The sequence below is a fragment of the Vigna umbellata genome, chromosome 5, assembly GCF_029865625.1.
Source record: "Vigna umbellata cultivar VRB3 chromosome 5, Vumbellata_1.0, whole genome shotgun sequence".
Classification (NCBI taxonomy): Eukaryota; Viridiplantae; Streptophyta; class Magnoliopsida; order Fabales; family Fabaceae; genus Vigna; species Vigna umbellata.
In genome coordinates, this window is record NC_142169.1 from 31,913,063 (window position 1) to 32,055,462 (window position 142,400).

General features: G+C 31.7%; 14 protein-coding genes and 4 pseudogenes across 22 annotated transcripts; 15 read left to right on the top strand and 3 right to left on the bottom strand.

The window, feature by feature from the left end:
- Positions 1–453: 453 nt before the first annotated feature.
- Positions 454–2,818, top strand: SAM-2 (S-adenosylmethionine synthetase 2). The gene is made up of 2 exons (XM_047311786.2): positions 454–611; positions 1,340–2,818. Exon 2 carries the CDS (start codon positions 1,348–1,350, stop codon positions 2,530–2,532), a length of 1,185 nt encoding a protein of 394 aa, XP_047167742.2. The 5' UTR covers positions 454–611; positions 1,340–1,347; the 3' UTR covers positions 2,533–2,818.
- Positions 2,819–9,916: 7,098 nt separating this feature from the next.
- Positions 9,917–12,405, top strand: LOC124836604 (S-adenosylmethionine synthase 1). 2 transcript variants are annotated; one of them, XM_088116127.1, is made up of 2 exons: positions 9,917–10,072; positions 11,068–12,405. In XM_088116127.1, the coding sequence occupies exon 2, from the start codon at positions 11,076–11,078 to the stop codon at positions 12,258–12,260; it is 1,185 nt and encodes a 394-aa protein (XP_087972253.1). In that variant the 5' UTR covers positions 9,917–10,072; positions 11,068–11,075; the 3' UTR covers positions 12,261–12,405. The 2 variants fall into 2 exon arrangements, with proteins under 2 accessions (XP_087972253.1, XP_087972254.1); XM_088116128.1 differs by lacking the exon at positions 9,917–10,072 and adding an exon at positions 10,142–10,836.
- Positions 12,406–18,904: 6,499 nt separating this feature from the next.
- Positions 18,905–22,141, top strand: LOC124847178 (protein CYTOSOLIC ABA RECEPTOR KINASE 2-like). Of its 2 annotated transcripts, none has more exons than XM_088116361.1 (8): positions 18,905–19,064; positions 19,612–19,707; positions 19,831–20,081; positions 20,161–20,287; positions 20,500–20,773; positions 21,081–21,213; positions 21,315–21,401; positions 21,829–22,141. In XM_088116361.1, the coding sequence occupies exons 2-8, from the start codon at positions 19,623–19,625 to the stop codon at positions 21,955–21,957; spliced, it is 1,086 nt and encodes a 361-aa protein (XP_087972487.1). In that variant the 5' UTR covers positions 18,905–19,064; positions 19,612–19,622; the 3' UTR covers positions 21,958–22,141. The 2 variants fall into 2 exon arrangements, with proteins under 2 accessions (XP_087972487.1, XP_087972488.1); XM_088116362.1 differs by having other exon boundaries at positions 18,911–19,064; positions 19,615–19,707.
- Positions 22,142–26,440: 4,299 nt separating this feature from the next.
- On the top strand, positions 26,441–33,004 carry LOC124847177 (putative sugar phosphate/phosphate translocator At3g17430). Its single transcript, XM_047324601.2, has 10 exons — positions 26,441–26,605; positions 27,423–27,528; positions 27,640–27,747; positions 27,947–27,978; positions 28,056–28,106; positions 29,183–29,244; positions 29,361–29,622; positions 31,387–31,652; positions 31,748–31,836; positions 32,447–33,004. The coding sequence occupies exons 2-10, from the start codon at positions 27,430–27,432 to the stop codon at positions 32,600–32,602; spliced, it is 1,125 nt and encodes a 374-aa protein (XP_047180557.2). The 5' UTR covers positions 26,441–26,605; positions 27,423–27,429; the 3' UTR covers positions 32,603–33,004.
- A 6,029-nt stretch (positions 33,005–39,033) lies between these two features.
- On the bottom strand, positions 39,034–41,112 carry LOC148198140 (Chaperone DnaJ-domain superfamily protein). Of its 2 annotated transcripts, XM_088115416.1 has the most exons (6): positions 40,842–41,105; positions 40,587–40,679; positions 40,133–40,163; positions 39,600–39,623; positions 39,373–39,505; positions 39,034–39,261 (listed from the first exon to the last, which is right to left on the bottom strand). In XM_088115416.1, the coding sequence occupies exons 1-6, from the start codon at positions 41,031–41,033 to the stop codon at positions 39,207–39,209; spliced, it is 528 nt and encodes a 175-aa protein (XP_087971542.1). In that variant the 5' UTR covers positions 41,034–41,105; the 3' UTR covers positions 39,034–39,206. The 2 variants fall into 2 exon arrangements, with proteins under 2 accessions (XP_087971542.1, XP_087971541.1); XM_088115415.1 differs by having other exon boundaries at positions 39,034–39,505; positions 40,842–41,112.
- Positions 41,113–45,138: 4,026 nt separating this feature from the next.
- Positions 45,139–47,084, top strand: LOC124835603 (pectinesterase pseudogene; annotated as a pseudogene).
- Positions 47,085–50,757: 3,673 nt separating this feature from the next.
- LOC148198141 (pectinesterase pseudogene) lies at positions 50,758–52,702 on the top strand (annotated as a pseudogene).
- A 5,847-nt stretch (positions 52,703–58,549) lies between these two features.
- LOC148198142 (pectinesterase pseudogene) lies at positions 58,550–60,489 on the top strand (annotated as a pseudogene).
- A 3,336-nt stretch (positions 60,490–63,825) lies between these two features.
- On the top strand, positions 63,826–68,616 carry LOC124835604 (Peptide chain release factor 1). The gene is made up of 11 exons (XM_088116615.1): positions 63,826–64,056; positions 64,250–64,350; positions 64,535–64,633; positions 65,522–65,705; positions 65,837–65,885; positions 65,974–66,052; positions 66,180–66,254; positions 66,340–66,417; positions 67,173–67,331; positions 68,053–68,148; positions 68,232–68,616. Exons 1-11 carry the CDS (start codon positions 63,924–63,926, stop codon positions 68,424–68,426), a joined length of 1,248 nt encoding a protein of 415 aa, XP_087972741.1. The 5' UTR covers positions 63,826–63,923; the 3' UTR covers positions 68,427–68,616.
- A 2,236-nt stretch (positions 68,617–70,852) lies between these two features.
- Positions 70,853–71,738, top strand: LOC124835601 (protein RADIALIS-like 3 pseudogene; annotated as a pseudogene).
- Positions 71,739–74,382: 2,644 nt separating this feature from the next.
- LOC124845007 (pentatricopeptide repeat-containing protein At1g53600, mitochondrial-like) lies at positions 74,383–76,431 on the top strand. Its single transcript, XM_047322024.2, has one exon. The coding sequence runs from the start codon at positions 74,408–74,410 to the stop codon at positions 76,091–76,093; it is 1,686 nt and encodes a 561-aa protein (XP_047177980.2). The 5' UTR covers positions 74,383–74,407; the 3' UTR covers positions 76,094–76,431.
- A 3,501-nt stretch (positions 76,432–79,932) lies between these two features.
- On the bottom strand, positions 79,933–82,606 carry KCO5 (Ca2+ activated outward rectifying K+ channel 5). Its single transcript, XM_047322026.2, has 2 exons — positions 81,521–82,606; positions 79,933–80,607 (listed from the first exon to the last, which is right to left on the bottom strand). The coding sequence occupies exons 1-2, from the start codon at positions 82,531–82,533 to the stop codon at positions 80,460–80,462; spliced, it is 1,161 nt and encodes a 386-aa protein (XP_047177982.1). The 5' UTR covers positions 82,534–82,606; the 3' UTR covers positions 79,933–80,459.
- A 6,271-nt stretch (positions 82,607–88,877) lies between these two features.
- Positions 88,878–91,677, top strand: LOC124840058 (HXXXD-type acyl-transferase family protein). The gene is made up of 2 exons (XM_047316040.2): positions 88,878–89,321; positions 90,664–91,677. Exons 1-2 carry the CDS (start codon positions 88,914–88,916, stop codon positions 91,543–91,545), a joined length of 1,290 nt encoding a protein of 429 aa, XP_047171996.2. The 5' UTR covers positions 88,878–88,913; the 3' UTR covers positions 91,546–91,677.
- A 6,548-nt stretch (positions 91,678–98,225) lies between these two features.
- On the top strand, positions 98,226–103,898 carry LOC124840060 (ABC transporter B family member 11-like). The gene is made up of 12 exons (XM_047316043.2): positions 98,226–98,714; positions 98,844–98,898; positions 99,015–99,190; positions 99,295–99,516; positions 99,627–99,865; positions 99,952–100,477; positions 100,579–100,852; positions 101,138–101,997; positions 102,096–102,362; positions 102,435–102,698; positions 102,801–103,094; positions 103,250–103,898. The coding sequence occupies exons 1-12, from the start codon at positions 98,400–98,402 to the stop codon at positions 103,604–103,606; spliced, it is 3,849 nt and encodes a 1,282-aa protein (XP_047171999.2). The 5' UTR covers positions 98,226–98,399; the 3' UTR covers positions 103,607–103,898.
- Positions 103,324–106,804, bottom strand: LOC124840062 (NEFA-interacting nuclear protein). Of its 2 annotated transcripts, XM_088114941.1 has the most exons (8): positions 106,621–106,804; positions 106,417–106,491; positions 106,226–106,283; positions 105,906–105,961; positions 105,573–105,635; positions 105,316–105,384; positions 104,542–104,689; positions 103,324–103,463 (listed from the first exon to the last, which is right to left on the bottom strand). In XM_088114941.1, the coding sequence occupies exons 1-8, from the start codon at positions 106,675–106,677 to the stop codon at positions 103,453–103,455; spliced, it is 537 nt and encodes a 178-aa protein (XP_087971067.1). In that variant the 5' UTR covers positions 106,678–106,804; the 3' UTR covers positions 103,324–103,452. The 2 variants fall into 2 exon arrangements, with proteins under 2 accessions (XP_087971067.1, XP_047172002.1); XM_047316046.2 differs by lacking the exon at positions 103,324–103,463 and having other exon boundaries at positions 104,385–104,689.
- Positions 106,805–114,353: 7,549 nt separating this feature from the next.
- LOC124840063 (Sec23/Sec24 protein transport family protein) lies at positions 114,354–120,141 on the top strand. 4 transcript variants are annotated; one of them, XM_047316048.2, is made up of 7 exons: positions 114,354–114,538; positions 114,641–114,705; positions 114,883–115,374; positions 115,500–117,320; positions 119,281–119,397; positions 119,482–119,553; positions 119,687–120,141. In XM_047316048.2, exons 3-7 carry the CDS (start codon positions 114,901–114,903, stop codon positions 119,822–119,824), a joined length of 2,622 nt encoding a protein of 873 aa, XP_047172004.1. In that variant the 5' UTR covers positions 114,354–114,538; positions 114,641–114,705; positions 114,883–114,900; the 3' UTR covers positions 119,825–120,141. The 4 variants fall into 4 exon arrangements, with proteins under 4 accessions (XP_047172004.1, XP_047172003.1, XP_047172005.1 ...); XM_047316047.2 differs by having other exon boundaries at positions 114,641–115,374; XM_088116353.1 differs by lacking the exon at positions 114,354–114,538 and having other exon boundaries at positions 114,549–114,705.
- Positions 120,142–121,537: 1,396 nt separating this feature from the next.
- On the top strand, positions 121,538–126,198 carry LOC124840059 (Class II aaRS and biotin synthetases superfamily protein). Its single transcript, XM_047316041.2, has 13 exons — positions 121,538–121,685; positions 121,770–121,834; positions 121,917–122,002; positions 122,158–122,250; positions 122,426–122,542; positions 122,941–123,128; positions 123,729–123,795; positions 124,129–124,251; positions 124,332–124,484; positions 124,567–124,851; positions 124,958–125,176; positions 125,661–125,754; positions 125,941–126,198. The coding sequence occupies exons 2-13, from the start codon at positions 121,792–121,794 to the stop codon at positions 126,003–126,005; spliced, it is 1,533 nt and encodes a 510-aa protein (XP_047171997.1). The 5' UTR covers positions 121,538–121,685; positions 121,770–121,791; the 3' UTR covers positions 126,006–126,198.
- Positions 126,199–136,385: 10,187 nt separating this feature from the next.
- On the top strand, positions 136,386–139,859 carry LOC124840061 (Pectin lyase-like superfamily protein). Of its 2 annotated transcripts, none has more exons than XM_088091518.1 (7): positions 136,386–136,740; positions 137,222–137,536; positions 137,874–137,994; positions 138,073–138,247; positions 138,391–138,461; positions 138,763–139,437; positions 139,539–139,859. In XM_088091518.1, the coding sequence occupies exons 1-7, from the start codon at positions 136,723–136,725 to the stop codon at positions 139,559–139,561; spliced, it is 1,398 nt and encodes a 465-aa protein (XP_087947644.1). In that variant the 5' UTR covers positions 136,386–136,722; the 3' UTR covers positions 139,562–139,859. The 2 variants fall into 2 exon arrangements, with proteins under 2 accessions (XP_087947644.1, XP_087947645.1); XM_088091519.1 differs by having other exon boundaries at positions 139,542–139,859.
- Positions 139,860–142,400: the final 2,541 nt, after the last annotated feature.

A 142,400-nucleotide genomic window follows, 5' to 3' on the forward strand; every position in this document is an offset into this window, starting at 1 on the left:
ATTTCTAATTGTTAACAGCACTAAAATTAATAACTAATAGAGTGACGTGAAATATACATATGTTAGGTTTTTATTACGTATTGCTATGTGGATTTTCAATAAATGTAAATAAAAATTATTTAAAAAATATATTTATAAAAAATTAAAGTATTAAATAGATTTAACTATCCCTTATATGGAGAAGAGAATAATTTTTGCTTACAAGTAGATGCAAAAGTAATGTTTTATTAAGAGTATTTTTTAAATTTTACCAACGATCACGGTGGGATCTACCTGTAACGTATTGTGCTACCGACACTGACACGTTTTCCGTGGAGGTTGGTGAGTGACCGGTGGTACCCGGTTATAGACGCGCTCTCGCCATAGCAAATCACAATCTCACCGACCCCTTTGATTTGGGTCTCAAATCTAACGGCACCACCGCCGGTTCCGGTATCCAGTCATACGAAGGAGGCAGTGATCACTATAAATAGGGAGACAAGGTTCTTTCTCTTACCCTCACAACACTAAACCAGTCACTTGCGCTTTGGTTCTGCACTGTCTGGTGACTCTGGTTTACTTCCACTCACTGAATTTCTTTGTTCAAATTCCATTCTTTCGTTCTTTTGGAGGTTCGTTCATCACGCTTCTCTTCTCTTCTATTCTCGTACCGTTTTTCTTTCTATAAACCTTGTTTTCCTCCACAACTGCAAAATGTTTTCTTCCCAAATTGAATTGCTTTCTGTCTTGTCCTTAACTAGACCCTTACGATTATGGATCTGAATTTTATTTATATTTCTTTTCTTTTCTTCTATGCTTTTCACTGTTGTCGTTTGATTATCTGAAATGGGATGCTATTTCTGTTGAGTTTTGGTCTTTTGCTGTATAGATCTGATGTTTTCACGTGAATACTCTGTTCTAACTTATTCTTTCTCTGTCTGGATCTAGTTTTTGTGCCTCATGTGATAGTGCTCATTTAATCTTTTCTTTCTTGAACCCTTTAGCGTTGTCTTCATTTAAAATTACTTCGATGAGGGATAATTTTTCTTCTTTCAGAAATCCAAGATTCCTTCCAAGATGGTGCCCGGGAATCCTTGTATATACTTTCTTATCGTTTTATCTGCAATTATTTTGTTAGGATCAGCAGTTTTTCTAAAAGTAGATCAAGATGAAGCTATTTTAATCCAACTTGGCATAAACTTTCGCGATTTTCTATCAATTTGCTCTAGGGATGTATGCTTTAATTTACTTTGTTTGGAATATATGATATCGAATCTCAGCTGCCATTATGGCACCCACAGATTTTTTTTCTTGCTTAAGCATATGTACATTGTAAAACTAAACGTTGTGTCCTCTGCAGCTTCATAAATGGCAACCGAAACCTTTCTCTTCACATCTGAGTCTGTGAACGAGGGTCACCCCGACAAGCTGTGCGACCAGATCTCTGATGCAGTGCTCGACGCGTGCCTTGCTCAGGACCCTGACAGCAAGGTTGCCTGTGAAACATGCTCCAAGACAAACATGGTCATGGTCTTTGGGGAGATCACAACCAAGGCCGAAGTAGACTACGAGAAGATTGTCCGTGACACATGCCGCAGCATTGGATTCATCTCTGATGATGTCGGTCTTGATGCTGACAAATGCAAGGTGTTGGTGAACATCGAGCAGCAGAGCCCTGATATCGCCCAGGGTGTGCACGGCCACTTCACCAAGCGGCCGGAGGAGGTTGGTGCTGGTGACCAGGGTCACATGTTTGGCTATGCCACTGACGAAACCCCTGAATACATGCCGCTCAGCCATGTCCTTGCAACCAAGCTCGGTGCTCGCCTAACCGAGGTTAGGAAGAATGGTACCTGCGCTTGGTTGAGGCCAGATGGTAAAACACAAGTAACTGTTGAGTACTACAATGACAACGGTGCCATGGTTCCAGTACGTGTTCACACCGTTCTAATTTCCACCCAACATGATGAGACTGTGAGCAATGACCAAATTGCTGCTGACCTTAAAGAGCATGTTATCAAGCCTGTCATTCCGGAGAAGTACCTTGATGAGAAGACCATCTTCCACCTTAACCCTTCGGGCCGATTTGTGATTGGCGGTCCCCATGGTGATGCTGGTCTCACTGGAAGAAAGATCATCATTGATACCTACGGTGGCTGGGGTGCTCATGGTGGTGGTGCCTTTTCAGGCAAGGACCCCACGAAGGTTGACAGAAGTGGTGCCTATATTGTGAGGCAGGCTGCGAAGAGTGTTGTGGCAAATGGGCTTGCGAGAAGGTGCATTGTCCAAGTTTCTTATGCCATCGGTGTCCCCGAGCCATTGTCAGTGTTTGTTGACACCTATGGAACCGGAAAGATTCCGGACAAGGAGATTCTCCAGATTGTGAAGGAGAATTTCGACTTCAGACCTGGAATGATCACCATTAATTTGGACCTCAAGAGGGGTGGCCACAGGTTCTTGAAGACAGCTGCTTATGGACACTTCGGAAGGGATGACCCTGACTTCACATGGGAAGTTGTCAAGCCACTCAAGTCAGACAAGCCTCAGGCCTAGGCGTCTGCTCTAGAACTTAATCCCTCCCTTCACAATTCATGTGTTGCTAAGTCTTCATGAATAATTTGCGTGTTTCGTTAGTACTAGGTCTAAAGCCATTTCCTTATAGTTTAAAAACTGTTTTTTTTACTTAAAATTTATTTTTTTGTTGATTTAATATTACTGTTTTGATGCAATTAAATTTTATGTTAATTTTGTACCTATTGATTGTAATCTAAAAGGGTGAAAAAGCCCCCTGCAACGCATTTTATATTTCACAAAATTGAAAATTCCATCCCTTATAAGATGTCTCTCTCTAGTTCGTTCTGATTCGTATCTCTTCTCTCTCATATCTCTGCATTTGTTCTCTAATTAGATATAGGTTTAATGCTTCACTGTATGTTTTGGTTTTGATTTGTCGGATTTGATTATGGAATTTGATAATGTTGTTCTGAAATTATAGTAATCAGGGTCCGGATGGTGTTTCGACGATGTCCGTTTGGATGTTTTTCAACCCAAATACGTTATTAGTAGTAACAGATTTTGTAGTCTCCTTTCTTAAAAAGTAATTACTTTTACCATAAGAAAATGGCGACAAGCTGTGTCTTGGGTGGTCGATAATAGCATGTTGCACGTTACCACATTTATAGCTCATGGTTTTCAGATCCATCCAGAATATCAGATCTGACCTTTGCGTTGAAACACGGAAACAGATGGAACTCTATATCTCTGTCCACAGATTGTAAAGTTCAATCCTCGAGTTGTTCTTAGATTTTCCTTTTTTTTTTCTTTTTGCTTCTCAACTTTTACTCATGGTTCTGTTCTTTACCCATAATATAAAATGAAGATTAAAATTAATGATTTTATTCACCCATGATTGTTGAGAAAACGTGACGTTGGTTTTCTTCTCTTGATGCAGAGAAACGAGGCACACTTAAATGGTGATAGTTTTGAAGATGATGAAGTATATCTCAGTCTAAAATGTGGGAAGTGATGAACCACACTTGACTATTTTTGAACTACATAAGACCATGGTTGGGAAGTTCATTGGTGTTGGTTGGTCACCAAACCAGCCACCTTTCAAATAATTAACAACAACATGGGATTATGGTTTTTTCACTTGCATAAATGTGTCCATTAATTAATAATATAAATGTGTCCATTAATTAATAATATCTCTCATCACCCACTTTTCATTCATAGCTTTCTACTCTGATAAAAAACCATTGCTATTATATATTCATTTTCTCCGTATCAGACATCGTCATATTCATCCTTTTTTTAAAGTTCCCGACCGAATAAATATGCTTACACTTTAGAAACATTCAACTTCATAGATATTATAGGATATATTTGTTAGTTTAAATATTTATATATTAATAATATATGTTATTAAATATATGGTATATTAAGTATTACATTATTACTGTTATTCTATTAATTAGGTAAGATGTTATTTTGATATTACTTTTGATATTATTTTGATATTGTTTGTTTTTATCATATAAGTGATAGAACTTATAAACTCTATAAATATGGATGACATTTTACTAGGAAATACACATTTTTTCATACTTACTTTTTTTTATTCAAAAGATTCAAATTTTTATCGACTTGAGTATTAAAGAGTCTTTTGTAAGTGAATATTCTCTTGTGTTCTAACTCACATGAGCATATATCAAGCTTCTCCAATTCATACATCTTGTCACTTGTTTGAAGGTTCATACTCTGAATTCCTATAAAAGCATTAATGCCCATTGTGGGGTCGAGGTTCTAAAGACGAACCATTGGTTCCCTTAATCTCCCATTGGAGATGAATTATCATTCTTCTTAGACCTTGATTCGGGGACTTATGTTTTGTTACACCCAATATTCCTATAATTGGAATACTCCTTCCTTCTTCCATCCTTTGAAGCGTTTTTTAAGGACAAAACCATGATGAAGTTTTAGATTCCAAAGTAGACAATATCTTGTATACGCGATGATTAACCCTAACAATGATAGTCAACAAACTTTAGATCAAAATATTGGCATCCATTGTGTGACCTTGCTAAAACTTTGCCTCAACCTCACTCTTTCATGGTTACTACTAAAGTCAAGCCCAATTATCATACGAGATTGACTCCAACTTAGTGATAACCCTTTAGAATCATATGTGAACGTTGATCTCAGGGAACAAGCAACGATGCAAGTGCTACGACGAAGAGCTTGAAGCCTTGCACACCTAGCATTAAGCGGACCTCTAGGCACTAAACCAAAAATTGACCAACCTAGAGAACAAGAAGCCTCCTCTGCATTTCCGTCCTTGGAGGGAAACTCCTTAGTCGGTAATCTAAACATGGCATTTATCGAAAAGTAAGGAGTTTCCATCATGAAAGCATCGCGACAAGAGCTGTACTCTCGTGCGCTAGGGAAGCCGTTAGGAGGAGCGTCATGCAATTCTTGAGTAGATAGCAGTTTGTCACCCGACAATAGTTCAGGGTGAATCACAGTCAATCTACTTGACATATATCCCGAATAGCTTGTAAAAGATCAACCTAGCAAAGGACCAAGGAGACTCGTGGTTGATCCTGTCACTCAAAACAAGATAATGGTGCACGATGGCATCACAACCCTGTTAGGATGGAGAGACGATGGAGTCTCAGAACTCTATTATCGACAAACGGATAAACCAGGAAGGACATCAAACTTATGAAGCTAATGGAACTTCCAAGTTTATGGGACTTATATACATATTTGTCCCAACAAATATGGTAAGTAATACAACCCAACAAGATCCATTTACCTAAAATATGTGATTAAATCTCAATAATTTGACTACTTCATGATATTTCCTCATACTATACATTTACAAAATAGATAGTATATTATATAAGATATCACATTATTATTATTATTTTACTAATTTATCATATATAAGATAAAATGTTATTTTGATATTATCTTATATTATCTCAATGTTCTCATTAACATTAAGATCCAAATTCTTATGTATTGACTTGAACATCAAAAAGACTTTTACAGATAATTTTTTTCTTATATTCTAATCTTCAACAAAAATTATAATTTTTCAATTTATATATATCTTACTACTTATTCAAAGATTCACACTTCGAATATGAATAAGAACATTAGTTAAACTAAACTATTCACGAGACAATTTTAATTTTTTTTGTATGATTAACATTTTAAACTATTAATTATGCTACCATCACACTCACTGTACTTCAAAATAACTACTAATATATCACAATTAAATATATGTCACATTAAGAATTCACGGGGTTATTATAAAATTTTAAAATAATCAAATTAACTAATTTTTTAAAAGTATCAACTATTTGAAGTACTTAGACCTGTAGAGATTAACTGAAATTTTAGTCAAACCTTTCACATCGATTACGTTAATTATGAGTCTGCCAAATTTTCTTGTTCTTGAAAATGCAATTAAATGGTATACTGTATGTCATAAAAATGGGGTGTTTTCTGTTTTTTTTTATATAATACTAGCTGATATGTATTTAACCCTTAAAATAAATTGCTTGGATTAGTTTTTGATTAAAAGATAGCTAAAGTAATCTATAACTTGTAAGATAGCATGTTATTTATATTAATCATTTGATGTGCTAAATTAAATATTTTAGTAATGTTACTTACTAACCAATATTTTAGTCATTCCTAATATTAATCATAATTTGTGTGTAGGAAATGTGCTAATTTTTTTTATAATTGAACGCGTAATGTATGAGACAATTTTAAGTAATACAAAACAATAAAAGAAAAAATTATTTTCTCATCAGGTTGAATACTTGAAAGTAAAAGAAAAATTGGTGGAAGAGAAGACTTTTCACGTCCAAAAATTATTATTCATAAGAAATAAGAATCGTGGGTATTACTATTCTTAAGAATAACTAAAATTCTTTTAGTTACGAAAAATATTACATAAGTACTTTTTAAAGATAAAAATTTAGCGGGAAAAAGAAATTCAATGACTTAATAACAAAAACCCGATGTTTATTAGAAAAGTTTATATTTTAACTCGAACAATTTTTTTTTACCTTCCAAAGAATTGTTTTTGTAGCAAAAATCCACTAAAAATTATTTCTTGAAGACTTTATTTTCTGAAAAATGTTCTTTTTTCCAAAATGTAAATCAAACCTAGAATATATATATAAGCAAAACACGGCAATCACTCATAAACCCTAGCCATAAAGTCTTATAAAAACAACACTAAAATAAATCATAAAATTAATATTTGACAACACAATTTTAAGCTTATTAAAGTAAATAGTATGATAAATAATTTGTCATTGTCACAGTTTTGATTCGAGTTACTTTAAAATATTCACATTCCTTCTGTTAATTTTGCCGTAGATTTGGAATATGATTGGTCATATTCCACCTTGCGAATAACGTTGCATAACCACCAATATACCAGTCATTGGTTTAGCATAAAATTTTGTCATTATGCATTTTGTTGTTTTTTTCTTTTCTCTTGTTAAAAGTTCAATCAACTAAGTTTGACTCATGCCAATTCCCTTTTTATAAATTCACTTATTTCTCACTTCCCACAACTTTACCACAACAACATTAATTCTTCATAATCATGACCCATGTTCTGCGCGTTGTGCTACACAATAGGAAGATTAGTTAAAAATACATCTAAAACATACTAGTTAATACTTTTCAGCGTAAAATTATAATTGATTTTGTAAAAAATTAATATAATCCAAACACGTCGTATACGACTTTAATTTTTTTATTCTTGAAGTAAAATGAGTGACGAAATAACGTAAAGTGATTCTGGTGCTGCTTTATACCAACTGGTGATAACATTCCATTCATTTGGTATAAGACGCTCATATTCCACTTCATATTAAGACACCACCTTATCACTCAATAAACTATGTACAAATCACAACACTTATTACTTTTTTTTTAGCACCACATTTTGTCAATAATACGCATTTTTTTTACTTTATTATTAGATCACATAAATGTAAGTGTGAGATGACAATTATATATTATTCATGACTATCTTTTATATTAGGATTTTTTAGTGTTGATTTATAATAGAAAGTGTAACTCAAGCCTGCTTAAATTTTATAAAATTAGTTTAATAAAATTAGATTTACATACATACATATTTATATACTATTTTTAAATTATTAATTTAGTAAATGAAATATTGATATTTGTTTGTATTGATAATAATATTTTTTAAATTTAATTATTCATTTTGGAAGACTCTTTTTTAATTTTCTATTGTAACAATTATTTTTTTTACCAAACTCTTAAAAGGCTAGAAAGTATTTGTTATCTATCTAACGAAGATTAAAAAAAGATAAGTGATTATTTTATAAAAAAATTATATTCTTAATTATTATATTCCACACTTTTTTCTGTTAGTAAAAAAGTTAGAAATTAAATAAAAAATCATGTCAAACATAGTCAAAATAAAGAAGAAAAAAACTATAGGTAATAATACATCTGCAGGTTTCCTTAAACCAGTGTAACTAATACGTGGAATTTTTATATGACGTATTTTAAAATTAAAATATTTATTTAGTTAAATTTACTTAACAGTTAACTATAATTTATAATTATGTTAATAAATTTTTTTAAGCCTATTATAAATTTACTTAACAGTTAACTATATATATAATTATGTTAATAATTATAATGTAGTAAATAATAAAATCATATCACTAAATTCTAAAGATTAACCATTTTCAACCATTGATTTAAGAAATGGTTATTATTATAAGAACATAATTTTAAAAATAAAATAACCATTTAAATAATTTTTCAACACTTTTAATTATATTTCAAAGTTATATTAACTTCAATTGTCTTTTAGATAAATGTAATTATATAATTGTGTGTCGTAGGAGTTATCAATTACACTATAGACCATAATGTTTCCATCCCAAATCCAAATTCATCGAATGATATCTTGAGAGTGAATCACTTCTTATACGAGATATTATATATTTTAAAGTTTAATTTAATTTTTAAAAAATGTTTCAGAAAATGAAAGAAAGAAAAATTATTTAGACAGATTTCTATTTTTAAGTTGTGAAACTATTAAATGTGATATAAATAATTATCAATAAAATTCTTTAATTTAATATTTATAACAAATAGCTAAAAGTATATTATTAACCAAAAAAATTTCTAAATGATTAATATCATTTTTAGTCCAATCATCATAATTTGCACATTAACATATTTAATTAACCAAATTCTTAATATAGTTAATTCATTTTTGTTAAGTGTGTGAGGAGTATTTCCATTCCGCTCCTGCTCCATCGTTGTTAGTTAGTGCCTTTATTCAGTATCACTGATCTTTCTAAAATCACAAATTAAAAAATTAAAGCAAATGTTAGTATTGGAAATGTTGGAAAATATGTCATCCATTACTTACTCCTCATAATGTTATAACACCAAATGGAGACTGTACCACAAACATTTCTCAGAGAAATTAAGAGAGAACGAAAAAAAACAATCAAACTATTATTGTTAGATTTATGTTATATTTTTACATGTTACGTGCTACTTCATAATATTTTTAATTTTTTAATTTTATTAAAAAAATTAGAAATACTACAAACTATAACATTTAATATGTATAAAAATGAAACTAATTTAAATTTAACAAAACTTAATCAAAATTTAGTTAAAAAATAAGAAACTAAATTAAATAATTTAAATGAAAATTAAAACCGAATAAAAATTTTAAATAAAATAAAATAATATAATTATTCATTTATAATTTTAACCTTCGTTTCGCTGCAAATACTATACATAACTAGATTTGAGAAAAAATTAAGAAACATTGTAATTACAGAAATTTAACATTATCAATTAAAAATGAATATTTTTATGATAAATATAAATTAATTATTAAGATTTCATGTATAAATTAAAAAGATAATATTCTATCTAAACTCAAATATATAAAAAAAATCAACTTAAGTATAATCAAATTTCAATTATTTAAACTGTTTAGTATTCCAAAAATATATTTGTTTAAATATAAATATTACTTTCAATAATTATAAATAAAAGTTACTTAACAATACAAATTTATTATATAAAAACAAAAATATTAAATAAAAGCTACATGTTTTATCCGTATGAAAAATAGAATAATTTTGAATTAGATCCAGAAGTAATATTTTATTAAGAGTATTTTTAATTTTACCAAGAACGACGGTGGGATCTACCTGTACCGTACTGTGCTGCCGACACTGACACGTTTTCGGTTAAGGTTGGTGAGTGACCGGTGGTACCCGGTTAGACGCGCTCACGCTGTGGCAAATCACAATCTCACCGACTCCTTTGATTTGGGTGTCAAATCTAATGGCACACCGCCCGTTCCGGTGTCCAGTCATATGAATGGGCATTAATCACTATAAATACCGAGACCACGTTCTTTCTCTTACCCTCACAACACTAAACCAGTCACTTGCTGTTGGGTTCGGGACTGTCTGGTGACTCTGATTTACTTCCACCACTGAATTTTTTTGTTCAAAACCCATTCTTTCATTCTTTAGAGGTTTGTTCATCACGCTTCTCTTCTCTTTTATCCTCGTTCCGTTTTTTTTTTCTATAAACCTTGTTTTGCGTACCATCAATAATATATATATGTTCCATTTCCGCAACTGTATGTAACGTTTTATTCCCAAATTAAATTGTTTCCTGTCTTGTCCTAAACTAAACCCTTACGATTATGAATCTGAATTTTATTTATATTTCTTTTCTTTTCCTCCATGATTTTCACCGTTGTAGTTTGATGATATGAAATGATATACTATTTCTGTTGAGTTTTGGTGTTTTGTTGTATAGATCTGATGCTTTCACGAGAATAATTTGTTCTAACTTATTCTGTTTTTGTCTCTCTATCTGTCCGGGTCTAGTTTTTGTGCCTCATGTGATACTGTTCATTTAGTTTTTTTCTTTCTTGAATCCTTTAGCGTTGTCTTCATCTAAAATGACTTCAATGAGGGCTACTTTTTTTCTTAGCGTTATAATTTCAAAATTGAAACTAATGTTTGAGGTATATGTTGTGCTTTAATGTTCTTGAAAGGACAAAAATTATGTGTAGATATTTTGTACTGTTATTGGAGTTTCACTAATTTACGAAATAGAGGGTTATATTAAAGGTGAACGTTGATTACTAAAATGAAATCGATATTCTTTGAAGAACAACGCAATTAAGTGCATTTAAATTTTCTTCTTTCAGAAATCCAAGATTCGTTCCTACTTGGTGCCCGGGAATATTCGTATATACTTTCTTATCGTTTTATCTGCAATTATTTTGTAAGGACCGTGAGTTTTTCTAAAGTAGATCAAGATAAACTATTTTAGTCCAACTTGGCATAAACTTTCGAGATTTTCTATCAATTTGTTGTAGGGATCTATGCTTTAATTTATTCTCTTTGGAATATGATCTAGAATCTCAGCTTCCATTATAGCACCAACAGAAGTTTGTTTTTTGTTTTTTTATTAAGCATATGTACATTGTAAAACTGAACGTTGTGTTTTCTGCAGCTTGATAAATGGCAACCGAAACCTTTCTCTTCACATCTGAGTCTGTGAACGAGGGTCACCCGGACAAGCTGTGCGACCAGATCTCTGATGCAGTGCTCGACGCGTGCCTTGCTCAGGACCCTGACAGCAAGGTTGCCTGTGAAACATGCTCCAAGACAAACATGGTCATGGTCTTTGGGGAGATCACAACCAAGGCCGAAGTAGACTACGAGAAGATTGTCCGTGACACATGCCGCAGCATTGGATTCATCTCTGATGATGTTGGCCTTGATGCTGACAAATGCAAGGTGTTGGTGAACATCGAGCAGCAGAGCCCTGATATCGCCCAGGGTGTGCACGGCCACTTCACCAAGCGGCCGGAGGAGGTTGGTGCTGGTGACCAGGGTCACATGTTTGGCTATGCCACTGACGAAACCCCTGAATACATGCCGCTCAGCCATGTCCTTGCAACCAAACTCGGTGCTCGCCTAACCGAGGTTAGGAAGAATGGTACCTGCGCTTGGCTGAGGCCAGATGGTAAAACACAAGTAACTGTTGAGTACTACAATGACAACGGTGCCATGGTTCCAGTACGTGTTCACACCGTTCTAATTTCCACCCAACATGATGAGACTGTGAGCAATGACCAAATTGCTGCTGACCTTAAAGAGCATGTTATCAAGCCTGTCATTCCGGAGAAGTACCTTGATGAGAAGACCATCTTCCACCTTAACCCTTCGGGCCGATTTGTGATTGGTGGTCCCCATGGTGATGCTGGTCTCACTGGAAGAAAGATCATCATCGATACCTACGGTGGCTGGGGTGCTCATGGTGGTGGTGCCTTTTCAGGCAAGGACCCCACTAAGGTTGACAGAAGTGGTGCCTATATTGTGAGGCAGGCTGCGAAGAGTGTTGTGGCAAATGGGCTTGCGAGAAGGTGCATTGTCCAAGTTTCTTATGCCATCGGTGTCCCCGAGCCATTGTCAGTGTTTGTTGACACCTATGGAACCGGAAAGATTCCGGACAAGGAGATTCTCCAGATTGTGAAGGAGAATTTCGACTTCAGACCTGGAATGATCACCATTAATTTGGACCTCAAGAGGGGTGGCCACAGGTTCTTGAAGACAGCTGCTTATGGACACTTCGGAAGGGATGACCCTGACTTCACATGGGAAGTTGTCAAGTCACTCAAGTCAGACAAGCCTCGGGCCTAAGCCTGTGCTCAAGAACTTAATCCCTCCCTTCACAATACCTGTGTTGCTAAGTTTTCATGAATAATTTGCGTGTTTCATTGCTAAATCCTAGGTGTAATGTCATTTCCTTATCATCATACATAAACTGTTTTTTTTTTACTTACAATTTATTTTTTGTTAATTCGATAATACTCTTTTGATGCAATTAAATTTTATCTGAATTAATTTTGTCCCTGTTGATTGTAATTTGAAAGGGTGAAAAAGCCCATGGAACGTATTTTATCTTTCACAAAATCGAAAATTTTCCTCTCTTGAGACTTCTCTCTCAGATCTCGCATTTCTTCTCTAATCAGCAATGGGGTTTGGTGCTTCAATTTGTGTTTCACTTTTGATTTTCTTTTTCTATTGTCATTTGTCCGATTTGATTATGGAATGTGCCAATGTTTTTCTAGAATTTTAGTAATCATTATTCGGATGGTGTTTCAATAATGTCTATTTTGGAGCCGAATAATCTGGCAAGCAAATTTAAAGGGCCAATTAATCTGGTATTAGTGGTTCTTAATTTTTCAAAATTTTATGTCATTTGCATGCCTGAATTTTTTTTTTCCCTTCCTGGATTGAAGTTACGGATCAGTTCTTATCATACTTGATTGGTTCACCTTAACTTTATATTTCTAGTTTTGGCCTTGAAAATCTAACAGTACGAAATTGAATTACATTTTATAATCATCTGTAAATAATTAAGAATACAATTTTCCTCATTCCTAACTTCCTATTTATACCCAACTTTTGAGTGGTTTTTATTTTAGACCGAGTAGGGTTTTTAATAAGCTACATAAGGAGGACTTTTCTTAAGGAAGAATAGAGTTTCACATATCTTGTATTCTGCTTGGACATATTCTGTACCGTACGGTCCCACAATACGGTCTCTCACGCACTCAAAACTGAACGGCTCTCCGAGTTTAACTCTCCCAAAGATTGGTATTATATGGTCTCCCGACCCCGTGAATCGAACGGTTCTATCCAAGCTGACCACCCATACCGGTCGAGTGGTCATATGGTCAAATTACAAATGATAATAGCTTATTAAAGCCCATAATGAAGATTAAGGCGTGATTGGGTCGTCATTAAACCGGCGAAAGGTAAAAGCCCATTATAACCAGTATAAATAAGAGTTCCAGTATGATTTCTGGGCTGCGCACGCTGCACATTATGCACTACTTGTATCACTTATTATAATCGTTCGATCACTTTACTGACTTGAGCGTCGGAGCACCTTTAACAGGTACGCACATCCGACTTGGAGAAGGAGGGAGAGCAGGTTCAGCTCCCAATAGTCGCCCGCGTGGAACAAAGCCCGCTCGGTCTTCATCCTGCAGCGCTTTGAATAGTGTTCGTCCGTCCGGTCTCTAACATCCACTAAGTCTTCAATACAATCAAGAGTGTTTTAGTAAGGTCATACCAAACCCGACCGAAATATATTCCATTTCATTAACAATTTGTCCTTATCAAATATGTGGATAAGCTAAGCAACCAGAAAGTAAGACAAGGATTTTCTCTAACAAATGTTTGTTTAATGATTTTTTTTCTTATATTTTCTAGGTTTAAATACTCTTTTAATTATTATTTTCATCAATTTTATTTAATATAAGATTATTGTTTTTAGATGTTCAATGTGATTTCTATTTTCTTAAATTACGTTATGTTTGGTTTTTTTTCATTATACGGTCTAAATGGTTAATAAGAGATAAATCTAGTGTCACCTATTCTATTTTTATTAAAATTACATTTTTATTAAATATTTTTTTCAACATATATTTTAACTATATTATTAAAATATAATTATTAATTTTATATTTGATTTTTTTAGAAATGTAAAAATAAGGTTAGAGTTAGTTTAAAAATATAAAAAAATCTTCTAACTTTTAAAATAATAAAAAAATTCTTCTAATTTTAAAAATAATAAATAATTTTTCTTCTAATTTTAAAAGTAAATTAGATTTTTACTTCTAGTTTTAGAAATAGATTATAATTTTTTTTAATTTTAAAAATAGTACAGAATCTTTTATCTAATTTTAAAAGTAATGAAAAATTGTATCTATAAAAATAAAAGTTAGATTGAACTAAAAAAGTTAACAAAATTTGAAACTGAATTTAACAAAAAAAAATAATGAAAATAGTAAGTAAATTAATTTACACGAAACTCACACATGATATTAATATTAATACTTATATTGATACTAACTTTGACTGACATGTGACCGTGACACATAACATCTTATATAGTATAAGATTGACTTGACAAATAGACAATTATTTTAAAATTAATAAAAATCTAAAAAAATTAATAAAAAAACTATAAACAAAAACATACTATTTATTTTTCATTAATTATTTAGACGGTGCTATAAAAAAACTAAATTTAATATAATTTATCAAAATAAAAACCACACTCAATATTAAAAAATAAACAATCAAACATACGAGAAAATAGAGAAAAAAAATATTTAAGCCTATTTTCTAATTATTATTATTTTATGGATTGAAATTTATTAAAAGTTATAAAACTTGGATTTTAATTTTTTATTTAACAAGTTTTACTCGTTATTCTATACCTTTTCAATAAATTTAAAATGTTCGTTATTAGTAACACTTTTATATGAAGATATGGTTTAAAAGTATGATCTTTTTATAAATGCTTTTTAAAAGTGCAATATAGTATATATTATCTTATAAATTTATGAACTTTTTAGATGCTGTCTGAAATTGAAATAAAACACCTGCACCTGTATAAATATTACCATATGTTTATCCTAAACTTTAATTTGGTGAACATTCATTTCTTCAAATATATGTTGTAGTTCTTCGAAATTAATTCGTTGTATAAAGATATCCTATTGTGCATAGGTAACTTAAAAAACAAAGAACCATTTTAATACAAAAAAAATCAAAGTAAAACTAATAATAAGATAAGGAAAATGGAGCTTGAAAGTTTGAATAATTTTTAACCAATGTTGAACTTTTAAATTATTATTTAAGAACAATTTTGAAAGTTTGAAAGTCAATGATCTGGTGAGAGATAAAATAATATTCTTGAACATAAAGAATAGCTTGTTTACTTTATAAGTCATCATCTAGCTGGGAATGAAACTAAAATGATGATCATTAGTTATATATGTTTTGACTAATCAATCATTATTATGGAATATGAAGTGTATTTAAGAAAATAATACAGAAAAAGGAAAGGTATATTAGGTCTTATTCCATATCAATTTGACTTTTTAAAACCTAGTTGAAATTAACCCAGCTTTGTCTTTCTTTATGCATAAAATGTAGATTTATTTAAACTAAATATATTTAAATTTTGGAGACAATATATATTTACATACACACACAATTTAATGTAAAATATGTATTATAATATAAAGTGTATATTGTACTATTGAAATTTTGCGTCTTTTTGTAAATTTTGTTACTGATATTTAATTTTGCTAATTTACTTTTAATCCTCTAAATTTTTGTGCATACATCCCCCACAAAATTACAATGTGACTTTTAGCCTCGGGATTGAAAGAGAAGTCATTAATTATATTCAAACTTTCAAACAGGAATTGACTTTTTCATTTATAAAAGATTAGAAAATTTAAAATATATGTGAATATTTTCTCCTTCCCATATAAACATGTCATTTTCCTTTAGTGGATGATAAACAAATTATCTCTTCTACACCTCTTAAAAATTGTTATGTAGTAAGATATTTTAGATATTTATTATATAAAATATCTTAGATATTTTAAACGGTTGGTTACTTAGCCACATTTTTAGGTAAGGTGGTTATTTTTATTTTGGCTTATAAATACAATGACAGGGTCAAAGTCCAGGTACGTTCTCTTTATGCTCTAGAGACCCTAGACAGTATCATAATCACTCTCTTGAGAGCTGAGGCTCCATAATTCACATCTGACTTAAGCGTCGGAGTATCTTTGCAGGTACCTCCCCCTCTTTGGCGAGTATTTGGCGAGTATGAACAACAATGATGGGAGAAAAGCACGCGTCCCAGACAACCAGCAAGCAACCCAGTGTACATTTTCCTGTGTGTCTTTGTTGCTCTTTCCTGTCTGGGTTGCTTGCTGGTTGTCTGGGACGCGTGCTTTTCTCCCATCATTGTTGTTCATACTCGCCAAAGGAGGGGGAGGTACCTGCAAAGATACTCCGACGCTTAAGTCAGATGTGAATTATGGAGCCTCAGCTCTCAAGAGAGTGATTATGATACTGTCTAGGGTCTCTAGAGCATAAAGAGAACGTACCTGGACTTTGACCCTGTCATTGTATTTATAAGCCAAAATAAAAATAACCACCTTACCTAAAAATGTGGCTAAGTAACCAACCGTTTAAAATATCTAAGATATTTTATATAATAAATATCTAAAATATCTTACTACATAACAAAAATAAAGAAAAAAAGGATTTCTTTCCCAACTTTATTCATGATAAAATATTGAATAACTATTATATTTATTACATTTCCTTATCAAACAAAATATTGCAAACTATTAATGCCATAAGTAATTGATACAAATATTAGTAAACCATTGTTACAAAATATTGATTCTATTTGCCATATAAATTATTATAATATATATATATATAGGGGTTTGCTAACGCGCGTACGCCTGTTTTTCAGTTGGTACATTTTAGCAATGTGTACTGGGTTTTAGTAGACAAAAATATCCTTATATACCATGGATTCTAAGTTCTAAGGTTAAGGGTATTTTAATAATTTTCATTCTCAAAACTAAAAAAGAAAAAAAGAAATTCCTAAACCCTTACTCACCTCTCTCATTCTTGTTAACCCTTTCTATTTCATTTTTCTCACTCCAATCTTTTCTCTGTCATCTCTGTCACCCTCACTTCAATTTCACCATCTTCACTAATTTCATCATCTGCATATGTTGAATCATCATCTCTACAAAAACCCTCCAAGCCAATTACCAATCCTTTCGGATGTCATTATGCTTGTGAAAATTAGATAAAATTAGATAAGACAAAAATTATAAAATAAAAACTTATTATAAAATCATTTTTTGTAAGAAATTGTTTAACAATAAGTATTTCTGATTTTTTCCAGGTCAATTACCAATTCCTTTATGCTTGTGAAAATTGGATAAAATTAGATAAGACAAAAATTATAAGATCAAAACTCATTATAAAATCATTTTTTTGTAAGATTGTTTAACGACAAGTGTTTCTGATTTTTTCAATTGGGGCTACAATAGGGTGTTTCTGATTTTTTCAATTGGGGCTACAGTAGGGATGACAGAGAAAAGATTGGAGTGAGAAAAATGAAATAGAAAGGGTTAACAGGAATGAGAGAGGTGAGTAAGGGTTTAGGGGTTTCTTTTTTTTTTTTTTAGTTTTGAGAATGAAAATTATTAAAATACCCTTAACCTTAGAACTTAGAATCCATGGTATATAAGGATATTTTTGTCTACTAAAACCCAGTACACATTGCTAAAATGTACCAACTGAAAAAAACAGGCGTACGCGCGTTAACAAACCCCTATATATATATATATTATAATAATTTATATGGCAAATAGAATCAATATTTTGTAACAATGGTTTACTAATATTTGTATCAATTACTTATGGCATTAATAGTTTGCAATATTTTGTTTGATAAGGAAATGTAATAAATATAATAGTTATTCAATATTTTATCATGAATAAAGTTGGAAAAGAAATCCTTTTTTCTTTATTTTTGTTATGTAGTAAGATATTTTAGATATTTTAGAAATCCTGCTAAGAAAAATCAATTTTAAATTTAAAGGTATTTTAATAATTTTAAAATTTAATTTAAAATAAAAAATAAAAGATAATTTTTTATCATCTGATTGATCCAGGAGAAGTTATTAGTTTTTATTATATATTTTTTTAAAAGATAGTTGTTTTTTTAAAATAAAAAATAAAATAAAAGATAATAACTACTCATACAGATGGACCAATCAGAATAATAAACAACTACCTTTTATTCTTTTTATTTTAAATTAAAATTTAAAATTATTAAAATACCCTTAAATTTAAAATTATATTTTTTTAATAAAAACTTTCTTGTAAGTTAAAACTTAGTACACTTTACCAAAACCTATCAACTAAAAAATCCGTAAATTAGAAAACCTCGTGTTAGTTTCTTACTCCAAAACACAGAAAAAATTTATTAAAATACTATTTATAAGTACCAATAAAAATGTATCTGTTATGTGCATGTGTTATTTATTTATAACAAAAATAATAAAATTATAATTATAAAAAAATATAAATAATTTTTACAATTTAACTATATATAATTTTTATTTATTTAGATTTTATTATTATTAAATTTTAAAAAATAGTTAAAGTCAAAAAGTAATTAAATTTAAATAAAAAATAAATGAAAAAAATAACACGAAAAGGGAAAACTTATATATATATATATATATATATATATATATATTAATAACAGAGGTCAAAGGAGTGAATTTTTAACACATCAGCAAATCAAATTGCATTTTGTGTGTGTAGGTGTAAAGAAGATTAGTAAAATGTTGGTGTATGTTATATAATAATAAATAATAAATAATGAATAATAAATATCATTACATTCTTACTCTTACCTAATTATAATGATTTCAATTCCAATCTAGTCAAAAGCTTGGACTGCTTTATCCTACGCCCTTCTCCTTGATTATCCTGCGCATATTTAGCTTCTATCTCGCGGAGATCCTCCTCCTCCTCCTCCGCGCCTCTCTCACTCTCTCAAAGACACGATATCCTGTTAGATTCCAGGTATTTCTCGATCTATATTATACTCTCTTCAATGTCTCTTATTTTTTTTTATTTAATTTCACCATTTATTTTTATTTTCTTGAGTTTTTTTCAGTGAATGAGTATTTTCTTTCAAAGCTTGTGATGAACATGTGATAATTGGTTTATTTAAGACCGATCCCTGCTGGCTTCCAAGTCAGTTGTAATTTTATTCTGATTGATGGAAAATTCGTTCATAAGTGATTTGCCAATTAGGAGAAACACTGGATTTTTGTCTTAATATTTACATGCATGAGTTGTATGAATGAAATGAGAGTTCAATTTCCGGTTCAAGATCCAACTGTGGTGAATTGATGACATTAATAGTTGTAACTGGACAAAAAAAAAAAGTTTCCTTATTGCTTTCATTCTTTTTATTTCTTTCGAATATTTTAATTTTGCTATTGTTGTCATGGTCTGTCTACAGGGGAGTAGCATTGTTTTTTTTTAGATTTGAATTTAAGCTTATATTCAGTCTTGATATGGCTATTAACTAGTGTGAATTGATGGAGTGGTGAATTATTATCAGCAGAAGGAATCATGAGTTGTTTCAGCTGTTGCGAAGAAGATGACTTCCAGAAGCATGCTGAAAGTGGAGGACAACATCTTGTAAAAAACTCAACAGGTAATTGGGATCGGGTCTGGGGGTTAGTTGTCTAGGTGTAATGTTATATTTTGCTTTGTTAATTGATGTTAGATCACCTGAATTATATTTGATGTAATTAATGTGATAAATTGTGTTATGCAGGAAATGATGGAAATGGTCGGGCATCTGAAACTGCAAAGCAGGGCATTCAAGCTGTTAAAATTCAGCCCATTGAAGTTCCCGAATTACAAGTGGATGAACTCAAAGAAATTACTGACGGCTTTGGAGAAAGTTCTTTGATTGGAGAGGGATCCTATGGAAGAGTGTATTACGGTGTTCTGAAAAGTGGGCAGGCTGCAGCAATCAAGAAATTAGATGCCAGTAAACAGCCAGATGATGAGTTTTTAGCCCAGGTTGGTGTCAAACTAGGCTTACTATTTAATCATTGAGGTTATTGTGATCAATATAATCATTTGGTTTTGGAATTTTCAGGTTTCGATGGTTTCACGGCTGAAACATGACAATTTTGTTCAATTGCTTGGTTATTGCATTGATGGAAACTCCCGAATTCTTGCTTATGAGTTTGCATCTAATGGGTCTCTTCATGATATTCTGCATGGTATGCGGTTTTCTCTTCATGATATTTTAAATGGGACATGTGTTGATTGCATCTTATGAACATTTTTATTTATTGGTCCTTGACAAGTAATGATAACCACATGATATATATATATATATATATATATATATATATATATATATATATATATTTATATATTATTTCTTTCTTCTTGTACATTGTTGTGTTCTTATAATTTTCATCACATGCAGGAAGAAAAGGTGTTAAAGGAGCACAGCCTGGTCCCGTACTAACTTGGATACAAAGAGTTAAAATTGCTGTAGGGGCAGCCAAAGGGCTTGAGTACTTGCATGAGAGGGCTGATCCTCACATTATCCATCGGGACATCAAGTCAAGTAATGTACTCATCTTTGACGATGATGTTGCTAAAATTGCAGATTTTGATTTGTCAAATCAGGCTCCTGACATGGCAGCACGACTCCATTCCACTCGGGTCCTTGGAACCTTTGGATATCATGCACCAGAGTAAGATGTGCATACCAGATTTTCAAGAGATATTGTATGACATGCTTTATTATTTTTCTGTTGGTTAACTTATCATAGACTTCTTGTAACTGATAAGCATAATAGGTGAAGGCTACTTATTGAAAAAGTAATAGAAAGTTTTCCCACCTCCCTAATTGACAAGAAGACATTGTCAATTTCCATACACTCTTTTGAGTGTTTCTCTGTATCTTGTCCGATGATCAATTTAGAAAACAAAACTATTCTTATATATTTAGTCAGTGTGCTGGCAAATACCTTGACAATCTGTCTAATCTTGTTGACGCAGATATGCAATGACTGGTCAATTGAATGCAAAAAGTGATGTATACAGTTTTGGTGTCGTCCTCCTGGAACTCTTGACGGGAAGGAAGCCTGTTGATCATACATTACCACGGGGGCAACAGAGCTTGGTTACTTGGGTAAATGCAAACTTCACTTGTAATATATTTTTCTGTTTTCAAAAAGCAGAGAATTCAAAGTGTTGGTCAACTAACTGATCCTAGTAACTGATGTGATTCAGGCTACTCCAAGACTCAGTGAGGATAAAGTTAGACAGTGTGTAGATGCAAGACTAGGAGGAGATTACCCTCCCAAAGCTGTTGCTAAGGTATTAGCTGTCTTTTAGTGTATTTTTTTTCTTTATTTTTTCTGTTATGTCATTTTCCTTGGTGAGGTTGTGGGTGGACTGGTTTGAAACACATGTCTATGAAATAGCAAACTAATCAAAAGTACTTCACATAAGATACCTGAGGACTTTTGAATCATAGATTTTGTTACAGTTGATTTAGTTAGTTGAACAATGGGAAGGTAATGTTTTCCTCTACAGTTTTGTTTTCAGTTTTTTAACTTGAGAGCTAGAAACAGGTATCATTCCTCTGAGAGCCAAAAAATACTTGCATATAAAAATAGTATTCACTTTTTAGTTGGACCCTGGTAGAAATTGACAATCCGATAACTGTTCTAGGAAATATTGACTAGTTACTTAACTAAGACAAATATTAATGTATAACATCAAGATACTTTCTTAATTATAGATGGCTGCTGTTGCTGCCCTTTGTGTGCAATATGAAGCTGATTTCAGACCAAACATGAGTATTGTTGTCAAAGCTCTTCAACCTTTGTTGAACGCAAGACATGGGCCTGCTGGTGAAGCTTCAAACTAATCTCTCTGACTATATTTCTGTCTATTTGTATCAATTGGTATGTGCAATAGTGTGCACGGGAGATGTACGAAAGTGACTGCTTCAGAAGCCAATGGAAGATTACTTGAACATGTTTATATATCCCATTGTTTATGCAGCATTCATTTTGTTCATAATTCATTGATACTGAGATTTACTTCTTTTATTTATTTGTCTGTTACTTGCCTATGATGCTATTATTGCCATCTTACTTGATATTTTTGTTGGGTACAACACATCAGATAAAATAAGAGATAGACATGAGTTTATATACACATAAGATACCTCCATTGGTAAGAGGCCTTTTGGAGTGGTACCAAAAGCAAATCCGTGAGGGCTTGGCCCAAAGCAGACAATATCTTACCAGTGTGAAGATCTATGTGTATGTGTGTGTGTTGAACCTTCCTACAAATGGTATCAGAGCCAGGTTCAGGTCTGGTGAGCGGGCTCAAACGAGTACGTCCCTCCATAATCAGGTGAAACTTTGGCAGGTGACCAGTGGCAAATAGCCTGGAAGTGAATCATGAGAGGTGGAGAGTAAGAGATGTTCAGTGTTTGACCATGGATTGTGAAAGAGAAGTGATGACCATGGTGTACTCAAAGATAAGAAAAAACTTCTGCTGTAGGGGAGGTGGAGGTGGAGAACCACAGTTCTTTGTTTGAGGGGAGGATGTTGGGTACAAAGTCCCACATCAGATAAAATAAGAGATATACATGGGTTTATACACACATAAGATACCTCCATTGGTAAGAGGCCTTTTGGAGTGTGAGTCCAAGTCCCACATTGGTTAAAAGGGAACCTCCTCCTCGATAGACCCAACAATTTTGGGATTTTAAAGTCAATTGGTTAAAAATATACTTATCTAATGTTAGTCATAAAATTTTCATATTGATTTTATAGCTTTTTTTTTTATCACTATTAATAACTGCATTGAATATAATTTATATTTATAGTTCAATGTTTTAATGCTAAAACTATTTAGTGAATTCTATGTACCCTTGGAGTTGATTAGTGATGGAGTTTGGATAACTGGCTGCCTGTGATAGGTTCAAACTTCTTTGTCATCATTGTAAAGAGAAGAATTATTTTTTCTAAATTGAAAACTTCTTTGTCATCATTGTAAAGAGAAGAATTATTTTTTCTAAATTGAAAACAATTGGTAGTTCTTATTGTTAATCGTATCATTGCAAGTATAACAAGTAGGAAAATGATACTTGAACAACCATTTTTGACAACATTTAGACACGCGTACACGTGTCAAAATCTGAGTGGTCCATTTTCATTTAATTTTTCCAACAGGACCACTCAGATTTTGACACGTGTGCGCGTGTCTAAATGTTGTCAAAAATGGTTGTTCAAGTGTCATTTTCCTAACAAGTAAGATTATATGAATTAAAGTGAAATATTCATTAATTATGAAAGTCAAGGAAGCAAAGGAGAGAGAATTAACAGCTAAGAAAGATTGTGTGAAACTAAACATGACATGTTATAACTAGACTTTTAAGTTTTCTAAACCTCAAAATTTAACTATTTTGTTTAATTGTCCATTTGATTTATTTTCATTCTCCCAGCTTACTTTTATTTAGTTGTCTAATATGTATATATATATAGTTCAATGTTTTAATGCTAAAACTATTTAGTGAATTCTATGTACCCTTGGAGTTGATTAGTGATGGAGTTTGGATAACTGGCTGCCTGTGATAGGTTCAAACTTCTTTGTCATCATTGTAAAGAGAAGAATTATTTTTTCTAAATTGAAAACAATTGGTAGTTCTTATTGTTAATCCTATCATTGCAAGTATAACAAGTAAGATTATATGAATTAAAGTGAAATATTCATTAATTATGAAAGTCAAGGAAGCAAAGGAGAGAGAATTAACAGCTAAGAAAGATTGTGTGAAACTAAACATGACATGTTATAACTAGACTTTTAAGTTTTCTAAACCTCAAAATTTAACTATTTTGTTTAATTGTCCATTTGATTTATTTTCAATCTCACAGCTTACTTTTATTTAGTTGTCTAATATATATATATTATGCTAATAACAATTTAAAAATAAAGATAATTCTAAGGAGGTTTTGGTATTAAACAGTACTTTTTTTTTTTATGAAATCTAAGCCACTTGCTTAAGTGACTTTACTGCACTCATACTCCTATAAGACCCTAACCACATCATTTCTCCAGACAATGCAATACGGGTACTTTAGTCATTTCATTACTTCTTTAAATTAACAAAAAAATTTAGTAGAGTTGATTAATGTGTTAGCGGGGAGTAAAATTTGATTTTTCTTAAGTAATTAACTTGAATTTGTTTCATTTTCTTGGTTGAAAAGAAAAAAGAATGATTGTTTTCTTCTTGGTTTCCTGTGAGACTCTCATTCCATTATACAAATGTGATTAAAGTATTAATTGAATTTTTAAAAATATAATATAGATCCAATTTAGATATGATAAAATATGTGATTAAAGTATTAATTGAATTTTTTAAAATATAATATAGATCCAATTTAGATATGATAAATGGATAAATTAAATTTGGAATTTTAAGTGGATAAATTTAATGAAATTAATATAACATATATGATTATGAGTATTGATTTGAATCAGTCTTTGCTTGAGATTGGCTTAGGTTGATCTTTAGTCAAGGACGACTTGGTTCGACCTTCGACCATGACCAACTTGGGTTGACATTTGGTCAGGATTAACATGCAGTTGTGATAAATTCTTGAATATGTAATTCAAATATATTTTAAATGGATAAATTGGATTTGAATTTTTATTATCACAAATTAAATTAGATTAAATATAGATTGAAATTCACTTTGTCACTAAGATTAAGTTCAATGAGATCCTTTGCTATTAGGTTCATTAGATATGAGTCAGACCGACTCGAATCAGCCTTCTCTCAAGATCGACTTGAGTTCACCTTCAGCTAAGGCCAACTTGGCTTGACTTTCAATCATGACTAACTTGGGTTAACCTTCGGCTATGACTAACCTAGGTCGAAATGTAGTTTTGGTCAATTCGGACCGATCTTAGTTATTGTCAATTCGAGCTAACCTTCAATTGGGATCGACTCGGTCGACCTTCAATCATAACCGACTTGGCTAAACTTAGTTTTTTGTAGGTTAATTCAACTTAATTCTATCTTCGATTAAAATTAACTTGACTTGACCTTCGATTAGAGTAATTCAACTCACTATTCATTCTAGATCTACTTTGCTCCACCTTGCACTTGAGTTGACTTGATTCTTAAGTCCCTTAGCACAACTTAAACATACCTTATTTTTATATATTCAAAATTAAAAAGCAATCCAATCTAATAATCAAAATTGAAATACATGGATTGAATTTAAAATAAAAAATATAAGTTTGATGAATAAATACATTTTAATAGACCTAAAACAATATAAATTTAAATTAAATTGATCTCAAAATTTAAGTTATTTTTATCCATCCTTAATTTGCACTTTAACTTAATATTAGCATGATTCTGATTTCCTTATTGTAATAAAAATAATATCAGTCCGTTTTTAAATTCAATTTGTACCAAAGTTTTAAAATGACAATGATTAATATGTTCAAAGGTGAAAGTACTTGTCATACTATGATACATGCAATAAAAAAAAACACACATACACACGTACTGGACACCAGAAATCTTCCACATTTTCATAACCTATCATGTATAAATAAATAAAATTGATGTAAGGAAATGATTCAATTAAAGAAAATTCGTATTTTAAGTTTGTTATATATGCTATGATGTAAGATGTTAAATTTATTTATGATGATTAAAAAATCAAAGCATTATAGTAAATGATAACTTAATATTTTAACATAAAAAAAAAGAATTTACGTGTGTAATAAGATAACGTTATGGATAAATTGACAACTTCAATGTGGGATTGAAAAAAGGTGAAGTTATCTGTGTTGGTAAATTGACAAACTAAAAGAGTAAATATTACTAAATTTTATTATTTTGACATTTTCCTTATTGAATTTCAATTTATGGAATTAAACATTCTTCAAAACATGGAATAAAATGTTTTATTTTTTTAACCAGGTCAACTCTATAAAATCTTATACAATTAAATATTAATTCCTACTTCATTAATTAACTTAATTTTAACATAAAAACTGTAAGTAAATCTTAACTAAAATATTACATATGTTGTAAGAAAAAATATATTATTACGCATGTACAACTGTTTGTTTTAATTGAATTTTTAACATGTATAATTGTCAAGATTCACACAATTCAAAGTTGGAATCGTTAAATTATATTCTATGACTAAAACAATAAAAAAGTTTGTTCTGAGCTTATATAGGAAATAAAGCAGAAACTAAATTTGCTTGCAAAATAAAATAAAATTGATAGGAATAAATAAAAAAAAGTAAAAAGAAACTCCAAGAAAATAAAATAGAACGCATAGCATTCCTCTTACTGTGATTGAAAAATATTTAAACCCTTAATTGAAATCTTTGCATTTGAAGCTAAGACAAAATCTCGGATTTATCGGTTATAGCTCTCGATGTGGTACAATTTTGGTCGCGTTGCTGTGATTCTGATTTTATGTGTTCCAATTTCTGCATTCCCCATTCTATTGTTTAGATCAGCATAGTCGGTATTCTCTCTCCCATCTCTCTTTCTCATTCTTTAATCTTTCCTATTAATGTTTCCTTTTACGATTTTCGTTCAATTTCTTCTCGTCAATCGCTACTATAAATCTTACTCATTTTTTCATTCTCTCAGTTTTATTCCTGATTTCGTAAGAATGACTTTGTTTATGGCGTTTGAATTCAATATCACACCGTTGAATCGAAACTGTGTTGGAAGATTCTTAGCTTTCTCCGCACATAACGAATCAAACAGTACCCTCGTTCTAGTTCTTCAATATTTACGTCGTGTGAATGTTGGTCGGTGCAACACTAGGGTGTTTTCCTCTCTAATAGACATTAGTTCCAAATTTATATTAATTTAGGAATCGGTGCGAACTGTGCTTTTCCTAATCCGAGTAAAGCACTTTAGTTCTTGTTTTTGCACTTTTTTTATCCTTTGGTTTACTTATGCATTTTTAACTAAGTAATTGCGCTTAATATTGAGCTGCTTGTAAGTGATTTTCATTTCCTTCTGTTTCATATTTAACATTTGTTTGGTAGTTTGAAAGGGAAAGTTCTAATTGAGATCTGTATCGATTATTTGTGGGAACACTTGTTAGTCGTCTTAACTGTGCATGGCAGTGAAAGAAAATGTAATATTTTCATAGTGTCTTTTCTTTCTTATATTTGTCCATTACTTTTATTCCATTCCCAGTATACACTGACCTGGGTCTTTGAAGCGCAATGTAGTTAATTGTACAACAATGTGAGTTTTTAAATTGTGATAGCTGGCTTTCTTATGTATAACGATTTCTACATGCTGGATTGCATCGAGTTTTGCAGGTAAAATATGGCCACCATGGGGATAGTGACCAAACAGCATCTGCTAACCTACATGTATCTTCTAGTTTACATTACACTTTCATCAGGGGTTATTCTTTACAACAAGGCAAGGCACATATATGACAACAAATTCATTCGTTTATGTCTTGTGATTAATCTTATATTGTAATATATTTTGCTTAATCTCTTTCCTCTTATGGGAATTGGTTTATTGCAGTGGGTCCTCTCTACATTATATTTTAATTTTCCATTTCCAATAACACTCACTATGATCCATATGGCTTTTTCTGGTGGTCTGGCCTTTTTGCTTGTCCGTGTTTTTAAGGTATAAGTTTTTCGGATTTCCTAATGTTATTAGTTTTAGACTGTTATTAATATTTTTTTTTTTGTATTTCTGTAATCTCTTCGTTATCATTCTGTTAACTTCTTGCTATTATTCTCTTATTAATATACATTAGATCTTTTCGTGTAAAATACTGCTTAACTAACTGGACGATGTCTTGTCCCATTTTCAATTGATGCAGGTTGTGTCACCAATTAAAATGACCTTCAATATGTAAGAATTCTACATAGACATTCTGTTTCACATTGCATTGAATATTTCTGGCTTCACACAAAGTGTCTGATTTGCAGATATGCGACTTGTGTGGTCCCAATAAGTGCCTTCTTTTCCGCTAGTCTGTGGTTAGTATCTGGTGTAATTGACCTAAAGTTGTAATTTGAGCAAAAATATTTATAAATTCACTAATTTGTAATGCCTGTGATTGTATCTTAAATACTCGTCTATACTGAATTCTTTGATTAAGTGTCTGATGCTATTGACCTAAAGTTGTAATTTGAGCAAAAACATTTATAAATTCACGAAATTGTAATGCCTTTGTTCGTGTCTTAAATACTTATTCATACCGAAATCTTTGATTCTAAGCTTAAGTTGACGTAAGTTCGAAGTTTCCATCATTTTAGCAAAAGTTGATACTCAATTGTTTCTGTCTTGGTCTCCCCCTCTTTGTCTCTCTCTCTTTAATATTTGATGAGGGGTAGGATGATCAGATGTATGCTCCTACGACTACCCTTACTTTGATTTCAGGTCGTGTTCTTCATTTTTGAAAGTTTCATATGGACTTCTGAAGACCTTTTTGAGTATTCACACTTGGAAATGTGGGGCTATATAGTATTGCGACAAAAAAATGATAATTATGAATTTTATTACTATACACAAATATTTAACCAACATAAGAATTTTATAATGTAATTGTTATTTATTCTGTTGTTACCTTCTGTGTTCTTGGAAATCTGCCTGATGAGAAACAAATGGTTTCATTGCAAACTTCTTGGATCAAGCAAAATAGTCCAGCACAAATACTATCATCAATTTTCTGTTTGGTGATATGAAAACTAAGAAGATTTAACTATCTTTTTATGGGAAACGTATGATATGTTATGCATTATGTAGACAACCTGGCAATCTTAGGCATTTAGTAGGAGATTAGCTCAAAACTAATGATTGCACAAGCTTTTCTAGGTGAACATATTATTTTAAAATTGCTTATTCTATACCATTTAGATTGGATTTTAATGCATTGGGTGGCTTTTATTCTGGTATCATAGTTTACTTATAAACCAAATAGAAATTGAGGTAAAGTTGTATCAATAACGAGTATGTATTACATTGCCTATATAAATAAAATGTTTTATCAGTTACTTTAAACACTAGTAAAATGCCTCTCAGTTTTGTTGCATGACTCTATTTATCTATTTAGGTTTGGGAATACTGCTTATCTGTTCATTTCTGTGGCCTTCATCCAGATGCTTAAGGCCCTCAGTAAGTTAATTTTTGTGTATCATCTTTCCATTTGACTTTTTTTCTAAATATAATTCCTTAATGAATGATTGTCGGTTAGCTGTTTTTGATTATTTCTTTTAATTTACACTTTACAGTGCCAGTGGCAACATTTCTCGTGGCTGTAACTTGTGGAACTGAGAAATTGAGGTGTGATGTATTCTGGAACATGGTGCTGGTCAGTGTTGGAGTTGTCATTTCCTCCTATGGAGAAATTCAATTTAATGTGCTCGGCACAGTTTATCAGGTCACAGGAATTGTTGCTGAAGCTCTGAGGCTGGTATTAACTCAAGTTCTTCTTCAGAAAAAGGGCTTGACACTAAACCCTATTACCAGCTTGTATTACATAGCACCCTGCAGGTAGATATGTTCTTAAGTATTTGAAAGCCCGTATATAGTTCTGCTTATGCTGGTTGGAGGAAAGAAATCAAATGAAACCTCTTTTCATGTATATGGGATCTGATGTTGATTTTGATATGTATGTTTGGAATGCCACTGAATATTATGGGATTTGCGTCCCTCCCTATAAGTCATACCCGTCTGAGAATTCTTTGCCTATTTTTCACTATCCATCTTGTGCCATGGGTTAAAAAATACACATGGTGTACTGGGTTAGACCAAGGATCACAGATAAAGTAATTTAGGAAATAGCAAATCATGATGAATTTTTTTGTTATCTTTTTGATCCCATGGTTTGTTTAATTTTAATAAAGCTTTTTTTTATCAATATGATTTTTTTCGGGAATCTTTGATTAATTTGGTGCTTATTCTTATGAATCAATGGATGACCTGTAGTTTGATACGGTGCTTCACCAGTATATGATTGTTGTGCTGCTTCCTGCTTGGGTCCTGGGTTTATGCTTTATTTTACTGCACTAATGGGCTGCCAGCCCAAAGCCTTCAAAGGCCAAAGCATGTAAGGATTAAACCCTATTGGGCTAAGGATTCCGCTTATTCATGCCCTCATCAATTACTATTGTGATGAAAAGTTCTAGTCCCTAAAACAATCTCCTACTCCTCTTGGTGGCTAACAAGGAGTCCCCCATTCTTGACACCGCAGAATAAAGCTCCTACAACAATCTCCTTCCCCTTACTTCACAACTTGGCACCACACTAAGCAACCCCACCTTCCCTATCCATTTCCAACTATCTCCTTAAGCAATTTGAAACCAGCCATCCCCTAAGCGCCTCAAGTTTAGGCCACGCCCTCGGCCTTTCAATCATTGTTTTTATTTACACATACAACTCCCACAACGTCTACAACAACCTGGTTTTGCTTCCCTCTTTTTTGTTCCTTCTTGCCCTAATTGCTCGAAATACAAGGTGTGAAACTCCAGTTCAGTACAACCTATCACCAGGAGACAAATGAACACACAAAGGATGTGAACAGAGGATTAGAAACATACCTCAGGTGTTTTGTTAGTGACCAACCACACTCTAGGTTCATTTTCTCCTTTTTGTAAGTACTGGTACAAACACTACTGACAATGGTGCCACTGGCATGTAGCTATTCTAAGCTATGGTCAGCCACCACAACACTGCGTCACTTCACCAAAGGCTCAACTGATAACACCAACCTCCCAGCATCCCTCCTTCACCAAAGGGCTTCATGAACTTTGCCACAACATTGTTCAACACTAACCCTCCTATCACACCATGCCACATCAACACTAACCTTGAGGACAAGGTAAACATCTCAAGAGTGAGGCATTGATTGGCTGCCATTCTAAAGCCTTCAAAGACCAAAGCGCAAAAAGATAAAATCATGTTGGGCCAAGGATTTTTATGGATTGAAGTAAAATTAGTTGTTGTTTAGTATTGTTTGTTTCAGCTCCCAAGCCCACTAGCCAGTGGTTGTCTTATATATCCTGAAAAGCTACGAATGAATGACAGGAATAAAGATCATTTGCCTCTCAATTTTTCCTTTTTCTTATTGCTTTTTAGGTTAACCTTAGACTTATGTATAATTGCCATTTCTCTCTAACATCTCACATTGGAATGGGACTTTGGGTGGTACGTTTTTGGTATATCTGTGTATTGAAAAAGTAATAGTTCCTTAAAGTTCAAGTTACATTTTTATTTTATCTGCTTGAATAATGACCATTCAGACTTTTCTGTGCGCAGCTTTGTATTTCTTTTCATCCCGTGGTACATCCTTGAGAAGCCTGAGATGGAAGATCCACATATGCAGTTTAACTTCTGGATATTTTTCTCAAATGCTGTTTGTGCTTTTGCATTGAATCTTTCCACATTCTTAGTGATTGGTAGGACTGGGGCAGTAACTATTAGGGTGGCTGGTGTTTTGAAAGACTGGTTACTTATCACTCTTTCAACTGTCTTATTTCCTGAATCAAAGATTACCGGGCTTAATATTATTGGCTACGCTATTGGTATACATTCCTTCGATGAAAAAACTTTATAGAAGTTTAATTTCATTTGTTGCATAGATTTATTCTAAGTATCTCTATATATATTTAATGGGCAGCTTTAATTGGTGTCGTTATGTACAACTACCTTAAGGTCAGAGATGTTCGCACGTCTCAACTTCAAAGTTCCCAAGATGGATCAACAAAGGTGAGTTTTTAAGTAATTTGTCTTTGTTTTGTAGTTTGATCTGTATTCATGCATTATTTGTTGGCCTATTCTCTTTGATTAGATGCGTTGAATGGTGACTGGTTCTTATACTTTATTCCATAAATAAGCATTACCATCTATGATTGTTGATACTGATCAAGAAAACTCAATAAAATAGATGAAAGAATATTGATTTTACTAAATAAACCTTACATAATTATTTTCTTTCTAAATTTTGTAACCTCATTGCTCTTGCTACTCATTACTACTTATAGATAATTTCATTCTAAGATACCTATTAAGAAGTGATTTAATATTATTCAGATGAAGTTTGGTCCATTACACATTAGTTTTATGTATCAAACAAATGAGTAGCTTGGAAAGTCACCCTATTTCATTCCATACTTAGTGAATGAAGAAATTGAGTAAATTTTATCTCATAATGGCTTCACATGTGATTGTTGATCTGTTCTCATACTTTAAGTTCTCTTGCCTGTCATCTGAATTTACAACATTTTGCTGTTACGCTATCTTTTGCAACTTTGGTTTACTAGCTCTTCGTTCAAGTATGATTTCAGCTTTTGTTCTTTGCCTTCTCCAATAAATATAGGAGCTGCAGACAGAGAAAAAAACAGTTGTTGACATGGACAACAGAGAGGAGACTTTATGGAATGATTCAGTTTCTGATACTAATTTTGATGAAGAAGCACCTTTAATGGCTTCTTCACGAACATCTCATCTTGGAATTGGACGAAAACCAGCTTAGCGGCAATCTAGCTTAGATGCTGTAAAGAACATCTCATATTGGAAGAAAGCCAGCTTAGCAGCAACCTAGCATTAGAGATTGAGCTTACAGGGGAGGAACCAAATCAAAGTATGCCTTAAACTTTCTTCCCAAGAAAGAACTCAAACGCCACCTTCCAAAAGAAGAGGGAAAAACTAAAGGAGAAAGAAAACAGAACGGAGGAAACACGCATTCTTTTAGTTGGTAAGTTTCATGTTTAAAATATAACCAGTAGTAAATCATTCTTGTATAGGGGCTTGACTTGAACATGCGATGGAGGTTCTGTTTCTTCCAAATGGACCTCTATTAACTGAAAGACTATTCTTGAGCTACCACCTGTCTATGCTAATTTTAGTTAAAATTTGAAAATTGGATGGTTTAACATCTGCTATGTCTCCTCATTTTCTCCATGACCTGCCTGCATCGTAGAATGGTAATTTAAATGTAGCACAAGAAGTATCCCCTTGACAGCTATTCCACTGGTCACAGTTCACTTTCACGCTGTCATTACTGCTGAACATTAGTATTAGCATTGAGATTTTTGGTATAATAATAGAAAGAAAACTTTTCCATTTCATCCAATTTTGGGGAGATTGGATATTCTTCAATGTCATTAAATGGAGAGAATCTATATTTCTTAGGAAGGGCATTTACTTTATGATGTTAAAATTGTAGGGATTGTGATCATGCTCTTAATCTTAACCATTTTTAGGAAAAAGTTTGGTTAACTTTATGAAAATTCTGGATATATTGTTTCAAGGGTTAAATATGTTTTTGGTCCCTTAAGTATCACACGATTTTGGGTTTAGTTCCTACTCGAAACTTTGATTGCTTTTAGTTCTCATAGTTTTGAAACTATTACTATTAGTCCTTAAAATTGAACGGCGTTAACTTTTGTTTGATGTGGCAAACGGCGAGACCACGTCTTATGCCAGCTTCTCTCTTCACTCTCTGCCACATTACTTTTCTTTTTGTCTGACCAATAAGAATCTGACACGTGTCAGCCCCCTTCCACCCCAAATTAGGGTTTGCTAGATTGGGGAAACTTGCCCCTGCACCTGCGCCACGATTTTGCTCTTCTATCTTACGCCGTCATGAGCCAAGAACGCGAGAAGGGAAGGGTTGCTCTCTTGTAGGTGGCGAATGGAGTTTTTGCTGTGTTTTTGGATTTGCAGGCCTGTTGCAGGTGATGGCACATCTGGATGACGGTGATGATGCGAGGGAGGATGTTGTGGCTTGCAAGGATTTTGCGTGTTGAAGGTGGCGTTGAAGATGCGCGTTTTCTGGATTTGTTCGAGTTTCGAATGCCATGGATGCTCGCGTTTTCTGGAATGCCATGGAGCAGGTGGTGACGACGCGAAACAGTGGACGTTGGCGGCCGTCTGCTTCGCCGAAATGGGGATGATAACCCCTACTTTTGGGCCGCGTCGAATCAGAGGAAGGGGAGACTTCCTCACGACTCTGACCGGTTGTCGAGGATGGCGTCGGCAGTGACCATCCTGGTTTGTGGCTCGCGGAGGCTGGGCTCTCTCAGGCGAATTGGCGGAGGAACGAGAGAGCTTCTCTCTCGCGCGCGGAGAAAAAGCAAGGAGGGAGAAATCGACATCGCGGCCGGCAATGGCCTCGGTGGCGATTGGTGTCGCCGACGACGCCTTGGACTGAGCGGAAGGTCCGACACGGCGGCTGGTCCGATGGAGGCTAGGGTGCGCGCGTGTAAGGGGAGGCAAACTCCTCCCTAGGGCTCCCTTATTTGAAGAAGGGGCTCCGCTGTTTGGATTCTTTGCAGGTGAAGAATGGAGATGTTTGTTTGATCTGCGGCTTGGGCTGTTGCGTGATTGGGGTGATGGTGCACGAGAAGCGAAGCCGTGGTTGCTCTGCCGGAGAAGACGAACGAAGTTTTCAAGCACAAGCAACGTGACAGAGAGTGAAAAGGCAAGCTGGCATAAGACGTGGTCTCGTCGTTTGCCACATCAAACAAAAGTTAACGTCGTTCAATTTTAAGGATTAATAGTAATAGTTTCAAAACTATGAGGACTAAAAACAATCAAAGTTTCGAGTAGGGATTAAACCCAAAATCGTGTGATACTTAAGGAACCAAAAAAAACATATTTAATCCTTATTTTAATTCTGAAATATTGAAAATAGTAAGATGAAAAGTTGTAATGGAATTGGACAATAACTTGTTTTATTCTTATTTGTTTCATTGGGATTGTATTTTTTTTTATTCCTTTAACATGAGAATGAAAATTATAGAAAAAATATAAAAAAAATATTTTCGTTCCTGGGAAATGTAGAAGGATTCTGTCAAATAAATGTCTCCTAAAATTTTGTATGGAGAAAATAATTTGTTTTGGCCTCTTTGCTTTCACTGTTTGGTTCAAAGGAATAACCTGTTCTTTTGTTTCTAAATTTCTCGCTTAGGATGCTTTCCAATAAATAGACAACCCTTACCAACACTTTTTGTAGATGGTCTTCGAAAATTGAAAGAATTAAAACCTAAATTGACTTTTACTTGAGTAATTTATAATGATTAAACAATAAACTTATTTTTAATGATAACGTTTATTTAAGATTTTGTTATAGTATTAATTAGTATTTTATTATTATTTACATTATAGGTCTACTGAAAAATAAATTCCTAAGTAAAATATGTATACAACTTCATTTTATGTTTCAATTTTTTTTCATATGTTGTATAGCCCAGCTAAATTGTAACCCAAAACATGGTAACAGAGAAAACAAATAGTTTGGTATAAACTATATAGAAAGTTATTTAAAATTATACTTATAAATAAATGAAAAAGTCCATTATCTATAGCTGCCTCAAGCCGTTGCTTTAATTTATGAATTGATATAATAGTTATTTATCATATTGGCCTCTTCAATTAATCCCATTTAAAAAAGATAATTGATTATTAAAAGCTTATTACTTAAAATTAAAATTAAGAGTATTTGAATTATTTTTTTAAAAAAACAACTTAACCTTAAATTTCTTCTCTATTTGTTTTTCTAACCATTTTATAATTATTTTGTATTCATATTTTGTTACCAATTTTATCTTTATTACTTTTTAAATTTATAATTATTTTTAAAATTTTAATTAATTACCTATAATAAAAAATCATACATAATAAAATTAGAAAAAATATTTATTCTTTTAATAATTATATTAAAAAATAATTCTTTTATTATTACTCACAGACATGTTTCTACTAATTTTAATAAGCAAAATATTGAACCTAGCTTTATTAATTTCTTTTTGTGAATAATTTGTCTGAACGTGTTTACCAAATTCTGTTTAAAATTTTATTATAAGAATAAAGTAAATATTTAATTATTTTAATAATTGGTAATAAGTTGATTTTATTCTTTACTAATATTTAATTACTTTCCATTTTAGTGATTTTTGCACACCTTGTGATTAGCCGGAAATACAATAAAGCATTTTTTAATCTAAATAGTTTTTTTAATTATCTTTTAAACTGAAACCAAACAAATTAATGGAATCTTAAAACTTATATAAACTACATAAAACACTGTATGACTTATTAAATAAATATATGCTTTTAATTTTTATTATTTTAAAACAATTGGGACGATAAATAAGTTACCATTAAAAAAATATTTAGAGTATTTTTTTTACGTTGCAGTATTTTAGGGTTTAGAAAATGTATTTTAGGGTTTAGAAAATGTAATTATATTTTAGGGTTTACAAAGCGATACAGTTTTTCCAAATATTATAAGTAAAGACCAGTACAAAATGTAATTATATTTTTTTAAACATCTTAAACTTGGTTTCTTAAGTCCTTGGTTTTGTTCATTTTGTTCACCTGTATTCTTTTCTGTTCATGTTCATGTGAGTAACAATCATAATACAAGATAAAATTACACACACACTAAAACAAGATAAGATATTGATTAAAGTCAAACTAACAATTTACTTTTTATGATGATAATAGAAAATTGAATGAACCTTTGTCTGATAGTAAATATGTCAATTACTCAACTTTTTACAAAGACAAATTGTTTAAGTATAGATGTTTATGATTTTTTCAATTGGAGGTACAGTAAGGATGACAAATAAAAGGTTAGAGTGAGAGATGAAAGAGAAAGGGTTGAGAGGGAGGTGAATAAGGATTAGGGGTTTTTTTTTAGATTAAGGATTGAGAGGAATAAAAATTATTAAAATACTCTTAATGTTAAAAGTTAGAATCCATGATATACAAAACTATTTTGTACACATTGTTAAAACGTACCAACTGCGTGTTAGCAAACATATATATATATATACATACATATACATATACATACATATACATATACATATACATACATATACATATACATATACATACATATACATATACATATACATACATATACATATACATATACATACATATACATATACATATACATACATATACATATACATATATATACATATACATATACATATATATATATACATATACATATATATATATATACATATACATACATATATATACATATACATACATATATATACATATACATACATATATATACATATACATACATATATATATATATATAACAAAATAGAGTAACGTTACGTGGCAGCATAACAACATCCACTGCAACATCACTATAGCCATACCAAATTGGGTTTTTTTTACCTCAGATACTCCAATTGATTTGTCTAAATGCTTCCTCACTTTTATATCAAAAACATTTTTCTAACTCATTTTTATCATTTAGACAAACTATTTCGGATATCTCAACACACCTCACACAAATTATAATTAAACTAACTAATTCATAAAACTTGAAGTCACAATCATGTAAATACATTGATCCGCCCCAATCTCAACAATTCGTAGACCCTAAAAGTTAATCAATAAAATTTGCAGAATTTACAAAGTTCACAACATATAAGGAAAATCATTTTAAATAGATTTCTAACTTTCGATTTTGGACTCCTTAAGCTCTAGAGATTCCCCTCCATAGTCCAGTCCACTCCAATAAGTGATTCAAACTACACGAAAAAACTTCAAAATAGTGATTTGACCTATCACCATAATCAAACACGTGCAGAAAATCTATATTGAATAATTGAGCCACATGTAGCTAAAAAAACAAACAAAACAATGTGTTCTAGAAAATGGGTAGAAGATTAACTTATTCAAATGCTAATTCTGATCGAGTAGATTAAGATTCTGTGAACTCAAAGCTGATCTCTGATAAAAAAATAAATAAAAGAGATTAGTAAGGTAGATTAGAGAGAGAAGTCACAAAAGATTAAGAAAAAAGTGTTTAGAAAGATAAAGAAGAATTTCTATACGAACTATTTATTACTGCGAACAACATCCTATAAATTAAAAGTTATTATCAATTCTAACAATTTTTCATTCGAGATATTTATAAAGAAGTCGTCCTTAATTCTCACCGATTACTTTTTGAGAATTCTACGTCATATATCTCCAATTTAAAAGACTCATACCACTTACCTTTGGCAACTGTGAAATGAAAGTTGAGTGTGGTGCGTGTGGATGGATAGGTGGCCATGCAGGCGCAAGGAATTCCACCGCGTACAGGAAGGGCAAAATTTCGGTGTGGTAGGACATTTTGTTGCGTACCAAACGGCCAAGACACTCATTTCCGCAGAACATAACCTCCGCTCTCGCCAACTCCAACTACGTCGGCACTGTCACCATCTCCGCCCACGACGACACCTTCCTCAAATACCTTATATTCTAGTTTAACAAAACCAGTTTTCACCAATAAATTATTGCTATTTCTATCTACATTTTCATACTTTATCGTCATATCTTCATAATTATTTCAGTAACCTGAAGTAGAAATAAATGAAAAATACAATCATTTCAAATTTTCTAATCCTATATATATATATATATATATAAACCAAGACGGTGCAATAGAAACTGCCAAATTTATTATGACATGGGTAAAGTTGATTGGGCCAGAAAAATTCGTTGAGTGATTCCCGTGAAAAAACGTGAAATTACTTTGAATTGCCTGTAATGCGAAGAGGTCACTGCTCAAAATATAAAATAACAAGAAAAATGGTTAATGGAAATAATAATAAAGGAAAATTTAAATTTATTTGATAAGAAAAGGAAGACTCCAATTTGTAATTATCATGTCACATAAGCTTTTAGATATAACTGATACTGTTAATGCTGAAAACATAAATAGAAAGTATGTATTATATTAAAACCACCAGAATTATTTAATACATATATTAGTCAAGTAATTGAAAATGGTGATTATCGTATCACTAATTAACTTCATTGCCAGCAATTGTTGTAACCCTTGTCCTTTTTCTGTTCGGCTTTGAATTTGTGATCTGGTCTAAGGGTGAGAACAGATAAATGGTATAAATTTCAACAACGTCAAGCTGCAATACATCCTTTCAAAGAATCAGATTGTATTAATCAAGATGGAATTCAGCTTACAATCTATATGATAAAATCACATAATTTCTATTGGTTCCACTTCATTTACCATTACATATAGTATACTATATATTCTTCACAAATTACAACAAATAGATGATTACTGAATTGAACCCGAGGATAAATCAAGGTAGAAATGGATTATGAGAAGGGTATTCCTCCTTTTGCTTTTTGTAAGCCCTGCAACACAGTAGCAGAAAAGATGTAATTATGTGAATAAACACCCATTGATTTTTCATTGTTAAACATACGAAGAATGAAGAATCAGCCACGAGATTGGGTGTTGGCCACCTCGAAGCATTGAATCCTCCAAGCGCGACAGTTCCCAGAATGATTAAAACGAATGGAACTTTAATCATTGCATGATTTTTTCTTCCTCCATGAGCCCTCGAAAATCCAGTTCGCACAACATGTGAATATTCAACTGAATAAGGATCATGCCACGTTTAGAAAAGGAAAAGAAAAACACAAGTATAAGTTCAAAACGACACACAGGAGGGTGCGGAATACAAATTTACCTGAACCTGAAACATTTCTCCCACCTGTGTAACCAAATTTATTCAGTAATTAAAAGGAGTAGCAAGAAAAATATAAACAAATGCAGTTTTTGTTTTTGTTAAACCCTTATGTGTTGGATAAATCTTAAATTTTAGGGAATCATTAAAATCTTATTTTATTAGTTTTGGATTTAATAATATTTGGTTTGATTTTGATAAAGATAAAATAGATATAGGTAGTTTTGATTTTCTTTGAGAATATTATTTTATTTTATTGATATAAGATAGAGATAGATTAAGTAGATTTTATTTTAAGTTAGTTGATATTTTATTATTAGTTTTTATTACTTGTATTTGGCACAAGACCTTATTTGCACTCATTTAAACATTGTCAAAGTTCAATGAAAAATGAGAAGTAACCCAGTAAATTGAAGAGTATTATTAATCGTGTGGATCACGTTTTTTCCAACATTATGAGCAGCAGTATGGAAATCTCAAAATACATTCAAGGGAGACTAGCAAATTCTAAGAGCTCAAGGGGTTTGGACAGTTACCAGATTGCAGGCATGTGTAAGCCTCTGAAATCTGCAGAAAACAATAGAGTTCAGTTGGCCTTTCTATTTAACAAGGGGGAAATATGGTAATAACAAGAACCATTCCCGCTTCAAGAAAACCAACTCTCTAATTTAGCACAAAATGAAATCAACGCTTGATATTGGGGTTCCTTCTCTGTAGTCGATTTTGTTCCTTTATTATTGAAGGCAGAAAAAACAAAGTTCTCTGCATGTTTTATGATGGCAATTTTCTCTACACCTAAAATCGTATAATGTGGCAATTATGATCTTGGCCTAAATCTCTAAAACAGGTTAAATAACCATCATCGAAATGAACAATTTCTGAAGAGAAACACACCGAATACCAGGCTTATGAGAAATGTTTTACTGTCATAGTCTAACACCAGGTCAAGTCACCAAACATCATAAAAAGAAAAGTAGACCAACAGCTCACCAGCTTAAACTTAGACTCAGCAAGAGGCTTTTCATGAGATGGAAATCGATCAGGGTGAGATTCCCACACCTTCTTTCTGTAAGCTGATTTTACCTAAAAATAAAAAGAAACGACAAAGCACCTGTTCATCGTCCAACTTCAGCAGCACTTTACGATAAAAAAAAATTATTTAATATTCAATTGGGGTGATGATAAAAAATGGGTAAATCGAAAAAATAAAAACCCTAGAAATTGGGAATGAGAAAATGAAAAGACCTGGGAAGGAGTTGGACGTGAATTGGGAGGGAAACCCAACAAGAGTTTGGCTTCATGAGCATCCATTTGTGAAGAGGAGTGAGTGACAGAGTAACATTTGGCATCAAGCTTATGAATTTGATTGCAGAGTGCAGACGCAAACAAGGTAAATTCAAGCACCCACCAAAAACTTTTCCTATAAGAATTTACCATAAATGCATTCTGCGACTAATTTTTTTTATAATATATTTTCAGGATAGATGTTTCACAACAAAAAGTGAATTTTTTCTCCGATCAACAATACTTAAAACAAAATTCTCATATACCATCACCAAATTATTTAAATACTGTTCTAGTGTAGTATTGGTGGACAGAATATTATTTAATAAACATTAGCAGCTGGTTGGAAATTGATTTTTTGACCTTATTTTAATTTATTTTAAACATATTTTAGAAAAAACTTTAAATATTTTTAAAACATCAAATTGAATTTGTTATATAAACTATAAAAATAAATTAATAAATATTAATTAAATAATTAATAGATATTTTACTGTTAACAAATTTATGAAATATAAAAGTTAACCATTATTGAAAATTCTATTCGAAAAATGGAAATAATGTTCTTAAAATACAAATGAGAGCTACATCTTTAAAAACTGATAAATTTGAATAATAATAAGTATATTTAATATTCTTTAAAAAAATCACATATAAAATTTATAATTAATAGAAAATATTTTTAATAAGAATAATGTGGTTATAATAATTATTAATATTTAAATTGAATTTACGAGAATTACAAACAAAAATTATATAAAATACAATTATGAATAGTAATAATCATTATTACTTTTAAAATTATACTAACATAAAATTAATTAAAACATTTAAAATAATAAAGGTTTATATTGAGAACTTTTTGCATCATTTTACTAATTCCTAATTTTAATAGGCAAGTATTTTGAATTATGAATGTGAAATGTGTTGGGACTTTGAGTCTAAGTCTCACATTGGATAGAAATGAGAAAGTAAAACACTTTATAAAGATAAAAGATTCATTAACCCATTACCTTAAGGTTTTGGGTAAAGAGTGGTGTCAATCTCTTATATAATTGGCTCAGATGTTATTGGTATTTGTGTAACCCATAGGAAAACTCCTCTTCGATAGACTCAACTATGGTATCAGAGCATCAAAACTCTTTATAAAGATACCCTCCCAGAGGGAACCTCCTCCTCAATAGACCCAACAGAAGGAAACTAAAACTCTAATAGTTTAGGGTAATTGCTTTTATATATCAAAGGTTTGAAGAACTAAAATGTGGTTAACTTATCATAATGTGGTTTATTAAAGTCATAACGAGTGAATATGTTATATGATGAATGAATATGTTATATTATATAAAAAGTTATTTTGAGTTTTCTTATAATTTTTATTTTTTAATTAAATATAGGAAACAATCATTATATAATGGGAATTAAATGTAATCTTTGGGTATTAAATATTAGTTAGTATGAATTATTGGAGAATACAGAGGGTGTTGTCTAATTCATCCTATATAATATTGCACTTGTAATACAAAGAAGAGATATATGAATTTTATCAAAAGTTTTTACTTTTATTGAGTTATATCTTATACAAATTTCGATTTTGATCTTATGAAGATAATATGTGAGAGTCATACTCCATGACTTATAACTCACATTCTCATAGTGTAACATTAATATATTTTTCTAAACTGAATATCAAAATAATTTGTCTTAATTTATCGTCAGTTGGTACAAGAACTTCAACTCTTGATATTGAGAGCCTCTTATAGTTTCTCATTAGTTACTTTTATATATAAAAGTTTAACTCTTGATATTTAATGATATATATATATATATATATATATATATATATATATATATATATATATATATATATATAAAAACCTTTTAAGATTATACTATTAAAGAGGATTAATGAATAATAAAAATAAAAGAAGAGGTGTTGAGAGAAAAATAAGATAAAGAGGATGAGTTGAGAGAAAAAGAAAATAAAGAGAAGAAGTTTAGAAAAAAAAAAAGAAAATAAAGAGGACAAATTAAGAGAAAAGGATATTAAAAAAACTCAAGATATTTCAATATCATATATTAAAGAAAATTAATGAAAAGTAAATAAAGAGAAGTTTAGAAAAAAAGAAAATAAAAAGGAGAAATTAAGAGAAAAATATATTTAAAAAAACTCAAGATATTTCAACATCATATATTAAATAAAATTAATGAAAAAAAATAAAAAAAATGTTGAGAAAAAAAGAAGATAAAGAGAAAGAATTGAGAGAAAAAGAAAATAAAGAAGAAGAGTCGAAAAAAAAAAGAAAAAAAGTTAAGAGAAAAACAAAATAAAGAGTTGAGAACAAAAGAAAAAGAGTTTAGAAAAATATAATAAATAGAAGGAGTTAAAAGAAAAATAAAATAAAGAAGATGAGTTTTAAAAATAAAATAAAATAAAATATATAACAATCAGAAGATTCTCCCATCTCATACCCTACATTAACCCATTTTATCATCTATAATGAATATTCTTTTAAGATTTTTTTTACTATAGATTATTTTCATTCCAACCATCGGGTTTTTTCTTTAACTTATTTATGTCCTTCCGTTGTTTATGAAAATTGTTTCCTTCACTTCTTTATCAGAATTTTTTTTATATTTTCCTTCACTTCCTTATATATAAGTTTTAGAGTCCGAGGAAGGAAGAGATAAACAACCAAAAAAAAAAATCAGAGAAATATGTGCCTAAGAAAATATGTCGAAAAAAGTAAAAGGAATATAAGAGAGTAAATGCAAAAACTAAATAAATACATATTAAGTGTATATAAAAAAAAGGAAGAGGAAAGTATCATCTTTACTTTCGATATCACTATAATTTATATGTAAAGGATGGAGATTGTTTTGATTTAATTATTCATTTTAATTTTACAATCAAAATATACTTTTTCCACTTTATACTATGCCTTTGTACAGTGCAGGGAGCATACAAGATGGGGAATTTAATTTTAATTATACAATAATTTCGCAGAAAATCTAAACAAACATAATTATTTTAAATCCTAACAATCATGTCCAAAATAATGCATAAATGATAAATAAATTTTTTGGGTACCAAATAATCATAAGATATCACAAAACAAATTAAATACAGCTAAGAAAAACAAATTTGTATGATTTTTTGGGTACATATACCACTTAAGTTCTTCACTACACTCTTATAAATTATCATAAAAAAAACTTCAACAATCTATGTATTCTATCAATATAATAAAACCTTAAGCATAACATTTGATACATATATTTATAAAAGAATAGATACATTATCTTTAACTTATTGTAAAAAAGGTTGAGTCACTAAACACCTCACAATTTATTGTTTTCCATTGTCCGGTTTCGCTCCCTGGTCTCCTGTCTTGCTCTTTTGTCTGGAGGTATACCTGTTAACAGTAATAAATGCACAGTAAATACGAACCACCTACCTCTTACCTTTGACCTGTATTTATAGTTTTCGCCATGGGCCTGAGATCAGTGAGATATTAATCATGACCCAATTTTAGCTCAATGGCTTAAATAGCTGCTTACCTTAATCTTTGCGTACTACAGAATTTTTACTGTCCGCTTTTGACTGTCCGGTCAGAGTGAAGATAATTCTATGGTCGTCTGACCAGATTAACCATCCTGTATCATTATGACCGTTTGGTCCATCTACTATAATATCCATTTATTTTATATGTGTTATCACAAAAGATTCAATAGGTTAAAGAGTTGTATTGGGTGTTAGAATATAACATAACAACAACAAAAAGGTAAAAATAAAATATATTTCATTTCATAAACGAGTTCCTTCCTATACTAAAAATATGACTAATATAATGTGTTAAATTATTTCGTTTATTATGATTAAAATTAATTTAATTTTTGTTACAATTTGTATTACGTTGGGTCATAATATGACACAAGAAGAAAATTAGCATATGAATTAAAAACATAAGAATTAAAACAAATGGTTAGGTTAAGTTCACACATTAATAATACCAACATAATAAATGAACGAATAAATCGGTGTAAAAGTTTTTACATCCTTCTACTAAGAAAAGGCTATACGTTGCTAGAAAAAAGGATGAGATCAAATACAAATATAGTCTTTCTAAATAATGGTTAAATAACAGCCACAACTATTAGACTAATTTTAGAGTTTTTTGGATTGAACGCGGAGAAAAAGTTGCAAGTAGCATTATATAAACTCACCTTTTGCTCATCATTCTTCACCAGCATCTTAACAATAGCCTTCCCCAAGGCATTCCAAGGGGAGGAAGAATAAGCCTTGGTTTTCTTTTCCACCACCATCTTGGAGAAAAGGAGATTCAAGGCAAAATAAAAATAAAAAGATGTCTGGGAAAATAGTTGTCTCTGTTGTTTCTCTCATTCTCGTGGTAGGTGTTGCAATTGGTGTTGTGGTTACCGTTAATAAGAAGGGTGAGGAATCCTCCATCCAGTCCAATCAAAAATCTGTTGAGATTATATGTCAAAACACCGATGACAAAAACCTTTGCCACAACACTCTCAGTTCCGTTAAGGGTCTTGACACCGCTGACCCTAAGGCTTACATTGCCACGGCAGTGAAAGCCACCATGGACAGCGTCATCAAAGCGTTCAACATGAGTGACAGGCTCGCCACCGAGCACGTAGACAAAGACAACGGCACAAAAATGGCCCTTGATGATTGCAAGGACTTATTACAATCAGCCATCCAAAGTCTTCAACTCAGCACTGACATGGTGCAAAATAACAACATCCAAGCCGTGCATGACCAAACTGCTGATTTCAAGAACTGGCTTAGTGCAGTTATCTCATACCAACAGGCATGTATGGAAGGATTCGATGATGGCAAAGAAGGTGAGAAGAGCATCAAGGAGCAGTTCCAAACAGAGAGCTTAGACAAGGTGCAAAAACTCACTGCCATCACCCTTGATATCGTGAGTGGTTTGTCACACATCCTCGAAAAATTTGGGTTGAAGTTAAACCTTAAACCCGCCTCCCGTCGTCTTCTCAGTAAGGACGGGTACCCTACTTGGTTCTCTGCCTCAGATCGCAGACTATTGGCTCAACTTGAACGTAAAGGATGGAGATCACACATCACACCTAATGTCGTAGTTGCCCAAGATGGCTCTGGTCAGTTTAAAACCATTGCCGAGGCAATTGCTTCTTACCCCAACAACTTCCAAGGTAGATATAACATCTATGTTAAGGCCGGTGTCTATGATGAATACATCACTATTCCTAAGAATGCCGTCAATATTCTCCTTTATGGTGATGGCCCTGGAAAGACCATTGTCACTGGTCACAAGAACTTCCGTGATGGTGTAAAGACAATGCAAACTGCCACTTTTGCCAACACTGCTCAGGGATTCATTGCCAAGGCAATGACATTCGAGAACACTGCTGGAGCTGACGGACACCAAGCCGTGGCTTTCAGGAACCAGGGAGACATGTCAGCAGTGATTGGCTGCCACATTTTGGGTTACCAAGACACCTTGTATGCCCAAACCAACAGGCAATTCTATCGCAACTGTGTCATCTCCGGCACCATTGACTTCATATTTGGCACCTCACCCACTGTGATCCAACACTCTGTCATCGTCGTTAGGAAGCCCCTTGACAACCAATTAAACACCATTACTGCAGACGGAACATCCGAGAAGAACATGAACACTGGAATCGTTATCCAGGATTGCGAGATTGTGCCCGAAGCTGAGCTCTTCCCAGTGAGGTTCCAGATTAAGTCATACTTAGGCAGGCCATGGAAGCAGTACTCAAGGACTGTGGTGATGGAATCCACCATCGGTGACTTCCTTCACCCTGAAGGATGGTGCCCTTGGGCAGGTGAATACTTTGAAGACACCTTGTACTATGCTGAGTACAACAATGCTGGACCTGGTGCTGCGGTGGAGGGAAGAATCAAGTGGAAGGGTTATCATGGTCTCATTTCTCGCGAAGAAGCTGCCCAGTTCACTCCTGGCCAATTCCTCCAGGCTGGAGTTGGCTCTGGAACCGATTGGTTGAAAGCTCTTCATGTTCCTCATGCCCTTGACTTCGTCAAACCTTGAAATGAAACATAATTTCTATTCCTTCAGTTTTATTTCTGAGAGTGTGTGATGATGAGGCATAGACAACTATTATTCTTTGTAATTATCTCCCTCGTTAAAATATAAAAATTATTCCACGATACTTCTTCTTCTATTTTTTTTTTCTAATTAAGGAATTCAATTCTTGTAGACTTAATTTGTTTAGTTCCTTTGCGCGCACACTACTACTACTACTAATAATACTAATAATAATAAAAAATAATAATAATAATTACAAAAATAATAAAAATAATGATAATAATAATAATAATATGGTACATATTTTTGCCTAAGGCACATATTTCTTCACAACACATGCCAAAATTGTTACTTTACATACACATCATATGCTACCTTTTCTGTCAAGTGACTTGAGGTATATTTTATTTGTGATCTTTTTTAAGTTACACTCATACGTAATTCTTTATTTATGTTCGTCTAATGTGTTATATAGACTCAGCCTATAGAGTCTAGAGATTCTTTTTCGCAATACCCAAAGTGTGGGCTTATGGACCAGATGGATATGATAGAAAACAGAAGAGAAACTTTGTCACAAAGTTGGCGGGATAATGACTGATTTCTTTGAGCTTGTAAAATCTTTAACATACCTTTGTCTCTATTATTTTTAGAATTCTATTTTGTTTTGCTTGTAGAATAGTTATGATAACTGCTTATAGTTTTTTATATCCTCTTTACGATAGGTAATGTATGTTTTTCCTTTTTATTTTCTCGACAAATATTATTGTTAGTTTTTGTTAGTGTGGGAGTTAAACTCACAACCTTTATCACCTTTTCTCTCAAATCCTTCAAACCAACCTTATATCTCCCAAATGTTAATGGGGAAGTTGAACTCACAACCTTTCTCGTCTCCTTTCCAACTTTTATCATTAGATTAACCTTATAGCTCCATATGTTAGGTTATGGGTGCTACATTCTCTTTTAGTTTTCCACAGTTTTCACTTATGCTTTTTGATCTGTAAAAAGGTTGAAGGTGCTTCTTTATTTTATATATGTTTTTTAGGGATAAAAAAATTAATCTACTTCTTTATTAGGTATTTGGTCATCTATATATGTAGTCCATTGAAAATAAGATTAACTTCAATCTTGTGAAAATATTCAGCTACCTTAATACAAGTACTAACTAACAAGGTGAATCAATTTTTCACTATCCTAAGTTTTCAAAGTCATTTTCTCATTATCAACCCTTTACTATGGGTGTTTAGGGTACAAGGTCTAGTCTTCTTGTTTAATTAACTGGTCTTTAACTGGTTGTTCACAATCCAAAGTTTTGTTTGTCAAACACCGGTCGAGGGTACTTGTTAAAGGTTTTCTAATGCCAAAGTCAATTTGCTAACTCGACCAATCGATCTCTACAGGGATTAGATTGTCCAGTCTAATAACGTTCAATTAATGATTGACCAGATGAGTACATTATACAATGAGAAATCTTGAAAGTGTTCCCATAAATAGAATATGCAACATCGAAAAACGAGAGACAAAAACATTTAAATACTATACCTTAAAACTCAATTATTTGGTTTAACCTAATTCTAAATCAGAATAAAATCCAACTTAAATAGCCCGTTGATCATGAAAAGTGGAAGGTGATGTTTTACATTATAATTTCTTAAGGACTTGATGTTGGTGATGCGTTTGATATAGTGATTGAGTTGTTAGTACTTGTTTTATTGTTTAAACAACTAATATTTTAACACTCAGAAAATACATCATTATAAGACCTAAAATATTACTATATATATTTTAGTTAATGTTTTGAGTGTATGAGGTCAAGTATTCACTTAAAATAGTGTTTCTTACTTTTTAATTTCTTTTTTTACTATTCAAATACTTATATTGATATGCTAAAAGATACTTTGATGCTTTAACTCGGTTCAAATTTGATTAGTCAAACAATTAACGTTGTAATAAATGCATTGTAAAAGTTTCAATAATTATATCTTTGATTTATATTTATATGTTTCTCCATGTATTCCTAGTTATAGTCTATCTAATCATAACTCAATAAATTTGATTACTAACGTGGTTATAGCTTGGTACTAAATGGTCTTCTTCCAATTTGAATGATCAATTTAGGATAATTCGATTGATACAACCTGTATTGTCAACAAAAAATTATTATTATATTATTAAAAAAAAGTATAAGTGGATTAACTTTCTTGAACGAGTCTAAAGTATATTTTTCTTATATAGGATATGTATCCAATGCAACCCGAGGTATATGGAGACTGAACAATTACTCTTTTATAAATGGAAAATTATTCCTTCACATTCATAGTTTTCTCTTATTTCTACTTAACAATCTATTATAATAATTTAATAATGTATGTTAGAATTTTAAGTTAAAAATAAAATAAATAAAATAAAAATTATTATATTGAATTCTCAAATGATTATATTTTATTCGGTAGGTGTCAAAATATAACCAACGTCTTTTTTCTGATTAAAAAGAAAAACTTGATAAACATGCAAATACAGCCAATTGCTAGAGTTACCACACTCCAATAGTTGAGTAAACAAATTTATGACCCATACAATAAACGTTCTTGAGAGATTTTTTCATCACAATTTTGTCAGTATTTTCCTTCTACGATATATGTTCATAGTGGGAGAAAGCATGAGATAAAAAAAATCAAACGAATTATGGGACTAAGAAAAATATGTAGAGAGGAAATGTAAAAGGAATGTAAGAAAAGCGGAAAAAAATTCAAGTCCATATTAAATAAAAGAAAAAGAAAAATCATAGTAATATCTTCGTTTTGATATAATAATATGTAAATGATGAAGACTTTTGATTTAATTATTCATTTTATTTCTAAAATTAAAATGTACTTTTCCACTTTATATTTTCTGTTTGTATAATGAAAGGCGCATATAAAATATAGGAGAATATAATTTTAATCATATAATAATTGCGCAGTAAATCTAAACAAACATCATTTATTAAATTCTAATAATTTTGAGCATATAAGGTGCAAAAAAATTAAATAACTTTTCTTTCCGGTGCCCAAGTGATCAATTGAGTATAACCCAAATCAATTAAGTATAACAAAATAATCAAAATAACTAAATAAAGTTAAGAAAAATCATTGTGATGATTTATAAAAAAAAATCCAATTTATGTGTCCCTTTAATATTCTCAAATTTAATACACTTACACACACACTCTTTAATCAATATAAAAATAACATTGGCATATATTATTACAAAGATTCAATGGATTAGAAAGTTTAGGTCTAGAATATGATAACATAAGAAAGTAACACTGAAGTATTATTCTCTTTAATTATGAGTTTCTTCCTGGCTAATAGTTGGACAATATAACACATTATACGGTTTTATTTAATATGATTAGAAATTATCACACCTCTTATTTTGGAGTTTCAAACACATTTTCTGTTTTAGTTTGCACTACGATGGGTTCATAATATGACAAATATAAAAATTAAAATATACATAAGAGACAAAAATTATAACAAATTATTAGATTAAGTTTACGCATTTTACCGTAATATATTACTAGTAACATAATAATGAAAACAACAGGAAGAAACAAATAGGTATAGAAGTTTTCTACATTCTTCTGCCATGACGGTCATACTTTCTAAAAGAAAGGACGGGATCGACTGAATATGGTATCTCTAAATATAGGTTGAACCACAAACAGAAGGCCAATTATAGAGTTTGTTGGATCGGATTGAACGGTGAAAAAAGGTTGAAGGATCACTATATAAACTCTCCCCTGCCTCATTATTCTTCACCAGCATCTCAACAATAGCCTCCCCCTAAATTTCAAGGGGAGGAGTAATAAGCCTATAATCTTTTTTTCCACCATCTTTGGGAGAAAAAGGGATTTGAGGCAAAAAAAATAAAAGATGTCTGGAAAAATAATTATCTCCGCAGTTTCTCTCATCCTTGTGGTAGGTGTTGCAATTGGGGTTGTGGTTACTGTTAACAAGAAAGGTGAGGAATCATCCATCCAATCCAATCAAAAATCTGTTGAAATTATCTGTCAAAACACCGATGACCAAAAACTTTGCCACAACACTCTAAGCTCCGTCAAGGGTCTTGACACTGCTGATCCTAAGGCTTACATTGCCACAGCAGTGAAAGCAACCATGGACAGTGTGATCAAAGCATTCAACATGAGTGACAAACTCACCACCGAGCACGGAGACATAGACAACAGCACTAAAATGGCCCTTGATGATTGCAAGGACTTATTGCAATATGCCATCCAAAGTCTTCAACTCAGCACTGACATGGTGCAAAATAACAACATCCAAGCCGTGCATGACCAAACTGCTGATTTCAAGAACTGGCTTAGTGCAGTTATCTCATACCAACAGGCGTGCATGGAAGGCTTCGACGATGGCAAAGAAGGTGAGAAAAAGATCAAGGAGCAGTTCCAAACAGAGAGCTTAGACCAAGTGCAAAAACTCACTGCCATCACCCTCGATATTGTGAGTGGATTGTCACACATCCTTGAGAAATTCGGGTTGAAGTTAAACCTTAAACCCGCCTCTCGGCGTCTTCTCAGCAAGGATGGGTACCCTACTTGGTTCTCTGCCTCAGATCGCAAGCTCTTGGCTCAGCTTCAACGTAAAGGATGGAGAGCAAACATCACACCCAATGTTGTAGTTGCCCAGGATGGCTCTGGTCAATTTAAAACCATTGCCGAGGCAATTGCTTCTTACCCCAACAACTTCCAAGGTAGATATAACATCTATGTTAAGGCTGGTGTCTATGATGAATACATCACTGTTCCTAAGAACGCCGTCAATATTCTCCTCTATGGTGATGGTCCCGGAAAGACCATTGTCACTGGTCACAAGAACTTCCGTGATGGTGTGAAGACAATGCAAACTGCCACTTTTGCCAACACTGCTCAGGGATTCATTGCCAAGGCAATGACATTCGAGAACACTGCTGGAGCTGACGGACACCAAGCCGTGGCTTTCAGGAACCAGGGAGACATGTCAGCAGTGATTGGTTGTCACATTTTGGGTTACCAAGACACCTTGTACGCCCAAACCAACAGGCAATTCTATCGCAACTGTGTCATCTCCGGCACCATTGACTTCATCTTCGGCACCTCACCCACTGTGATCCAACACTCTGTCATCATCGTCAGGAAGCCCCTTGACAACCAATTAAACACCATTACTGCAGACGGCACATCCGAGAAGAACATGAACACTGGAATCGTTATCCAGGATTGCGAGATTGTGCCCGAAGCTGAGCTCTTCCCAGTGAGGTTCCAGATTAAGTCATACTTGGGCAGGCCATGGAAGCGGTACTCAAGGACTGTGGTGATGGAATCCACCATCGGTGACTTCCTTCACCCAGAAGGATGGTGCCCTTGGGCAGGCGAATACTTTGAAGACACCTTGTACTATGCTGAGTACAACAATGCTGGACCTGGTGCCGCGATGGAGGGAAGAATCAAGTGGAAGGGTTATCATGGTCTCATTTCTCGCGAAGAAGCTGCCCAGTTCACCCCTGGTCAATTCCTCCAGGCTGGAGTTAACTCTGGAACCGATTGGTTGAAAGCTCTTCATGTTCCACATGTTCTTGACTTTGTCAAACCTTGAAATCAAACATAGTTTCTATTCCTTCAAGTGTGAGATGAAAAAGGCGGAGACAATTATCATTCTTTGTAATTTAATTTTTATATTAAAATATAGAAAATAAGAATATAAAAATCTTTCCACTATATTTTTGCTTTTGTTTATTTCTATTTTATAACGAAGGAATCCAATTTTTACCAACTTAGTTTACTAATTTCTTTTAACATAATAATTATAATAACAATAATAAATTACTTTAAAAATAGTTTTAATTTTTACATTATCCAATGCATTTATATTTTTCCAAATACAATTTATTTTCTTCATTTTCCATTTAATTAAAATATACTTTATTAATACTGATTTTAAACATTAACTTCAAAAGGGACAGAGCTATTATTTTACTTGTACTAGTGTTAAACTAAAATACAATGGGATTTTTCTTTTCGCATACTGAATGATCTTTCCATATACAAAAAAATTTATACTTTACTTTCACATTTATTTATGGAAGTGTAGAATTTTGCTCCTAAAATAATAAAAAATTATTATTGTTGTGGATATTGATGGGTGCGTTATTTTATTATAATGATATGTTGGTGATGCGGAAGTAAGCTTATATTAATAATTTGCCATTATATTAGGTTATAGATTTGTTACAGTTTATTATTTAACTGTTTTTCTTCCAAAAAACAATTATTCAATTTCAGTAGTATTTGTTTTTCAAATTCCTCGATTTCTTTTCATGTGTATTTTATGTAAGAAAACATAATTCTATACAAAATTCATTAGACTATATATATATATATATATATATATATATATCAATAAAAAGAAAATAAAAAAAGTTATCAAAAGAACATTCTTAGTAGCAATTTGCTACAATATTTTTGTTTATAGCTTATAGTATTACTTAAAATTTGAGTTCTCCCATTCTTCTTGGTTTAAAAAAGAGAAAAAAAAATTTGTAGATATGATGAGTAAATGAAATAGTGATACAAATAATGTTAGTTTCTTATAGTTTTGTACATTGACAAGTGATTTTTTTTTAAGTTTTAGGGAAGATGAGACTTGTATTTTTGTAAATATATATTTTAAAGTTTTTTATGTATTTTTTTGAAGAAAATCATCGTATTTGATAAATTAACTAATTTAATTTAATATTTTAATCTCATATATTTATTTAGATTTTTTTAGAATAATTATATTTTGTTTATGTTTAATGAAGTGTAACTTTTATCAAAAGTTTTATGTGATTTATCCAATGCTTTGTATTGATTCTTTTCTTTTTTATTTTAATAAACTTTTGTGAAATAACAAATGGTTTAATGAACTTGGTGTAATATCCAAGTTTATAATAATATTTAGTATAAGCTTATTTAAAAAAATAATATATTAAAAAAGTGTGTCTATTATTGTTAAATAATAATAATAATAAATTTACTTTGTTTTAAAATATGATATATTCAAAATACTCTTTAACTCTCAAATTTCAAAGGGATGTAATCAATTTCTAAAAATGATAAAGATTGGAGTTGCAAAGTGGAAGAGAATAGAAAAATGAGAAGTTTATATATTTAGGAGAGAGAGAAAAAAAATGACAAGTGAGGAAAATAAGCCTCTTGTTACCTTTTTTTTACTTTTTATTATATTATAATATAAATTTTATTCTTTTTTCCATAGGTACTCTTTATAATATATATATATATATATATATATATATATATATATATATATATATATATATCTTTGAGTAATATGAATTTTGTTTATATCGCAAATAATATTTTATATCTTATAAATATTATCTTTTCCTTATTTTAAAAACATTAAAATATCACATCATCTTGATTCCTTTATTTGATTATCCTTTTAAAATATATCAAATAATAAATATATGTCGAATAAGTGCAAAAGATGTTTTGTCATCTTTGACATTCTTGATTATGTTACCAATTTCATTAAATTTAAAAATAAAATATTTATTTCACTTGAATTATTAAAAAAAAAAGTTGATAAGAGACCTCTTTCTTTTACCTATTCAATCATCAAAGTATAACTCCGTTCAGATTTTTCTAAAGCCAGCCATATTTTTCAAATAAGATACTCCAACTTTATGGGAAATAAAAGCTTTAAACTTTTTCTATATCCACTAGCAAAATTTAGCATTTGGCCAAATAAAGAACTACACTTGCCAAATAAAATGACAAAGTATTGTGATTTATACATTTGCAAACTCCTAGAAGAACCAATTCTCTACCTTTAAACATTTGATTAATTATTTTTTGCTTTATAATTTGTTATTTTTTTTGCAAATGACTCTAATATTCCTTTTTTATTATTTTATCTTAGATATCCAATTCTTTAAAGTAATCACTAGTAAAAAACATCGTATAACGTCGTTGTTTTTTTATCTTTCACAATTCGAGGTCAACGTCATAACGGAAGACGTTAAATTGATGTCGAATTTAAAAAATTCGACGTTAATCAAATTGACATGGAATTTTGTTAATATTCGCCGTTAAGAAATTTTTTTGTTTTTTTAATTAATTATAATCTTTTTTTACAACTCTACGATACCTGAAAAGAAAAAAACAACAAATTTTAGTTTTAGGCATTTTATAAAGCATGGACTATGAACGTGTAGTATAGTATCAACAACAAACAACAACCAAGTTCAATCAAACAACAAGAACAAACAAGTTCCAACCAAATAACAACAATAAACAAGTTCAACAAAAAACAACAAAAAACAAGTTCAACAAATAAGTTTTTCAAAACGAAAACTAACCTTCAAAATATGGGTTCGTCGGAATAAAATGTTTCCACCAATGAGAGGAAAAAGCAGGATGTGCCTATGAAAGACAATAACACGAAAATAAATCGGTCAAAACAACCGAAAATTATAATTAGTTAATTAACATGCATTGGTATCAAATGAAAAAAAGATTACATGTGAAGGTGTCAAACTTCGTTCGAGAAAAGTTTGTGAAGAGAAGAGGGTCTCGCGCGCTAAGATAAAGTGAATGAATTTTCAATCTCCCGCTCAAATTAAAAAGGGAAAACTTTTGGCTGACAAATAATTGCTCCTACAAAATTTGACATATTATACGTGGTTTAAAAGAAAAAAAAATTAAAAAAGTGTTACTTTTTGGCTTTTGGCTTGACAAATAATACCTGAAAGTATGTATTATTTGTTGTTTAAAAGAAAAAAAAATTAAAAATGATGACTCTTTGGCTTTGACAAATATTACCATGAAACCCCTGTAAGACTTGGTTTAAAAGAAATTGCATTTATTTGTCGAACCCTATAAGATTTGGTTTAAAAAAAACTGCATTTATTTAAAAAAATGTCACCGATCATTTTTAAGGTTGGCTATTGAGTGGATGTTGAATGCGTGTTGTTTTTCATTAATGAATCTTCACTGTTTACTTTTTTTTTATCTTCTAACAACTTCACAAACACATATTTAATATTATTTGTAATAAATGTAAAATAAATAACATTCTTGTGTGTTCTAACCGGTAATATTTCATTCTTGTAATACTACCCTTATAAACATGTACAATACTTGCACTTGAAGTACAAGAACACTTTGCATCTTTCATTTTGTTTGACTCATTGAATTGAATAGCAAATTCGAACAACACTGATTTTTTTTTCTAGGAGAAAAAAAAAACAAAAATCCTTAAAAAAACATCTATCTTTTATAGAAAAAGAGAAAAAACATAATATACTAATTCAAATTTATACTTTTAAAAAAAACTAAAAAGAATCCTTAAAAACTGAATTTATATAAAAATAATAAAAAATAAAATAGATATATAAACAATTATATACTAATTTAAATAGCAACTTAATTTTTTTTTCGAAAGAAATAAAATAAAAGCATCATTAAATAACAATAAATTCTATATTGAAAGAGAAAACATAAATATAAAGTAAAAAATAATAATAATGGATGTATATTCAATTAAACAATAATTAATTTTTTAAAAGATAAAATAAACTTAGCTTTGAACAACAATTTATGTTTGATACAAAAATAAAGTGTCTTACCTATTTTATATCATTGTCAAGGGAAATAAAAAGTTAAAAACAGGTCCATTCATGTCTTAAATTATTATAACAAACTACTAAAGTTTTTAAACAAAATATTAAAAATGTTTACAAGTAATTCAATGCAAATCCAATAACAATAGAAAATCTCATAAAATTATATGCATCATGTATCCTAAAGCTTTTTCACAGTTGTTGGTGCAAGTGATGAACATATTATAGTATAATTTATAATGTTGTAGATGAAAAACATTTAAACAAAAGTTAATAAGATATTATTCAATGCTCTCTCTTTTTCGAGTTTCTTTTTCCATAGGCTTACGAGTAACCTCTTATTTTATATATTTGCCTTTTTTTCTTTTCATTCTTTTTCCTCTTTTCAGTACATAATCAATTCGTTTCGATCAACATGCAATTATATAACTTTTTTCATATATATCTAGGAAGAAAAAAAGCAGAGAGGTAGTAAAATTAGAGATATTATATTTTTTTTCTTATTTTTATTCAGAAAGAAATAAGACGGAGAAAGTCAGAGTAAGTGTTAGTATCCATTGTCCTACCATCATATATGCTTTCGTCTTTGATTCAGAGATTAGATGCTTATTTTGATTTTAATTTAAAAAGTTATTTTTTTTATTATTTACAAATTAATAAACAGTGTTTACATTAAGAAAAAAATATTTTGTTTTTAATTTGAAAAGTTAAATAGATTTATTTTTACCTTTTTTATCATTATCTTATAAGAGAAAAATCCAAACATCGAATTGATTATTTAGTTATTAGAATAATTAAATAACAATATTTTAGCAGCTATATTGTAATAATGTAATAATATGAAATAATGTTTTAATGAGTTGAAGAAATTGTCATCTAGTTATATGTTTAAATAGAATTTTCAAAATGTGATTGCTTATAACTAAAAATAAATTCATTCTTTCAACATAGGTAGTCACTGCTAAATTATACCATTAATGCAAATAGAAAGAAATCCTAAATCGGACCAATTGTGTTTAATTTTATCACGAAGGGGAAATCAACCTGTCATATACTGCTATTAGTAATAATAAAAATTATTATTATTATTATTATATTAACTATGATAATAATAAATCTAATAAAATTATTATTACTGATATTATTATAATAACAATAATAAGCTATAAAAAAAGTTAAATGAAATATTATAAACTAACCTTTTTATAAACAATGATAATTTTAATTTAATAATAATAATAGTAATTACTAACTAACAATAATAATAAATAGTAATCATTTAATAAATAAATAAATCATTTGGTAATTTCTATTGAATAATTTTTCTTTTTAATAAACAAAAGTTAATTTATTTATTTAATAAAATAAGTCAATATCCAATCTCTGACTTATCAAGTGATTAAATATTCTTTTAAATAACAACAACCTTATTTCTTTCAACACTATTTTTACAAAATTATATATGCTTTTAAAATTATATTATTGTGTTTATGTCATGACTAATAATAATAATAATAATAATAATATTATTATTATTAGTATTAGTATTATTATTTATAATAATAACATTTATACCTATAGAATTTGACGGAGTAAGTAATAGATATCAAATAACACAAGAAATCTCTAAAGAATTTTTCCAGAAATTAGGGAATTGAGTTTGAAGAGATAGTTTTTAAGATCTACTTATCAAAATTATTAAAATAAAAATAGACTAATTTATTTTTTGTAATTATTAAAATAAAAAATAGATTAATTTGTTTCAAAAACATCTATAAATAGATAGTTAGAATATATACATGATTCAAGAGGTTGAGAAGACAATGCGGAGGACCACGAATTAGAATGAATGGTGGAGAAAAGTGAAAGTAGCACTATATAAATCCATCGTTTCCTCGTCATTCTTCACCACCATCTCATCAATAGCCTCCCCAAAGGTATTCCAAGGGGAGGATTAATAAGCCTATAATCTTCTTTTCACCCATAGTCTAGGAGAAAAGGAGATCTAAGGCTCATAGCCTATAATAAGATGTCTGGGAAAATAATTATTTCCGCTGTTTCTCTCATCCTCGTGGTAGGTGTGGCAATCGGTGTTGTGGTCACCGTTAACAAAAAAGGTGACGAATCCTCCATCGAATCCCATCAAAAATCTGTTGAGATTATATGTCAAAATACCGATGACCAAAAACTCTGCCACAACACTCTTAGTTCCGTTAAGGGTCATGACATAGCTGACCCTAAGGCCTACATCGCCACAGCAGTCAAAGCCACCATGGACAGTGTCATCAAAGCGTTCAACATGAGTGATAGACTCACCACCGAGCACGGAGACATAGACAATGGTACTAAGATGGCCCTTGATGATTGCAAGGACTTGCTGCAATCTGCCATCCAAAGTCTTCAACTCAGCACTGATATGGTGAAAAATAACAACATCCAAGCCGTGCATGATCAAACTGCTGATTTCAAAAATTGGCTTAGTGCAGTTATCTCATACCAACAGGCGTGCATGGAGGGCTTCGACGATGGAAAAGAAGGTGAGAAGAAGATGAAGGAGCAGTTCCAAACAGAGAGCTTAGACCAAGTGCAAAAACTTACTTGCATCACCCTTGATATCGTGAGTGGATTGTCACACATCCTTGAGAAATTTGGGTTGAAGTTAAACCTTAAACCCGCCTCTCGTCGTCTTCTCAGCAAGGACGGGTACCCCACTTGGTTCTCTGCCTCAGATCGCAAGCTCTTGGCTCAACTTGAACGTAAAGGATGGAGATCACACATCACACCTAATGTCGTAGTTGCCCAGGATGGCTCTGGTCAATTTAAAACCATTGCCGAGGCAATTGCTTCTTACCCCAACAACTTCCAAGGTAGATATAATATATATGTTAAGGCTGGTGTCTATGATGAATACATCACTGTTCCTAAGAACGCCGTCAATATTCTCCTCTATGGTGATGGCCCTGGAAAGACCGTTGTCACTGGTCACAAGAACTTCCGTGATGGTGTGAAGACAATGCAAACTGCCACTTTTGCCAACACTGCTCAGGGATTCATTGCCAAGGCAATGACATTCGAGAACACTGCTGGAGCTGACGGACACCAAGCCGTGGCTTTTAGGAACCAAGGAGACATGTCAGCAGTGATTGGCTGCCACATTTTGGGTTACCAAGACACCTTGTACGCCCAAACCAACAGACAATTTTATCGCAATTGTGTCGTCTCCGGCACCATTGACTTCATCTTTGGCACCTCACCCACTGTGATCCAACACTCTGTCATTGTTGTCAGGAAGCCCCTTGACAACCAATTAAACACCATTACTGCAGACGGCACATCCGAGAAGAACATGAACACTGGAATCGTTATCCAGGATTGCGAGATTGTGCCTGAAGCTGAGCTCTTCCCAGTGAGATTCCAGATTAAGTCATACTTGGGTAGGCCATGGAAGCAGTACTCAAGGACTGTGGTGATGGAATCCACTATTGGTGATTTCCTTCACCCTGAAGGATGGTGCCCTTGGGCAGGCGAACACTTTGAAGACACTTTGTACTATGCTGAGTACAACAATGCTGGACCTGGTGCCGCAGTGGATGGAAGAATCAAGTGGAAGGGTTATCATGGTCTCATTTCTCGCGAAGAAGCTGCCCATTTCACCCCTGGCCAATTCCTCCAAGCTGGAGTTGGCTCTGGAGCCGATTGGTTAAAAGCTCTTCATGTTCCTCACGTCCTTGACTTCGCCAAATCTTAAAACCAGACACAATTTCTATACCTTCAATTTTATGTGAGAGCGTGTGATGAGAAGACGGAAACAATTATTATTCTTTGTAATTAAATTTCTATATTGAAATATAGAAAAAAAATTTATAAAAATCCTTTCCATTATATTTATTTTCTGTTTATTTATAATTTATAAGGAAGGAATTCAATTCTTACAAACCTAATTCCTTGGACATAATAACAATAATAAATAAATAATAATTATTATTATTATTATAATAATAGTTATCAATAATCTTAAAATAATTTCAATTTTGAAATTATCTGAAGTATTTATAACTTTTTAAAAGAAAATCATTTTCTTCGTTTTTCATTAAACTAAAATGTAATGTATTAAGATTAATTTTTGACATTGACTTCAAATAGGTAGGAATAATTAAGGGACCCGAATCAAAGAAATAAAGAATAAAGGACAATGTCACTGATTCTTTGAGTTGTATAGGATGCAATATATTTTACTCGTATTCTATAGTATTTTCATGTTAAAATTGTCTACACTTTATTGTCCATCTGGAATTATGAGTCTCGTTTTTAGGTTGGATATAGAACATTTTGTATTGAAATCTGGTTACTTAGCATAATATGGTCTTCATCTCATCCTAGAGACTTTACCGATTCTTCAATTGGTATACAGGTGTTACAGACACTTCAGTCACGATTCAGAACTTGATGTACCCATAAGCGATACACAAAAACAAACAAAAATAAGATTTTATATTTTATATTAGGCCCGAATAAAACATACTAAATTAGTAATTGGAAAATATGAATTTTAAAATGACCAAATTTTGATTCATTAATAAAAATATTTTGGAGAATATTTATATAGATTTTATAGAAATTAAAGATTAACATGTTACTTTTGCCAAAAAAATTTAATTCAGTAATATATTAAGTAATTTAATAAAACAATGTAGTATTTTTTTTTCGTTAAATTATTTATTTAACTCAATAAAATTATATTTTTTTTCTTCAAAACGCTTTTAAAAATAACTTAAAAAAACTAGGGTTAAATATGTTTTTAGTCCCTAAACTATTGGTCGTTTCTGGTTTTCGTCCCTATTTCAAAGTGAGGTACAATTTGATTCTCATTCTTTTCGAAACGTTCGTTTTAGTCCTCGAAAACTAACACCGTTTAAAAATTTGGTCCTCATTTAGTCAACAAAATGAGGACTAAAACCAAAGTTTCGAGGACTAAAACGAACGTTTCGAAAAGAATGAGGACAAAATTGTACCTTACTTTGAAAGAGGGACGAAAACCAGAAACGGTCAATAGTTTAGGGACTAAAAACATATTTAACCCAAAAAACTATTACAAAAAAGTAGTATTCCATTTATCTTATATTTTAAAAATAAAATAAATTAAACGTGAAAAATATACTCTTATTAACTTTTGGAAAACTTAATTTTTCCTTATATTAATAGTCATTGTGCTTGTTAATCACATTTAAGGTATTCTCTTTTGAGGTTTGGTCCTTTTCACACCATTTTGTTTTTAAAACACGTAAGAATGTGTTGAAGAAAAATTATATAATTTTCACACCATTTTTGCCCCCATCCCCTCACTTTTCTCTTTCAACGATTTTTTTTTATCTTTTAACACTTTTTTTATACATAAAAAATTATTAAATTATGTAAAATCTTCAAAAGAAAATAATAAACTAAAAACAAAAACAAATTAAAAGAGTTGAAATGCAAAGACTTGAAGGGGTGTGGGAATTTCGCGGATCCCGACATCCATGGACGGATCTCAAGATTTGTTGAAGACTGAACGGATTTCTCACATCCGTTCAAGCCTTTGTGTTTTTCTTCTTTCTCTTACACAACACAACACATACATCTATTTATAGAGCACATATACAAAAAGAAAGAAGCTTTAACCACAAAAATGTGCAAAAAAAGAATAAACAAATAGAAAGAGGGAAGGGTGGGGGCTTTGTGTGTGCGAAGAAGAGAGGAAGAGAGAAAGTGAGGGGGGTGGCGACTCTGGGTGTGAAGAAGAGAGGAAGAGAAAAAGTGAGGAGAATGAAGTTTGTATGTAATTAGAGAAAGAGAAAAATGAGGGAGTGGAGACTGCGGAATTATGGTTTTAAAAAAGGTAAATAAAGTTAAATGATAAAATTTTTATCCTAAGATATTTTTGGAATAAAATTTTTTTTTAAAAAGTGTAAGGACGTTAGGGTGGTGGAGGGAGTAACTCTCCTTCTAACTTAATGTATACGTATTGGGATACTTACAGTGAAAAGCCAATTACAATTGTCCATAAATGATACAGTTTTCAAAGTGGGCTTCGAATGGGCTTTCAAAAAATGTAGGGTGCATGAAGAAAAGTACGGGGTGTTGCTCCCTCCACCCCCACACATCTCTTCCTCCACCTCCCCTTTACTATTTTGCCCCTTCCTCCACCTTTCCTTTACTATTTTGCCCCTCAGTAAAATTTTATTTTTAAAATTGTTGTTTTTTAATTTTATTCATTTATAACATATTTCACCGATAACCTACGTAGTTTCTTGTATGAGTAAAATATTTTTCTACAAAGCTTGGTGATCGTGAAAAGAATTATCAAACAATCTTCTTCTTGTTCTCGGTGCAGTACGTGGTGCAGTGCGTTTATGGTGTAGTGTCCTTGTCGTGGTTCCTCTCCAGGTACGTAGTCATAATCCTTCCAATAATCCTAAACCCTAAATCCTTCCCATACTTCCAATAATCCTTTTAATATCCAAGCCTATAATCCTTGCATGAGCCGCAAAACGTAGTAAAATAAAAACGAAACGTAAAAGGAACACTGCCTCTGGACGGATGACATCCTTCAACGGATGTCAACATCCGTTGAAGGCAAAACGGATGTCGACATCCGTTTTGCCTTAAACGGATGTCGACATCCGTTTTGCCTTAAACGGATGTTGACATCCGTTGAAGGATGTCATCCGTCCATAGGCAGTGTTCCTTTTACGTTTCGTTTTTATTTTATTTTTTTATTTTATTTACAGTAATTTATATTTAAATTTATAATTTTAAATGTTATATATGGTTAGTTTTTAAACGTAATAATTTTGTTAAAATATGAATTTGTTAAAATATGAATTTGTTATAGGTGGAGAAGAAGCTTAACGGAAGAGAGAAAGGTAAACGAAAATGGAAGAGAGGAAGAGGTGCAGAGGGAAGTAAATCAGAAGTTTTAAATAAATTAAAATATTAAAATAATAAAAATAAAAAATTTTAACTTTTGAGGATATAATTGTCATTTTAGAAGGATATAATTGGCATTTTAGAAAATTGGGGAGGTGGAGGAAGAGACGTGTGGGGGTGGAGGGAGTAACACCCAAAAGTACGAAAGTGTAAGAAGAAAGGCGAAGAGGGTGAGCCCAATGGGCTTACGTAGCGGGTCGACAAGAACCATCAAATTTGCAGTTTTCCCTTTCACCTCACTGTCTCTACGGAGACGAGAAAGCAAAGTTGAGAAGAGGACTTGCCTGCGGAAACTATTCATTTCGCCTCATCGACAGAGAGAAAAATATTAACGATGAGATTTCGTGGGAGCTTTATTTTTCGCCGTTTTCTTTCTCAGTTTCGAAAGCAATTCGATTCAAAATCCGAATTCCCACTTCCGAGTTTCCGGCGTCGAGCTCCGTTCTTCCTTCGTTCTTATTCTTCCGGTAATTCTTTCTTCAATCTATTTATGCATTCAGGTTTTAGTCGTTATATTAATTTCAAGTAAAATGGTTATATTCATTTATCAATAATGGATTGTTCAGAGCAAACGATTCTTCGTAGTTATTATTGGTTTTAAGTTATTGGAAACAGCGCTACGACGTTGTTCTTAGCGTATGTAACTATTGTTGTTAATAGAAGTGCAAGGTCAACTGTCCCCTGAACTCTTGAACATAATGGAACAAAGACTCTCCGCAATTGAGTACCGGACTGCATGTCTCAACAAATTTCTAAATCAGGTAATGCAGTTGCTATTTTCTTATTTCAAAAACCAGTGGAAGGACTTGATTATATTGCGGTTAAAAGAAATCAGAGGATATTAAATTTGGGCAAAAATTACAATTAAACATAAGTTAATCTTATAATTGGATTATGTTTTAGTTCATTATCTTATGTTTTATTTCTGCTGCTCATTGAAGACAGCCAGAAGCATCGCCATCAGAATATGCAAGAGCTAACAAGGAGCTTCGGAAGCTAAGTAGTTCTGTGGACCTTATTAATGAATTGAGGACCAAACAGAAGGTAATGAGTTCATGCAACTTTATCTTAGCAAACAGCAACTTGCCTGAATGGCAAGTGGTGTTACAGGATCGTTACTTTTTAAGAATCACAAAGATGAAGAGAATAATAAAGCAACACTAAGCTATGTCTTCTGATCAGTGTATGATTTTCTAAAATTGGTTTGGTAACACAGATTATATTTCTTTGGGACGGGACTTCTTTTTCCTCAGGGAGTCATTAAATTATGTAGCTAAGCTGAGTTAAGACTGAATGTATTTTGTGTCTTAATTTCAGGCTGGAGTTTAACCTTAATTTGAAGAGGGAATTTTTAATGTTGAAAATCTGTGTTATTTATGACTTCATTATTGTAGCCCGATATTTAGTTAATCATACGTGCTTAGTACACATAGAGTTAATGGTGTATAATAGTGTCATTTTTCCATTTCGTTGTCTCCACCTAGCAGGAAAAGACGTTTGTTGAGTTGTTTCTTCTGTGATAAAATTTACCACATAGCCTGCTACCTATCTATATGCACCTGATATCTATCTGTTTGCATACTCAAGTGCTTTATTTGCAATTCTTTTCCGATTTAAAGAAATAAGAAGAAAAATGGGGAGGATAAGTTAATATTTTTTTCTGTGGCTATCTAGGGCTAGTTTGTTTAAACTTAAAATAAGTATTTTTTAAATAAACAATTTTTAAAACAATTGCTTATTGGAGAAACACATAGGATTTGCTTATTAAAATAAGTTGAAAACTACTTATTTTTAAAATAAGTAGATTAAACAAATAGATAAAAAAACAAAAATCAATTTATTTTATTAAATAAGCACTTCTTTTGTCAAAAGAAAAAAAAAACCACAAACAAACCAACCCGTTATCTAATGTTATTGATTTACTATATTAAGGAAATTGATGGCTTGAAGTCACTAATGACGGAATGTTCTGAGGATAAAGACATGCTAAATATGGCTACAGAGGAAATGGGTCAGGCCATAGAAGAAGAAAGAAGACTGCAAAATTTGCTGCTGAAGTCATTACTTCCTAAGGATGATGCTAATGGAAGAGATTGCATTTTGGAGGTACGAGCAGGTAAAATATCATGGCTCAAAATAGATATCTATTATTATTGGTTATCAAACTGTCTTGTTCATCACTCTATTATGGTATTCGTATGCTTTTAACTCTCTGTTTTCTGTTTTGTTATACCATTTTTTGTCCAGGCACTGGAGGGGAGGAGGCTTCCCTGTTTGCAATGGATATCTTTAGAATGTAAGGTTTCACTTTTGTAACTGGAATTTTGTTAGATTTAGGAACTGTAGTTCGTTTTCTAAAAGCGATCTTGTTTGACATGATATAGGTATGAGAAGTATGCTCTCAAGAAAGGCTGGAAATTTGAAGTAGTAGATATAGCTCAATCTGATCTGAAAGGTTACAAGGTACATATTTCTTATATTATTGTAGTCAATAAATATGAAGAGGATTTTGTACTGTGTGTCTCTAGTTCCTGCCAGTAGAGTTGAATTTCATCCTGCAATTGATGTAGTTTGGACTATTCTTTCTCAGGAGGCTAGTGCAGCAATTGCAGGAGTTGGTGTTTATGGGAAACTAAAATTTGAGAGTGGAATCCATCGTGTCCAGGTTTTAGTTACCGCCTCTCAGATGTAATCTATATGACTATAGTTACATCTACTTTTGTCAACCACTTACATTCTACTTCTTACAGCGAGTTCCTGTGACAGAAAAGTCAGGACGAATTCATACCAGTGCTGTTTCTGTTGCTATTCTTCCTCAGGCTGATGAGGTAATTAGCAATTACTTCCTATGAATCAATGCCCTGTGATAAGAAACTTTAAATGTTTGTTGATTTTAAGAAAATAAAAAGTATATTCAACTGCTGGTTACTCTAAAATAATTATAAAGAAAAAGACTTCAAATATGATTTATGTCTCTATTTTCATCCTTTCGTTCTGTTAGGTCGATGAATGAAATTACAAAGGTTTGGTTAAGATCTTAGGAGAACCATACACAAAAGATAGCTGTCATAGTTGAAGGCATAAGGCCTTATGAAACCCATACACCTAATGTGAGGGTGAACTCCCATATCTTACATTTGAATCCTAACAATTGCCACGCTCCACAGCCCAAAGCCACTAGCTCTTTAACAAGTCCCAAACAAAGCCTACAACACTAGTTTCACAACTTACACGACTGGTGTTTGCAACCAAGAATCACGGTGGAAATTTTTGATACCAGTTGATAGAATTCTGGTATCTTTATTGCAGAAAATACAAGGATGAACTTCCTAACTTACAAAATAGACCTCTCACTCATTCTTCAAGGGAGTGCACCTCCCAAGCCAAAGGGCTCTAATTCTCTTACAGATGACAAGATTTGCCTCCCTTTCATCCCTTGTATTTATTGGCATGCCTTTGTTTTCCTAATTATCTTGCCCTAGGCTAACTAATTATTCCGCTGTGGGTTATCTAACTGACTTGTTCCTACTTTTTGCTCTTTTCTTCTGGTGACTCATAGTTGTTATGCATGCGCCATATGCAGGTAGATGTTCAATTGAAGAATGAAGACATAAGAATCGACACCTATAGATCTGGTGGTTCAGGTGGTCAGCATGCAAATACAACAAACAGTGCTGTTAGAGTAACCCACATTCCAACAGGGATTATGATTACTATACAAGATGAGCGGTCTCAACATATGGTGAGTGGTCCAAAATATTTGGCATGATTCACATTTAATATTTTTTTATTGGCAGTGTGGATTTTGTTGGTACATAGCCTCTTTTTTTAATTTATAGAGTGCCTCAACTAACTCCAAAATTCTGTGAGCTGGAGTTTATAATACTACTTCAATTCCTCCTGGTTGACATGCAATTTAACTCGCCCTGAATGACATTTGCTTATACTTTAAGAGATTAATTATAGAGGCAATATGTTTTGGTGTGTGTAGCAACTTTTAATTTCTTATATTGGTTATGCTTTTCATATGACATGGATGATGCCATCGTAACATTTCCAATTGAGTGAACTTCGTGCTGCATTTGTTTTCTCGGTTGAAGCAGGCAGACAGCTTAAGTTAGCTGTACGCGTTTTGCTTGTTGGTGTTGTGATTTTGGAAAAGCATCCTTGTGGAAGAGCTAAATTTTAGTCTGAAAACTTTATGTCTAAGTATGTGGATAGGCAAGCCCGCCTTGTCAACTAGTTGAAAAAGCAGAAAAAATCATTATGCCAAGTAATTAAATATTCTTTCCTTCTAAAAATTCTTGTTTCAGTAATCAAAATCTTTTTTGTAAGGGCCTTTCTTACTCCTTTCGTGAGGCAGACTTGGTTAATTATGGTCTACAATAAATTCACTGTTTTGGTTTCTCCGTTGTACGTTTTTCTTCTTACACTCTATATCTTCCTTTTTCATTTCCTATTAGAACAAGGCCAAAGCTCTCAAGGTACTCTGTGCAAAACTATATGAAATGGAAAGGCTAAGACTTCATAGAAGTCGATCAACTCTTCGATCTGAGCAGGTAAATGAGATGTCACATTGAACTTGTTCAATTCCCTACCCTTTTACATTCTGGATTGACTTGGTGTTTGTCAAACTGTTCAGATTGGTAGTGGGGACAGATCTGAGCGCATCAGAACATACAATTTTCCTCAGGGCCGGGTAACTGATCACAGAGTTGGTATCACTTATCACTCGGTCGATGATGTGATGCAAGGTGAAAATCTTGACGTCTTCATCGATGCCCTTCTATTGCATGAAGAAATGGATGCAATTGCAACTTTTAGTTCGTCTCAGTAAAACAAGCGGATTCAAGTTTTCTGCATTATTACTATCTTATTAGTATCATTTGCTTCTGAAAAAAAGAACTTTCGTATTTTTCCTTGATGCAAGGTAGAGGAATAAGTCGAGATAATATATATAACTTACAAGAGAGGCTTGAGAGATGGTAAAACATGAAATGTTAATGACCTTTATTTTTGTTTTTGCATTGGTTGACCTAAGTGAGCTTTCTCGTGTCTTAAATTTTTTAATTCCTAACATAAGAGTTAGTGGGACCAATCTGCATAATTTGTTCTCCTTGGAATGGCTGTTTTAACTATGGAAGTTGCTTCATTCTTAGGCAGTTAGACCATGCTCGGTGGACAGGAATGTCACCTTTCTCTTGTTTCGTTCCTCTTAACACTGTTGAACCCCTCACCCAGCTACTACCTCGTACGATATAATGAGTGGATCCTGTCACTGCTCCAAGTAGCTGTCAGGTACGACTGTTAGTTTTTTCCTTCACTTCCTTACGACTAGGAAATGTTGATAGAGTGGAAGAAAGGATGAGATACAGAAACAAAAATTCGAACGAATTATCCAAGGAAAATATGTAGATACAATGTAAAATGAGTGTAAGAAAGTAAATGTATAATACTCCAAATCTATGTTAATAAAAGAAAAACAACACCTGTTGTAGTGTAATAATTCATTTCGATATAATTAAATGTAAACGACTAAGATTGTTTTTATTTAATTATTCATTTTATTTCTGTCGTTAAAATGTATTTTTCCATTTTATTTATTCATTTTTCATTTTCATTTTGTAATATCTCTTTATATAGAAAGAATATAAGATGGAAGAATTTAATTTTTCTCATAATAGTTGCTGCACGAAATCTAAATCAACATAATTTTTTTAAATCCTAATAATTCTGTCCAAATAACACGCGAGTTATCAAAAACAGTTTTTTTGGGGTGTCCAAATGATTAATTGAGTAAGCCCAGAAAAAATAAAATAATTGAATAAAGCCTAGAGAAATATTTGTGGTCATATTTCGGGTACATAAGCCACTTAAATTCTGAGACAATCTTATCAAATGATACGATTGTAATAATGAAAAAAAAAAACTTTCAATTTATGTATCCCTCTCAATATAAAATTTTTGGTTTGATTAACTTTTTGACAGATATTTGATGTTGACTGAAATTTTTTCATAACATTCATAAAACAATTATAGTAAAAGGATGATAAAAAAACTTTCCATCCTTACATAATGAAAAGGGTTGGATAAAGAATAATATTGATAAAGAAAATCTTTATGACAAAAGAAAGTATGATTTAGATTGATGTTGATTAATGTTAATCGAAAAATAAAAATGTTTCAATGCCAACTACGTCAGAAAAAATATGATGGGCTTTGTTTTAAATGTTGATGAGGCAAACGATGTCTTAATCTTAATTGAGTTAATAATATCTTGATAAAGCAATAAAGTTAAGTCCACGATCTTTTAACCTTGGTTAACCTCATAACATCCTGATTAAAGTGTAGCTGGTAGCATCTCTTCTGATACCGAATTGACAATGTCTTTGACAATTTCTCGTATAAATAAAATATTTTATCGTAAAATACTTCAAATTTTTTATAACAATAAATTATTCTCTAAATTGTTTTTCTCTAACGTCATGGATATACTTACCCAGAATAAAAAGGTTAAAGCTAGTAAATTTATATTCGAAGGGTTATTTCGTACTGTAACTTTTCCATTAGTTACAAACAGTAGATTTCAATATAATTTCATTATTGAAAACTGAATATATGAAATTTGATTGCCCCTGAGTTTTCATTTCAATACCAGTACTGTGTGGTTAATTTTTACTTCCAGATCTCAGTTGGTACACATAATAGCACTTGAAAGTGACCCAGTTATACATGGCGACGCATCGAATCGTTTCGAATCTATAAGGACAAAGCATTATTGAATCTTAATTCCTTTTCTTGCAAGGTAGAGTCTTGAATTTTGAAAGGAAAATAAAATAAAATAAAAAAGATTGATAGATAGCCTGCAATTTGCACTTATAAAATATAAAATATAAAACAATATCACAAAGCTTATAGATTTCAAAATGACATGTGGTGTAGCTCAACAAGACAACGATTGCTAGATAGTTGGTACAATTAATTGCTAGATTTGGGTCCCTGTAAAAAAAAATAAAGATCCCAACTTGGGCAAGAAATGGATAACGAGGTGCTTTATTTAATACATTGTTTATATTATGTTTCCTGTTTCGGCGCCATAGGATCCACTTTTCATTGTCACAAGTTTCTATCATAACTGCCCAAAACGTAGATCTAACTTATAAGAGGGACAATATTTCTATAATGCAAAGACTTTTTTGTTTATTTTGGGTTAAGAAATGTCCTTTTAAGATCACTGTGAGCATCAATTAATGCGATATTTGTTTTCTATGTTTTATATTTAATTCAAAGAAGATTACTTCTCGTAAAAAAAATATGTAAAAAAAAAAGAGATACCCCTTAAAATACTGAAAAAAAAAAGTATTTTGCACGTCATTACAAACATCTAACTCCCCAGACATCATAAGGGGTGTCAGATTTTGTCTAAGAACACATACCATGAAATCACCTAATGTGAAAGAATTACTAGAGAATCCTCAATTTCTTCAAAGTGCCCTGAAGGGATCATCCAGAGTGAGTGCGATGGAAGATTTTGCTAACAGCTTTTGCGGTTGGAGTTGGGAGGAGAACAAGTTGTTCGAGCTAGCTTTGGCAGTGGTAGATGAGCAACACCCTGAACGGTGGGAAGTGGTTGCAGCCATGGTTGGAGGAGAAAAAAGTGCAGGAGATGTTCAAGAACATTACGTCATCCTTCTCCAGGATTTACTCGTTATAGAATCTGGAAAACTGGACCATAAACTTGGGGAAGTTATGCCTGTTGTCTTAGTTGAGAGCAAGGAGTCCATATGCTTCTCCCACGACGATTCAACCATGTAACTCCCTTTTATTTGGTTCAAACCATATTCTTTTAGAATGGAAGCAACAAATATCTGTCATGAAATTTCTTGGTCTCGTGTTTCTGTTGATCAAGCTGTGTGATTGATATGTTGATTCCAGCTTGGTCATTCAATTGGAAATAATATGGTAATTCATTTATGCTTCTCTTGTTCTTTTTTCTGTTCAGTTGAGTAGAAGTCTCACACACCTACCTCTTGAACTTTCTGTGTGGGTGTACTTGATTTTGTGTTCAAATCTCTATAGTGTAGCTGCTGCTTTTGATTCTTCATTATTTCTATGGGGCAACCAGGTTGTTCTTGATGTTTGTTTCCCATTTCATTCCCTCATTTGCTATTCTCTCTCTACCTGGTTGAATTAGGCCAAAACACACGTTCTGCTAGAGAATCAGATCCATTTTAAGCTGCTTGGAAGTGGTAAATAATTCAAACATGGATAAAAGCAATCGTGAGAAAAGGTCACCGGGCAAACGTTAAAAAAAGTTAGAACAGAGTATAGTCCTTAATTGGTTTATCTGGTAGCATTTCAAGTAGTGATTTCAAAATGTAAGGTTTCATAAATACAATGTTACGTTTCTAAATTTTAAAACTTTTGTAACATACAGATCACGGACAGTATAAAGTACTGCAGCAAACATTTCTAAAAGAAAAGAAAAGTCTGATATGATTTCAGTGTCCATCTATATAAACAGAAATTTATGTGCATTAGAATCCAGAATGTGGCATAACTTGAATCTCTTAGAATGTTCCATACATTCATAGTTATCGTATCCGTAAACTGGGTTGAGAATTCTTTCTTGACACACTCGTCAGAAAGCTAAAGATCTCAACGTTTTTATCAGTATCCTGTCCGTAATAAAGTTCCATTATATGACTATGGTCATGCTTGTGGAAGCAACTATTGGCCTTAAAATAATAAACAGACATAAAAACAATCACAACCAGATAACTTTGAATGTATGGAACTGGACAATTTTGCATGAGCAAACACATTAGCAGCAATAAGAGTGAATCCAAAAGAGCTGATGCAATGATCAAAAACCTTTTTGACAGTAAAAAAATAAAGAGAGAGAGAGGATAAGAAAGAGGTAGAGCCAGGGAAGAGGCAGTGCATGAGCGTGGCCACAACAGATCTCTCTCTTCTCTCATTCTGACTTCACCATTTTCTGTTGATAGCTACATTCGTGCTCTGCCTCTTCCCAGCCTTTGTTTGTCCTATCTCTTCTCTTTCACTCCCTCAAACTTTGGAAGGACTAACTTACCTCTATCCTCTCTAAATTGGGTTTGCAGATTACGTTTTCATACATCTCTATATGCAATACTGGTAATTATAATGACAAAAAGTGTACCACAGAGAGGAATGAATGGTTTGTAGTACAAGCATGTACTAACAAATTTCAGTCCAACGCTGCCCTGTACTACTTTATGATATTGGTAGTACACTGATGATAGTGAAAAAGAAACTTCAGGGAAACCTCGTGTCAGGTTGTACCTTTCACCCTGTGCTACTCAACGCATCCATTGGGTTAAGAAATATACTTTTCTTATAAAACCGATCGATTTTGCAAGATGAATTTTGTAAGTAGAAGTTTTTACTCACTTGGGTAAACTTACTTTATACCATCTGTCAAGGTGATTCTTTTTCTTGTACAGTATCAGTACATCAGAATTTCATGGCGTATGTGACAGTTTACAATTTAAAAGTTGTCAATTTAATGACAGTTCATCGGCCATAATGACAACGGATCTACTCATGTGATGGTACTGGACCTTTGTTTTAGCAAAAGTACAAGTAGCAGAATCCAAATGTTACTGAACAATGTCACCGAACAAAACTACCGAACATGAACATGATCCTTTGGTGGTATAAATAGCAATTAAGATAAAACGTGGGATGGTGGAAGGAAGGAATTTGCAGTTTGTACTCAAGTTAAGGTGAGTGAGAAGCACGTGGTGGGTTCTTCTCCCTTTCTCAATTTCTTTGCATCAATTACAATATTATCTAATGTCAATCTTAATTGTTCAATTTTTGTTATTCAATATAAATTTAGACTCATTTAAATCTCTAATAAAATGAAAATGGATAATTTATTTAAAATACTTCGTGTGTCATAATTGTGAATGAAAAAAAAATGTTTTTAAAAGTTTAAAACGTGAGGTTGGATGAGGTCATACATATCTGTACTATCGATATTTTTGTTTGTACTTTTTAGATATTAAAAAATCATGGCATTGGAGATCTTTTAAGATATGACCTCTAGTTTCTTTCCTTAAATATAGGAATATAGTTTTCTCCGATGCAGGTTGAAGTTTGCATCTACGAGATTGAGAAAAAACACTCAAAGCAATTCACAAAGGATCTTATCTTTTCAGCAAGACACTATTAGCTTAACTTTTATGACAAGAACATGTGTGAGACAACAAAAATCCTAAATTTTGTAAATAAATTTAATAAACATCAGGAATTTTGATTATTTAAGTATACGTCAAAGCATCATGTTAAGTAATATAAAAATAAAAATTATTATAGATATGAATAGTTAATTTGAGAATTATTACTATAATTTTATAAGTTCTTTAAATGTATAAAGACCTTGATTATTATGTCATGAGAGGATATGGAATTTTTATCAAAAAATAAAATCTATATGAGAGTTTACAATTTTCTTTAAAAGAAATTGTATGAAAATATTTATAGTTATCAATAAAAACAACTTACTTTGTTTTAATAAATGACAAACATATATTATCTTTATCTATATACATACTTACTTAATAAGAAAGTTTTCTGTTAAAATAAAAAATTCTAATAATATCCAAAGACATCCCAAATTAACTTTTTTATTTTAAATGTAAGACTAAATTACTAAGAATGCTTTTGCAGCACACTCCTTCTACTACATTTTCTTTTTAATATTAATTAAAAATGAATGAAAATCATAAAATTAAGCGGCAATTAGTTCATAAAATTTAAGTTCGATGGATAATGATGTGGCAGGTGCGGAAATGTGTAGTATCCAATTGCCGAATGTCTTTTCTCATAACCATAAAGCAATGCGAATTCATTGTCAATAAAAGAAGAAATGCAGAAATGTTCCAATTGTTGTCCCGGACACCATGCTTCTGCGCACGCAACATGTGTACGGTTACATCCGCAAAGCTGAATTACATGATCGACGCTCACATACAAGACAACAACATAAACCAGGCTCGCAAACTGTTTGACGATAATCCCTCATCCCGCAACCTTGTTTCCTGGAACATGATGATGACTGGCCACGTCAAACATTATCAAATTGAACATGCACACAAGCTGTTTGATCAAATGCCCCTTAAAGATACAGTTTCCTGGAATGTCATGCTCTCTGGTTTTAGTAGAATTACGGACTCTGATGGGTTGTACCGCCATTTCTTGCAAATGGGAAGATCATGTGTTGCCCCGGATGACTATACCATCTCCACATTGCTCAGAGCAGTCATAAGTACTAAGTTGGATGTTTTGGTCCCCCAGGTGCATGCTCTAGCGCTTCATTTGGCACTTAACTTGAGTGTGTTTGTTGGTTCTTCGTTGATCAGAGCTTATGCGAATTTAAGAGAGGTAGAGGCTTTTAAGCGCGTGTTTGATGATATATTGGTGAAAGATGTCACATCTTGGAATGCTTTAGTTTCTGGTTATATGGAAGTGGGAAGCATGGATGATGCACAAACAAACTTTGATGTGATGCCCCAAAGGAACATAATTTCCTGGAGTACTTTGGTGAATGGTTATATCAGGAACAAGAAGATAAACAAAGCAAGGTCTGTTTTTAACAAAATGAGTGAGAGAAATGTGGTGTCCTGGACGGTAATGATTAGTGGGTATGTGCAAAATATGAGATTTATTGATGCACTGAAGCTTTTTCTTCTGATGTTGAAGTCAGGAACTCGTCCCAATCATTTCACGTTTTCAAGTGTGTTGGACGCATGTGCTGGTTGTTCCTGTCTTTTGACGGGAATGCAGGTGCACCTGTGTGTTATCAAGTCTGGCATACCAGATGATGTCATCTCGTTGACCTCGCTTGTGGATATGTATGCTAAATGTGGAGATACGGATGCAGCATTTCTTGTTTTCGAGTCCATTCCGAAAAAGAATCTGGTGTCATGGAATACAATAATTGGCGGCTTTGCTAGTAACGGGCTTGGTAACCGAGCACTAGAGGAGTTTGATCGGATGAAAAAAGTTGGTGTTAAACCAGATGAAGTTACTTTTGTAAATGTGTTGTCAGCGTGTGTGCATGCCGGTCTTGTTGAAGAAGGTGAAAAGCACTTCCCTTCTATGCTATCCAAGTATGGAATCGAAGCAGAGATGGAACACTATACTTGCATGGTGGACCTCTACGGAAGAGCAGGGCAATTTGATAAAGCAGTAAAGCTGATCGAAAATATGCCATTGGAGCCCGACGTGGTATTGTGGGGTGCGCTGCTTGCAGCTTGTGGCCTGCATTCAAATTTAGTACTTGGAGAGTATGCTGCAGATAGGATCCACAAACTGGAAAGCAAACATCCTGTTTCTTACTCAATTCTTTCAAAGATCCAAGGTGAGAAAGGAATATGGAGCAGTGTAAATGAACTTAGGGACTTGATGAGCGTTAAACAAATTAGAAAGCAGAAGGCAATTAGTCGGGTTCTGTAATCTCAGCCGAGTGTTAATGATTATGCACAATGTGCAATTTATGAATTTGTGGTTCTTTATATTCAATTGAAGTCCTTTGGTACATTAAAGTCCAAGGGATGTTGAAGTCTCTATCACCCTCAAGCCCCTGACGAGGGAACATGCCAGATGAACTTGCAATCACTTTATTTACCTCCATTGGCTTCTGATGAATTAAATGCCCATTTTATTGGAGAAGAATGAAAAAGTTGAATGACGTTTATAATAATTTCCAATAGCCTTTCAGTGGCAAATTCTGAAAGACACTTGACACCTTATTTGTTTTACTGGAAGGTTTAAATACTTATTTAGTTTGTGTACTTCTACAATCTTTAAGCTTTAATTCCTATATCTTAAAACTTACTCATGTATGTCTTTACACATACAGTTTTTCAGTTCATTACAGGCTTTGTCGTCTAAAAATATAGAAACTAAAACATAGAGATTAAATAAATTATTAGACCTTATACAAGCATATACGAGGTGAATTATCAATTTTCATTCTGAAGTTCTTATCTGTTCAAATATGAATGCTGTAGACTAGTCATCTATATTCCATCAGGTGACAATGAAGAAATAAAGCGAGAATTACATTAATATAAATTTGTTAAAAATTATGTGCTTCTGTAAATTTATATATGAAAAATTCAGTTCAATCTGTCAATCTATCTCGAAGCTATTTTTTTCAATTCTGGACAATGGGTCTGCTAGAATGACATCAAAGTTGCTTAGAGTTCACCCTGCTACTTCATCTTGTGCACTAATATATCAATACAAGTGTATATCCTTTGAGCAGCAGGAGTGCCAGGGTCCTGCAGCAAGAAATTCAGATGGTTTATCACACTCATGTGCTTCCAGCAGCAGAATAGAAATTCAATCCCTGATAGAAGTTGAGTCTACTCCATAGCCCCCCAAACAAAGGGTTATTTTCAGTTTTTAACCAATTTTTTTTACTAGTTATAAATTGGTTTTAATGTATATATTTTACTTTAATTTTGTAGTTTTAGTTTATATATATATTTCTTTTGTTTTGAACTTCATTTTTTTTAAATATTATTTTTTATTGATTTCAGTTGCAAGAATGTAACAGGATTCAACTTTATTTGTATTGATTTAGATTTCTGTAATTGGATTTATCTACCTAAATTAGAGTTCACATTTAAATTTGTATTTACTTCATATTTGAAGTTTACATATAGTTTAAAAGAGTTTTAAACTTGAATATAAATTTGTTTTTCTCTCCTATAATTTAGGTTTTGTACTTTATTATTGTAATTTAAGTTTTATTGATTGAATCTTAATTTAATAATTAAATACAAATTAAATTGAATAATATTTTGATTCAATTGATTAATTATTCAAACTCAAATACGAATATTTAGAACATTGTGATCAGAAATTTTCTTAAAATGAAATACTGTATACATATATCATATAAAGATTAATCTAAATTGACAAATATTAAACAACACTTATAATATTTAATAGACAATAAAATTCTCGAGCATCATCCAGCATCATTGTTCTTGCGGCTTCCCATATCTAAAAGGTGAAATTGGCTCTTAGGTCTTCCGTTTTTGACATCTAAGTTCAGTCTGACTCTACAATTTGGTGACTCTCGAAGCTCAATCATAAAACCAAATGGTTAATGTTTTCAAACCAACCATCTCGAAGAAAATCGAACGTTGATTAGCTTACAAATTTTATGACTACTGAGTTTGAAACATTCATAATAGGAAATTGTGGACAAATGAAGACTTTGGTTACAGTTTTATGCATTCCTCTTGTGTCGTAATGGTACTTCTTCTGGTCGCATCAGCCTTTAGTTGCAACATCAACGTCGGATGTAACAGTCTTTCGAAGAGTCACATAATTATATTTATATTGTCAACAAGGTCAAGATCACATAATAATATTTATATTGTCAACAATTTATAATATTATAATAGATTAAAATTACTTTAAATTTAAAAAATAAAAAATAGTCAAATATGTACTTGGAAGTTTATTGAAACTGGTGTTATATATTTATTCGCAAATCTAAAAGAAGAAAAAAAAGCCCTATAAAAGTTATACCGATCTTTTTGTCTTCATAAAATACCACAAAAAGGCACAATTGCACAATGTCAAATAAGAAAAATAAAGCATTTAACTTTCCCTTATTTTCGTTTGTCACGTGCATGCAGGTTTTCTTCAGTTGTTGACAGAGTAAAAAGTACAAACCAGATAGGCTGCTTAGGAATTGCAAAATTGTCATATTCCTAAAAACAAATTCATAATATTTTTTTAAAGGGATATCCATTTCCAACTTCTGTGTCACCCACACATGGCGTTAGAATTATAGATATAAATATTTTCGTATACATGTAATTAGTTTAGTTTTTAATTATAATGTATATTAATAAGATATTTTTAAGATTTAATTAAGTTTTAATTTTTTTATAAATTTGATATTTTTAATTAAATTTTATTAAGTTTTTTATTGAGCATTTCAAATTTTGGTATTTTATACAAAGTTGAGGCTACATACCACAGCATATATACTTGCAGGTTGGTTGAGCAGATAGAGGAAAAGCTTTTTTCTTATGTCAAACAATCTTTTTTTTTTTTAATTTGCAAAAAGTTCAAAGTGTAAAACTGATTAGAGAGGCCTTAGGCTATGAAAACCATGAAAATCAATAGGTTTTTTTTTTCTTGTGTATAAGGAGACAATAGAAAGTAAATTTAAGGTGTTTGGTTATTTTTAATTTTATTGTTTTATTTTATTACGATTTCACAAAATGTCGCCGATTTTTATTACCATTTTTTATTTATAAGATTTGGGAGTGAATGAATTTTATTTATAAGCTTAATAGGACTTTTTTTTATTGGAGACATTTATTCTTGTTCTTTAAAAAAACTTAATACAAAGAAGATTTTCAGTCTATCAAAAAGAAGATTTATTGAAAAGATACAAATACGGATGAAATATGATGGGTCTATCAAAAAGAAAGTTCACTAGAGATATACGAACACTAATAAGATACGAGTCCAACCATATAAGGAATTGACATCACTCTTTTCCCAACACCTTAAAACTATGAATTGATGTGTTTTTACCTTTATATAGTCTTTTATTTTTCATTTTTATCTAAGGTGGGACATGCACTCTTTAGATTCCCAACAAAAACTTAGAGGAATGAAGGACCTCAAATAAGGTTTTGGTTAAAAATTAATTAATATAACTGTGATAATAGGAAAATCAACTAAAAAAGAGATTTGTTTGAGCTTAATATGGAGGCAGTTAAAGGTCATCCACTGTTAGGTTAAGACAAAAGAGACTGCACTTTCTTTTTCGTATAACTAAAATACACGTAACATCAAAAAAAGTGTGGCCGAATCAAGTGTTGTCTCTGAGTTTTCGGCCCTCGAATATGGCTCGTTGTGGCACGTTTGGCTCCACAGCTTTGACGGGTTTTTTCAAGTCAAACTACGAACAAATAATTCTATCTTTCACGTTTTTCACTGATGATAAGTTGTTTTCACGTGATTTATCTGGGTGTCCAGATGCATCGTAAGTAATAAGTCATATTTAATTGTTGTTTTAACGTTTGTTTCAAACATGATTTGTGACTTATGCCAGTTCTATATTAAGCTTATAAATAAACCGATCACGTTGTAAGATATTTGTCACTTTCACTAAACCCATTTTAGATGACTGGTTCAATAAATTATGTTTTATATTATAAAAATTATTGTGAGTTAATTTATTTTAACAATGAGTCCGTTGATAAATAATTAATAGCTTTAAATGTTTAACTGCATCGATTTAAAAAGCATCATTTAAAAGAAGAGAACTTTAGTATACCATGACATTTTTACAAGTACCTTTTAGTAGTGTTTTTTCATCTAGATATCCAAATTGATACTTTTATATTACAAAACAAGTAACACTTGTGATAATGCATTTTTGGCCTTTCCTATCTGCATTTTCATCCCTGTAACAGGTTGAATGACTTTACAATGGCTGACTCCTTTCTTTCTTTTTTTCTTATGATTTACATACTTGTTTAGGACAAAATTCAATTCTTTCATAATTGATTTTAATTTCATGTTAGAGACGTGTGATTTTAGGACACAGAATTGATCCAGGCACTGCATCCAACTCTATGATCGATGTAATTTCTAGTGCTCCAAATAATCCAATCACTATCACCCATAAGGAAAAAGGCTTTATCGACATTGAACTTTTTCAGCGTGGATGGTCTTCCCCTGTTCTTCCTTGTTCAAAAATGGTGCTTTACCCTTTGCAAGGTTCTGTACTGGAACAATTATGCATTCCTACACCAGCTGATTTGCCTTTACTCTGTCATAAAGTGCCCCCTAAGAGATGAGGCAGTGTTATCTTCCCACAGTCAGAAGGGTCAAGCTTCCTGAATTGGTCACAAATTTGCAACACATCTTTTTCCTGTATTTTACCCATCTCTTTCAGCTTGAAGATTACATACTCAGACTTGCTGAAAACAAAGCCAAGGAGAAGAGCAATGGCAGATACAGAATTATAGTAAGAACGGTATCTAACAGAATAATCCTTTCAAATAATAACCACATAAAATATCAAATAATTCATTGATGACTCACACTCTCTGCCCCTACCTGTACACTACGCATGATGCATGAAACATCCAACACTGTTAGTATTATCTTTATTTAGAAAGTGACATTTTCCAAAACAGACGACAGTTCATGAAAGTATACAAGTAAAGAAAAAAAAATTCCCTCAAAACCACAATGTTTAATCAAATTATAGTCATCTCCGCACATGACTACCATTCATATTTTTCTTAAAAATATTTTAGTATGCCTCCAGATTTCACGAATCATAACATATTTTATGGTGTTAGCTAATTGCGGTGCGTTGTACTCGATAAGAATATCCTAATCATGGTATCCTATGCATTTGGAGCTATTTTCCTACGAATACTAGATACCAATAATTACAATAAGGCCCCATTTGATCAATTTACTCAACAATCTCTACTTCTGCTTACTTGTAATTGACAATAGGCAGAGCGTAAATTAACATGTATCAGTGACTGGAAAAGCAGTTGCGGTTTCATCAAATGTCTAACGTTATGCAAAAATATTACTGATGCAGACACAACTTTTGTACTGCAATCACACTAAGTCAAAAAGATCTCGATGTTACAGTCTCTCAATTCCGGATGTAGCTGTTCTTTTAAAACCGTGATAATTGGCAACAAGGCTTTTTCATAATTGCAATTTCGGTTACAATATCAATTTTTTAAACTTTTTGGCGAGCATATATAGCAAGTGCAGTTGTTGTTACATCAATCGCATTTTTATAAAATTTCTTAGCATGTTAAAGATCGTGATGAAACTGTGAGAGATTAAAACTTTGATTGGTACCTGATGAAACCGGTGTGGTTGATATCAGCAGCAAGCAAATCCTCAACAGTAATTTCTCTCTGCAACACCTTGTTGGCCATTCTGCGATGCCTTCTATTAATTCTGGCCTCTGCCAAATAGAGGAAAGCCCGTGCAACCATCAAAGTTGAAAAGAGCAACCAAATAGCAGCAAATAACCGACCGGGAAGTGTCTTAAACGCCCTGTCCCCATACCCAACCGTTGTGACAGACATGACTGACAAGTAAATAGAATCAATCAAATCCAAGCCCTCCACAAAGTACAAAACCAAACACCCAATTCCAATACAAAGCACAACAACCCCAAGCGCCAAACCAACCTTCAACCTGATCCTCATCCTCCCCTTCACCACATCAACGATGTAGTTCCGGGCAGAAAAGCCCTCCCTCCCAGTTGCACCCATTTGGAGCCCCGTGAGGATCATGTTCTCTTGCACATCCAAAACAAAGTTGACAAGGCCACTGAGGAGTATGTCTATAAAGCCGAACCCCACCAGAACAAAGACACAAGCGAAAACCTTTGTAAGCGGGGTCAAGGGAGCGATGTCTCCGTAACCTATGGTACACATGGTAACTATACAAAAGTAAAGGGCATCGACCAAGGGGTGGGTCTCGATGCCGGAGAAATTGTCCCTGTTGAAAGAGTAAATGGCGACACCCACACAGAGGTACATGGCGAGTAAGCACATGCCTTGGCGGATTATGGAACTGGACTGAGGCTTGGGGACTTCGGGCGTCTTAGGTTTGAGGTCTCGCATGCTAACCAGGGCGGGTGCTGTCTTGCAACGACTGAGCTTTTTCTTCTTGGAGTGAAAGGGAGAGGGTTGGGAGAGGTGTTCTTGAATCTCGGCGTTACGGGCGGCGCGTGGCGCCGTGACGTCGTCGAAGGACTTGGAAGATTGCAAGTGGAAATCGGCCCGTTGGGAAGCGAGTGTTGTTGTTGTGAGAAAAGGCTCGTCTTCCATTGCAGAAAGCAAAAGAAGAAAAGAGAACATAGAGATTAGAGGAGATTGGTGTGCGTGGATAGATTTAGATGGTACGGTGTCTGAGAATGGTTGAAGTGAATTTTTGGTTTCATTATTGTTACTTGCTCACTCATCACTCAGCCACCAAACACTCATTACTTCCACTGGGCCCCACGCCACGTATGCTGATTGCAACACCTCCGGGGGCTTCCAGTCATTCCATGCTAGAGACAAAGTGCGTCTTGCATTTTTATTATTATTTTTTATTTATTTCCTTTCGGAGTCATGAAAACAATTACAACAACCTACCAATCATACAACCACCAAGTCCACAACTCAAAACTTGACACACACCTTTTTCTAAACATCACCATATTTCAGAATATTGTTTTTCATTAAGATTAAGACTAAAACTAATACATATTAATTTATTGGTATTTTAATAAAAACATACACAGTCTTCTAATATTCATTTTAATTTTTTTTCACTATTACATTATACATCTTACGAATCCTTTTTTTTCTTTTAAAAGAAAACATTTGTAAGATTATTCTCTTTAACGAATTAAAAATAGACAAAATGAAGAGTTAAATCACCTAATTTCATTCTTATTTACTTTTTAAAGTTGAATACCCTTAATCCATTTTGTCATAATTATTAATATAGATAAAAAAAAATAATGATGGTACATCTTTGTAATTTTATTATAACTTAAAATATAATAATATTAGTTAATAAACTATACCGTATCCAATAAATACTTTTCTTGATCGGTATTAAATTTAATACTATTAGTATGTCTTGACAATAATAATAAATGTATCTTATATATATATATATATATATATATATATATATATATATATATATATATGAAAAAGAAATATTATTAGCTTACACGTAAGTAAGGTGAACCTAGAAAACACTAAAGATGTCAAATTATTTTAACCAGAAAATTTAGTACGATCCATGGATATACACATATCATTCTAATCAAATAGTGACATAATTAAGAGATAAAAAAGAACATTAAAAATGTGACGGAAGTTGTGACTTAAAAGACCATGTTAAAATAAAGAAAAAAAACGTAAATTAAATTACACAAATTTTATAAATTTAAATTTTTTTAACTTAGTTTATATTAAAAAATTGTATTTCTTTTAATGTCAGCAAGTTTTTCTATTTTTTAACATAATCAAAATTTAAACTTATTATAAATTTAAATATTTTAAATTAAATTTTTATAGAAATTTTCATTACGTGTTTTCATCTAGAAAATAAAAAAACAACATAATTAAACATTATGTTATTTATAAAATTATTTATTTTTAATTTAATATTTCCTATAAACTTTTCATAATATTAACTAATTAAAATTTGTATATTTTTTTATTGAATTTGCTTTTAAGTATCTGATGTTACATTTGAATGGCAAATCATAAAGTTTAAAAAAATTTATAGAAGAAATATTTATTTATAAAAATTTAATTAAAACTTCAATTAAAAATTTTAAAATCTTTAGAGACTTTGAAAAACAATGATTCATTTTTAATTAAAAAATTATTGAAAATATAAATTTGCAATCAACTCAAAATTTGGTCAAGTTAAAAAGATAACAATAAGGTGACTTTCACTTTCCTCGATGTTGTGATGCTGAGAGTTTTAGTTTTATAAATAAAATAGATGTACTTTGTGCTTTGCTGAGGGAGCCATATTATCCAGTTAAACACAAGTTGATGATTAAATTAAGTTGAATTAGACATTAAATAAAACAAAATTAAAGTCCAGCTATTGTGGCTTGGCAATTAGGAATTGTGTGGAGGAGAATTACATAGGGGTAAATATGTCTCCTATTCTTAGCAATAAAAAAATATATTCATTAACAACTCATCTTCTGTCTAACTACAACACAAAATTGCATGCCAATAAATTATCTAAGTAATTTGGTTAATTTATTCAATTAAAAATATTAATTAATATGCTAAATATTTTTATAATGTTTAGAAAGTTAAATATGTTTTAATATATATTAAAATTTAAAAATGAAAAAAGTAAAATCGAAACAGCTGGTCTATGACTCCACCAACCAAACAAACCAAATTCAACTCCACCCAACTATAAACAGTTAGCGTACCTAATATATGTTTCACTCAAACTTCGTTACTTTTGCACCCAACATGCATATTTCTTTCTTCTATTTTGCTGTTTTCCTTCCATTATATACATACATACATATATATATATATATACATATATATATATATATATATATATATATATATATATTTCTCTATCTTTTATTTAATGATATTATTTCAAAAGTACTTTGTATGTTTAAATTTGTACATTTTTCAATGATTATGACCGAAAATAATTTAAAAATCTTAATATTTTATTTTATGAAGGGAACATTAAATAAATTTAACTATTTTTTACATTCTCAATTAGTGATGTCGTTGTAACCCGTGAACCAATCCAACTCACCACGAGTTTAAGTTAGGTTGGATTTGAAAAAAATGTAACTTTTTTAAGTGAGTTAGTTTTCCATCCGACTCATCCGGTTGAACCCGTGGTGAGTCGGGTTGACTCACCAATTCACTTAATCTAATTTAATTATTTATTATTTTATGTTTCAATATTATTAGTTAACATTTCTTTATTATATTGTAGATGGGATAGAAGAAAAAAATTCCAAAGAGAGAAAAATATTATAGATTATTTATTCAAGACTATAATATTATAGATGGACAAGTAATACAAAAATTATCAATATTAAAAATGTATTTGTCCGTCTTTTGTGTTTGTTTTTGGATTACACTTGAATTGTATGATAATTTTTTTTATTTTGAACTATCTTTGAAGTTTAACATCATTTTAGAGTGAAATTTATTTAGATTTGAATTAAAAAATATAATTTTTTTATTTAAAAAAATTTATAATTAAGTGAGTCAACCTATTTAACTAGAGCTATCAAAACAAGTAACCTTCCACCTAGCTCAGTCCACCATGGGTTGATCACTTAGTGAGCCAACCCAACCCGGCTCACTTATTAGCGAACTGAAAAAATTCAAACCCCGCTCAACCCACCACGGGTTGGTGGATTAAACGTAGTGCTATCAAAATGGGTTGTTTGAGTCAGGTTAAGTTTGAAAAAAATGTAATTTTTTTTATTTAAAAAAAAAACTTATAACTAAGCGAGTCAGTGAATCAACCCGTTTAACCCACTAACCCGTGGTGGGCCGGACCGGATCGAGTCGGGTTACCCGTTTTGACAGCTCTATTCTCAGTTAGTGTGAAATTAGAAATGAAATTAAAAAATAGTTATAGTTTTTAAATTTGTATAAATAACATAATATTTCAAAAATGTTATAAAATGTAAAATGTTATAAAATGTAAAATATTAATAAGTTGAAATAACTTTATTATTTTGGTCCTAAAATATAGATGATTTTGGTCCTTAAAGTATTACCTTCTTTTGTTTTTATTTCGAAAGAGTATTGCCTCTAAATAATAAGATAACTATTATAATACACTACAGCATGTGCTATATATGATAACATGAAATTCATGTATTATGTTATCACTTAATAACAAAACCTTGACGACAATAAACAATAAAATCTTCATTATAAAAATAAAAGGAACTGTTTCGGTAGGGTTGGGGGAGGATCTCGGCTGTGATGCCAAAATTGTAAAATACATATACTAGAGGGATCACTAATATATCTCAGAGAAAAAGTATTTATATCAGGGATATTAATTTTAATTTTAATTCAACTGATAACATAATATTTCGTATGTCATGTCATCACTTAATGATAAAACTGTATTGATAGAAATTAAAATGATAATTTTATATTACAAAGACTTAAATAATAAAAGATATTAAAAATTAAATGATAAAATAAATGTATCGAAGAAATCACTAAAATATTTAAGTAAAAAATTATTTCCTTCCGAAATACTTATTATATGTATATTGCTATTAGGAAGCTTAAATGTTGTAAGAAATGGAATGATACAACAAAATAAATACTATACAACTTGAACTACTCCAAATAAACCAACACAAAACTTTAATAAATTGTGTTAAAGAATCTTACAATATAACACCAATCAAATTCAATTATTTACACTAATCCTTACACTTTTTAACAAAAAAAAAAAAGAGGTTTTAATATAAAAACATAATTGGAATTAATTTAAAGATGTAATCTCAACTAAATTTAACAAATTAAACCAACTTTAAATTTTAATAAGGGAAAAATATTTTTTATTGAGATTAATGGCATCAAACTCCAAACTGAACACCAAAGAATAAAATACTCTAAACTGAACAGGTATAAATTCACTATTTATCGGAAAAATTACGAACTTATAGTCATTAGAGTAGAAAAACAAGGAGAGAAAAGAATAAAAATGTTACGAATAATGTGATGAATAACAAAAATAAAAATTAAAAAATTGGATAGAAATGAGACGAATATTTACGTAGATAATTATAGCTCTATCTACGATATCACATTTGATTTATAAGGAAATTTGATTCTTAAATTTACATTCATTATTAGAGTATTAATTATATTATTTTAATGCAATGCTTTCTTTTTAAATTTAACATCACACTTTATTGGTATTCTAATTTCGTTTTGTCCAATTGGTTTTCAAACTTCTCATTTTTCAAATTACTACTTTAAAAGTCTTTAACATACTTTAATATCTTGCAAAGAAAACACAATGATATTTTAATTTTTAATTTTTTAATATATATAATCACATTTCAAGCCTTTTATTAATTTAATTGGATATTTATTTTTTATAGAATTATAAAAGTATGAGTGCAATTTAAGGATAATAATATTTTTATTGTTTTTTCCATCTGACAAATGAGGAGGATTCTTTCTATTTTATTTTACCGAAACATTTATCTATTTATTTTTATCCAACACAAAGATTGAAGAGCTACAAAACCCAACCCAAGACACAAAAAGAGATGGCCCAATCGATATTACAACAAAACACGTGAAGAAAGATCAACAAACCGAGCTTCAAGTGGGAGATTTCTTCCTCCACCCCATTATTTTCTTGCTGCACCCCAAAAAGTTTAAAAGGGCTAAATGAACCTTTGACCCTTGACTAGGACAATCCCACAATTTCACTCTCAAACTGAACTTGTCTGCTGCTACACTCAAACCTGCATCTCCTTTTGTCATTCCATTACAACGAATTTTCGAATTTGGTTATATATGAACTTTTATTTATTTGTTGGGTCAAAATTTGATTATTAGTTTATTAGATTTCAAAATTTAGTTAAGTATGAATTTTTTTTTATTGAATTTTAAAATTTAGTTAAATATATTTTTTTTCATTGAATTTTAAAATTCGAATAAGTGTCGATTTTCTTTTAATAATTCGATTTTAAAATCCAGTATAATTTTTTTATATCAAATTTTAAAATTTGGATAAGTTTAGATTTTTTTTGTTTAACGGATTTTAGAATTTGATTATGTGTGAAATTTTGTCTGTTAACCGACTTTTGAAATTCGACTGTGTGTAATTCTTTTATTTCCTAAATTTTGAAATTTAATTAAATTTGAATTTTTTTACTAAATTTCAAAATGTAATTATTTATACGTGATTTTTTTTACCATTTTGTATCAATTTTTTAAATCAAATTTCAAAATTTAGTTAAGTTTAATTTTTTTAATGGATTTTAAAATTTGATTATGTGTGAAATTTTGTTTGTTCATCTTGAAATTCGATTGTATTTAATTTTTTTATTTACTTTTTGAAATTTGACTAAATTTGAATTTTTTTACTAAATTTTAAAATTTAATTATTTATACATAATTTTTTGTTCACCATTTCGAAATTTGCAAATTTTTTAATTGAATATTAGTTTAATTCAAACAAACTATTTTTTTTACTAACAGTGCGCTTCAATTATTTTTTTCTTTTCCAGCGCTACTCGTGCATTAACCTTAGACTTACAAGAAATCACTATATGTTTCTTCTGTCTCTAACTCATGTATAAATTAACACTAACGTAAAAAAGGAGTCTCTAACTGCCCCATTTTTAAACCTTAAGTAATGCATAACAAAATTAACATTATTTGTATGATATCATTTTAAAAATAACACATGCACTCCCTCTCTGCATATTTCCCAAAAAGACAAAATGTGAAGATTTTATAATGAATATATATATTGTTACTCAATTGATAAATTATGTGAGTGTATGCTTGACAGAACAGTTCACTTTCTCTTTTGTACACCCACCAAACACAGTTTAGACTTAAACGCCAAGGAGCACAAAACATAAAATATGAATCTATTGATTTATAAATACAAAGCCTATTGACAGTACATGATCATACATTAGCAAATCCATTTTGTTGAGCACAGCATCATGGAGTTGTGTGTGATAAGAACAAATCGAGGCCTAGTTAAGCCAGGGAAGGAGACTCCCTTGAGCACACTAGATTTGTCAGTGATCGATAGGTTACCTGTTCTAAGATGCAATGCTCAAACCTTGCATGTGTTCAAACACGGTCCTCAAGCAACAAGGGTGATAAAAGAGGCCCTCTCCAAAGCACTCGTTCCCTATTACCCTCTTGCGGGGAGACTCAAAGAATCGGAAATAGGGTGCCTTCAAATTGAGTGCTCAGGTGATGGAGTCTGGTATGTTGAAGCATCTTCTCGTTGCACACTTCACTCTCTTGATTTCTTTCATGATCTTCACTCTATTCCTTATCACGATCTTCTTCCTGATGCTGTTCCCGAGACCCAAGGCATCCAACCCCTCGTGCAAATGCAGGTATATATCATTCTCACCTTGTATTTCTGATTTTTTTTACAGTAGGTAAATCTACTTATTATATTAACAAAGGCAAATTTTTAAAAGGAAAATGTTATTTGGACAACAAAAGTTTGACACAATTTTGACAACGGCGACGTGGCAGCTGTGCATTGGCTCAGTGAACCGGGGTGAGGGGTATTTTGGGTTTTTTCTGGTTTGTTTTCAATTCACTGAGCCAATGCACAGCTGCCACGTCGCCGTTGTCAAAATTGTGTCAAACTTTTGTTGTCCAAATAACATTTTCCTTTTTAAAAAATAAGTAAATCATGTTGTTTCACACGACTTTATACGAGAAAGTCATATATTTTGTAAATAAATTCAGCTCTGCGATATATATAAAGTTGAAGTCGTGTCTCTCTATAAACTTCAGCTTTTTGTATATGAAAAAGTTGAAGCAATGTATCCCTGTATGATTTCAAGATAGGTATCGTTGAAGTTGTATCGAGATAAATGATTTTAACGCGTTCAGATCATTTAGAAGATACATCATTTCAACTTTTCATATATAACAAAACTGAAATGGACTAGAAATATAGGATTTCTTCGTATAAAATCTTTTAAGGACTGCTTAACTTATTTATTTTCTTAATTTTTTTTAAATCAGCCTATTCTGGTAATATAGAAGTCGGATTTACCTATTTTCATAAAAAAAAAAAACATTTTTCTTAATGGCTCAAGTTTAACAAAAAAAAAATCAACAAACAGCAACTCATAGTGTTTACACGCATAACCAATCAATCAACTGATCAAAATCAATCAACTATAACAAAAACTTATCCAAGACATTAACAATGAAAAGTCTGTCTGAAAAGTCTATGTCTGTTTTGGTTTTTTCAATTATTCTCATAAACTTTGAAATGGTGTTAGTACAATTGAAACGATCCCACTAAGCAGAAATAGAACCTTTTTTTTCATTTATAGACCAACTCGTCATATCTCATGGTAAAAAGGTAAATAATCTATAATTATATTTCACACAAACATCGTAACATTAGGTTAATGGATAGTTGATGCAATTAGTTTTGAGTGTCCATGCTATGCCAACGAACGCAATATTGAACATTGATTTATGCAGGATTCTGTTACACGTCGGACCACTCGTTAATTTTATTCTCGTTAATTTTATTTTCGTGTTTGAGATGTTTATATCTCAGAGTATGAAGAAGTGTGTTAAAATTATCGGATTGACTAGAAATAAAATCAAATTATAATATATAAATAAGGTGTAAAACTCGTTTTATAAGTTGGTTTTGTGAAAATGAGTTAGGTTTAAATCTATTTCTTAAACAATTTCCTTCAGGTGACACAATTTAGTTGCGGGGGTTTTGTGATAGGCCTCATATTCTGCCACAGCATATGCGATGGTCTTGGTGCTGCACAGTTTCTAAATGCAGTAGGGGAACTAGCTAGGGATCTTGAGAAACCTAGCATTGAACCAGTGTGGCACAGGAACTTCTTTCCACCTTCTCAAACCCCCCAAAAAACTGCATTACCACCAACACCACTCGCTCCTCCTCAAATGCCAGACTACAAACTACAGCATGCTAACATAGACATGCCCCTGGATCAAATCAACCGTCTGAAAAGAGAATTTCAACAAGTGACTGGACTCAATTGCTCGACCTTCGAGATTGTTGCAGCAGCATGCTGGACCAGTCGAACAAGGGCCATTCGATTCGAGCCAAATACGGAACTGAAGCTAGTTTTCTTTGCAAATTGCCGTCAACTGTTGGACCCAGCTCTGCCCAATGGCTTCTACGGCAATTGTTTCTTCCCAGTGACGATCACGGCTTCGTGTGAGTCACTTAGAAATGCAACAACGGTTGGTGTGGTGAAGCTGATACAAGAAGCGAAGGCCAAGTTAGGCGTGGAATTTGACAAATACTTGAAGGGCGAGCATTTGAATAATGGAGAAGACCCTTTTGCGCCTCCACTCACCTACACCACTATGTTCGTATCTGAATGGGGAAGGCTCGGATTCAACCACGTGGACTACCAGTGGGGCCCACCCGTCCACGTGGTTCCCATCCAAGGGTCTAGCATTATACCAGTTGCCATTGTGGGGTCCATGCCTCTTCCCAAGAAAGGGATTCGTTTGATGACGTGGTGCGTGGAGGAGGCACATCGCGTTTCTTTCCTCCATGAGATGGATGGGGTGATGAACGAGGGACTGAGTATGTAAATAGGAGAAGATGAAGGGTTCCAACAAAAATTATAACATTTCTGCTTGTTACTCTTCTGTTCGGTGAAGTTGCCGTTTGAAATAAATTGTAAATTCCGTGAAGTTTGTTTTAATATGAAATTGTTTTTTACCTATTAATATATGGAAACTATATAGATGTTAGTTACTCAAAATTCAACTGTTTTTGAACCAAACTCTTTAGTTGAAATAAAAGGAAGTAAATATGAGTATTAAAGGAAGGAGTTGAAATAAGTCTTTCTTAAATATTATATAGATTTTGGACCAATTAGGAGGGATTCCGCTTAATGGTGTGTGAGGGTCTTGGTGTTCCGCATTCTTTTATGTATTTATATATATAAATTAATATATAATTTTTAAATTTTAATATATTTGATACTTTTAAAATTTTTGTATACTCATAAAAAAATTTGACATCCCTAAATAATTTTTGTTTGAAAGTTTTCTTAGTGTACTTTAGTCACATGAAAGATGATTTTGATTTGGTCAAGAGTTATCTTTAATTATTTGTATATTTATATTTCATTAGGTGTATATATTGTCGTGTTGAAATAATATGTTGGAAATATTATTGGATGGAAATGAGTTGTTGAGTTTTATCTTTTAATCATGTAAAATATTCTATTAATAATAAATTATCTAACTTTTAAGATAGGTGATACATGTGTATTTTTTAAATGACATAAGTTAAGTAGATTGAGTTACATTCCACTCCTACATAAGAAAGAGTTGTACTGTAAATATTATTTATCTTGTGGTATTATACTCTAAAAGTAGAAAAAAACTGTCTTAATTATAAATACAGAACCTTTAAACTGAAAACTTAACTAGAATCTATAACTATATATAAAAATGATATACTTATTTTTATTTTTTTTTCTAATTTTACCATTTTAATTATTATTATTTAAATTTAAATAATTATTTATAATAAAAAATTAATTTTCAATTTTATTATTTTATTAACTATATTTTTGAATTTAAATAATGATTTAATATAAAATAATTATTTACTCTTTTATCATTTTAATAAATGTTTTTTTTTTCAAATTTAAATAACTATTCATAATATTATTCACACAATATTACTTATAATATTTTTTTTATTTTAATAACTAAAATTTATTTTAGTTATATTTATAACTATATATCTATAACTATATACATATTTTTGTTTTTTTAATTTTATTTTTCTAATTATTACTTTTAAAATTTAATTAATTTGTAGATAGTTAAAAAGAAAAAGGTACACACAAACGCGTTTATGTTTTACCTCAGTATAAATTAATATTGGTGTAATATTATGATTTGTAGGTAATTGTTTTCCTCGTATAACATTAAAATCTCTACCTATAAGATATTTATGAATCCCAAAAAATAAAGGTTTAATTTAATACAAATAACTTCTACAGAATATATTTGAATTGATAAGTAGCTTAGTCGACAAGTACTTATAATTTATAAAGTTGTAATATAAAATTCACTATTGAGAATCAAATTTATGTGAATAATTCAATTTGAACAAATTGAAATATCAATCTTGATTGCAAAACAACGTAAAATAGGAAACAATAACACTTTCTACTAAAAGTATGATTTAGAAAACTAAACTTATTTATTCTTAATACAGAATTAATGAGGTATTAAGAAACTCCAATTCCACAAATTTATTTAATTTTCATTTCTAAAGTATTTATTCTTTTCCTTTCTACTGTTTGCCTTTTTTAAAGTGAATGAAGATTGTATTTACACAAAACATTTGACTCTCAAACAAACCTTAGATATCAATAAAATATTAAGTATAATTAACGAAAAGTAAAAAAGGATACATTAATAATTGTATTATTTATAATACAATTTATTATCTCTGTGGATTCTGATTGAATAGACATGAATCCATTTATTTTATCTGAATCAGTGTTTAATCATATTTTACTAAATCACAAAAAGTTTGGTATGTTATTAATTTCTACAAAACGATAAATAATCAGTCTAATAGTCACTGGAGTAAACATTTAAGATATAATTAGTTGTATTTTATATCATACCGTCGTACAATAAAAACAATAGTAATGTGACAAAAAATACTTCATTCTCACAGTAATTTGCTACGTAACCAAATCAATCAAATTTAACATTATACATAATTTTCACAAGTTCTTTCGAACAATAATTTTTCAGGGAGTAAATTTTCATTTAATTATATTCTGTGTGAAGTTAGAAATACATGATAAATAAATATTATTTAACAAGCCTCGTATTAAAAACATACCTAAAACGTGAGACAATATCACGTGATTTATGTTTATTAACTAGAAATTTTAAAAAATATATATAAAAGTAACAGCATAGTGGATCATACTGTTCCAATATTCGGGACAAACCTTTTGCGATAGTATTGAAAAAAAATAAAAATCCATGATTATGTGGTTGAAAATAATTGAATATTTTCGAATAAATAGTTAATCTTCAAATTTTACATGGTCTACATTTCGTTTAAAGACAATCATGAGGTAATATCAATAATTGAAGTAGATGAACCATGTTATTTAGAAATTCAAGTTAAAATTTTTATATTAGATAAAAAGAATAAGATGAATAATATATAAATGAAAGTATTCATAAATATATAATTTTAAAATTTTAAATTGAAAATAATATTTTATTATTTTATATGAACTTATTTATCATTTATTTATGTCAAATCTCATCGATGTCAAATCACATTGATGTCTCTTCTTAAAATATCTTATAAAGTATTATTATATAAAAATATCTTTTCTTAGAAATCCTTAAAAAATTAATAATTAATAGACTATTAATTATGGAATATCAAAATATGTAAGATATATGTTATTATTGCACAAGTTAATATTTTTAATTATACATTATTCATTTGTTAATTACATAGGTTAATTGCCATATAGATATTTTTAAATTTGTGCTATATAGTCATAATAAAATATTTTACGAATAAAAATATTAACATCTAAATTTTATATAAAAATACATATTAAATATTTATTAGATTAAAAATAATATGCATTAAATAATTTAAATGTTGTTTTTTGTAATTTTCAGTCGTGATTAGAGAAAAATAATTCACATATTTTAACTATACAAATTCATTTAATGAATAAATAAGTTTTAGTTTAACTGTATAAATTATAATGCATAAAATAAAAAATGTGTATACGCAATAGTTTCATCCAATTTATAAGTAAATATAGTGAAAAGTAAATATCTTGTGCAATAAATATATATGATATTGTTTAACATGTGATTCAATTGGATTTCCTAGTTTATGGTTTAACTTGTAGAAAATCTTTAATAAGTCATGAGCATTCCTTATCACTTGACGTATCAACGAATTAAAAAAAATTAAATATATTTTAGTCACTAAATTTTTATGTAAAGTTAGAATTTATTTTTGTACGAGTTTTCATGAATTGACATATTTTTTCAAACTTCTGCCAAACTTTTTAATGTGCCAATATTTATACGTTTAAGTTGTCTATTTTTTAAAGTTTTGAAAATGAAAAGTTACCGTTAAGTTAAAGGAAATATATTTATTTATTTTTTAAAGTTAAAAAATATATTAAAATTATAGATTGAGATTACTCTTGCTAAGATTCGAGGTGTGAATCTGTATATATGGGGGCAAGATCCAAATTATGATTTGAATACTTTTGATGACGGATGTATTTATAGAATTTTTAGAACCAATAAATTATGTTATAAAAGCAAAAAATATCCAAAAAAAAAAAACAGTAAAAAGTAAAAAGAAATTAGTAGGAGTTATTTTGCAGAGGTTATAACTTCCCAAATTAATATTATTTAGGATTATTCTAGTGAGTTGTCTGAAAATTGTTAATAGTGGAGTTTTAATTTTTTTTTTCAGAAATTTATATCTAATACAAATTATAATATATTTTTTACTTTTACTGTTTTTTCTTTCCCTTATTTTTCTCTCTTGTTCCCTTCTAAATTTTACGCTTAACCATTTCTTCGAAATAAGAAAAATTTAAGTGTGAGTTCTATCTCGAGCACAACTTCATTATCGGTTCAATAAATATAATAACTTACAATTTATATATTAAATTAGCAAGATAATAATAATAATATAATATTTTACCGAGTTATCCGTATATTTTATTGATATATGATATTAAAAGATATTATAATATAATCAAACTTCCGAGTATATTTATAAGATTTATGAGTTCTATAACTTATGTTATAAAGAAGAAAATATCAAATAATATTAACAAATATAACAACTTATCGATTATATGTTAAATTAACAAGATAATAACAACAATGCAATATATTGTTTATAATGTAATCAAACTATCAAGATTTAGTCATATATTCAGTTAATATATGATAATTACATCAACAAAAATCTCTTATAATATTACTTAATCATTTTAAGTTAATAATGTTGAATGAAACTTATCTAATCTACTTAATATATTTATTAGATCTCATATATATATATATATATATATATATATATATATATATATATATATATATATATATTTCAATTTCAAAGTCTAACGACTATAAACATAAGAATAATGAAATAGAAAATAAAGTTATATTAAAAATTTATTAATATTATTATAAGCAATTTTTTAGTAAAACTTTAAAAAGTGTATAAGATGCAGACAAATTAGAAAACATAACAGTATGACAACTGATATATAACTAATGTCTATACTCTAATTTTTCTACCATGATTAAAACATTTAAAATCTATTCTATTTTTTTTACCATGACTAAAACATTTAGAATAACACGTTTTTCATTCAGACTACATATACACCAATTAATACTAATTATGATTATCTACTACTCAAGCTAACAACAAAGTATATGACATCACTAATAATACTCAACCTCCAAGATATGCCACTCTAATTATATAAGATTTAAAACACAACATATCTAAAGTAAAAATAATTTATTAGATGTAATAAATGATTTACCCTTACTTAAAGGTAATTTGCTTTTTGCAAGAAAAATAAATCAATATTCATAAACTTCCAAATAGGCTGTTAGAACTTCCAGACTTTGGTTTTAATAAAAGATGTTAAATAGTATTATAATATAAAACAAATTTAACGACATTTGTGATTGTACGAAACTAAATAGAAAAAACAATAATATCACTTTAATAACTTCCCAATATTCATTACAAATCAAATTAAAATATATAAAAAGACAAAAAAACTTCCTGAATATTAGCAGCATTGTGCTGTCATGGAAAGTAGATGCTTAACAAGCCATAACAATATTGATATCGTATTTATTTATATACTTGTACATATTTTTGTATTGATATAACTACTCATCATCATCATATATATATATATATATTGTGCAGTAGCTGCTAATAAGCACCCACGGATAACACAAAAATCTGCAGAATAGCAGAGTTATTTATCCTCGTACTCAGTGAGATACCAGAATCTGGTTTCAGACTTTTGGATTTGAGGGTACCATTTTCAATATTTTTCAACAAGGAAAGGCAATTATTCTTTTTGTATTTGTCTGCTTTCTTTCGTTTTTTTGCATTCTCTTTGGTTGAATGAACAATGATCTGACAACTCCTCGTTTTGTTTCTGCTTCTGGTACACAGGTTTGATATTTCTCATGTTAACAGTAGTTTATATGCCATGCAACGTTGCTGGTATTCAAACGAAGATAATCTTTTTTTTTTTCAAGTCTGGCCTTTCAGGATATCATTTTCTTCCTCGGCGAAAGTTCTGTATTATCGATTATTTCAAAAACTTCTTAAGTATGGCCTTTACAAAATTCATTTTAAAAATTATTTTCTAAGAACATGTTAGAAGAAGTTCTATTTTATGCTCCTTTTACTGAAAAATAAGTTGTCTTCATAAATCTGAAAAATTGTTAACTATAATTATTTTGTTATCAATTTATTTGTTTTAGTTTAATTATAAAAGCTGATTTTTTTATTAATGAAATTACTTATTTTAACACAAACTTTTAACAAACCAGCTTAAAAAAACTTATTTTCGATTGTAATAATAGCTAATTAATTATATTATATATAATTGGAAAAAAATGATCATACATATGTATCAAATATTAGAATAATCTAATTTCACTATCCTAAACACGTCTCAATTAAATTATTGTTATTATTTTGAGAGTGCTATTTATTAATGTTATGAGATGAAAGAACATCAATCACTAAACAAAGCTTAATAATCTAAGTTTTATCCGGTGAATGGTCGTTTCCTTGTTTTTCCTTTGTTTTCTTTCTTCCTGTGGTGGTTGGTCACGAAATGAAGTTTTTTTAACTGCCTGAACCATTCAACTGTTCTAAGAAAATCAGCAACTTCAACGAGGAATGTAGTTTTGCGGAATTTTCATGTGTATTTATGAACACAAGACGTTATTTTCTTAAAAAAATGACGTGTTATGAAATACAGTGGGATAGGCCCATTGCAAGTTTTCATGGGATGGACGTGGACGTCTCATCAACCTTCGCTTTGGCGCACTTTCGGAAAACACGCATTGCAATTTTTCTATTTGCTTTTTGATGCTCTAAGTTTCAGTGTTTACAGTTTCGTAATTGTTGTAAAATATCCTACTGGGTCCCGGAGTTTAATTGTGAAGGTTTAAAAGGACAACCGCACAAGAACTTGGTCGACAAAATCTTTTCACTGAGCTTTTTACCTGAGTTTGTTGTTCTTGACTTGGAGGTGTAATAGGACCCTTTGGGGTGGCTAAACTTTCTGAGTTGTTGATCATTTTGTATCACAACTTTGTTCCACAGGTGGAGAGTAAAGCAGTCACTGATGTCTGATATGATGAGGCAGGGGAATGCTTTGCATGATGAAGAGCTTAAACATGATGAGAGAACGGCACCAGAGAGCACCACAAACGGGGAAAAGAAAGAAAAGAGACAACAAAAGCAAAAGGATGAAAGGGTTCCATATCACAGGCTGTTCTTATTTGCAGACTCCACTGACATCATTTTGATGGTTGTTGGCACCATTGGAGCCATTGGAAATGGCCTTGGGATGCCTCTCATGGCTTTTATTTTCGGGGAACTCATTGATAGCTTTGGCAATAACCAGTTTGGCCCCAACGTTGTCAAACAAGTTTCCAAGGTGAAATCTTTGAACCAACTCAACTTAGTGTGTACAACAATTCTTACTACTAAAATGAACTTGGTATAGATAAATTACCTTGGGTTTATTAATAATATCTCATGATTTGGTCACTTGTCAAAATTGCAGGTCTGCCTGAAATTTGTGTACTTAGGAATAGGCACTGGTATAGCTGCTTTCCTCCGTAAGTATATTATGTAATTAAGATCATTGCAGTTTTTGTTACATCAATAACTTATAATCTGTTTACATGAAAAAAAAAAAAGACACTGAGCTGAAAAAACAATATTCGTTTTTCAGAGGTGACTTGCTGGATGATCACAGGGGAAAGACAGGCTGCAAGGATAAGGGGCTTGTATTTGAAAGCTATACTAAGACAGGATATTGCTTTCTTTGACAAGGAAACTAACACTGGAGAGGTGATAGGGAGGATGTCAGGTGACACTGTTCTCATACAAGATGCTATGGGTGAGAAGGTACTAGTCTGAAGTCCTTATTTAAAAGCCACTTCAAATTTTGTTGATTTCATAGTGCTCTTTTTTATGGTGGTCGTTTACTGAAGTCCTTATTGCTTAAATAGGTTGGGAGATTTCTGCAGCTAGTAGCAACCTTTTTAGGGGGATTTGTGATTGCATTTATCAAAGGATGGCTTCTAACTGTTGTCATGTCATCCGTCGTTCCACTTGTTGCTGCTGCTGCCGCTTCTATGGCCCTTATCATAGGAATGATGGCAAGCCGAGGCCAAAACGCGTATGCGAAAGCCTCACAAGTAGTTGAAGAAACAATAGGTTCAATAAGAACTGTATGTTGCTGATTCTGAAGTTTTTCTACGAAATTCTGTAACTTCTCATTATGCTTATCTCTGGCAGTGCTATTTTATTCATTATTTTATTTAACTGTGTATACTTTCAGGTTGCATCCTTTACAGGGGAAAAGCAAGCAGTGTCTACTTACAAGAAATTTCTTGCTGACGCTTATAAATCAGGAGTTCATGAAGGTTTAGTAAGTGGAGTGGGTTTCGGCATGGTTTTGTTCGTTATGTTCTGCGGTTATGGTTTGTCTGTATGGTTTGGCGCAAAGATGATAATGGAAAGAGGATATGGTGCGGGTGCGGTGGTCAATGTGTTTGTTGCTGTGTTAAATGCTTCCATGTAAGTAGATTCACCTTTATATATTATATTTTCATGCATACCTCAACTCATTTGCATAAAATTTCACACTGGTATATATGTCCTAGGTCTCTGGGTCAGGCATCTCCTTCTATGAACGCTTTTGCTGAAGGTCAAGCGGCAGCTTATAAAATGTTTCAGACAATTGAGAGAAAGCCAGTGATAGATGCTTATGACCCAAATGGAAAAAACCTAGAGGATATTCATGGTGAAATCCATTTGAGGAATGTTTATTTCAGCTATCCAGCCAGACCTGAGGAGTTGATATTCAATGGATTCTCTCTTCATATAGCTAGTGGCACTACGGCAGCTTTAGTAGGACAAAGTGGAAGTGGGAAATCTACAGTTATCAGTTTAATTGAAAGATTCTACGATCCACAGGCTGGTGAAGTTCTTATCGATGGCACTAATGTGAAAGAATTTGAGCTCAGGTGGATCAGAGGAAAAATTGGCCTTGTCAGTCAGGAGCCAGTGTTATTTGCATCTAGCATTAAGGATAATATTGCGTATGGAAAAGATGGAGCAACAGTTGAAGAGATAAGAGGTGCAGCTGAACTTGCAAATGCTGCTAAATTCATTGACAAACTGCCACAGGTTTTAGATTCTAGCCATTTCTACTATTTCAAAGTTATTTTATGATCTGTGATCCTGCAAATTGATATGTTACATTTACCTTTTTTACCTTTTTGGTTCAGGGATTGGACACAATGGTTGGTGAGAATGGAACTCAATTATCCGGTGGACAGAAGCAGCGCATTGCCATTGCCAGAGCAATCCTAAAAGATCCAAGAATTTTACTTTTAGATGAAGCAACAAGTGCACTTGACGCAGAGTCAGAAAGAATAGTGCAAGAAGCTCTAGACAGGATTATGGTCAACAGAACTACTGTCATTGTCGCACATCGCCTGAGCACGGTGAGAAATGCTGATATGATTGCAGTAATTCATAGAGGGAAAATGATTGAAAAAGGTACGAAACATGTCTAGCCAAGACTTGGTTTCTTTCATTGAAAAATTGTTTCTGCCTTTCTGAATCTCTCTTTAGTTTTAAATATCTTATTATTGATATTATCACCATATATATATGAAACAAAGTAATAACTACTACAGGGATGATTATAGAAGAAATATAAGGAATCCTTTAGTATCAAGACCGATCCTAGAACATGACCAAGCTGCAGATAGAAATTGGGTTTTAAATTATCACACTTTTGTTTTTCTGTATTTCTCGCTATAATTTGTGTTTATTAATCAGGGAGACACGAAGAATTAACCAAGGATCCTGAGGGAGCATACTCTCAACTGATACGTTTACAAGAAGGAAACCAGGCATCAGAAGAAACAAGAGACAGCCAAAACAAAAGGGAAATTTCCTCAGAATCCTTTAAAAAGTTGAGTCAAAGGCTGTCATTTCGAAGATCAGGATCATCTGTGGGGAACAGTAGCCGCCACTCTTTTTCAGTTTCATTTGGTTTTCCTACAGCAATTAGCATCCCTGATCCTGACCTTGAAAACTCACAGCCTCGAGAAAAATCGCCAGAAATTTCACTCTGGCGCCTTGCTTCCCTCAATAAGTTAGAGATTCCAGTGCTTCTGATTGGATGTGTAGCTGCAATAGCAAATGGTGTTATATATCCAATATTTGGCGTATTGCTCTCCAGAATTATCAAAACATTTTTTAAACCTTTTCCTGAGATGAAAAGTGATTCCAAGTTTTGGGCACTCATGTTTGTGATCCTTGGAATTGCTTCTTTAATAGCAATTCCAGCCAGAAGTTACTTTTTCTCTGTGGCGGGCAGTAAGTTAATCCGACGAATCAGGCTCATTTGTTTTGAGAAGGTGATAAACATGGAAGTTGGGTGGTTTGATGAGCCTGAGAACTCTAGTGGTGCAATTGGTGCAAGGCTCTCAGCAGATGCTGCATCAGTGCGAGCCCTTGTTGGTGATGCTCTAGGATTATTGGTTCAAAATATAGCGACAGCATTGACAGGTTTGATTATTGCTTTCATTGCGAGCTGGCAATTGGCGTTTATTGTTCTTGTTTTGGTTCCCCTTTTTGGAATGAATGGCTATATCCAAATGAAATTCATGAAGGGATCCAGCACAGATGCAAAGGTGAAGTAATTCTCCATGTTTTATACAATGCCACCTAAATAACTACTTTATTTAGATTTTGTAACTGAGTCTAAGTATTGTATTGTAAATTTATGCAGATGATGTATGAGGAAGCAAGCCAAGTTGCTAATGATGCAGTTGGAAGCATACGAACAGTAGCTTCTTTCTGTGCAGAGGAGAAAGTTATGGAACTATACAGGAAAAAATGTGAAGTTCCCATGAAAGCAGGGATTAGACAAGGCTTGATAAGTGGAACAAGTTATGGTCTTTCATTTTTCTTGTTCTTCAGTGTCTATGCAACCAATTTCTATGCTGGAACCAGACTTGTGGAAGCTGGCAAGGCATCATTCACAGATGTTTTTCTGGTACTAACAACTTTTTCTCACTTGTCCAACATTAATTGAGGAGATGTTACATTTTCTTGAAATATTTTACAGGTTTTCTTTGCTTTAACTATGTCATCTGTTGGAATTTCCCAATCAAGCTCCCTTGCTCCTGATTCTAACAAAGCCAAGATAGCAACTGCTTCCATATTTAGAATAATTGACACGAAATCGAAGATAGACCCTAGTGATGAAGTCGGTAGCACACTGGATAGTGTAAAAGGAGAAATACAGATTCGTCATGTAAGCTTTAGGTATCCATCAAGGCCAGATATACAAATTTTTCGAGACTTAAACTTGACCATCCATTCGGGCAAGGTAAAGCTTAATGATACTATTTGTTTGTTGTTATATTAAACTCAATTTGGCTTCACTAAGAATCTGAAAATGCATGTTGCAACTAATGGTTTGATGTTCCAGACTTTGGCCATTGTTGGTGAAAGTGGGAGTGGAAAATCCACGGTGATTGCCTTGTTACAGAGATTTTATGATCCTGATTCTGGTCAAATTACAATTGATGGGGTAGAAATTCAGAATTTAAAACTCAAGTGGTTAAGGCAGCAGATGGGACTTGTAAGCCAAGAGCCAGTCTTGTTCAATGCCACCATCCGTGACAATGTCGCATATGGAAAGGAAGGCAATGCTAATGAAGCAGAAGTCATAACCGCTGCCAAATTGGCCAATGCACATGGCTTTGTTAGTGGTTTACAACAGGTAAAACCCAACACCATTACTATGTATTTGGTTAGCCTCATTGTGTCTTTTAGCTACTAAAGTTTCATTTCTAGTGTTGTCGTCTTCAGTGAACTGTTCACATAGCCAGACGTGATTAGCGTTTAAGATGTGTGTTGTGTTTTTCCGATTACAAGGGTTATGATACAGTAGTGGGAGAAAGGGGAATCCAACTGTCTGGTGGGCAGAAGCAAAGGGTGGCCATTGCACGTGCTATAATTAAAAGTCCAAAGATTCTGCTACTTGATGAGGCCACAAGTGCACTGGACGCTGAGTCAGAGAGAGTTGTTCAAGATGCCTTAGATAAAGTGATGGTGAGCAGGACCACTGTGGTTGTGGCTCATCGTTTATCTACAATAAAAAATGCAGATGTGATTGCAGTGGTTAAAAATGGCGTTATAGTGGAAAAAGGAAGGCATGAAACACTACTTAATATCAAGGACGGGTTTTATGCTTCCTTGGTCCAACTTCATACAAGTTCTACTACACCATGATATTGTTTGCCATAATGTTTTTCTTCTTTCACTTTTCCAAAAAAGTTCTCCTTCTTTCCACATTAGTCTTGTGTAGTTCAATAAAAGTGGTAGACACAAATATCTGATTGCTTCTCTTTCCATAGAAGAAAGCCATTCATTTTCTTTGTTAGTGCAAATGAACAAGAATGAATAGACAGCCAATAAGTTAAAAACGTACAAATTGTACGTAAACACAGCTTGTTGGAGATATGGCAACTTTTACTAGTAGAACATAATACATGATAAACAAGTGAATTTGTCATTTTGGTAACTGCCTATCAAATTTTGCCTGTTTACAGTGGTGAAGTAGTCTTGTCTCAATATTTCTCAGTTGAAAAATCTATTGATTTTTCCAACCACACCTATTAATCTCTGCAGTGTTAAAACTTACAAATAATACAACCATTGAGAGAAAGATATTTCAATTAATAATTTATCTATTATTGTCAAGATAGCCTAGAAAGCGTCAATTAAAATAATTGAATTAAATTTCACTCGTATTAAAATAACTGAATTCAATATCACTTGTATTAGAAACATCATATTTCCCCCATTTTTCCTTTTTTGTTATTAAAATTACAAAACATTTTTGTTTGAAGTGTAAAATAATCAGAAGAAAGAAATGAATGCAGCTGATAAATAATTCCAAGGTGATTACGATAACCTTCTAGGCTTTAGGTGCCACTCTAGACGTGGTGGTTTCCACCGTACTAAAAATATGCATGAGGGCTATAAAAAGGAAAATAAAGGCCACATATAAAAAGTAATAGAAATCACGAAAATTCTTTGAATATATGTATCAAATTACAAGTCGTCATCACTTTCGTCACTGTATGAAACAAGGCCAGTTAGGGCAATTTCACGCGACTTATTAGCTTCGTCATTCAATGCCTGTATTGGTTCCAAAGACTTACTCTTATCATTCGGAGGAGTGTTTCCTGCTTTTGAAATTTCCTCAGTATTTTCTTCATCCAATCTTGCTTTTTTAGCTTGGGGTTTGACTTTAATAATCATGCCTAATGGACGAGAGGCTGGATTCTTCTTTACAGCAGATTTTTGTTCCTGCAAGAGAAAACAGGGTGGTGAAAAACATGAAAAATAGCAACAGCTGCAACACGCATGATTTTTTGTTAAAAACTGCATGCATTTTTGCAATAAAACTAATACATCAAACACCACTTCAAAGATTACTAATTGAAGGATTATCTGAAGGACAAATTGAAGCAAATCTAGCTCTTAGACGAGGTAAAACACGACTAGAGGCTACCAACGTGATTTCATAACAATTACATTATGGCTTCTAAAGATTTTGGATGGGCGAGCAAAAAACAGTAGAACTGACAATATTTGTTCTTGAGCTTTTAATCCGACTATAGTAGTGTGTCCCCCAACAACTTCTTGAGCAAATATAACCCACATTTTTTTTAAAACTTTACAATTAAGTCCCTCTATTAATATTATTAATTTTTTCTTCTTCAATCTATCAAGGTCATCCCCTCCCGAGTAGTCTAGCATTCAAAAATCTTATTCAGCATATGAGAGAGCTCAATATTGGTCTATTATTGTGCAAAAATGTTATTGTAGGCATCAGGAAATCAGTTGCATCATTAGTGCGTGGAAATGAAATAATATTAAATCATCAAACCCTCACAAAAAATGGTAGCAACAAATGAAAGTCACCAACCAACCTGGACGACAGGTAAAGGGTTTTTTTCCTTAATTTCATGCACAATGTTGGACTGTGCTGCCACTGCTGCCTGAAATCAACATACAAGAGCAATATGGTTGGAAAAATCATTGACCAAATAATAGGCACATGAGTACACTTAAGCAAGGGCAAGTCTAATATAAAGAGAAAATCAAATAAAAAGTACTAGGAACTTGCATTTTCAATTTAAATAAATATAAAAGCAACTTTCTCATACAGTAACTGTAATGACTTAACCTGAAAGCTTCGGATTTGTTGGGCTTCCTCGTCTGCCACTTGTCGTTCATATTCCCGTCTTGTCTGAAAGGCGGATGAAAATTGATATTACAAAGAAGAACAACCACTAGAATAAACTTTGCTACAACTTGTTCGTGCATCTCTTTTGTTCTTCATGATGTTAAATGTCGTCATATCGTTTCCAAACTATATAAAATAGTTATCTTGCCTGGAGTCTTACAACCATTTAGGCAAAGAACACACGTATCTAAAATAGTATGGTTTACACTTCCAGGACCCATGAGAGGACAAATTCATGAAACAAAACGCTGCAAAGAGAGACCCAGAACTCACTGCTTCATAATTATCAAGAAACTCAGTTTCGTCTTCGTCTAAAGCTTTAGGTGGTCCTGTGATAATTAGACAGGTAAAATTCAACCCAGGATACCAACAAAACTCTGAACATAACATAACTCAAACAAACTATGATTGTCTCAAAAGGACCAACACCAAATAAACATGGAAGAATTAACAGGTTCCCTCTCACAAACTACCTTGGCAGTTCGCATTACAACACAATATCAAATCAATTACCGTAAAAAATAAAAAGCAAAAAGTTCCTTGGTACTCCTAAGTCCAAAGGTGAAGGCCAAATAACATGGTTGAATACTCACTGTGCTTGAATCTTTCATTGAATTCTGCATCCTTTTTATCCTTGTTCTCCTTCAGAATCTGCACTTCAAAGCTTCGTGAGTGAGTAATTCCCTCACAATCAATTTTACGCATTTTCTCAGAAAACCCTAACTCAATTCCTTCCTGAGAATTACAATGCAAATTTTGCGTAACAAAAAATGAGAAAACAAACATCGTAGAGAGGTCTATCTCTCTGGGCAGTGCCGTCCTCAACTCGTTCACCCCTTGTTCTTTTCGCTTCATCCAACTGTTCCAACACAGTTTATTGAACAACAATACAATAAATCAATAATTGCTGATGAAAACCTCAATTATCATGCACAATTCGAGTATTCGGGATTGAAGAAGGAGTTTGAGACTTAGAGTGTTGGTTTACTTGCTCTTCAGAGACAAATTTCATAATCCTGATAGGAGGATCCCTGGTTTCTTCCATGGCTCCAAGATTTGCGAACTGCAACCAAACTTCAATTTCGAAGAGCAAAAGAAAGTAAGTAGCGGGGAATTTCTTTTTCCACCGCCATAAACTTCCTCCGCACCCCCCTCCACAGAAAATTTCGAAAGATCCCTTTATATTTCTTTTGATGGTATAAATCAACACTTTGAAAGATATTCCAAATTAAACAATTTAAAATACTAATTAATGGTGACTATATGCCCATTATTTATTTAGTTTCCACTCGAGGCATGGTTGTCAATAAAAACATATGGAAAAAATACATCATATAACTAATAAATAATGATGAAGTGAATACTCTTAATTTGTGCAATCACTTGAAGAGATGCACTTATATATCAGATTAAGTTTTAACAACGACTTTATTATAATTATATATTCAATTATTTGCTACTGAAAGAGCATATCAACATCAACAAAATAATTATATTTAGTCTATTCTTATGGTTCAATTTTAGTTTACTTTTTTCGTATTATTTTTTTTACTTAACGATTGTTTACCTCTGAGAAAAAATTATTTATGCAATTTTTTTTAGTCATATATAAAGGAATTAAGTTACTTTATTTAGTGAAAAATATTTTTTGACACACATAAATTTTTTATATTATTAAGTTTTATTTACTTTTTACTTTTTTTAAATACAAAAATTTATTCTTTTATAATTATTTCACTCTTATATTATATGTTCAATGAATATAAAAATGTGTTACTTTATTATTATTCTAATCCGAAATATACTTGTTTGAGTTCTTATGATTTTAACTTTGATATTGTTAAAGACATTGTACGTAAAACTCCATTCTTAAAATACAAAGCTATTGTTTTAGAAAATAAAACCCCATAATTAGTCTCTAAGTAACATCTCTTTCAGAATTCCAAAATTCTTTATTTAAGAACTCATTCATTTTCATAGTTTTCTTTATCAGAAGTCGGTGTTGCGTTCACTACGAATAATCCTTCGTCTAATCAATTTTATCATTTGAGTAAGTAAAATTTTTTCCCTTTTGATTCCTAAATTGTTCTTGTATTACATGTAAACTTTTGTGGGTTGCATGTGTTCTTGGAGTCTTTGATGCAACTCTTTGTTAATTTGTGGTTCATTGGGTTTAGTCTGATCATTTTTATATTGCCTTTAGGGTGAGTTCAAACATTAGTAAGTTCAAAGGTGATTTTTAGGTCTAAAATTGTCTAGAGCGGTTTAAAAGGTGACGGAAGCTAAACTTTTAGCCGTTGCATGTGATTTTCATTTTAATTGATTGACTATGCATTTATATTGTGATTTATAGCCCAAGAGGTAGTTTTTGCTTCAAATGTGTTGGTTGAAATGTATATAAAATTGGTTGAATATGAAAGTTGTCAAATTAGGTATATACACCCTTTAAATATGGAACTGTGAAATTGTTTTATTTGGATGAATTAGTTTTTAAACTTGATATTTGGGTGTTATTAAACTCTATGAAGCATGAATTGAACTTTTAGGTTGGCTTGGTATTGTCAAATTGCATAAGTTGAGCTTTTGCATTGTGTAGACTCACTAGGTGAGCAAACATCTCGTTGAGCGAGGGCAAAAACTAATTTTGGCAGAGACGTTTTCTTGTTGGACTAGATGGATTTTCCAACTCTAAGTCATATTAGGAAAATTATGATTTTTGTTTTGTTAGCCGTTAGATTTAGTTGAAGTTTATGCAGAAGGTCTTGAACATATGATTTTTTGTTTTGCCATTGAAATATTTGATTAAAGTCTATAGTTAGAGTAGTTTTTTTATGTTAGGTTTATGTAGTTTAGGTTGTTGACAACTTCACCTCTATTGCTTATTTGGTACATACTTTTTTCTAAAATTACCCAATTGGGTTGATTCTTTTTGCATTGCATTTCTGATTCAACCATCTTTAATTAGAATGTAAAAAAAAAAGTTTTTCACATGCTACAATCTTATTTCTAAAATCCCAAATAGTTTGTACTTATATTGTTAAGTTGTCATCTTGCATCTTTAAATATTTGTGAGAGATATGCACATTAATGTGGGATTCATTTAAAACATATGAAACATTTGGGTGGTGTGGAGTGTGTAGAGTGTGTGTGTGTGTGTGCATTTTATTTGAAATGTGTGATGTAAAATGTCAATGATAGAAGTTGTGAATGGTGAATGGTTAAGGAACAACGATTTTGTATGTCTTGGTGTGATGAGTTAAGTGTATGGAATAAGTATGATGAAGTAAAGTATTTGTTCTTATAATTTAAGGAATTTCATGAAGAAGATTGTATTGTTGTGTTTTCTTTAGTATATGCATTGATGTATGAATTTAAGTAAGGATATATCGTGATGCTTTAATAATCATTCATGTTCAAATAAAATAAAATGAACTACGTGGTGAAGAGTAGCAAGATGTCTCAATCTGAAGGCAGAATAATGGCCTAAGATATGAAAGGGATTAACCTTGTGACTTGTAGGGTGAAATCCATTGACAATGACTTTTGCAAATTAATAGAGATAATCACAAGTATATGTCTTCAATAATCCGATGTTTATGTATGTATCCAAATAATCAAGTTTAGTAGAGTCATTAATTATATGTTATTTTTCTCTATGACTATTCAAAGCATGTTGCATGACGATGAAAATATGCCTACTTATTTTATGATTGTTTATTTATAAATTAGTTTATACTTTGTTGTTTTTTCTTATGATATTTTTATTCCTTTAGAATGATTATCTTTATTAGTATGAGTAAATAAAGAAACAAAATCTGCTGACATATCTCAATAGAAACATGATGTTCTTATAGTTTTCTTGTAAGTTATCGTTCCTTGTTTCTAAAATTTTTAAAATTATTATAAGTTTCCTTGTTGTTGTGACATAATTTTCTCGAAATTATATATTTTTTATCTTTCTTTATTCTAACTTTAAATAATTGTAATAATAATTATCTAATCAGTAAATTATCTACTTTATATATTATTATAAAATGTGTTATTTTTATTAGTTTTATATTATTAAAATTGGATGCTATCTTATCTATTTTCATTTTTTATATTTTGTGTTAAATACAATTCAACACCTATTTAGATGAAAATGTGTTTCTTTAAAACTTGATCAAAGTATCTTTAGTATTCCTTTTTGATGGTTTAAATTTGGAGTTCATATAAAATTTATTATCGGTATTAATTGAATAAAATGGCTCACTCACTCTTGATCTCGATTTTATTACTGTCAATGAATTTTATTATCTAATTAATAAAAGAATATATTTTTAACATTGTATTTTTTTCAAAAGATTATTTTCAATCTATTACATTTTGAAATTGATGAATTAATTTTTTATCTTTTAAACACATGCAAAACTAATAATTTTTAATGCTTAAATTTGACTATAGCAATTTTGTATTATTAAAGATCTGAAAAAGGAGAGTTAAATTCTCATTCTTCTTAATTCTAATTCTTAGATTTAAAATATAGATTAAAACCAAGTTTGTCCAAACTGATAAATACTAAAATCACATCTTCACTCTGTCTAATGATTATTTTCATTTTAATAAAAATATTAAACGGAGTGTTCTTTGCTTATTGAAATAACTTTTTTATTTAAACTTGAGAATTTCAAATTTAATTTAATTACATATCTCCCAAAATCTTTAACTATTTATTTCAGTCAAGTATGTTGTTAAGGAAATGAAATATTATATATTATTTGTTTTAGTTTGTTATGAGCTTTTATTTAGGGTTTAATTAAATTAACAGTGCTTTGTTAGGCTAAGATATATTCATAAAGTCATAAATTTTTTATCTAGATAAAGATATATTATATAATTCTAGAGTTTATTTATTTTTTTCTAATCTTTTAAATTATTATTTTCACTATTCTATCACTCAAGTTAGTTATTGATAATAAAAATGAAATTATAATAAATAAATCACTCACTTACCTAATGAACAATGCTATTTATATTTTTTTGATGGACCTTGCTTGTTGAATTAGGATTTGCAGAATTAACCACTCTTAGGGTTTCCTAACGTGCTTATATATTCTTAATCACTCTATAATTTATCTTTTTACTTAAGTAAATTCATATTACAACAACAACATACGAATCTTAATCTCTTATTCCACACTAAAAAGTCTTCGACCTTTAGATAGTAAATCGAGTCAAAATGTTCTCACTCTGTGTTTATATACAAACAAATAAAATGATAACACAAACAAAGTTTTTAAATTATATTTTATCCAATTCTTTGTAAAAATATATTTTATAACTTGCATAATAGTGATTTTATTCAATTAATTAATTATCATATAAATAAAAACTCCTCAAAAATAATTTTCTAAATACAGTTATTCATCTTTTAAAATCTTATAATTAATTTTTCATTTTCAACTTGCGGTTTAAGGAGTATAATGGAAGTAAATATTTATTTTTATATATTAAATAAACATTGTTAATGAAATTAACAAGATATTTTTTTATCGATTTAATTATTTTATAACTGTTTCTTAGTGGATAATTAATAAAACTATATAAAAATGTTAATATTTGAACTTTTGGACAAAACCGACCGTGATGTTTTCACTATAAAAATGTATTCAATTTTGTGTAAAAAAATATTTTGAGAATGTTTTCATGTAATCAATAATTATTTTTAGGGTTAAATATATTTTAAGTCTCTTAACTATCATACAATTTTGGATTTAGTCCCTAATTGAAATTTTGATTGTTTTTAGTCCTCATAGTTTTGAAACTATTATAAATAGTCATAATTTTGGATGACGTTAACTTTTATTTGACGTGGCTAACGATCAACCCACGTCTAATGCCAAGTATGAGTTTATTCTCTGCCATGTTTTCTTTTCTTTTTATTCCAAATTTGTACAAAAGCCCATAATTTCTTCAATGTTTACACTTCAACCTCTAACTTCTTTTCAAAATTGCATAATAGCCCCTGTTCGACCAGCTAGGTGTAGGGTTGACTCATGTGAGTCTGTCCCGTGAAACCATGCCACATGCCAGTTCACCCTTTACCCAAAATTAGGGTTTTGAATTGAGCACCATGAAAGAAGTTGCGCCTACACCGTCATGGAAAGAACACGAGAGTGGGTTCACTAGTGCAGTCAGACGTTATGGCACCGGTTCTTTTAGCTTATAGACACCGGTTATTGACCCGAAGCATATCCAGACGAGATTAAAGATCTGTAGTTTTATGCCTCGGTTGCTGTGAACCGAGGCAAAACAATATAAGTATAGAACTCGGTTCCTTTGAACCGAGGCAGTATCCTCTTCCTGGTTTTCCATCAAGCCGCCGTCGTCTCGTCTTTCTCAAGCTGTCAAACACCAACACGCCGCCAAACACCACCGTCTTTCTCACAGACCACCCGCCGCCAAACACCACTATCTCCCTCTTCTCTTCCTCTTCCTCAACTAATAATGTTACCTTCACATCCACCACCACAACAACTACTCCTACCACCACCACCACTACTCCCACATCGGAAAATCAAAACCAAAGGGGGCCGCGATGCGATTCATCCAACACCAAGTTCTGCTACTGCAACAACTACAACCTCACTCAACCCCGCCACTTTTGCAAGACGTGTCGTCGCTACTGGACCAAAGGTGGCGCTCTCCGCAACGTTCCCATCGGCGGCGGCTGCCGGAAAAACAAAAATATCGACGTGGCGAACTCAACCGTTGCATCTGAGAGTGGATCTGGACCGGATTTGGAGCGGATCTGGAGTGAATCTGGAGCGGATCTGTAGTGGATCTGGAGCAGATCTGGACGAAGCTGGCGGTGAGGGTTGGACGAAGCTGGCGGTGGATCTGGACGAAGCAGATCTGGACGAAGCAGATCTGGACGAAGCAGATCTGGACGAAGTTGGCGGTGAGGGTTGGACGAAGTTGGCGGTGGATCTGGACGAAGCAGATCTGGAGCGGATCTGTAGTGGATCGACGACAGTAAGGCAACAACGGGGAGGCCGCGGCGGTGAGGGAGCAGTGGCGGGGAAGCGCGAGCAGGGGTTGGATGGCAGCGAGAGAGAATCGCATCGTCTTGCAGCAGTTCGCTTTTGCTCTGGTCGAAGAGAAAGAAGGGCTGGTGGAAGAGAAACTCTCAAAAACGAGGGTGGAAGACATAACTGTAAATGGCTTTGGTCCAGTTCGCTTTTACCTCGGTTTCATAGAAAACCGAAGCCGTATGTGAGCTACTACAGCGGTTCTACACAAACCCGATGCCTAAACATCTTTAAAAAAATTCAAAATAATTATATATGCCTCGGTTTCATTCAAAACCGAGGTCGTATCGTATTTTCGTACCAGCTCTAACTAACCGAGGTCGTATCAAAGACTTTTATGCCTCGGTTTCCTTGTAGACCGAAGTCGTATACCCTTTAGACACCAATTCTACAAAGGACCGAGGCGGTATCACGTATAGGCACCGGGTGTGCCAAAACCGAGGCATATTAGACGCGTTCTAAAGCTGTTTTTTTACTAGTGGTTGCTCTCTGATGGAGCCCGACTTGCTTCACTGCGGAGCATAATTGCTATGGAGGCGCTTAGTTGGCGCGAGTTGCTGCGCAAATCTCTCTTAGGTCTGGAGGTTGATGACTTGCGAGAATGAAGATAGTGCCTTCGTGATGGGTTTTTTGTGTCTCTGGCTTATTAGTTTGATTTTTGCAAGTTTTTGGAGGTTGACGCGTTGGCTTGCACGAGGTGGTCTGGTGAAGATGAAACCGCCATCTGGTGGCTCTAGTTTTCTCTCTCGACGATGACAACGCGATTTGAAGGAGATGACGGTGGTTGGCTTAGAGTTTTTGTGGCGGCATGGAGGCTAGGTGGTGGCGGCCTTGCGTTGGAGGTTCAACGACGATTTGGGTTTCACCTTCTGTGTTTCTGTACGTTGCGAGATGACTGCCAATGACTTAATCTCACTGCGATTTTCCTTCTGAATCCTAATTGCAGTGTTACTTCTGAACCCTAATTGCGGTGTTCCTTCTGAAGTGTAAACATTGAAGAAATTAGGGGCTTGTGTGCAAATTTGGAATAAAAAGAAAAGAAAACGTGACAGAGAATAAACTCATACCTGATATCAGACGTGGGCTGGCCGTTAGCCACGTCAAACAAAGTTAAAGCCATCCAAAGGGACTATTTATAATAGTTTCAAAACTATGAGGACTAAAAGCAATCAAAATTTCGAGTAGGGACTAAACCCAAAATCGTGTGAGAGACTAAAACCATATTTAACCCTTATTGAACTAAATAAATCTAACTAACCTTTATATATATTGAGAATGTTTACATGTAAAAAAAATATTTTGAGAATGTTTACATGTTTTTATCGAAATATAATATATATTCTTCATGTTTTTATGATGTTTACATTTTTAAAATATTAAGTTTTTTAATTTGATGAGTGATACCATTTTTAATCCCTTTCAGCACGTGCTTCATTGTGGTACAGGAGTAGTGACATACTTAAGGTGTGTTCCACCGTTGAAGGTGTGAGCAAGTCCTTGTGGTGGAGTTGTCGTAGGTAAGCGAATAGCAATGTGCCAACAAGGAAAGGAACACGTAAGATGAAAAACCGAGGTTTCACTGCGTACTAAGCGTTGCTGTTTTTTTTTTTTTTTTTTCGCGTGTGAAAAATCTCAAACGCCAACCGTCCCAACCCAAATCCAATTACGAACAAGGGGACATGACTTTATAACACAATGAACAGCGTTTTTCTTAATCCCCACTCGCGGGACTCGGAATTAGCAAGAAGAGTGCCCAAAAGTCAACAATTTCGATTCTTGCCCCTTTCGTCATTAATTCTTCTCTCATTCCCCCAACATTTACCGTCTCTCTCTCAGGTACGCAAATCCCACTTTCTTTAGTCCTATCACACCAAATCTTGATCTCCATTCAAACCCTAACTCATTTCTTGAATTTGGGATCTGGTTGTTCCTCTGCAGAGGGGATCTACGACCAGCTGATGATGGATGGTTACTGGGTACCCTTTGGTTGAGTATCTGAGCAGGTTAGGTAGAATTTAGTTGGGGAATTATTATTGTCCTGTGAGTGGAATAAGAATCTTGATTAGGGTCTGTGTGTTTTCTTGGTTGTATTGATTTTTTTCAATTCAATTCTGGCTTTAGCACAGTATATTTTTTGAAGTCTGCTTCTTGATATTGTACCTGTGTCTGTTTCTTGTTAGTGGCCTCCTTGATTTTCAATGGCTAACCCAACACAACCTAATGTTGGGTTCACCCCTGAGAGAGAGAGTGCAACCCCTGAGAAGAATCCCATTCCGCCCCCTCGTAATTTTGTACCGTCACCACCTGGTTTTCCTCCACCAAAACTGCCCTCACAGCAAGATCAAGCTTCTTCCCGTTCAGTTAAAACCCCTAACGTTGTATCACCAGCCAATGGGGTTACCACTGGCAGTTCTGTTCCTCACTTGAGCACCCCTCCTGGGCCGCCGGTTTTTACGTCGCCTGTCCGTCCAGCTGCGGTTCCTTTTCGAACATCGCCTGCATCGCCTCAGCCTCTTGCATTTTCTTCAGTTTCTTCTTTGCCAACGTCAACGTCATCATCGCCACTGCAATTTTCAAATGGATCGTTTGAGTTGCAGCATCAAGTTTCCGATAGTATAGACGACAATGTTCCCGTTGGAGAGTCATCATTTGTTCTTTTTTCAGCTCGTAAGGTATATATGTATATTCTGGTTTATTTTAATTCATAGTCAAGGTATAAAATTTTACAAGGCATTACCATTCATTATTCTCAATTTTTTTAGTAGATATTAACTTTTCTGTTCTATTTGCTAAGTAGGTACTGAAACAGAAGAAACAAGCTAATGTGCCCAGTTTGGGTTTTGGGGCATTGGTCTCTCCTGGGAGGGAGGTTTCAATGGGCCCCCAGGTAATACAGCGTGATCCTCATCGTTGCCAAAGCTGTGGTGCTTATGCAAATATATATTGCAACATATTACTTGGATCAGGCCAGTGGCAGTGTGTTATATGTAGGAAATTGAATGGAAGTGATGGGGAGTACATTGCACATAGCAAGGAAGATCTACGCAGATTTCTGGAATTATCTTCAACCATGTTTGATTATGCTCAAAATGAGAACAAGAGACCCGGTTTTGTTCCAGTTTCTGATTCTAGAATGTCTGCACCAATTGTTCTTGTTATAGATGAATGTTTAGATGAACCTCATCTACACCATCTACAGAGTTCTTTGCATGCTTTTGTTGACTCCCTCCCGCCAACAACGAGATTAGGAATTGTACTATATGGTCGGACTGTTTCAGTGTATGACCTTTCAGAAGAGTCAATGGCATCTGCTGATGTGCTGCCTGGGGAGAAATCACCAAGTCAGGAATCTTTGAAAGCTTTAATTTATGGTACTGGCATATACTTGTCACCAATGCATGCTTCACTGGCTGTAGCACATTCTATTTTTTCATCATTGAGGGCATACAAGTTAAATATACCAGAAGCTTCTCGTGACCGATGCTTAGGAACTGCAGTTGAGGTTGCTCTTGCTATTATTCAGGGCCCATCTGCCGATCTGTCCAGGGGGGTGGTCAAAAGGTCAGGGGGAAATAGTAGAATTATTGTCTGTGCTGGTGGACCGAACACTTATGGGCCTGGATCTGTCCCTCATTCTTTTAGTCATCCTAATTATCCTTACAGGGAAAAGACTGCAATTAAGTGGATGGAAAATCTTGGTCGTGAGGCTCATCGGCACAATACTATAATTGATGTTTTATGTGCTGGAACATGCCCTGTAAGAGTGCCGATCTTACATCCTCTTGCAAAAGCATCAGGTGGAGTTTTTGTTCTCCATGATGATTTTGGGGAAGCTTTTGGTGTTAATTTGCAAAGGGCATCTGCCAGATCAGCGGGCTCTCATGGTTTGTTAGAGTTGCGTACATCAGATAATATTGTCATTACTCAAGTCATCGGCCCAGGGGAAGAGTCACATGTCGATACCCATGAAACATTTAAAAATGATACTGCCCTTTATATTCAAATGCTAAGTGTTGAGGAAACCCAAAGTTTCTCTCTCTCCATGGAAACTGAAGGAGATATTAAAAGTGATTTTGTCTTTTTCCAATTTGCAATTCAATATTCAAATGTGTATCAAGCTGATGTGTCGAGAGTCATTACTGTGAGGTTGCCAACCGTAGATAGTATTTCGGCATATCTTGAGAGTGTTCAGGACGAAGTGGCCTCTGTCCTCATTGCAAAAAGAACCCTGTTACGAGCCATAAACCATTCTGATGCAATTGATATGCGAACAACAATAGATGAAAGAATCAAGGATATTGCTCTAAAATTTGGTTCCCAATTACCCAAGTCAAAACTTCACAGCTTCCCGAAGGAGCTTGCTCTCTTACCAGAGCTCCTTTTCCATCTCAGGAGAGGACCACTCTTGGGAAGCATTATTGGCCATGAAGATGAGAGGTCTGTGCTGAGGAATTTGTTTCTGAATGCATCCTTTGATCTATCACTCAGAATGGTAGCTCCCCGTTGTTTAATGCACAGGGAGGGGGGAACTTTTGAGGAGCTACCAGCATATGATCTTGCTATGCAGTCTGATGCGGCTGTTGTACTTGACCATGGCACTGATGTCTTCATTTGGTTGGTATGCCTCCTATTTCCCTTTTCTAGGCTGATATATTTTTAGTTGAAGATGTGAAGCATTTACTTGTAGACTCTATCCTTTGTGTGTGTGTTGGGGGTGGGTAGGTTGTTATGGCACTTACCTCAGCCATTAAGTTACTCATGCTGTTTTCAAATTTGATTCATGTTAATGATGTGCAATGGCGAGTGATGCAATTGCACCAAGCCACATAGATTATCTGTCCATTGTTTTTCTTAGTTTATTTTTTATTATCTTCCTTTCCTGTCTTGTTTTTCTCCATTTTCCTCTGCTATAGGGCCACTGTTGCCAACAGCAGCTTGAGGCTGGTGGCGAGATGGCTAGCCAAGGGTGTGACAACTGGTAACCCAAACTTGGGAAAAGGAAACGTTCTTTTAATTTAAATCTCTTGACTAAGATGGTGCATAACTGTTTTAGACAATTATGGAATGGGTTACCAACATTGAAATTCCTTCCTCAATTTTTGTTAATTCTTCTGATTTTGATTTTTTTTTTATGATAAATGCTCGATGTTCCCATCACTAAAATTTCTTCCTTGCATGTTGTTAACTTGTCTGACTTTGAATTCTTTTATGATAAATGCATTTTTTTGTTTTAAGCATTTGGACTAAAGATTTACTGTTGGAATTGAGTGTTATGTTTTAAGTCACATTTAACTTTATCACACGAGAAATGCTAGCAAGACGCCCTCTGACACATTTTGAACACATTTTCTCTACTTTTTACTGAAATTTATTGAAAATTTCAAAATTTATGGTTCCACTTGTTTAGTGAGTCTCATTCTCATGATTCTATAGTTTCTAATAAATTTTAACTAATTGTAGATAGTGTTAGGAGTTTGTTGTTTACACTCCTCTTTATTATATAGTTGGTTGTTTATTTGGATCTTTTTGTGATCTGGATTATATTAAAAAATGTGCTGTGTTGGCAATTATTATGGGTATGCTGGTGTTGCTTGTTTATCCTCACGGTCTTTGTTCCCTCAAAATTAAGGATTTAGTTATTTGTACTGTAACAGAAGGGGGGAGAGTCCTCTTTAGCCATCGAGGGTAGTTTATAGCTGGGGTCTATAATTATTCATCTTTTGGATGCCTGAATGGGTTTGTTGTTGAAACATACCCTATATTTAAAGCCCATTTAAAGATGTTCGTTTTACTTTGGTCTAAATTACACATTTGGTCTTCTTTAGTTTTACCAAAATTTAGTTTTGGTCTTCCTAATTTCAACTGTAACAAAATGAGATACCCAAGTATCCAAAACATAATAGGAATTAACAGGAAATACTAGTGGAACCTTCTATTTCCTTTCCCAAGCCTAAAGCTGAATTGTCGTCAATGACTGATTGCATACCTCCCCCTCCACTCCTCTCTTTCTCTGTATAAAAGAATCCTATCTCCCCCTCCACTTTTCTCTTTCTCTGTATAAAAGAATCCTATCTCCCCAACCACATGTCCCACCTTTTCCCATTAGTTTCATGCTTCACCTGGTGAACCAGTAATATTTCCTTGTCCCTGGAATTTGATTTGAGGAACCCTTTTTTGTTGACTTCAGTAACATGGATGATTAGAGAAGACATTAAACAATGCCTCATCAGCAAAAGTGTCTCTAGGGCAAGTACAACTTCAATTGCATACTGAAGACCATGCGGGCAACACTGTTGTAGTTAAAACCGTGGATATTGAAACTGAAATTGATAAAATTAATCAACCCAAAATATATCGATCCTATAATCTGTGATTATGAGTATAATATTTCTACTAATGAATTATTTTGGATTATGAATATAATATTTGTACTAATGAATTATTTTGCAGTTCATATCTGACAATTTTGTTTGCCTTGTCTCCAGATTCTTTCCCTGTTTAGAATTTTTATTTTCTTGTACTGTTTGTATTATCGTAATATATATACTTTTTTCTAAATATTGTTGGATGGATCCTAGGGTGCCGAACTTGCAGCTGATGAAGGAAGAAGTGCTGCTGCTCTAGCCGCATGTAGGACATTGGCAGAAGAGCTGACTGAGTGCCGTTTTCCAGCTCCTCGCATCCTTGCATTTAAGGTTAATTTTCTTTATGCACACCACACCCAGTTTCATATTCTTCTTATAAGACAAACTATAACAATCAGTTTACATTTGAAACAGGAGGGTAGCTCCCAGGCTCGGTATTTTGTCTCTCGTCTCATCCCAGCGCACAAGGATCCTCCTTATGAGCAGGTAAACAGTACTAGCACTTTATTCTTAATTCTGAGACCAAATAAATTGTTGGAAAAATGATTTTGTTCAAAAACAGTCAACGACATTTCAATATTGCTCCAAATCTCAAATTGTATCTATTTATTTTTTGCAGGAGGCAAGATTCCCACAACTGAGGTCGTTGACATCAGAACAGCGTACAAAGCTGAAAGCCAGTTTTGTTCATTTCGATGATCCTAGTTTTTGTGAATGGATGCGAAGCTTGAAAGTGGTGCCACCTCAACCAAGCTGATGATGGAGATCTAAAGGGTCTTTGGCGCTGCATCTTTCAACTCGTTGGTTATTCTTTGTTAAGTTGGTGAAGCCAAGTTTGTTTGCACGATTTGGGGAACACAATGTGATCTTGCAGATGTCTCCCCAAGACTCTCGCTTCAGTGCCTCCTCCCATTCATTTTGTTCACTTCCAAGAAACCTCCAAAGAATTTTTTTTTTTTGGTTTGGGGCAGGGGTGAGGGATGACTGTGGTAGAGATTTTTTTTTCTCACAATTTACGGTTAAGATGTTACCATAGAGCAATAAAAGGATTTCTCGTTATTTATATTTATACCACCTGCCGATTGCCAAGTGTATTCTTCAATCTCCGTTTTTGGAATGTTTTTCTTTCACCCGATTGTTTTAGATGTACAGTTGATTTTAGTTTTAACTATGGAACATGAGTGAAATACGTCTTAGGATTAATTTTATTTTGAAATTTTATTCTGCATTTGGAGAATTTATGTTGGTGACTGATCACTAACACGGGCACACAGGAGGATGATGTTTAGAATTGTAATTTGGTTTAATGAATTTAAGAAATTTTGTAGAAATTGCTTATTGTGTGATGCTAGGCAGGTGATACAATAACAACGATGTTAATTATGAGATCAGTTTTATTGATAATTTGACAGTATGATTCAAATGAAACTCAATTTTTCTTAGATATTACTTATAACTTTCTTAATAGTTTCTTCTAATGTTCTTTTTAATGTTTTGCAATTGCTATTTCTTGTTGTTTTTCAAGAAGCATGTTTTAGTGTGTAAACAGTATTTTAACTAATTTTTTGTCATTGCGCCTTCTCGATCATGTATTGTTTTTTTAATGACTATGAGTATGTTTGAATAAAATTTGAGTAGAAAAAAATAGATAACTTTATCTTCAAATTACAATCAGTTCACGTTTAGTAAAAACTTGTAAGATTTTTTTTGGTATCTTATACTCCCAGTAAATTTATATGTTTTGTTTAAACAGTTTTTATTTTCATGTTAAAGGGTCAGAAAGTTACAACCTAATAATAACTTTCCTGATTGAGAACATAACATCATAACTGTAAATATGTTTTTTTTTAATGTCTTTGTTATCCCTTTACTTTTTTTCTTAAACATGGTTAGATGTCTATATTCTTTATATTGGTAAATGATGAATTTGGTCTTCAATTTTTTTATAAAATAATTTAATTTAATTTCTTCCATCTTTAAAAAACATGCTGGTTATAAAAGAAGAGTGACTAAATTCATACGTTTTTAAATTTTAAAAATCAATTTTTTTCAATATAAAAGTAGGCTAGAGAATAATTTCTTGCATTGTCTTTATATATTATGCAATTAGGAAGTCAATTTATTAATTTATAACATTTGTTTTGGGTATTTTAAGTAAATAAAAACATACTTCTTTTATTAAGATGATAACTGTTAATTAATATAATTTAATAATAAACTAATAGCATTATTACAATAAAAAATAATTTGTGAAGATACTATTTTACTTTTATATAGTTTTATACATGTCAGGAATTAGGAATTAGGAATAAGATAAGGTATTTATAATTACTTAAAAATAATGATGTTGAGTTTTTTATGAATAAATAGTATAATATAATTAATTAACGACTAAAATAAAATGAAGACAGATAATAAAAGGGAGAAAATTTACTCAAACAAAGCAGACGTTACATTGAAGCGGCACAGTGAAGAGTAAAAAAAATAGGAGTGTAAGAAATTAAAGAGGGCGGAGGCCGCACAGTGGAACACTTTATCTGAAGTGAAAACCCTAGGGTCAACCGAAGCGCCACAATCGCTCTCGCGCGTCTCGCTCGTCTTCGGCATCTTTGCAACGGGTAACTTGCAGCTTGGATTCCAATCCCGATATGACTCTCTGCTCCGCTTCCTAATGTTAACATTTATCTTTTTGGCCATGGCAGGATCAGCTGTTCCTCCTTCACCATGGCGGGGACTGAAGCCAAAAAAGCTTCTGCTAAGCAATCCGGTAATTTGCATTATTCACGCGTATTCGCATTCGTGTATCTATATGTTCTTTCTTCTAATGGCGAGCGAACGAAGCCTTGCAGGTGGGAAGAAGAAGGAGGTGAAGAAGGAGACTGGCTTAGGTCTCACGCACCGAAAGGCGGAGAACTTCGGCGAGTGGTATTCTGAGGTATTTTGAGACGTTTCATGGCTTCTGTTTGTTGTTTTTTCCTGATCTGTTGTCGGTCAAAGCTTCTCGTTCATCCTGATCTGGTCTTGTTTCACTGTTAACAATTTCGTTAGTGTGTAGTGTTGGTTGACTTTGGCTTTGGATTATTGTGACAGGTTGTTGTTAATGCTGAAATGATTGAATACTATGATATATCTGGTTGCTATATTTTGAGGCCTTGGTCCATGGCAATATGGGAGATCATGCAAGTGAGTTTCTTAATTCTTGTTTTGTTTTAGATGATGAGTGAGTGATACATTTGTGTCGTGTCTGAAATTTCACTCAGTGAATGATTATTAGATTTCAAAATATGCATACAGCATATTTGTTTCTTTTAGTCTTTCCATATGTCAGAGTAGCTCTAATGTTGAAAATAATCTGCAGGAGTTTTTCGATCCGGAAATAAAGAAAATGAAAATCAAGAACTGCTACTTCCCTTTGTTTGTGTCTCCTGGAGTTTTGCAAAAGGAGAAGGATCACGTTGAGGGTTTTGCCCCTGAGGTGAGACTTTGTGAATTTGTTGGCCATGTAATCAACGAGTTGTATTAAGTTTTTTTTTTTTTTTTTTTTTTTTTTTTTTTTTTTTTAAACTTTGGAATATTATCTGTGAATATCAGGAAAATTGATTTAGTTGTATTTAGCATTCTTAAATCAAATTTTTGTTCAATAGTCTGGGACTTTCTTGATCTGGGCGGCATGCTATACACTGGATTGTGATGTACAAGGAAAAAAAAGTAGTTTTGCGAAGTTTGTTTCATTTAGCTAATGACACGTTTCATGTGTTGAAATAGATATTTATTATGACTTGCAGTTTGATTATCTATATAACTTCATTTCCTTCCAGAAGGACTTATTCTGAAAACAGTAGTACTTGTCTGATTGTCTTACTCATGCATCAGGTTGCTTGGGTAACAAAATCCGGGGAATCTGAATTAGAAATTCCTATTGCTATTCGTCCAACTAGTGAAACTGTCATGTATCCCTACTACTCTAAGTGGATAAGGGGACATCGTGACTTACCTTTGAAACTTAATCAGTGGTGTAATGTTGTTAGATGGGAGTTCAGCAATCCCACACCATTCATCAGGTAGTGAATAATTTTTTTCTTTTCTCCTTTTTTCTTATGGGCCATGGTATATAATGATTTGTTGGCTGGTATTTATACAAAAAAACAATTTAAAACCTAAATTAGAGGCTTCAAATTTTGGAACATTCAGCCTCTGTATATCTATTGCACTATGCCTTAAATTTCTGCTTGTTTATTTGTGAGTGGATGTTCCCCTAGTGGTGATTATGGTGAATTGGTCTTAGTGAACATGCTTGTAATTTGTCTTTTGGTTTATCTTGAATTTGCAAGAAATAGTATCTGTTTTATGTTAAATATCTTATCATTTATATATAGAGGGTGAGCCTTGCTGTTCTGACCTAGTGGTCATGTGTCAAGTCCTGGGAGCCTTATGCACTGGGTTTCCCAATTAAACTTAGAGTAGGTCAAATGACACTCACTTCTGTAAACTGAGGCAGGTTAGCTTTTCCAGATACACCAGTGGGAGCCTAATGCACGAGGTTTCCCTTATTAGATGTCAGATGGCTAATATTGTTTCACATACTTGCTGTCATGTAAACTAATTTATAATTTTTAACTTCTTTCTGGTCTATTGCGTGGGCTTATGAGTTCTGATTGCAGGAGTCGTGAATTTCTTTGGCAAGAAGGGCACACTGCTTTTGCAACAAAGGAGGAAGCAGATGCAGAGGTAAGCCACCAAATAGTTATTTTAGGAATTTTCCTTTTTGGTTTCATTGTATAACCTGCATCAGTTGTCATCTTCTGTCTTTGTATACTTATTGAAGAGTTGTTAAGCCCTTCTGTCATCTTTCTATGTAAGTTCCTTTTTAAAGGAGAACTATAAACCAGGTCACTGTGTTCCCTTTCTTGGTGTTCTAACAGTAGGTAAATTAGTTATGCATTTCTTTTTTGCTTCTGTTGCACACTATATGCACATTATTCTGTATTCTCCACCTAGGCATGCAAATTTCCTATCTTTTGGATATTTTTCCCAAAATATTCTAAACTATTCCTGTTTCAGGTTCTTGACATTCTGGAATTATATAGGCGTATATATGAAGAGTATTTGGCAGTTCCTGTCATAAAGGGTAAGAAAAGTGAGCTCGAGAAGTTTGCTGGAGGGCTTTACACTACCAGTGTTGAGGTACTCATCTGACATTCTTTGCCTGATGTTATTTTAGTGGTGCAAACTTTTTATAAAATTTTGATGTTATATTTGGCTAGGCGTTTATTCCAAACACTGGTCGTGGTATACAAGGTGCAACTTCTCATTGTCTGGGCCAAAACTTTGCTAAAATGTTTGAGATAAACTTTGAAAATGAAAAGGGAGAGAAAGCAATGGTGTGGCAGAACTCATGGGCCTATAGTACTAGAACTGTAAGCTTTGATCTCTGGAATATACATGCATTGGAGGATTCCTCCACATCATTTTGTATTTAAATTTTTTATTTTCTTACAGATTGGGGTCATGGTGATGGTTCATGGTGATGACAAGGGATTGGTACTGCCTCCTAAAGTAGCATCAGTACAAGTCATTGTGATTCCTGTGCCTTACAAAGACGCTGATACTCAAGGAATCTTTGATGCCTGTTCTGCAACTGTGAATGCATTGTCTGACGCTGGTATTCGTGCTGAATCGGATTTTAGAGATAATTATTCTCCGGGATGGAAGTATTCTCACTGGGAAATGAAAGGTGTTCCTCTAAGAATTGAAATTGGGCCAAAAGATTTAGCGAATAAGCAGGTACGCAACTTTGGCATACTGTTACATCAATCCTTGTATTTGTCGTTTTGCTTCTACATTGCTAGTTTGTCAGTGAACACCAAATAAGTATCTGGATTTTGCATAGGTTCGTGCGGTTCGACGTGATAATGGAGCAAAGATAGACATTGCTAGTGCTGATTTGGCTGTTGAAATAAAAAAGTTGCTTCATAATATTCAGCAGAACCTGTTTGATATTGCAAAACAAAAACGAGATGAATGCATTCAGATTGTACACACTTGGGATGAATTTGTGCAAGCTTTGAACCAAAGAAAAATGATCTTAGCTCCATGGTGTGATGAGGAGGTATGAATTGTGTTTTGTTCAAATATAATGTTCCTGGTGTCTTGACCTGATTTCATTTTCAAGGAATTCGTTGTTTGAGTTTTATGCTAGTGTCACTCTTTTAATGAGGTCAATCACACATTCTTTATTGAAACTGTTATTACGGGTTAGTAAACTAATACTTTCTATTTTAGAATTTCCTGTCTGTTGGCTACTGTAGAAGGTCTTTTTTCATTGAGATATTAGTGAAATGCGAAGCATTTGTCAGTGTCAAACCTTAAAGAAATTACATTTTATAATTTATTTCTCGCTTGTCTTTGCTAGCTAGAATAACATCATAAATTTTAAATAGTACTGAACTGCTCGTGTTATCAAATTATGTCCTCTTGAAGAACTGGTGTTGGTTTGATGTTTTATAAGCTCCATTTTTTATTGTATATTTTTCTTGTGAGGTATTGCATAGTTGTATTATGTGTAATAGTTTTTTTTATCTGTAATGCTTCAGGAGGTGGAGGCTGATGTCAAAGCGAGAACAAAGGGTGAGATGGGAGCAGCTAAGACTCTTTGCAGCCCCTTTGATCAGCCAGAACTCCCAGAAGGTATAATCTTGTCCTTATGCAGGTGTTATTATTTTTTAATGCAACAGAGCTTTAAAACTACAAGCAGCCTTCGATTCTGTATGAATTCACTATCTACGAATGTTTTTTGTTTGTTATGTAATGTTCGCTCTTTAATATCATCACCATTAATATTTGTGTTGCTTATTAATCGTGGTTGGTCTACAGGCACTAAGTGCTTTGCGTCTGGAAAGCCTGCAACAAAGTGGACATACTGGGGCAGAAGTTACTAGCCTACTGGTTCTTTTTGTGGTATTATATGGAGCTAGTTTGTCATTTAATGATTCCTTGTACTAATTTGTGGATCACACACGTAGTTTTGTTTTCTTGGTTATCTTTTTCAACGGATAGTTTTACTTTGATATTTATATGGCACACTATTTATTTTGGTTTAAAGAATGAATATTACTTTTGTTGTTGGTTCAATTATTATTGGGGGCATATTGGACTCTTGGTTGGGATGACTCAATTATTTTGGCATAAAATGACACTCAATTATACACATCAGTTGCTGCAGGTTTGTAGAATTGGGACGGAAAATTGATTGAACAGATTGTATAATGACGAGGAAGAAAGTAATGGATGTGGTTCTGTAAGCACTTCTATGCTAAAAGTATATACTAATAATTGACTTATTAAGTTATATGAAGTGGTGAGCTGGAATTGACTATTTAATGATAATATATTGTCTCGTAGGATCATTATTAATATCCTCATATAATGCCTTCCTAAATGTTCAATTATTAGGTTGTATGAAGTGGTGAGTTGGAATTGACTATTGACAGCTTTACATTTGGTTAATTTTTAGTCTGCTAGTTAACGTTTCAAGTTTCGGTCCTTAACTCATTAAAATGAAAGTTTTTAGGATTCAATGAAATTGTGAAGTGAAATTAATATTATATATTTTTTTAATGTATTTGAAGGTAAATTAAAAATGAATGTAGATAGCAAGTCGTTTGATTTTGTGAAGATATTGCTAAATTTTGCGCTAAAATTTGTCACAAATGGTGGTGACCCTTAAGTCGACATTTTTTATACATATTGTGTCGGTAAGTATAATCAGTGACTGCAAACCTCCAGCTGATACCAACGGTTTAATTTTGTTCCTAATCACGTTTTATTCTTAATTAGTTGAAGGTTGACGAGTTGTATTTGATCTGATGAGTCGGTGTATTTAACTGCAGTTTGGAATATTCTAATTTCACAACCTGTATGATGTTGAGCTTGTTGTCCTGTTCGGTTTTTATATTTCTGAATTTGTAATCTTAATTCTCCGACTTAAACCTATTTTTTTTTATTGTTTTATACTTATAGTTCTATACTAGTTTACAATTTTCAATCTTTATTTTCATAAACATAATAACCTCATCTATTTATGTGGTCTGACACAGATTAATTGGACACATTAATTGATGTGAGATTGTTTCAGTTTAACTACCATCACTTGACCATTAATTGCTATTTCTTATGAATGTATCTCTGGCACACAATTCTTATAAAAATATACCCCACTTATGAAAAGTATTCCCAACATCATGTGGTGAACTTCTTTGAGAGATGTAACAGTTTTATGACGAAGAAAGCGCCCAACATTTTTTCTAAACAACACAACCTATAAATACCTCCATGATAACATTGACTAGGCATGCATTACTCACATAATTTTGTTCTTGAGTGTTAAGAGTCTTTACAGACACGTCTTTCCCTACTTCAACACGTGAAAGAAAATTCTTTGAAGTTTAAGCTAAGAAAACTCTAACACATAGTACAAAACACTTCTGTAAAATATAGTCATTTCTTCTTGGTATATATTTGTCCATATCTATGTTTGCACATCTCATTGTAATATGTTCTTAAAAACTACTTTGCACGTCAAATATCCCATTTTGAATTTGACTATGTAACTGTTTAATTCATTATGTGATAGACTGAAATAATAAATGTAAAATGATATAAAGGCAATTCTTTTTTCCTTGCATATAATTTATTATTAGTTGAAATTTATATGTGAATACTAAAATAAAATTCATGTCATTTACAAAGATTTGCATAAGTTTAATGTAATACTAAAAAATATGTTGAAAAATATCACAAAATAACTTGCAACTAACACTTTCCTTGGAAAAATTGTGTTGGTAATAAGCTTGTCTGTTTTAATCTGCTTCTTTATTCTCTTTTCTTTCTGTTTTAAAATAAATATTATATTTTTTAAATAATTTATTTGTAAAAAACGAACTTTTACCTCCTACCTCTTACTTTATTGTTAAATATATATATATCTCAACATTTATCATTATATTCGATATTTTAACTCGGGTGGAGAAAATTAATAAAGTAAAAAATATATAATTAAATGAATTTATAGTTTCTCATAAAAGTATTTAACAATTTCTTATTCTTCATAACAAATATTAAAGAAGAAACTATTTTAAAACGGGTGCTTATATTTTTACTATGCAAGCAATAATCACAGGAAAAGTTCCTCATATGTTGGATCTCTTGAAAAAATTGAAGACAATAATGTGACTTAATCAATTGTATTTATACAGTTTTTTTACATAAATTTTATCAATTATTTAATTTCATTTCTTACATCATGATATAATCCTGTTAAATGGCTTGAACATAAATCTAACAGAAAAATTTATAAAATGAAATTGTACTAAATAAATATAAAAGTACCTCTACAAACATACCTGTAAATAGACCAACATATTCGGTGGTTGTTCTGTGTCCGTCATACATTGCATGTGGTTTGGTAGGGTTCTCTGCGGGTTTAAATAAAAATATTAAAAACATCTGAAAAAAAAAAACTACAAAACTATATATAAAAAAATAACTCACGTATTCAAACATGAAAATGGTTTCAACTATCTTAATTATGTTCCCAAAAACATTTAATATATTTTCTTCTTAAAATGTTGTGCTGGTTAAAATAGGTTGATACATTAACTCCAAACCAAATGACTTTGACCAATATTCATAGGAGCTCATATTCCAATTGGTTTCAATCTGCACAGAATGTAAATAAAAAACCACAGTTCACAAATCATAACACATATTCCACAAGGAATTAACTGAAAAGCATCATTGTATTTTTCTGCTTTTATCACGAAAACCGAACAAATGAATATAGTCAGAGTGAAGAACATGCAGCTTAAATCCAATGTCTGCAATATTGAACACAGCAAGAAGTTTTCTTTTAATGTGGATGAAGCCTCTTTATTATTTGTGTCAAACATCAAGGGCATTTCTTTATACATCTAAACACAGCAGATTATTTGTCAGGCATCTTGGGTTACAGTCAGAAGCTGAAAGTAGAGAAAGCCAACTTAACTTTGGATATAAATAATTAATGTCTCTTCAAGACTGAATAAAAACACCGGAACAAGACATTTATTACTTCTGTTATCGCAACAGTGGTTGCATATGTTATGTGCTTGATGTTTTCCTAACTTGGTCCTCCTCACAGACCAAAAATAAATGCAGTGTAACCAATATGCTATGAAAATTATTTGTACTTGTATATGCAGTATTCAAATTTGAATGCCGATTACGGCTCAGCAAAGGGCAAAGAGTAAAATCAATAACTAGAATATTTAGCTTTGTACATAATTAATAAAGTGTACACATTTATTAGAAATCTCTACAAAAGTTGATTCATTGTGCATTGCATGAATCCTGATTGTCACTGAAAACTTTAACAGTTAGCTGACGAAAGCTGCATGTAGAACATTGAACTAAACAGACTGATATGTGGATTTTTCTGTGGTATATATCAATATGGTGGTAGTGAGTATTTTTTTTTTGGAATAGTTTATATACAGTTTTAAGTTCAAATATTGTTATCCTTATATTACACTTAAACTAATAATTAAAAAAAGAGAGAGAAACGTGATGTAATTAATTATTAATGTAAAGTAAAACATTATTCTATAATAATATTGTATATTTTAACTCTTATATAAGAAGTGAAATTTATAATATTATGACTATAAATAATAAAAATTATGGTTAAATATAATTTTATCAAAGTAAAAATTAGAATTAGTTTATTTTCAAAAAATTTTTAGCCAAATTTAATTTTTCAAATTTAAAAATACATGGATTTACTTTTTTTAATTAACTTTTTTAAGTTTATTTAACTTTTAAATGTATTTTTTTAACTAATATAGAAAAAAAACATGCTAAACAGTATAAACAATTCAAATACAATATAAAATATATTTAAAATATAAAATAATCTTAACAAAATTTAATTAAAAAAACTAAATTTATACATTTATAAAATTAGAAACTAAATTAAATTAAAATTAAAAAAAATCTAATTATCACAAAAAAAAAGTTAAACGTTAAGAAATAAAAATATACTTCTTTAAAATTGGCAAAAAGTGGAAGAGCTTTTTTTTTTTTTTATTTCATTGGATCTTAACCTTTGTACTTCATTAACTCTTCATTCTAGAAATAGATTTGTAGGTATTTTGCATGTATGAAGAAATTATTTTAGAATCAACCGTCCAAAAAAACTAATAAGAATGAAAAGAAAATTCATTGAGGAGCGGTTAAATTTTGTATGAGTAGTAATTAATGTGTGAGAGTGAACATTTATTTTCATCTGAATTTTGGTTGAGGCTGTTCTCACCCCTTGTGGAAGTGACAGAAAAATGTGGTTAAATTTAAAAACATTTTATTTTTTATCAAATCATTGTATCTCAACATTCAAGCATTTTTTAGTTTTCATTCTCCAACTACAATTTCTTCTAGTAAGAATGTACCATGTTCATGGTTTTTTAGATTTAAATTATGAAAAGTAAAATACCATGAATGCTATATAACACTAGATTAACGAATGAAAATATAATCTTCTTCCTCTTTGATCAACTAATTATTAATCAAGGTTAATTAATAATCTACTAACTAACTATTATTGTAAATCATTAGGTGGTTCACCAGACTTGAATTATTTATCTATAGATTCATTCAGAAATAAAAATAAAGTTAGATATATCAGTATATAAAAAACTTGAAAAAATAAGAGAACTACATGTGGTATTTTATATTAGCATGATTAGGGTTACTATGGATTATTCTTAAATAATATAATTAATATTAATAAATATTATTTGATAATTATTATATTTAATTGTACAATATAAGAAATATCCTTATTATTTAATTGTCATTAATAAAAAATAAAAATTGTGACTTAATTGAATCAATCAAGCGTGATAAAAATTTATTTAATTTTGCTGAAGTGATTATCTCATCTTCTAGCAATGTATAGATATAATAACCAATAAAAAAAATCAAAATTATCCAAATCAATATCTTCCATCTTAATCTATTTCAAACATTAAATAAAAAATATGTTTTAAAATATATAAGAAAATATCAAAACTATATTTTTTATTGTACTCTAAAATATATGATGACAACTATAAATATTATGTAATTCAAAATGAAATTTATTTTAATAATTCTATTTTATTTCTGATAAAGATTTTATTTAATTTTAGCAAAATCAATTTATTTCATTTTTAAATTATATTATTTCATTTTTCACTAATCAATTTTTTTAATGTATAAATAAAAATTCTTTACCAATGTGAACATACAAGTGCATCTTAACAAATCAATTTATAAATTAGTACATTTTAAAAAATTAACTTATAAATTGTAGTTATATTTTGGGTTTACTTAAAAATATTTTAGATGATTATTTTTTTCATATTTGATTTAGATGACGAAATAAAAAACATTTTATATCACTAACATATTATAATGTATTTAAATTCTCATAATTAATATCTTATAATAAATATTTTAAATAAGTTTTCTAATATAATATAGAGTATATATACTCGTAAGTTAATTTGTAAGATTTTTATTAGATAAATTAATGAAATCACTTATGTGAGATTTAAATATATATATATATATATATATATATATATATCAAGACAATTTTATATTTATTGATACCTTAAAATTATTACAAAAACTTTGTTTTTTTAATTTTGAAATTTCAAAAAATATTATAAAAAATCTTATAAAAAATCTTTAAATTTTACATGATCAAGGTTAAATTAACAGTTTCTAATTTAGAAATTTTTTCAAAATTTAAATTTCAAAACTATTATGATTTTTTTTTAGAAGTTGAGATAGAATAGTTTAACTGAGTTATACTCAATTCTTCTAAAAGCATATTATAAATGCTGTAAACTATAAATAGTTAGGTTTAGATTATATATTTCAAATTTAATAATTTACATTAATTAAAATAATAAAAATAACTTATTGAAAGTTTAACTTGAATATTATTTTATACAAGGTTAGTTGGGATTAAATAGTTAAATTAAAATTAATAATTTAAAAGAATTTCTTTAATACTTTTAATTTTAATTACTATATTAATTAATTTATGTAATCATGATTTATAACTCAAATATTTAGTTTAACTATAAATTTATTTATATATAATTTTTTAAAATTTTATATATGTAAAAGAATCATTTTATTCGTCACACGTAATAGTTATAAAAAAATTTGTAAGAAAATACTATTTTCATACGACAAGGTTTCTGTATATACGACAACAATTTCCCCTTATATACGACAAGATTTTACCTTTGCTTTATTAGATGGTGTGGTATTGTGCATCAGAAAAGCTACCTGTGATTCTGTAACATCTTCAGAAGTGAGAAAAAAATTAATATGTCTTTGGATTCAAGTATGTCATTGAATTTTTTATTAATAATTGGTATAATAAAAGTAATTAAGACTAATAAATTAATTAGCACATTCATAATTAACTAACAATTTTTTATAGTCATATTTATAATTATTTGTAAATAATTATGATATGTAAATGAACATTCATAGTTAGAGAGATTCATTCCTTCATCAACAAAATTAGAACAAAAAAGTTTTAATTAAAAAAATGTAAATATAATATCACACTGCTAAATATTTATTAATTAGAACTAATTAGTATATGCTAACTCTTTTTTATATAATTACTTAGATAAGTTAGAAGTCATCTCTATGTTATATTATAGTTTTCTTTAATTACAGAATTGTTTGATACTTAGTGACTTGTATGCTAATTTAGTGTATAAGAGTTTTTGTTTGATATAGTAGTCATTCAAAATTTAAAAAAATAAATGTTCTTTTCACTTATATTTATTTTTTTATAAATTTTAAAAAGAGTATTTATTATCTTCTGAACCATTTGTCGTTCAGTGTAAAAATACGACAACAATTAAGTTAAAATACACCGCTTCGATAACAATTAGGTTACAATATGCCACTTCGTGATGTAACCTTACAATGATAATAATACAATACATTGTTATATCATTGGATGACTCAAAAGGTATCACACAGATAAATTAACCTAATAAAAAGGTTTGTTTGATACCTTACAGAAATATTAAAATAATAAAATTTAACAGGGGTGGATAAAAACATGAAACAATCAAACTAAACATTTAAATGATAAAAGTCATAGATTAATAAAAAGAGGGAAAAAATCATTTAATCAAATTTAAATTATGTTTAAGTGGATTATTGAAATAATTTAACTATTTTTTGGGATCTTACTGAAGTTTAAATTTTATATTTTAAACAAATTTTAGACATTAAATTGTCTAGGTTGTTTTTAAAGCACAAATTTGAATAAGTTGACATGGTTTATTGTAATCCTTACTTATTATAATCCTAAGTCCTATTCATATTCTATCATGATTTGAAGATATCTAATTATATATGTTGCAAAAACTCAGGCATTGGATTTCAGACATGATTGTAATATGTCGGGTTTTGGTTAATTTTGTCATTAATAAGAGTAACAACACATGTAATGTGTATCTCATTCAAATCTTAAGTAACAACTCACGCAAAGCACAAACACTATACTAAGACTAATGATGTTACACAAAACATGTTGAGTACTAGTGTATTTTTTTTTTCTTTACAAAATACATATCAGCTTTATACGGGGAAGCTAGGTTCATGCAAATAATATTAAATACATAAATTATGCTACCATGCAACAAGTGTAATCTTGTTGAATTTTACATTCTGAGTTTAGCATATAAAAGATAGTTTAACTCCCCTGTTATTCAAAAATCTATTATATTATATCCACAATTTACTTAATTTTAAAGAATTAAATATTAGAAACAATTACTTAAAAGATTATTCCCAATACAAGAATTATTTTTGGTTAATTTTTCAACTATATAAAATCTTATATTAATAATGAGACTGTAACTTTGTCGTCATTTAATTATATTGTTATAAGACAAAGGAATAAGAAGTATTTTTAAGTATAACTAGCATCGTCATCATATATCATACATTAAACAATAAAGATCAGGCCAATTATAAAATAGTTTTCTAACAACAACAATAACCTAATGCACAAGTTGGCATTATGATAATTGTCTTCTAACATTAAAAACTATTTTAGTCAACTGTCTAGAAAATGTTAACATTTAATTAATGAAAAATAAGATGTAAAGGAACACTTTATTGTCATTCAGTGAGAGGTGTTTCTTTCAAGACTAAGCTCTAATCAGTGAGAGTTTTACATTGAATGAATCTATGTTTGTGAATTCTTTGATCAGTTATTTATTATCATTATTATTAGTACGTAACGTTTGCTTCTTGTGTGGAATATCATGTCAATTTAGGGTTTGATTTATTTAGCATAGGATACCTGACTTTGGAAACCTTAACTTTTCACATGCCAGAGGGTGAAAACTTAGGTCTTTGTGTCTCTGATATTGTCTGTTCTAGGACCCTGTCTCCTTTTTAGACATATATATTTTTAATACATTCATCAATATGTATAGTTGGTTGAAGAAATAATCCACTGTCAAATTTTCTTTATTTTTTTTTACCTTTTTAAGATTATTTATTTGGAGGAAGAAGGTCAAGATTAGTTGTTTTTACCTTGTGTGAAGCTCAAAGTTGTATCACAAACTAAATAATTAAATAAATGAGAAGTAACTAAATAAATAAATAAATGAGAAGACGAGATGCATCCTATGACTAGACAACAGCTCTAATGAATTTGTTTGTTTCGGAAGGAATTTTTTTTGCATATCCTTCTCTTTTCTCAAGTTGCTCAACAAACGACGAATCCATTTCGGTCCAATCATGTTATAAAGTTCAATTTTTACTTTAATAATTTTATTTTAAAAATTGACACTTTTATTGGAATAATTATTTATTTTATACTTTCAACTAATAACAATTACATGTATCATAAATTAAAACATATGATTTCAAAGAGTGTAACTCTCTTCCAGAAGTGTTTATGTATTTTTTTACCTTAGTCTATTATGGCTGCCTGTATAGGACAGTATTATAATTTTTTTTTATGTAAGATTTTAGCTTAGAATTAGAACCTTCTGATTGATGTATTAGAAGTATTAATCAGAGGTTGCATGATGACGACTGAAGGAAAAATTGGCAGTGATATTACTTTCAATCATTTTAGTTTTTTTTATCATATTAGAAATAAAAAATGGACTTTAATATAACATCATTAATTTGAAAATTGAAATAGTAGTTTTTTTTTTCATTAACCTTGTGAAATATATTAACCTTGAAGATGGGATTTACTTGAAATTTGAATTAAATATAATTTGTATATTTTATTATAAAGTCCAATTACATAAAAAGAGAAAAAAAAAGCAGAATCTAAAGAAATAGTATTACATAAAGATGGTTGCAAAATAAATAGATAGACATGTTTGTTGAATATAGGCTGTACAGAAAATAATGGATTAGAAAGTGACACAGGTGATTGTTAATTATCCTAAATTAAAATTACTGCATTCACTCACTCGTTCATGAATGGAGACGCCTAAGAAAGAAGAAATAGACGAAATCCCTCATTTGTACGAACACAATTCACAAAATCAGGCAGTATTGGATCTGTTTTGTATTATTACCATTATTACTAATTATTATTATTTTTATTTTGGTGAAATTAATATGTATGATTATGCTACAAGGTTTGTGGTTTCATGACATTGACAGCAGAAACACTTCCCCATGCTCAAATACACACTGTGGTTTTGCTTTTTAAGGTTAAAAATTTGTCCCCTCCCATTCTTCCTTTCCTTTGCTTTCATCCTTCAGGTACACATTTTACCATCAGCCTTCATTTTTTTGTCCCAAAATCACAAACTTGGAAAAGATAGAATAACTAAATTAACCACTTTTTAGTGTTTTATACTTATTATTATTGTGTTGACTGGTACAAGAAACAGAGAACAGAAGAAATGATTAGCAGTATGAAGTGGTTAAAGGTAAAACATAGTAAATATGATTAAAAAATGTTGACCGGAGTTTAGGAAATTGGGGTTGAGTTGTCACGAGCTATACACAGTGAGGGAAGTGGAACAGTAAAGTGGAGCTAGAAGACTACATGCAAAGCTAAATTATGAGGAAAGCTGTTACCTTAGCAGTTGGCGCTGTCTGAAGTTGTCTGTGTCTGTGTGTATTGCAAGTCACTGTCTCCGCTTTAGAAATAGAACCGGTTACTTGCAATACAAAAGCAAAATAAGATACCACTCCTGTGATATGAGTTCATCACCATTTGAGTTTCTCTTTCTTCCCCCTTCTGGAGAGAGAGAGAGAGAGAGAGAGAGTTTGAAGGACTTGAAGAAGCGTAGGGTGGGGGGGTCCTACTGCTTATTGTTTGGAGGGCAGTAACAGTCCCTGTCAATGATTTTTACTTGGGTGGTGACTCTCATTTCAATGACCCACCCAATCAATATCACACTTGCTTATTGCTGGGGTGGGGATTTTAATCAATGAACCAAACCTCCTCCTCTTCACATTTTCTCATTTCACCCTTTCTTTTCTCTCTCGGTCTTTTTCATCACTCCCAGTTACACTTCGAACATAAAGGGAAACCTGGATCTCACTAATATGAGTACACCTTCAACAGTAAGTTCTCTATCATTACTTCTTTCCACACTTCCCCATCTCACTTTCATCTCCTCCCTAACTTAATACTGGATGGAGTAAGATCTACAGCTCAAATCTTTTTCAGACACACTGCCTTGATCATCCACTGTTCATCTTGTTTTTATATTTTCTGCCACTACGCCACTGGAAAGCTTGGCGGTCATTGATTTTTCACTTTTGCTTGCTCTTTCGGTATTTAATTTAAATTTGCGCTATTAACTGTGGAGAAAATGTAGCTGATGATCGGAGGATATTTTCAACTCCTCTAAGTTCAATTATGTGTTGCTGTTTCTAGATCCTACCCGAATTTCATAATTGTTTTGGTCTTCTCAGTTAAGGCTGAAGAAGCATGTGAATTGCTGCTGTTGTTAATGGTTTTAATAAAATTGATGAAATGGGAAAGTTTCTCGCATTCTCACTGGTAGCACTTGGTAACTGATGGTGAATGTTTCTCTTGCAGCACCTGGAAGTGCTTCTGGTACTTGCATTGCTCAGTTGCAGCCCGGGAATAGTATGGAGCAACACACTTTGCCAGCAGACAAACGACGAAGTTCGACCTCACAGCGTCAGCATCACCGAATTTGGTGCAGTTGGCGATGGAGTCACTCTCAACACAAAAGCATTTCAAAATGCCATCTTCTACCTGAATTCTTTTGCTGACAAAGGTGGAGCCAAGCTTTTTGTTCCGGCTGGTAGGTGGCTAACCGGTAGTTTTGATCTCATCAGTCATCTGACTTTGTGGTTGGACAAGGATGCAGTAATTCTCGGATCAACGGTAAGCCACTCTCTGTAAATGATGGAAGATAAAAAAGGAAGTTTAATTTAACTGCTTAGCTGGCTTGCCTCAGTTTTTTTTTTTTGTCCAAAGCATAAGATCCCTTTGAGCAAAGTTTTCTTATTCTTACTTGGCAGTAATTAATTTTCCATACAATGCAGGGCTTATATTTTAACTTGTAAAAAATTCGGCTTTTGTTGAATTTTAAACTCCGGGTTGGAGTCCTACAAACTTGATGCTGTAATGTTTTCAGACATTCAACGATAAACTTGTCTATAACTCATGCATAAAGTGATTTGTAGTTCCAATTTTCACATGCATGTCCCATTTGTTACAGAACCCTGAAGATTGGCCAGTTGTTGATCCTCTACCCTCGTATGGAAGAGGAAGAGAGTTACCAGGCAGAAGGCATAAAAGCCTCGTTTATGGGCGCAATTTGACTGATGTGATCATAACAGGTTAGTAGCATTCAACACAATTATTATAGTCTGAATACATAAATTGGTAATGTTGATATTGTCAGTGTATCAATGAAGGTAATAATGGAACTATCGATGGTCAAGGGAGTATCTGGTGGAGCATGTTTAGGAACAAAACTCTGGATTATACACGTCCCCATTTGATAGAATTGATGAACTCAACAGGGGTCCTCATTTCAAATTTAACCTTGTTGAATTCTCCATTTTGGACAGTCCATCCTGTGTATTGCAGGTTTGTCCTCCACTGAAGGATTGAGTTTGTATCTTATTCCTCGTTTTCCATAGTTCAAGTACTTTCATTGCATATTTAAAACTGCGCAATAGTGGAGCTTTCATGATTAGGGGCAGATTTGAGACTGTTTTTCTGATGAACAGCCATGTTACAGTTCAGAAAGTGGCGATCTTTGCTCCTCTTGATTCTCCAAATACCGATGGGATTGATCCGGGTAAACTTTCTCCTTTAGTCTGGCATGCTGTATTATTCTCTAATTGACTATTAGCAAATCTTCTACTTTAATTTTTATAAAAATATCCATTGTTTGACGCTGTCTTGGTGTGGTATCAAGCTTTTGTCATAAAATGTTTCGTAGAAACACTCACTTGAACTTAAATGAAGGCATAATATCTAAATTTATATGCAATTGTACATCATACCTATAAACAATGCTTACATCCTCCCAAGTCACAATTATTTCCTTTTAGAAGATTTAGTAGATTCTCACAGACATACCTTTAAAATGTGTCCAGATTCTTCTGACAACGTTTGCATTGAGGACTGTTACATAAGCACTGGTGATGATCTGATTGCAATCAAGAGCGGGTGGGATGAGTATGGCATTGCATACGGTCGTCCGTGCACAAACATTGTCATCCACAGGCTTGTTGGTAAAACTCAAACGAGTGCAGGGATTGCAATAGGAAGTGAGATGTCTGGTGGTGTATCTGAAGTTCATGTAGAAGATGTTCAGTTCTACGATTCAAATACTGCAATCAGAGTAAAGACTTCTCCTGGAAGGGGTGGTTATGTCAGAAACGTCTATGTCTCAAATGTGACCTTGACTAATGTAGATATTGCTATTAGGTTCACTGGTTTATTTGGGGAACATCCAGATGATGCTTATGATCCAAATGCTCTGCCTGTAATAGAAAAGATTACAATCAAGGATGTGGTGGGAGAGAATATAAAAACTGCAGGTCTTATAGAGGGTATAGAAGGTGACAATTTTGTCAACGTTTGCCTATCAAACATTGTCCTTAATGTGAGCTCAAACTATCCATGGAACTGCTCCTATGTTAAAGGATATTCCGACTTGGTTCTGCCAGAAGCTTGTGAGCCTCTCAAAGAAAGGATTTTTCCTGAGCATTGTTCAGATTGTTACTATATGTCAAATCAAATTCAGAGTTCGAAAGGCCAAAATAGAGGTGCTTGGTTTATGTCTTGGTAAATTGTGGAGTTTATAGCAGCAATATTGTGCTACTAAAGCTCACTTTATAGCTGAAATTTGATTGGTGCATTTTTTCAGCAGGGCAAAGAAACTTCAGGTGACATAAGAGGTTGTGTAGAGTTGCCGAACTGTGATTTTGCATCTTGAGAAAGTTACCGAGAAATGATTGCTTTTTGTAGCTTGTGTGCAGTGACAAATAATTGAGTGGTTTATCAGAAATAGGAAGTTGGATGATTTCATCATGTCATGCTTTCTCTAGCTATGGCTTTGGAAAGAAAATTACAAAGTTTTGTGTTTCAGTTTATTCTAAGGGAAAGAGTGTTTTTTGCTGTTGATAGAAGTGAGATACGGTTACTCTGACAGTTCCCTTTTGCCAAAAAATTGATCCCACTTAGGAGATTTTGCAGTTGTACTAGACAGGTGTTTGGTAGTTTTACATCTCTTTTGTTTGAATAAGGAATCCAATAAATAAACTTCCTACTAAGGTAAATTTACTCAATTAAATCCATCTCCTTCTGCACTCACATGAACAATGTTATTATTTCTTGGTTTACTTTCATTTTTCTTTTAGGCTGCTACATAATAATCTCCAGTTGTATCTGGAAAGAAAAATAAGAACATCAAAGTGCAGATACAATAAAAAACGAGTTTTGTTTTTCCTCTGGAAAATAAAGCAAAAACATGGGTAATAAGATGAGACCTTTGCCTATCAACTTATGGTAGAGATATAAAGCTCAAGCTCACAAGTTATAGCCTTTACTAAGGAAATACTAAGATGGTCTTAATAGGAGAATACAATTTTTTCACATGATTAGGCTTAAATATCTAAATAAAGAATAACATGTCCTTTTAACAATCTTCCTACAAGCTTATAAGATCAAATCGAAAAGGAAAACATTTAATGTCTTCAAAATATCAAACATATTAAATACTTAGAATACAAAAGGAGAGGATTACCATGAAGGTATTATAGAAGGATTTAGAATTATTGTTAAATATACTAATTATATCCATTATTTACCGATTATATAAAAAATAAGGAAAGTGAAATTTGAACTTTGATAAAGTTATTGTCAGTTAAAAAATATTGGCTTTCAAAATTATTTTAATGCAAAAATATTTTTAAGCTGATCCCACATTAGACATGCATTCATTAATAATATGGTTAATAATTATGTGTTGGGGAAAAAACTCTTCTTTCTTTTCACAAATTGTAAGTAAAACCTTCTCTTTCTTGATAAGGGAGAGTGTAATTTTTTTTAAAATTAGACGATTCATAACTAATAATTCATATTAGATAAATAATATTAAAAGTATGATAACTAAACTTTTATAATATAATATGTAATCCATATGAATTTATTATGAATTCTAAATTTTTTAATAATTTTTTCACTTAAACTTCATATTTATCTTAACATGTATACCACCGGATGTATATTATATTTTTCTTTGGAACAATATGTTATTTATTTTTACTCTCTTAATCATTACCGTAGAAAAAAGATATCACGATGGTCAAATGAATCTTTCTACTATGAAAATAAATTTAAATTCTTATATCTAGAAAGAAAATAATTTGCCCTCGTTTCCTAAACATAGGATAATGTTTTTGAATATATTGGTTGTTCGTCAATAAAATTCTTAAAAAAATAAATTGAAGTTAAAATTATTACATATGAGGATTAAAACTATCTTAGGTCTTCTACTCAACTAGAGAAAACTACAACAAGGAATCATACATAATTAGAAGTCTTTAAATCGAATGACAAGTTTTCAATTAAACTATTAAAACATGTTTACTAGAGGTGTCATTTCAACCCCTAGCCCATGGGTTGACCCTAACCCCTTCTAAAATTAAGCCCCAATTTTCTAGCCCCCTTAATAGGGGGCTTTTTAAAAGCCCCAACCCCTAAAGCCCCACATAAAGTGGGCTGGGGTAGGGTTAGGATGGGGCTAGCCCCCAAACTAAATTAATTCACTTTTAATATTTTTTTAGTTATTTCTTTTATTTACTTTACAAGTTCAATAATTTTCAAAATTTACATGATATTTAATATCTTTTTAATTAAATATAAATGTATAAATATTGATTTTATAAAAACTTATTTAAAATAATTTTTTAATTATAAGTATATTTTAAATATATAATTTTATTATTTTGGAAAGTTAAAAAAAAAAAATTTTATTATTATTTTTATTTAAAAGAAAATAAAAAAAAAATCAAAAAATAAATTATAAAAGTAACACAGTTGAAAATTCGATTTTTCAATAATCGAATTCTGATATCTATATAAATATTTGAAATATTAATTATGGATAGATTTTAAATTTAAATCTACTGATTGGATAAATTTTTAATATCGGTGTAAAATTTTTATTTTTTTATAGTTTGTCATGTAAAATTCTTTTGTTGAATGTTTTGTATAGATATATACATTAAAAAATTAAACCACAAACTTTGTAAAGTTTAAAATTAATTTCACGTAATAAAAGAACTAACTTTTTAGTGAAAATCCTTGTTAGGCAAAATTCTTATAAATATCATATATGTTAGTATACAAGATCTAGATGTAATCCTAGTGGTTATAAAATCATATTTTTTTCTAACCTTTTAGATTAAATTACTATTTTAAAATCATGCTTATCTTTATCCAACAAAGATCGTTTTTATTAAATTATTTATCATAATTGAGCAGATTGTAATAAAAAATAATTAAATAATAGATACAATATTTTTAAATAAATATAATGTTATAATTTATAATACTAAAATTCAAATTATTATTGTATTTAATTATTAACATATAAAATAAATAAAAATTATAATAATTATAATAATAAATAAATTACATCAATGTCTCTTAATAAGAAACTAATAAAAAAGACAAATGAATATAATATAAAATATATTAAAAAGACATAAAAATATATAAATTG

What these genes read in the sequence shown, in the direction of transcription:
- SAM-2 (XM_047311786.2), top strand. Translation starts at nt 1,348, where the DNA reads ATGGCAACCGAAACCTTTCTCTTCACATCTGAGTCTGTGAACGAGGGT.
- LOC124836604 (XM_088116127.1), top strand. Translation starts at nt 11,076, where the DNA reads ATGGCAACCGAAACCTTTCTCTTCACATCTGAGTCTGTGAACGAGGGT.
- LOC124847178 (XM_088116361.1), top strand. Translation starts at nt 19,623, where the DNA reads ATGAGTTGTTTCAGCTGTTGCGAAGAAGATGACTTCCAGAAGCATGCT. An exon ending in TCTTCATGATATTCTGCATG is followed by an intron (nt 20,288 to 20,499) that starts GTATGCGGTTTT and finishes CATCACATGCAG; the next exon opens with GAAGAAAAGGTGTTAAAGGA. An exon ending in TTTGGATATCATGCACCAGA is followed by an intron (nt 20,774 to 21,080) that starts GTAAGATGTGCA and finishes TTGTTGACGCAG; the next exon opens with ATATGCAATGACTGGTCAAT.
- LOC124847177 (XM_047324601.2), top strand. Translation starts at nt 27,430, where the DNA reads ATGGCCACCATGGGGATAGTGACCAAACAGCATCTGCTAACCTACATG. An exon ending in TGCTTGTCCGTGTTTTTAAG is followed by an intron (nt 27,748 to 27,946) that starts GTATAAGTTTTT and finishes CAATTGATGCAG; the next exon opens with GTTGTGTCACCAATTAAAAT. An exon ending in TATTACATAGCACCCTGCAG is followed by an intron (nt 29,623 to 31,386) that starts GTAGATATGTTC and finishes TTCTGTGCGCAG; the next exon opens with CTTTGTATTTCTTTTCATCC.
- LOC148198140 (XM_088115415.1), bottom strand. Translation starts at nt 41,033, where the DNA reads ATGGTAAATTCTTATAGGAAAAGTTTTTGGTGGGTGCTTGAATTTACC. An exon ending in CTGAGTCTAAGTTTAAGCTG is followed by an intron (nt 40,164 to 40,586) that starts GTGAGCTGTTGG and finishes TGTTTTCTGCAG; the next exon opens with ATTTCAGAGGCTTACACATG. An exon ending in GAGAAATGTTTCAGGTTCAG is followed by an intron (nt 39,506 to 39,599) that starts GTAAATTTGTAT and finishes ATCCTTATTCAG; the next exon opens with TTGAATATTCACATGTTGTG.
- LOC124835604 (XM_088116615.1), top strand. Translation starts at nt 63,924, where the DNA reads ATGAGATTTCGTGGGAGCTTTATTTTTCGCCGTTTTCTTTCTCAGTTT. An exon ending in GTGGAATCCATCGTGTCCAG is followed by an intron (nt 66,255 to 66,339) that starts GTTTTAGTTACC and finishes TACTTCTTACAG; the next exon opens with CGAGTTCCTGTGACAGAAAA. An exon ending in CAACTCTTCGATCTGAGCAG is followed by an intron (nt 68,149 to 68,231) that starts GTAAATGAGATG and finishes CAAACTGTTCAG; the next exon opens with ATTGGTAGTGGGGACAGATC.
- LOC124845007 (XM_047322024.2), top strand. Translation starts at nt 74,408, where the DNA reads ATGATGTGGCAGGTGCGGAAATGTGTAGTATCCAATTGCCGAATGTCT.
- KCO5 (XM_047322026.2), bottom strand. Translation starts at nt 82,533, where the DNA reads ATGTTCTCTTTTCTTCTTTTGCTTTCTGCAATGGAAGACGAGCCTTTT. An exon ending in AACCACACCGGTTTCATCAG is followed by an intron (nt 80,608 to 81,520) that starts GTACCAATCAAA and finishes CTTTGTTTTCAG; the next exon opens with CAAGTCTGAGTATGTAATCT.
- LOC124840058 (XM_047316040.2), top strand. Translation starts at nt 88,914, where the DNA reads ATGGAGTTGTGTGTGATAAGAACAAATCGAGGCCTAGTTAAGCCAGGG. An exon ending in AACCCCTCGTGCAAATGCAG is followed by an intron (nt 89,322 to 90,663) that starts GTATATATCATT and finishes AATTTCCTTCAG; the next exon opens with GTGACACAATTTAGTTGCGG.
- LOC124840060 (XM_047316043.2), top strand. Translation starts at nt 98,400, where the DNA reads ATGTCTGATATGATGAGGCAGGGGAATGCTTTGCATGATGAAGAGCTT. An exon ending in TTGTCAAACAAGTTTCCAAG is followed by an intron (nt 98,715 to 98,843) that starts GTGAAATCTTTG and finishes TCAAAATTGCAG; the next exon opens with GTCTGCCTGAAATTTGTGTA. An exon ending in TGGTATAGCTGCTTTCCTCC is followed by an intron (nt 98,899 to 99,014) that starts GTAAGTATATTA and finishes TTCGTTTTTCAG; the next exon opens with AGGTGACTTGCTGGATGATC.
- LOC124840062 (XM_047316046.2), bottom strand. Translation starts at nt 106,677, where the DNA reads ATGGAAGAAACCAGGGATCCTCCTATCAGGATTATGAAATTTGTCTCT. An exon ending in AATTTGTCTCTGAAGAGCAA is followed by an intron (nt 106,492 to 106,620) that starts GTAAACCAACAC and finishes GTGTTGGAACAG; the next exon opens with TTGGATGAAGCGAAAAGAAC. An exon ending in CAATGAAAGATTCAAGCACA is followed by an intron (nt 105,962 to 106,225) that starts GTGAGTATTCAA and finishes TAATTATCACAG; the next exon opens with GACCACCTAAAGCTTTAGAC.
- LOC124840063 (XM_047316047.2), top strand. Translation starts at nt 114,901, where the DNA reads ATGGCTAACCCAACACAACCTAATGTTGGGTTCACCCCTGAGAGAGAG. An exon ending in CTGATGTCTTCATTTGGTTG is followed by an intron (nt 117,321 to 119,280) that starts GTATGCCTCCTA and finishes GATGGATCCTAG; the next exon opens with GGTGCCGAACTTGCAGCTGA. An exon ending in AGGATCCTCCTTATGAGCAG is followed by an intron (nt 119,554 to 119,686) that starts GTAAACAGTACT and finishes TATTTTTTGCAG; the next exon opens with GAGGCAAGATTCCCACAACT.
- LOC124840059 (XM_047316041.2), top strand. Translation starts at nt 121,792, where the DNA reads ATGGCGGGGACTGAAGCCAAAAAAGCTTCTGCTAAGCAATCCG. An exon ending in TTGAGGGTTTTGCCCCTGAG is followed by an intron (nt 122,543 to 122,940) that starts GTGAGACTTTGT and finishes CTCATGCATCAG; the next exon opens with GTTGCTTGGGTAACAAAATC. An exon ending in AAGATTTAGCGAATAAGCAG is followed by an intron (nt 124,852 to 124,957) that starts GTACGCAACTTT and finishes GATTTTGCATAG; the next exon opens with GTTCGTGCGGTTCGACGTGA.
- LOC124840061 (XM_088091518.1), top strand. An exon ending in GACTGATGTGATCATAACAG is followed by an intron (nt 137,995 to 138,072) that starts GTTAGTAGCATT and finishes GTATCAATGAAG; the next exon opens with GTAATAATGGAACTATCGAT. An exon ending in GTCCATCCTGTGTATTGCAG is followed by an intron (nt 138,248 to 138,390) that starts GTTTGTCCTCCA and finishes TCTGATGAACAG; the next exon opens with CCATGTTACAGTTCAGAAAG.